The sequence below is a fragment of the Saccostrea echinata genome, unplaced genomic scaffold (genome assembly GCF_033153115.1).
Source record: "Saccostrea echinata isolate AGI-Se365-2 ecotype Australia unplaced genomic scaffold, CSIRO_AGI_Sech_v1 ptg000001l, whole genome shotgun sequence".
NCBI classification, from domain to species: domain Eukaryota; kingdom Metazoa; phylum Mollusca; class Bivalvia; order Ostreida; family Ostreidae; genus Saccostrea; species Saccostrea echinata.
The window spans coordinates 7,943,028-8,087,206 of record NW_026889750.1 but is presented as its reverse complement, the minus strand read 5'-3'; the positions used below and the strand labels follow the sequence as shown (position 1 = coordinate 8,087,206).

Here is a 144,179-nt window from a genome sequence, read left to right as displayed (position 1 = left end):
ATGTTTCCTGTCGAATAAAAACCAGTATTGAGTGCTACAACGCACACAGATACAGAAACATGAACGTTAGAGAGGTTCTGAATCATCACATAACATAGCAGAGGGGAAAAGGTGAGCGAGATCGACATAGCTAATGCCCATGCATGCCAATACAATTACATTATAGAACAGAACAGGACATTTATTTTCTAATTTAGAGCCCGAAACAGACAAGTATGAAATTATTACAATAATAAGGAAAAAATTATGCCAATGGATAGTATAACAATTTGTAAATGACATTGCTCATTTCAACAATAATATTGTACTATTTCAGTTAAAAGGAATACTATGTATAAAAGTGTACGACTACTACAACATTTTATCATTTATGAATTTGCCCACAAAATTAAGAGTGTCTTTGTCTTTAATATTGAGTAACCAAAAAGAGTTTCATCATCTACACTGTATATATAGTTTATGTCGATAAAAAGTATAAAAGTAATCTGCTTACCAATAAATGCTGAAAGAAATCCTAAACTATTCAATGAATTGCACTGTTCATGCATAATGGAAAGTAGAGGTGAGACGACCAAAACTGAGATCGGATTGTTGTCGTCAAAACTAGCGTTATATGCCGTGTGAAAGCCCTGGTAGCAAATACTTTTCCCACCTCCGGTTTTGATAGACAGAAAAACATCTCTTCTCTTCAAGAGCGCTGCCAAAGACTCTCTTTGAAAGTCTTTTAGCTCGTTTATTTGAAAAACTTCTTTCACTTTCGCCTCGAACGTCTCCATATTGTTTGCAAAATCCTTCCCGACATACGGGTTGCAACGATGATTTTTATTGGATAATTAATAGTTACACATCGCAATACCGTATCGTATTGCGACCAATGAAAATGCGGTATTGAGACACACCTCCAAGCGAAATTTTCGGCCTTGTGTCCCACGGGAGGTAAGAGAAGCGAGACCGACCGTGGGTTTCCGACGATGTCTCCTTATAGGAGTCTATAAGACGTAGCTTTGCATATAAATCGCAATTTATTGGAGGGGGGATGGTCGGACGAGTTTTCCGACAAAATTTAGACTATAAATGTAGCTAAGCATTTGCTGGAAAATGTATATTTCTAAATAATTTTGAACACTTGAAAATGTCGCTGAAATTCCTCTCATTTATGTGCAACACTGACAGCTAAAATGTTCTGGTGATAATTTTTAATAATAAATTCATTCCGTGTTTACAAGTGATTCAAATTGAAGATTGGCTGTTAGTGATTGTGCTTTAATCTTAGAAACTTCACTCGGAAAATAAAGATGTTATTAGTTTATTGCGTTGATAAATATTTCCTTATTGATAACATAATTATTTATTAAAGTTATGAATAAAACATCTCAAAAATATCGAATACTAGTATTCTCACTAAATTGTTTTTAGTATATCTTTTTTTTCATATTCATAAGCGATTTATAAATTTATGTTTTATAGAATATGTAGAAAGGATTTTACAAGAAATACATTAATGGAGTGTGTAAGATATTTACACAATTGCTACGAGCGTCCAGTATTTATTAATGATAAATAAAATTTAGACTATATATTACATGCTACAGATGTGTATTATACATTTTTAACACTTCACATTCATCGTGCTGTGCAGCATATCGGCATCATGTTTGTAACAACGTCATGTGACAAAACTCTATGTCAATGAAATAAGTACCCGTAGAGTTAACGTCCTTTTGTCAGAGATAATTGGTAAACATACATTTTGAGTATTAAGATATTATATTTTAGGGATGTGCGATTTTTTGGTATACCGGTATATCGTGATTTTTAATTGTGTGATACGTATCGTGATACGGAGATTAAAATACCGGTATTTAGGAACACAATTATTAAGTCCAGAAATTATTTATTTATTTGTTTTAACTTTCAAATTACAATTACAAAATGTTGAAAACGGTAAAAGAAAAGCATCCTAGCATCCAAACATGCTTTATATTGTAAATAAAAATTTTTTTAAAAAAAAGGAAGTTACCTTTTTCCAGCATATTTATAGGAAAAATTAAGGATATTCATTTAAAATCATTGTAAAAATTGCATGTAAAAATATCATGATATTATCGTGATATTCTAGAAAAAATCATGATATATCACGATACGAAATTTTTGGTGATACCCATCCCTATTATATTTGTCTTCTTCATTTGATGATAAAACATTCAGTGCTATCCTTTTATCTCTGATTTTCATATAGTAATACATGATTTATAATGTATATGCAACAAAAATTTGTCTTTACTGATGATCTCATAATAATTATACCTGATTTCTAAATATTACTTTGTTTAAAATAAAAATTGCATAGTTTTCTTCTTTGGATTAAAAATATGTCATTAAACCCCCAAAAGTATTTTAGACTATTCTTGACATACTTTTAAATACTTCAGTATTTTTTTACGGACGTTTGGTGCTTTACACCATTCTTTACTTGTTTATGTATGATTTTAACTACCACGCAGAACGTGTTTTTTAGAGGAAAAAAATATCCACAAGACTGTTGTGTTAGTTGAAAATAAATACTGAAAATAATTGCCCGTAATTTTTCTGTTATTTCCATGATAAATAATTCAACAGCCCATGAAAGAACAGTATATTAATCTCAAGTATTAATAAATCTTCATGAAGGCATACAACATTGTTTTATTCTACTTTTATGTAGTCCTCATTAAGTTGATTAGCAGTCAAATCGGCAACACGCACACATCTTTACATAAACTAGTTTCCTAATACAATTTTACACTGTTTGCTTAACATTTCATGGGCGTTATTCCTGTCCATTGCTAAGAAAGTTTAATTAAGGTTTTTTGCATTTTTCGCCATATCTTGCACACTGCACACACAATTTTAAAGCACAATATTCCGAGAAATTAGTTTTCCTATTTGAGTGATTCGTTGAAAACAAAGCCACCACGTGTTCACATGTACGTACAGCCGCAAACTGCCTTTCCTTACAAATTATTTACATCATATTTTTACCCATATTAAAAGTACAGAGTACAACACAAGTATAGACAGTCCATGAATGCATTCCAGTCTGTTACTAATTGATACTGAGGTGGCAGAGGATAGTTTTTTTTAATGCCAAACATGTGCCGAGGGGGTACACATATACATGCCATCCATAAAAACATGTACATGGGGACAGTTTTCCAGGGGCTAATCAATTACACTTCATATGCCCATGGCTCACAAATTATGTCAACAAATTACATGTAATCTGCCTATTAGAGTGCACATGTACCAAAAATGCACCTGGGGACTCCCCAAATTTTGGCTTGTTTTTCCAAGATCTGGGCCTCATTCACACCCACACAACCCACCCCCAGGCCCGAGCGAGCAGGATAAAACACCCAGTAGTCTGTAAATCAATGCAAGCCCTAATAAAAATTCACCAATTGATATGGGGCCATTCACCTTCCCTCTGAGATACACACCTTCTTCTAAGGCCTACTGCTTTTTAGCTGAATTTCCTCTGCAACTGACCACGTGTCTTAGTTTCGCATTTACAACTCTGTATATGATAAGCGTCATAGTGACACCTACATGTTGCACATCATTTTTTTCAGCAAGCACTCTGCTGCACTGCAAATGTGTCCCATAATTATTCTAATCATTTTTCTACATAAAATATCACATCAAACAGGGGATATCCCGTACGAACAAGTGAGGCGTAAACCAGCTGGATGAGACATGGAAACCAGCTGGTTTCTAGACGGAATTCAGAATTACGTGTCTTTACCAGGCGTACATGAGCAGGACACGTATTCCTGCTCTTTGCACACACGGAATACGTGTCATTTTCCGCCTCTTGGGCCAGGCGTAATTCTTGTATCAGGCGTAATGCTGAACTTAGTAAAACTGGTAAGGCGTAATGTTGGACTTAGAAAAATTGGTGAGGCGTAATGTTGGACTTAGAAAAATTGGTGAGGCGTAATGTTGGTCTTAGAAAAAAAATAGAAAAGGTACAATGTAGGCAAAACATTATATTTCACTTTTCTTTTGTTAACAATAAATCCATTGGCAATATTTACAGTGAAATACTTTATAGATTAGAAAACTTTAAGATAAATATTTCAGCATTTGTGTTTGTCCTTCCCAACATCATTGTTGAGCTAAGATAATTTCTAGCTGAAATTACAGTCCCATCACAGATGTCCTTATAAGTTCCACCAGCTATATTTCTGTTAAACCACTCTTGCATTTTGCTTTAAAAAATCCATCTTGAAAAATAATGGATTGTGGAGTAGATTTATAACAGGTATTTCCAGAAAGAAGTTTTTGGTTTCTTGAATGGTGTTTGACAAAATTTCTTTAGACAGATGACACAATCAACATTTTATTGGCCCCTAAACAACGATGACAATGAAAGTGGTAAGCACCGTCACAAAGGTTCCTTAGTTTTTTGTTTTTTTTTGGACAACTGTTAAATGCATATATGTCAAATGGTATATAAAATGTGTTCTGCTAGCATCACATCTGAAATTATGTTCAAAAGTTGTTGGATTCATCATCTATTATTGGTGCAAATCACAGCAAGCACTAACATGAATACTCTTATTGAAATACGGATGTTACAGAGCAAAGAAAGAAGTTGGAAGTCTTGATCATCATGCTCCGTAACATTGCAATTTCTTCAGTGATATCATCCAAAATGTATTCCTCTTCATCAGATAAATCAGAAAAGAGAATACTTCCTCTTCATTATCAGAAAAATCCTCATCACTAAATTTTATGTATCTTTTTGGCAGTTGGGGTTCTTTGTTTCTTAAATGTTGTCATGTTACTCATCAAATGGTCCAGCACAGACTCTTCATGGTCAGACATCTAATTCAAGAATAAAACACTACTATTACCCAGTTAATCAAATGCATGCAAGTGAACATTAATTTAATCGACTAAAATATATATATTTTTAAAAACCAGAAATTGGTGTGTAGGTTGTATTGTTACAAGCTAATCAATATGTACAAAAAAATAATTAATTTTCTTTAAACGTATTGAGAAAAAAAAAATCGATGAGAACTCATTCGTATTTTTTTTCTCTTGCTTTACATGTACTGTATGATTATCAACAGCTGATCAAGTAGCAGGGATCTAATCTGGGTCCCTGCAATTTGCAAGAAGTATATAATTTGTAATCTAATAGTAAAGTGATACAAACAAAACAAAACAATGTTATTTAAGGTGACCTACCTCGCTCATGATGATTATTTCTGCGCCTTCGTCTTCTAACTTCAGAGTCGATTTAGTTCCGAGATAATTCGGGTTGCAATCTGTAAAACGGAAGTAACATTCTATTAAATTGATTGTCGATCCCGATATATGTAGGTCGATCTTTAAAAAAAAAAAAAAAAAAAAAAAAAAAAAAAAAAAAAACCAACTGTAAAATACTTACCGATATCAGTTTCCTAGAATCTTCTACGGTTTTCTCGCAATCAATGATTCCTGTTCTTGTTATTTATGTCTCGGCAAATTTACACATTTCGATCACAAATTCTGTACCTTGTAATGCATCTCATATTTTAAATCTCCATCGTTCTATAAATTAACTTCAGCTGAAATTTGCTAAATTTTACAAACGCTTTCCGTAAGTAACCTTCTTTATTTTGTTTGGTTATTCCATGATTTTCCAATGTGCCGAGAACAACTGTAAACTAAGGTGTTTTCTCAGAGGCCAAGGGGAATCGCCTTACAAAATGATCTCAGTGAAATTTATTGATCTACATATTGATTTTGCATTTAAAAAAAAAAATTCGACAAATTAATACTAAAAGAACGCATTTTATTATTTTGAGAGACGTTTTTGGGGAAAAGTTTGTAATAGCTTTTGTATCGATCCCGTCGTGAACCTCAACAGTAGAGCATCTTCGAACCGGGGCTGCAGAAACTTGATATCCCACGCTATCAAAATCCCGCCCGCATGGTCATTTCAAATTCTGTTGCTTTGAAAGAAACATTGCCCTGCCGATTTCTACTTGTTTCTGACAACTTGGTTTTACTTGAAAGTGAAAATACTTCGATGAGGATTGCAGTTTGACCCAGATACCATATAGTATTATCTATAAAAATTTAAGAAATGTGCTTTTAAAATCATTCTGTTAACATGGTTAATGATTAGATTACATGTAGCATGCGTGTTTGTTTACGCTTGGAGACCTGTCGTATTTGTAAACTACTGCTGTTGTATACTCCATGATTTTTTTTTAAATTATCTTTCTATCGCATAATTATCATTTTTAGTATTTATCATTTCGAAAAAATATATACAAAACAAAAAATATACGAGACATTTTCCACCTTTTTTTTTTAAAGTCGGGTTCAAGATGAGGGAAATATAAAGTCGCATGGATCACAACATGGTATGATGGTATGAATTATAAATTTGCCACACGGCGCGGTGGCTGTCTTAAAAATTTTACTAGACAAAATAATTACAGTAATTTTAATCAAAAGCTGTCCTGATAACAAATAGAGTGCACTTTCTGATAAGCTGACCATGTTAACATGGTTAAGGTGATGTTTAAGGACAGACGCAACGTAGTTTTTACTTTATTTTTTCTATCTCCTAGAAATAAAGAGTTCCAATAATGATTCCGTAATATTTCCCGAATTGGGTTCGATTTTTACTTTCGATTACGTCCCTTGAGAGCTCTTTCGTACGTAGAGATAGTTTTAGGATATCTTTGTTTATGATGGAGAAAATTCGCGACAAAGGAGGGCGATTTATCTCCAAAGGAAAACAAAGTAAAATAACATCGATTAAATGTAATAGGCAGAAGAATGTAGCAGTTGAGGTCCCTTCTACAAATTCTCAAGCTGATCCTGACGATCCACTGCCTATTCCAAGTAAGTTATCTTGATTTGTGTACTTGCAAATATCGTATAATAGACGTATAAGTAAACAACAAAGAAGGGCTAAATACTTCATTGATTGAAGTTTAAGAAAACACTCTTAAGCATTTAGATATCTTTGTGTCGCTCATTCTTTTATGTCCTTGGTTATTTGTGGTAAATTTATGACAGATGATGATTTCCCAAATCCAATCCACATTTTGGAGCATAACTATGCCTACGATCTATCAATACACGGAGACTGTGAAGAGGAAGTAGTTCCAGTGCTTATTGATGACGAAGATACATCACATGTCATACAGTGGAACACAGGAAGAAGAATTGTTGAATTGGAATTTATTGTGAATAAACTTATAGAGGGTTGTTGTAAATGTAAACAATCTTTGAATTTGAGAGACATTTGTGGTGAACAGAGATATGGACTAGGTTCCTTATTACATATCAAGTGTAATTTCTGTACCACAGTAAACTATGTTCCCACAGGAAAACGCCATTCTCGCTCGGACAATAATGGGATACGAGCATTTGATGTGAACACAAAAGTTGCACTAGGTTTGTAATTATTGAATACTGACTTTATCATTCATCTTCATATGATCAAAGTATCATCTTAGAATACAGTTATATTTATTATGGTATCTTGAGAATTTTTATTACATTGCAGGGATGCTCCATGCAGGCATTGGCGAGAAAAAATTATCTATGCTCCTAAGTGTACTGAACATCCCACCACTATCAAAGACCTCTTTGAAAACCTCTGAAAGACAAGTTGGTCGAGCAGTTGAAGATGTTGCCAAAAAAAGTTGTAAAGAGTTTGCTAATGCAGAGCAGGAATCATTTGGGTAATACTAATAAATCTTTGTACAGGACCAGTGTTTGATAGATTCTGTCCTCATATTTCTTTGTTATGACCCACACATTTGAAAGGAAATGGTGTATATAATTTTGTTAATAAACTATTGCTAGGCAAATAATAAAATATCTCTGGCTATATAAATATGAGAACTGTAATTATCAGTAATGCATGCAGTATTCATCAAAATATTGTGCATTTATTTCTTGAATAATTTATTTTTATTTTATTTATTTTTTCAATTTACAATCTGAAACATTATTTCTTTCATTTCATTTTTGATTTTGCAGCAATGATGACTTTTCAGTGTCTTTCGATGGAGGATGGCAGAAAAGAGGTTCAGGGCGATCTTATTCAAGTTTGTCAGGTTTGAAGAATTAGTAATTTGCAGATATATATATAAAGATTTTTTCATAACATATATGTATATTGGAATGACTTTGAAGAATGGATGTGTAAAAACCCAAGTATTATATATCTATTGTTATGCCATAAGACCATGATCAAAATCAAATAAAATCATCTCAATTGTAGGACATGCTGCAATGATAGGTAAAGAGACGGGAAAATGCATCGCCTATGCAACAAGAAACAAGTTCTGCAGAGTGTGTGAAAGGGCAGAGAGGACAAAAAAAGATATCCCTGAACATGACTGCAGGAAGAATTGGTCAGGTAGTTCTAAGGCAATGGAACCAGACATGTGTATAGGTAAAATAATTGTATAGTGTTTTTTGTATAAAGTCTGATATGCTTGGTATTATACAAAATATCAACATGATCAATGTAAATGTAAAAACACAGCAAAATTTTCTCACATGATTGTATGAGTCAGCGAACATCATTTTGATTTTTTCTATTGTTCATGTTAGAATATTATCATAACAGGTATGATGAAGGAACTTCAGGATAGCAACATTCATGTTGGAAACATAATTATGGATAACGATTCCACAACAGTTGCGAGAGCTAGAGCTGAAGTAAATCCGGCCCTAAAGAAGCAATGTGATAGAAATCATACTCTAAAACAATTTACAAATAAGCTATACGAGTTGAAAAAATCTAAAAACTACAAAGAATTGAATAGTAAGACAATTCAACATCTGTCAAAATGTTTCAAATATTGCATTTCCCAAAATGAGAATGATCCCTCGGGTATGAAGAAAAACTTAGAGGCAATTGGAAGACATGTTTTTGGTGATCACAGTTTCTGTGAATCCTGGTGTAAATATTTAGCTTCACCACTAACATACAAACCTTGGCAATTACCTTATCACAGATATCTGAACAATCAAGATCTAAAGAGTGACTTGACATCTCTACTCAGCTTATACATATCACAGGCAGATAAACTAGTAGACCTGGGCAGTACACAACCTAATGAAAGCCTTAACAATACCATTGCTAGCAAGACTCCAAAACAAAACTTTTATTCAGGATCAGAAAGCAATGATTTCCGTGTTGCAGCTGCAATTGCCCAAAAAAATTTGGGTCATCATTATGTTACAGAGGTATAAAACTTGTATATTCATTTATTATTTCATAAAAGCAATTGTAAAGTTTCAAATCAATTATATTTCATTTCATTGAATTTCATTGTAGGTCAATGAGGTCTTGCTATTATCCCCAGGTGAAATTACTTCTTCAAAAGCCAGAAAAATAGACTTGAAAAGGAAGAGAACTAAAGAAACTGAAGATACAAGTACTTACAAGAAAAAAAGGGCACAGAAAAAGATGGACCAGCATAAATCACAAGAGTCAGCAGAAGTAAGGGAAGGAAGAACATACGAACCAGACACAGATATGAACAACAATACTGATCCAAACAGCATCAAGGAAATACCTCCACCTCTCAGCAAACCTGTACCTACTCCTATTACTGAGGGTCAATACACATTTGTATATTTTGACTTAGAAACTACTGGTTTAGGTAATTATCAGTTTTACAAAAATAACTCAAATTGAAATTTCTGTCATTTATTTTACTATTCTCATGGATTGAATTTTGTTTTGCAGGTGACGATTGTGAAATAACACAGATCGGGGCCTCTGTCAATGATGATGTGTTTTGTCAGTATGTTTTGCCATTGACTCAACCAATTTCTGCTTCTGCCACAGCTGTGTCTGGTATTGCTACACAGAATGGTTGCATGTACAAAAATGGACATGAAGTTCAGTGTATGAGGACACCAGATGCAGTGAACAATTTTATACACTGGCTTGGAAAATTTGGGAAAGTATTGCTTGTGGCTCATAATGCCAAGTTTGACTCTAGAGTTCTAGTGCATGTGTCGAGTTCCATCGGTATTAGTGCGTCAGAACACATAAGTGGGTTTGTGGACACATTATCTCTATTTAGAGAACTTTACCCAGGCCGCAAGAGTTATAAACAAGTGGACTTGCTGAAGGACCTGTGTGTGACTCATTATGATGCTCATGATGCCAAATCTGATGCCTTGGCCTTACAAACTCTTTTATTGTCTTTGTCAGTTTCATGTCAGATTATGATGAAGCATAGTTTTTCTACAGAATTTGTTGTAAATAATTTGAATTTTTTGATGATGAAAATGAGAAACATGCAATCATTGCAAAATCTTATTGATAATAAGATTTTATCCAAGTTTACTGTAAACAAAATTGCTGAAACAGGTCTTCATTTCCAGCACATTTTATTAGCTTACCAGAGAGACAAAGAAAACGGGGTAAGATCTCTGCTATCAGAAAAAACAGGAGGAAAACCAAGAGTGACAGGAAATTCAAAAATTATTCAGTCTCTTCAGAATCATTTTATGAATATGAAAACATAAATGCATGTACAACAACTTTCAGTGCTTTCTGTTGTATGTATGGGTGTATTGCATTTCTTTCTTCAAAGAGAGGTAACTCAGGTACAAACAACTATGCAAATTAGATTTTTAACAAAAATCCAAGAAAAAAGGCTGGTTTCATATGCTGAAAACTCTAGAGTTTCATCATCTATTGCTGTAGTACTCTTGTAAAAAAAAATTTGGAAGAAATACCAGCTAAAATTACGTTTGAGGATTTTGGTATATTTTGCATAGAAAAACGCCAAATTTTCATCATATGTTATCTTTTCAAAACCCCTGGTAATATATTCCGATTTTTTGCCTAAGAACATCTTAGGGGGCCTTCATTTTAAGTTAAGAATTTCTTGAAAAACTACCAACAGGTAATGTACGTTGCGTATGACCTTAATGGGTTGCTACAATGCATAGGTGGATCGGAAACTTTTCATACCCAATCAATATATATATATATATATATATATATATATATATATATATATATATATATATATATATTAATAACTTTCTTGTATTCGTTCCTTCCTACTGACTTACAAGGGGTCTGTTTTGTGTTTCTTAAAAGGGGGGGGGGGGGGGGTCAAGCTCAGATATGCTACACAAAGCTCACATTTCTTGGTGATAATTTTGTTATATGTGTGTGTATTTGTAGATGATGAAGAGGAACTAACAAAGTTTGCTATTCGGCATGCAGCAAATTATTGGGAAACTTGCAGGAGAAAGCAAAAGATATTCCAGAGAGACTGTTTAATTTCTCAATCTAAACACAGAGAAAGCAAATGGGAAGAGAACAAGGGCTCCAACAGACAAAATAAAAGAAATTAAGGAACATGATGAAGAGTTTATCCCAAATAAGAAGAAAAAAACACTGAGGATACAAGAGAGAAGAAACAGGAGCTAAGTCCCAAGGAAAAGAAGATACCAAGTCACAAAACTTCTCCCTTGAGAAAACACTTTACTACCAACATTCTTTCATTGGTAGTAGTAGTAGATATTAGCATTTCATCCCATGGAGGATTGTGTTGAGGTTAGATAATAATAAAAAAAATAAAAACCTAAATAAAGTATTTGTAAAATACACATTCAATATTTGATATATTTAACTATATGCACGGCTGTAATATATTTCTATTCCTATCATCCAGATAATCAAGAAGCAGGCTTCCTGTGTCCAAATCCTCCTTCTTCAGAAAAACCAAGGGAGAATGACCAGGATATTTCACCCCCTGGAATATCTGAAGGGGTAAGATTTTCATGCCCCCAATTGAAGGACTGGGGATATATAGTGTTTGGTCTGTCTGTTTGTTTTCCTGTCAACCCATTATGTAATACAACAATTTTTTTTTCTCTAATTGTAAATACTGATCTTGTTGGACATAATGCATGTGATTTCAGACCTACATTAAAGCATGGCTACAATTTTCCTTCAGGTTATGCCCTTTAGTGGTGTGGAGAAAATGAAGGAAAAAAAGTGAACCAAGAACTGAACAATGCCATCACAGAGCAAGTCTCATTGCAGGACAAAAATTTAAAAAGGAACATGGGAAAGAAAAATATGAGAATGCTAAGAAGAGCTCAGTGCACGATACAAGATAAGCTAATGTAAAACACACTTATTGCGAAGTACAATGAATGAACAATTTTGATTAGGCGTAGTTCATTATATCCATTAAGTTCACAGCAATATTCTAAAATTTAAGGAAATGAAAATCACTATAACCATGAATTCATTATAAGCATCTCTGCTGTAATACAAAGTCATCAGAGATTGGTACACTGTATTTTCAAGATAATTTATAATTTTTGTATAATACAAATTTTGAATTTTCCTTAAATGGGAAGATTTATTAATGTAAAGTTTATTTGAATGACATTTTGTTGTCCATCAAAATGTTAAGAAAAACTGCCTTTGAATGTTATATAAATTGATACTAAGATATGGATGTTTTGATAAAATAAATACTTAGTTTTCAAAACATGTAATGTATTTTGTATATATCATTGTGTATTGTACGCCTGGACATTTTTACGCCTGGACGGTACGATCCTTTACGCCTGGTCTATTGAAGAGGCGTAAAATTTGCATATTACGCCTCTTTTTACGCCTGGTTTCCGTCTCATTTGACGCCTGGTTTACTTATATGGTATTGAGTCAAAATCCGCCTGGTTTTTGCAGAGCATGACGCCTGGTTTACGTGTTATTACCAGGCGTACAATTTCGTACAGGTTCTCAATTTTTTAAGAAATTTGACCGGGTCTTTAGTACGAAACTATCCCCTGCCACCTTTAACTTTCAAAGTTTGCTTTTCAATTAAAATAACTTTCCATATTTAGAAAGTGCAATCAATTCTGAGTAAAAATATACTAAATATGTCTTATTTCAATGAAAAATAAAAAAGTTAGAGGCAAATAAGTGACCCCACCAATTGTCGGTCAACCACCTTAACCCCATATTCTTTGTGTTACTTCTAAAATGACCAACTCCTACAATCCAAAAGAAACTATTTCTTATCAAAACAGTGTTTAATGGTAACTTTGATCAATTTCAAATGCAGCTACATATAAAAAAAATTCAATAAGAATTGCATGCCTTGATGAAATGTACTCACATGTAACACATACTCTCCTATTTTTGTTGTTTTGAGAAATCCCATTTTACCTCTTAATTGCTTGAATTTATACATCTATAGCTTGTTTGCAAAAAGAAAACCTAATCTATTTTTCAGGATATTTATTGTAATATACAAAAACCCCTCTTGCATCAAAGGTTCAAGAAGAAGTATCCTGGAAATTGCAGTTATCTACCCTACCCCTCCAACCATTACCTGATTCTATTGAAAATATACTGTGGAAATCTGATTTTCCTGACTGTCCTTTTTCTGAGTATATTTCATTCAATTTCAACATATCTGAATGATCAAATACATGCATTTGATTCCCCTGAATATTTAAAGTGATCATCCTGTCCTTACTTGGCATTTGTGAGTAAATTTCAGGTGCTTAGTAGAATCCAATAATTACATGAAAATGTACATATTTTTGATATTTTGTTCAGTAAATATGCAAAAAGACCATCTGTTTTGTTATAATTTAAAGAAAAATATATAATCTATATGAAAATAATGAAAAGTTTAAGTTCTATCACATTATAGAAGACAAATGAGGGGGAAAATGAAGGGGAGGGGGGTATTTTTTTATGTAATCATCAATAGTAAAATGGGTTTAATTTGAAAAAAAAAATTAAAACACAGCAATTCTTTGAATAAATGTGGTTCTGTGAACTGATATTTTTGCATACTGACTCATTCTTTTTTCAAAATAATGATATTTAAAGAAATACATGTAAAAAAGTGTAAATTTATGTAATTTCAGTGATATCGCAATAATTAAGCCCCTTTAATTTTAATTAATACTAAGTAATTGCATCAAAATTTGATAAAATATATGCGACAGTGCCCAAACTATTATTTTCAAACAAATTTTTCTCAGAAAAAAATTGCCTTACTCTGTTAAGATTTGTTATGCTGATGCTTCAAACTCTTTGAAAATGTGTACTGGGAAAGGTTTACCCCCCTTGTGTTTAGGTCTCTCTACCTAAATGAATAAGTGTCAAATAAAAGAAATATGGTGAGTTTTGAAAATGGCATACATCAATAAACTTATTTAGAGAAGAATTGGACTAAATTACATATTTCTGAAAATTGGTGTTTTCTTGAAGGTGGCAGAGGATAGTTTTTTTTAATGCCAAACATGTGCCGAGGGGGTACACATATACATGCCATCCATAAAAACATGTACATGGGGACAGTTTTCCAGGGGCTAATCAATTACACTTCATATGCCCATGGCTCACAAATTATGTCAACAAATTACATGTAATCTGCCTATTAGAGTGCACATGTACCAAAAATGCACCTGGGGACTCCCCAAATTTTGGCTTGTTTTTCCAAGATCTGGGCCTCATTCACACCCACACAACCCACCCCCAGGCCCGAGCGAGCAGGATAAAACACCCAGTAGTCTGTAAATCAATGCAAGCCCTAATAAAAATTCACCAATTGATATGGGGCCATTCACCTTCCCTCTGAGATACACACCTTCTTCTAAGGCCTACTGCTTTTTAGCTGAATTTCCTCTGCAACTGACCACGTGTCTTAGTTTCGCATTTACAACTCTGTATATGATAAGCGTCATAGTGACACCTACATGTTGCACATCATTTTTTTCAGCAAGCACTCTGCTGCACTGCAAATGTGTCCCATAATTATTCTAATCATTTTTCTACATAAAATATCACATCAAACAGGGGATATCTCAATTTTTTAAGAAATTTGACCAAGTCTTTAGTACGAAACTATCCCCTGCCACCTGAGGTGCGAAAATCAACTTCATTGATAGCTCTCTGCATGGTTCAAGGGTGATAATAGGAAGACTTATTTTTAGTTACATTGCCTGAAATAAGGGTTTAGAAGAAGAAATAATAGTTTATATGGATGTAAGTTATATAGAACGTACATATGTAAGTACATTGTAAATCAATTTTATGCGAAATTTTCTACTAAATAACTTGATTCCAGCCTGAGTTTTAATTACTTATTAAAATCTCATCTGAGTTTTAAATATATGTACTTATTCAATCACTACATTACATGTACATGGCTTATAATAAACCGTTTTTAATTAAGTATTTGCGCCATAGATGCAGCAATTGTTAGCTACATGGTACACAAGTGATGAATGCCGACATGATTTTAAATGAACTACAATGTATTATAGAGATAAGCATGACAAGAACCGCCCTTATCTACAAACAGTGGATTTTCGTACAATGTACATCCATATCTTTATCTTACTAATTGACTCCTATTATTAGAACTGCACATAACTCAGTATTACACTAAAATAGCCAAAAGAGAGTCAGGGATTTCCAGTTGCATATTTTTAGAAAATCCAGTGGAGTTATCTAACTTGCTTAGTGGCGCTGGATCGCGAACGGAAGTAGATTTACGATGACAGTAGGCGCTTTGCGCTACACTTAGCGCTTAAAAAATACACTAGACTTCTCGGGAAGCTGTACTTTAAATCAATTTTAAAGATTTTAAAACCATTTAGAAAGAATATTATAGGGTTATTGAATTTATATTGGTGAATATTGGCACAATTTGGCTGTACAAATGCACGAGTGCACAAGTGCATTTGTACAGCCAACGAGTGCCAATATTCACCAATATAAGTTCAATAACTCCTTTATTATATAGCTAAAACATCTCCCATTGATTTATATTAATTATTTCAATTAAATAACTAAAATTAATAAGAATATTCAGTATCGGCATTTAAATTATTGTCGATCCTGTAAGTGCTCAATATCGCATCATTCCAATGACCCTATATAACCAAGCATTATGATAGGCTTATTTTGGTTTTATTGAGGCTAATATGTACTAAATGATTAATATTTTAATTTTTAAAACATCTTACCTAGCTGCCACTACCTATCATAAATTTGCCTTTGAGAGATTGACCAGACGACATTTTTTGCTTACAACAGGGCATTAGATATTGAACGCTCATATTCAGAATGTTTCGGGCATACTCATATACGTAATACAAACTCAGCGTCCAATAAAACACCAAGATATTGAATGCTAAAATTCTGTAGACTTTTAGTAGTTTTCTTATCATTGAATATTTATTAGCTATATAATAAATCAACAATATTGAATTGAACCATACTTATATATACCTAAAAATAATAAATTGCCATACCCAACTTTATGGTCACAAAGTATAACATGTATAAAAGGATTGAAGAAAAATGTCTTATATAAAAGGACTGAAGAAAGATATCAGACTTACTGGAATTATACATGTATAGTCAGGATGAAATATGTAAAGACTTATTCACAACAACTCTTACTGTCCTATACAGGCTAGTAAACATAAGAACATAAATGAACTGATTATTAGATCAGAACTCAAATCAAATGAACTGCAATATATTATTTATTGATATGTACCCTGATGAGGTGGGACTTACTAGGTATCTTAATTTGAAAAAAAAGTTCTATTATTACTCACGGAAAAACTCTTAAGTAGTCATGGTATATTTAATTACAAATGTTTAAAGAGTGTAGGATTCTAAAAAAGTTAAAGATAGATATATATAATAAGGTTGATAGGATGCTGTTGTTTAATGATACAAACTAACCCACTATGAGAACATGTGTCAAAATTGAGACATCCCATATGCATTTACTTGAAATCTTGGAGTCTATATTTAGAATGCGTTAGTCATCTACAGGTGATTTAACCATCTGTTATTAAATAAATTTAATGTAGCTTTGATTACTTTGTAGTAGAGAACTGATATTTAGAACTAAGTATGAGGAGTCTCCATGCTTTGAGTAAAGGTCAATGTCATATTAGAGATCAAAGGTCAAATATAATGCCATCATCTACTAAATTTTTTTTTTTTGGTGGGGGGGAGGGGGGTTAAATATTGTTAATTTCAAAAATATCTGAAACCCCTGGTTCAATTTGGTTGCTATGTGTCTTGGTTGCCATGGCTACAGTGGGAAAAGTTTGAAAAATTGAGATTTTCAGCTACTTTGAAACTTTTTTGAGCCTTATGAAAATCAGCAGTTTAGTAACTGAAAACACATGTACAAGTTCAACTACACAAGGGACCACATAATAAGTTGAAAATCAAGAGTCCAGCTCTCAAACAGATACATGTATACAACCAAAATAGTTTCATCTTTGGACACTGTATGTAAGTTATAATTATTAATCTAAACCCCCCAGAGAGAGTATTAATTAATTTTATGTTCATGTAGTGAAGATTCAAATAAAAGCAACTTAGGTAAAATCAAAGTAAAAATATTGTCACTTGGAAGAAAAATAATATTGTCCTATAGCCATATGAGTGATATCATGATGCTGCAAATCAGGAATACATGTATATCTGGATCATGTTTAAGAATGATTATTATCACATACAGTTTGTTCGGTAGGTTAATTTAAGATCACATAACATATTCTGCATTATTTACCTGTGTTGTCATCAACCGAGATAGAGGACTGGCTTGTTTTGTCAATTTGTCAACAATGCGACGATATTTCGGAGTTTTCCCTCCTTTTTATGAGAAGTTTGCCTCCAATTCTAAAGAGTTACAATTTTTTCATTGGCTATCCCATACTTAGTTGTTTCGCATCTACATGTTCCTATACAGTACATGCAATTTCAATTTTTGTAGGGAAAAAAGTAAATAAAATCAATTTTACGATTTAGAAAATCGTTGTACAACTCAGAATATCGTTTGTACGATTTTTAAAAGCCTTTGTACAATTTAGAAAATTATTTGTATGATTAAAAAAAAAGAAAAAGAAAGATATACTTGCATTGAAACTAAACATGGCCCTGCTGTTCTTGAAAAGATTTTAAGACTCCCCCCCCCCCCCCCCCCATATATTGCCATATAAAACTTTCATCTCATAGTACTCCTTATGATTTGAATAATCTGAATTTGCACTAACCTGATGATTCTAACATATAATATCACTTATAAATCATGGCATTGCTGTTTTTTTATCCATTTTTTTTAAACATATAATCCCATGTAATTAAAATATTTGATGCCTTTTGTGCCCCCACCTTACCCCCAGGAACCATGGCTTAACAAACTTGAATTTATACTGAGGATACATGTACATTGACATGGCTATAATCATGACCCTGCTGTTATTGAGGAAAAGGTTCTTTTAAATTTCTTCCTGCATATTCCCACATTTTACTGTCCTATTGTGGCCCCAACCTACCCCTGGGGGCCATGAGTTGAACAAACTTGAATTTACACTAACTGGGAACACATGCATATTGCCATGACTAATCATGATCCTGCTTTTCTTGAAAAACAAGACTTTTAAAACTTTTTTCCTAAATACATATACTCCCATGTAAATCTTCGATCCCCTTCTAGGACCTGCCCTACCCCAAGGAACAATGATTTGAACAAACTTGAATCTACAATTTGTCAGGAAGCTTTCATACAAGTTTCATCCCTTCTGACCCAGTGGTCATTCTTTGGAAGTTTTTTAAAATATTGGAGTGTCCCCACCAAAATTTTCACCACTTCTTAATTAAATTATATATAACAAAATTGAATCCCCTTCACCCAAGGATACTTTGTGGCAAGTTTGCTTAAATTTGGCTCTGTGGTTCTGGAAAAGATGTCAAAAATGTGAAAAGTTTTCAGATGACAGACGGATGCTGTACACCCTTCAATCAGAAGAGCTCACTTAAGTCTTCAACTCAGTAAGGTTAAAATGTTTCATTTCAAATGGAAGAGTTTCCGGCAACATTAATTTTGTTGACAACAAAGTACCAGAGAAGAAACTGGGGGAAAAAAATAAATGTTCCCAAACTTTGTGTGCCGTAATAATCAAGGTAACTACCTACAGTGTAATTTATTAGTGTAGCAAGTTTTCTAACAACTAAACCAAACCTTCAGAAGATGTATAAAACTGTTTTTAAATTCTTTTTTGTCTTTGTTTAAAATGGACATTTTTGTCATCAAGTAAGCTTTTCTGGTATTGGAACTGTAGAACAAAAGCTCAAGACAGATCAGTAAAATACTACCATCAGTATCAGCTATAAGACATAAAACACAAGATAAACCTTGAATTCTGTTTTTATTGTTGTCATGCCAACATATCAATAAATTATAATACACTATATCAAACTAATTGAAGTTCTCTTCAGTAGTTTATTTGATATAACAACAATTTCTGCCATTAAACTGTGATTTACTATGATACATTTTTCTGTGTTTGCCCAGATTTCAGAGTCTGGGGTAGGATTTGTATATCAGAAATGCGATAGATGTGGATAAGTAAAAAAATTTTCAGCAATTCCAAAAATATTTATCTCAAAAACTTAAAATTCAATTGATACCCAATTCATTATCTATGGCTATTAAAATTACTTTTTTACTTGAGTTACATGGTCAAAATTCAATCAATTACATGAAGGAAATCATCTATTTATAAAACATTAATAGAAAACCACATATATGAAAGACTCAAGTCTGACAACAGAAAATATCGGGTTTTGCCATTTCATTTGTTCAGTAAGGATATGAATCTGAAAAGCCTTCAGAAATTTTGTGACTGACACACTGAATGATACAAAATTTACTTCATCTTAATTTAGAAAATGAATGATTGAACAGTATATGATATCGGAAAAGAAACGCAAAGATGAAAAACATAACAGTAATACAACAGGAAATCTCAACAAATACTGTTAACAATTATCACACTTCCATCTTCGTCACACTTCTAATTAACATTAAACTGATAAATCACTGTAAAACACAAAACCTGCCTCTTAGCAAACTGATGAAACGCTGAATACGAATGCATATTTATCAAGAAACTTCTCTCACAACTTCTACCTACTGCTTTGTCACTTTTTAAAGACCTTTTTATTTCTTATCCTAGATGTCAACATCAAAATTAAAATATTTTTTGTCTACAGAATCACCTTTTAAAAAAAATTCATTAAAACCATTGAATTTTATTACAAAAAATTGTTTGCAAACATTAATTAACTCAGTTGTTAGAGGTAATTATTAAAACTATAAATTCATCCAATACTTATTTTCCAAAAAAAAATTTTACAATCAAAACATGCTTGTGGTGAACACATTTAAATTGTATAATATATGCTTACATCAAAGCTGTTTATCACTTAGTAGCAAGTAAGATGTTGCTGACAAACGAAGCAAATATGACTGCCCTACATATTCATTATAACCGGATTACACTGCATTTTTTACTTTTTGACTAAGCAAAAATATTTTCATTTCAAATACACGACTCATCATTAAAATATCACAAAAATGCTAGAAAATGATCAAATTTAAGATGCCTGTTAAAAATCTGCTAAAGATGCAAGACCTGAGTTATATTAAACAAAAAAAAAAAAACTGAATGATTTTCGAAACATTTTATCAGATGGGGTTTCTGAATTAATACATAGTGATAGAATCTGTTTTTCAGAACTGTCAAACACTCCATAATTTTACTTATGATCTCATCTCATATTCTAAATTAAGTCCTGTTGAAAAAAGAAACACACAAATCCCATTCTTCAGAAATTGATCACAATTCCTTTCCAAAATTAGAGTATGCTAAGGATATAAATATGTGTACATGAATAGAAATAAGTTAAAAATGAACATAACCCTGCATAGAATTGATTGTTTTGTTTGGAAATACAGCACATATTCCACATAATATAAAACAAATGGAAATACTGCATACTGAAAGAAATTGACCTCTCATTAACTATTACCCTTTTACGGGGCAATTTTAAAATGAGATCATTTAACAAGGACAGCTTCAATTTAAATTAGCAAAATGGATCAACTTTTAATCTAAAATGAAACAAGATTGAAATTTAATGTGCTTGTAATTTGAATACAGAACCTAAATTTTACACAAGACAAAGAGTTCATTGAGGTAGATTTATTTCTGTCATATCATTTCCTAATTTGAGTTTTAATTTCTTTGGAAAAGGAGGTTTCACTGGGTTCAAATGTTCACTAGCATTTCTTCTGGTTTTGTCCTCCAACTCTAGGAGCAAACACTCTTCATCCTGACCTTTGTTTTTCCTGAAGATTAATTTTGGAACCTTTTTGACCGGTGAGGTCTCGTCACAGCCTTCAAAGGACGGTGTGACAGAGTATGAAAGTTTGCGTTTACGATTTTTATGATGCTCTTTTGGTCTTTTCTTGTCTAGACAATGGTCCGAGTGTGAGCGATAAATTTGACTGTTATTATTTTGTTCCTCAGACTGGTTGGTCTTTCCTTGACAGGAAGATGTTGTCGACCCAGATTTTAGAATGGATCCCCACATGAGTTTGTTAAAGCCATTGAATGGCTCTGGTGAGTCAAGCCCTGCCTCCTGGTCGATCCCCACCACATCAATTTCACAGTCTTCTTTCTGGTAGTCTTTAAGAAACTGCTTGTCCAAACACTTAACAGCTGCTGATTTGACACTTTCCACCAAAGAATTTGAGCGTTCTTGTAGTCTAGGACTCTGTCTCACGCCATTGACGCCACTTAAATTTCGAACTCTGGGACTCAATTGAACTTGGGTGGATGAGGATTTTAAACCTGCAAAGAAAAATCCAGATTATATTTTCCCATCAATTTTCAGCCTTCGGACCAAAAAAGTGTTGCTTCTTTTAAATCATACTACCTGATATGTCACAGAAATGATGTGGTGAGTGACAGGTGTCAGATCCAGTTACACTGGTGCGACGAAGTCGTGGTGACATGTCATGGTGAGAGGAGTGTTGGAGTGGCACTGTGGTGACATGGAGTTCTGATAAATGGGGAGGCTGACTGAAAGAGTTCTCTAAAGTATCACAGTGTGGTTCCTGAGGGGACAAACTTGGACAGGAATCCTCCCGCTCCGTATGAACAGATCGGATCCTTGGACTCATACGCACTGTACTGACTGGTTCCGTCTTCACACAAGGTGGTGGTTCAGTGTTTGTTATATCTGAACAAGCCACTTCACAATTTGTCACACTTTGGCACATTCTACGCAACCTTGGACTAGAACGGGGAACAATACCTGAGGACACACTATTCACTTTCTCGTTTTTGATTGGTGTTGATGTCCTTTCAACACTACAGTCTCGTGAATCATCAAATGTGAAACTCATTCTTTTGTTTGGCGACTTGATTTTAGCAGCTACAGCCCGAGTGTCTTGTTCAGAAATTTTTGGATGAGATTCTTTCTTTAACTGAAATCTGCCATTCTTTCCACGTTTATTATAATACTTTTTCCTATTAACGCTAGACCCTAAAAACACAAAATCAATTTCAATTTTAAAAAAAATCCAAAGGACACTACCGTAACATAAATGATTAAATAATATATAACATTTAAATCTTTTTATTCATTGTAAAAAACCACTTTTATAAACAATCATTCTCTTACTGCATCAATGAAAAAATTTTCACATATGAGAGATGTACCTATACTTTACAATAAACACATTTAAAACACATTTTTGAAGTGTTTAAGACTCCTACAAAAACAATAAATCCTCCTCACCTGTGGCTGATTGACAGCCTCTCGTACGATGAGGTTTGTCATCCAATTCTTTAGGATCAGGTAGTTTTAGACCCTGAGACAGAAGAATTTCAGCATCATATCGAGTGATTCCCCTTTTCTTGAGCTCAGATTTTTTCAGAAGATGTGATTGTTTTTTCAGGTTGTCGTCTCTTATATTCCAGTTCTCTACAATAAAAATTCTTGAAATACCAAAAAAAAACTTAGCGTGGTCTGGCAGTTTAAGATATAAATCAATATTAAGCAATTACCAGTGAATAAATGACCCTTACCATGAAATTGACCAAATTCATTTTAAATCAATCAATTTTTGGACATGCAAATGAGTACCACAAAATAATGGATAAAAAGTTTATAATAATGATGTCCTTTATACATTTAAAAAGTTTAAATATCATATACAAAATACATATACCGGTACATATAATAAACAAGTGATGATTTAATGGTACAAATTTTGGCTTTGCCATTTGATCAATGGTAAATTCATACTACAGAAGAAAATAGAACTATATATGGTATAAACTGTAGAATCAGTTAACTTTTCACATAAATAGAATTTCGTTGATTTTGTGATCTAAAAAGAATTCAGTGGGATAAAATTTTGATGTTTCAAAAATAACCATAGCATAACAATTTCTGAGTAAAATTTCATTAAAGATATAATTTTGCTGGTAATTGCTATCGATGAAAGAAACAAAATTCAACCCCTCAAGAATATTTCTGCTCTTATGGTAAGTTGTATTCTCACCATTGCCATACTGAGCTGCCCCTAGCATCTCTGCTATAGGTTGAGACTTTTCTGAATCGACTTTTAGCCTGGTCAGCCTGTCATCTGTGTCTCGTAACCTGTAACCTTTCTCCTCCGCATTCATTGAGGATGATTCTTCAAGTTTAAAAGCCCCCATCTTCCTCCTGAACTCAATGATAAATTTAAATAGAAAAAATTAGAAATAAGGTGACCAAACCATTTTCAGTCAGACCGAGAAAAAAAAGTTTAACACCATAAAACATGATTGTACATTGTCTGGCTTGGGAAAGCTATTTTTAGCACGCAGAGAGATGTGAAGGCCAAGACTAAACATAACAATTAAAACCTTTGTTGAGATGAGGTCTGGCCTACTCGCAAAGTAATTTGACCGAGATTAAATTTGCCGACCAGGTCTCCACGATCTGATGTCATTCGCATTCACTGAATGCACATTCTAAATATATGCTATATTCAAACTGTTCAAGTCACAAAACTATTAATTAATGATAATTAATCACAAAATTTGGAACTCCCAACACTAGTAAGTCTGTTTTTAAGTTGTCTGAGCCCAATGATACTTTCCCATCTTTATACTAGCTGGCAAATGTTGAAGATGATATCCTGTCTTCACTCAACGTTTAAAATTTTATTTTTATGAAATTATAATTCATTGTTACATTGATTTTTCTTTCTTTTCAAACCACTTAATCCCTCTTACCTTTCACAAGTTTCACATTCACACAGACAGTTGTTTTCCCCAAAGAAGTCCTCCCCATAGAAGCAGGTGATCTCCTCCCCGGGATCTATGTCACGGAGGACTTTAACACAGGCAGTGTCTCTTCCAGTGGACACAAACTAAAGATTGGAAGATTGAAAAAATAAACAAAATACTGTAATGAAAAGATTAACATTTTAAAAGTTTCTTAGTGCACATAAAAGTTGCAATTGAAAAAAAAATTCTCTCCCATAACTGCAAATATTTGCAATACAAATAACCCACTAGCCACAAAGCTCACCTGAGTGGGATTTTTTTTTAATGACATATGATTATGTAGGTAAATAAAACCCATTACTGTAAGGGCTATTCCAGTAAAAATTATCTAAGGGTTGTGGATCACCACTGATTTTTAGATCCCAAAGCTATAAAAAAAAAAAAAAAAAAAAAAAGAATAGAAAAACCACCATCACCAAGAGAATTCAGTTTTTTTGTCACCCCCACCAAGACAAAACAAACAAACAAACAAAATTTTAAAAAGTGCAGGAATATAGGTCTGCTAGGAGTAAGTGATTATTGATGCAATCTTTTTCTCTTTATTAAATAACCCTTTTTCATTTTCCATTGCACGTGTCTGATCATTTTTTTCTATTTCTAGTAGAAAAGAGGTGTTTGAATGAAGGAAGGAACTTAATTTCGCTGGTTAAAGATATACAATAAACAAAATGACTAATTACTTGCCACTTGTATAATTAAACAAGAAAAATTATAGCATTGTTCTTCAAAAGTATACATATTTCTGTGTAAAACTTCATCCTCTGTTTTTGCCCAATTCTTGCAAAATTTAATCTTTACTACATAGGTATGCTTGCATATCAATTTCTCTAATTATCACCCTACTGTTAGAGATAAAGATTTTTAAAGTTCCAATATTTCCTTTAGTAAAAGTTTCAACCCCAAAACAGCCCCATCCTAGCCTTAAGGGCCATGATTTGAACAAATCTGCATCTATACTGCATTGATAATATTATTAATTCATATTATATTACAATATATAAAAGTTTGACCTGTGGGGCGTGTTGGCCCTACCCTAGCTTTGGGGGTCATGATTTGAATTAAAGTGAATGTATGCTAATGAGGATGCTTGTGTATTAAGGTTGTTATTACTGTCCTTGAAAAAAAAGTTTTTCAAAATTTAAAAATGATTTCCTGTATCTTCCCCCATACAAATTTAACCTCCTATCATGGCCCGACCCAAGCCCAAGTGAACTTATTTCATCAAACCTCAATCTACACTTTTAAAAGAAAGCTTTCATATAAGTTTGGTCATGTTTGGCCAAGTGTAGGGGATTTTTAAAGGACCCCAAACTATTTTTTATTACCTAATGCCATTTCACCTAAAAAAGAGGTTGCCCTTCATTGGATTGATTGATTGATTGTTTCTTGCTTAACACTAAGTCTGCAGTTATTTCAGCAAAATTTTTGTGGTTATGTTGGTAGCTCCCTTTATTTGAATAATCTTGTATTCCCTTCAACCAAAGATGCTATATGCAAAGTTTGGTTGAAACTGGCCCAATGATCCTGAAAACATAAAATGACAGACGACAAAAAATTTAATCAGAAAAGCTAATTTAGCTTTCAGCTCACTTGGAAAGCTCAATGGAGCTACAAAAGCAATGAATATAAATTTCACTATCTAATCACCACAAAATTTCAATGCAAACTCAATTTAGGAATGACTCTAATTCTTGGCCAAATTATTTGAGTATAACCTGGTTTGGGTCAGTTTACGCTGTTTTATAATCCACTTCGCGAATTATAAAGCGTAAACTGAATTAGAGTCATTCCTTATAATTTAATTTTAAAATCATTAAATAACTATGGGTGAAAAATTTCGTTGCTTTTTATTAGTTCAAATTTGCCGCTCAATAATACATCCGTAGTAACGGAAGTGATGGGAAGCGAGGGGAGGTAAAAACTGATACATAGGCCTATCAGCCTTGTTGTTTGTTAAATGTGGTAAGTTCGAATTATTGTTTGAAGTTAAAGGTACATTTATTAAATCTGGAATTTTCCTTGAATCCCGAGGACTGGAAATGAGAGGATTGTATGGATACAGATGATTCAGCTGGTTGTCGGGGGGGGGGGGGGGGGGGGGGCATACCAAACCAGGTTATACAGAAATAATTTGTGTTCCTTTTTGGATATTTTGGATATTAACCAATCAGAGGTTAGAATACAAACAAAATCAAATTATTATACAATTGAACAAAGAAATTTTTGGAATGTTAAATCTTTTGCAGCACTGAATGCAACACTGGACATACCCGACAATTAGCCCTACAGTCATGGTTTATAAAGCTGGCTGGTCCTAACCATAACTGAGCACAGTTTTTGCGACAGGAATACATTACACTGAAATCGTTGACCCCTGGCTTGAGTACTTTATCTTCCTCCTCTTTAGAGAGTTCCGCTATACAGCCCACCAACATTGGAATTTTGTCATTCTTATACCTAAAATCAATATACTTATGTATTTATTTCTGTGTATTATGTAAAGTAATCCATTAAATTATGTCTTCTACATGTGTAATTATCACAATTTTTTCAGTAGTCTTTTTCTTTAATGTTTTTACACATAATTTATTAACTTCTGGATAAAAATCTAAAGAATTGCTGTATACAGGGTTATTTTCACCCCGTGTTATTTTAACCCCTTCACACTTGCAAACAATTTTGCCCCGTTTTAAATCAGCCCAGTCATAATTCTGTTTAAGAAATTACACTGTGTTTTTTGAATTCAACCCGTTTTAAATTCGCACACCTGTGAGTAGGGCAAAAGGGGCAAAAAAGGGGGCGAAAATTTCCCTGTATACAGTAATGAAAAGTGGAATATTTCATGTTTTAATCCTACCAATGCTTTGTGGCACAAATTTTGGCCCCTACTCTTCCCTCCATCGAGTATCTATAACAAGGATACAGGTTAAATCCTGCTCTGCGATCAAACATCCGAAGGTACCTGCACATCTACAAGAAAAAAGATAAGACCATGAAATTTCTCAAATCATGTGCTTAGGAGGAGGGAGAATTTTTTTTAAATCTACTTACAGTGCATGAATATGAGTAAATGACTAAATGAAATCAGGTAAATATTTTTTTTTTAATTCACTGCACTATATAGGACCAAAATTCTAACCATGCCAAAATAATCTCATGCTTTCATTTCTTTTTATCAGTATAACATACATGTTCCCTCAGTACATTCTGTTGTGATTTGCTTTTGTTTTGTATAAAAGCTTGAACTGGTTCTGTACTGAAGATTTCACTAAGTGCTGTTTCGTATACGTTGTCTTTCACAAAGCCAGTCATGTACTGCTTGACCTCTTCCTGCACTTTCTGCTTCACTGGACGGTGTCTACAAATATAAATATCTAAACTTCTAAATATCTGTCAATTACTGTCAATTTAACAAATTAATTACCAATTCATAATATATTGTTTGAAAATTAAAGAAAAATACATATACCTACAATTTCTTTTCAAAAAAAAAATCTTTGGTGTGATTCTTGTACAGGAAATGTATTAAATCTGCCTTGACATAAAAGTAGTCATTTATGAAAGTTCATCTCTTCAACTTCCTGCCCATCTCTAAATTGAATATTTGTTCACATGAAATAATTCATACATTTGCAACATACATTACCTGATATTCATTTTGTGGGTCATTAACCCTAAATAGGGGTCAATTGTGACAGAGGTGGCAAGGTCATCATTTTCACACAATTCCTTTGAGGTCATCCCTGTGGAGGGTCTGCCACCTCCCTCTATCACCATGGTGACTAAAAAACAAACAAAAAATGTAATAATACTCACACTTGTGAAATCATGATAAGACTTGCTCATTTTAAAAGCCCCTTGTTTATAAAATTGTCTCCCTTTTCATAAATAAACAAAATATGAGGAACTTTATTTAACCAAGCTAGCATTTCAATGCCGAAGCCGACACTGTATGCTTAAGAAACTTTCTGAAAGTTTTTCAAAAATGTAAACCAATCTTTCTTTCCTTTTATTTTTGCTCTTGAAATACCTACTATATTAGTTATACAGACAAAATAAAAGTTTAAAAACACACACACACAAAACATTGAATTCAAAATAGGTTCATTTGATACATAAACAATGTGTTACATTAATACTGACCAAAGAATAAACTGACATTTGTTTTCAATCTTTAACCCTGTGCTTGGGGGGATCAGCTCCAGGATGGTGCATGTTTTAAAAATGTATTTCAATGTATATAAAAAAAATATTTCTAAAAAATGCTAAATTCAGCAATCTTTTTAATTTTTATTTAAATCAGTGTATTTAGACAGACAAGTAAAAAACACACAATGCACAAAATATACACTATGCTGAAACATGAGATTCCATGTATGTTGACAATGACAATGTACACACATCTATGAAAAAATGTCTGTGTATTTAAAGTAAAACATAATCTAAACACTAAAACATAATTGATAATTCCTCAAATTTTAATTATATTAATTATAGGGTCATATCTTTCATCGTGACTGCTTTTGGGTTCAAACAAGTACAATGGGGGTATATAGTAAGAACTCTGTAAGAACCAATCACAGTGGAGAATCTATACTTTTGAAATACAGGGTGTCCCTATTTTACTTTTGGTTTAAAACAAAGAAATAAATATAAGATGTCGTAATGCAACCAAAGAATGTCACTGCAAGGGAAACTTTGACATTTTTTTCCTCTAAAAAACCGTGTTTGTTCTGTCATGACAATAAACAAAGTATTGACAGTTCACACTTTTCATGTAATTAGGTCAAGCCATCATAACATACAACTACCCTAAACGAGCAAGAAAAAACATATTATACATAAAGTAAACCGTAAAATGCACATAACAAAGAAAAATCAATATTCAGTGAGTATAATAACATACACAAAAACATAACAAATCGATGAAAATAAAAGAATTTCCGTATTTTTTGAATACCTTTGCCGACTTTTCAGTGTATTGATGGTCGTCCTCGTTGATATTTTTCGACTTCCGCAAAGTAGTGCGATGTTTTTATGTTCTTGTGCAATAAGCCTTTAGTATTTTGCTTCAGATTATTTGAATTTTGAAGAAATATATTGGTAGAATTTTCAAATTTGGGTTTTTAAAAGAATAAAAGATAAATTTCCATGTGTTTAATTGAATCAGCGGATGAATATAATTGAAACTCTTCTATGTTAAAGACAATTTTCTCAGAAAGCCAAACGAGGGAAATTTAGACTGAAATTTGCTGCTTGAAACAACTTTACAACATGCGCTCAAATCAGTTATACCTGGAAATAACAGTCTTGCAGTCAATGTTTTACTTTAACTGTACCAATCAATGATTATACCGATTATAACATATGGATCTGAAGTATATTGATTACGGACTATGAATTAGATTTATTAGGCTATATGGATAGATAGGTAGATTCTTTATTTCCAAATCAGGGTCCTTTCAGGCATCACAAATAACAAGAAAGATTTATACAATTACGAACAAGCACAGACAAATTAAGCCTTTGCCAATTATTGTAATTGTGTTTGTGCCAATAAATATTTGTATTTGTGTATATAAAATAATCTACTATGGAATTCCATGTACGACAGCCAACTGCTTACTGCCAAATGCCACACATATTTGAATAATTTTTCATATTTTTATTGATATTTATGTGAATTTTCAAAAAAAAAAAAAAAAAAAAAACAGGGCGCGGATCCAGGAATTTTTTCCAGGAGGGGTCCACCCCAGTAAAAAAAATCCAACCCAGAAATTTCTTGACAAGAAAAAAAAAACAAAAACGCAAACGTTAACGCCTTTCCTAAACGTGAAAACTTATTTCAGGGGGGGGGGGGGTTAGACTTCTTATGCTTAATATCTTCATATCTATGACTTTTCATACCAACTTAACACGGATCCGCGTTTTCTAGGGGGGGGGGGGGGTCCAAGGTCACTTTAAGTTGGTTTAGTTTATACATTAAATAACTGTACAAATTCCAAACGAGTGGTTCGGAACCCCCCTCCCCCCCCCTCCCCCATCTAGATCTGTTCATAACTTATTTGTAAAAACAAAGAGATATAAATCTTTAATTTGAGAAAAATGTTCACTATAGAAATTAACGGAAAATGGAAATTTATTTTCAAAACATCTTCCCCCGCGAAACAACAAATCCTTTTTTTTTTTTTTTAGTTTTTATTCTTTCCAAAGGTTTTGGGCACGTTTTTAAAGTTTAAAAACAGGAAAATAGTCATTTTATTACCAATTTCAAAAGAGATAACAAATAAAAAATGAACTTTATCACTTTATCAATTTCATATGTTGAATTTTACATAAGTTAAAACATACGGTGGGATTTAAGAGTCATTTATCCATTTTCTTGAGTATTTGAAAATCTGGTAATGTTTTCAGACTGATTTCAGTCGGTAAAATTTTCTACCCCCTTATGAAAGGAGTTGTAAATAAGAGCAATTAACTTTTTGTCACTGATTTTAAAAATAAGTACTTAATATTAATGGACTTTTCTTTTGCATTCAAACAAGTTTTAATGTCCAAATTGCCACATAGGCGTCGGAACCGGTGGGGGGCGTGCTAGGGGGGCTTAGCCCCCCTCCCCCACTTTTTTTTCAAAGATAGGCATAATATAGGCATTGGGAATTGGGGCTTACCTTTTTCCGTTGGTTTAGCCCCCCCCCCTTTCAATTAGTCACCCCACTTTCAATTTGCTTCCGACGCCTATGTGCCATTTATATTGAATTAAATGGATGGAAAATGTAGGCGGGAATCGAGAGTTAGAGTGCGTAGTTCTTACAATAATAACAAATTTGGAGGACTGAGCAATTTTTAAACTGTAAAGGCGAGGAAGGAGTAAATCAGAAGAGGGAGTATTTCCGCTTTAAAAAAAACATTTAATTTCTGCATTTCGTCGCAGGCAAATAATTTGGTAGCTTTTTTGGACGCGGGAGGGGGGGGGGGGGTTCCACACGACAAAAGAAAGTCTTGAGTAAAATTTGTTGGTTTATGTATTTTACTAGAAATATTACTGAAAGTTATAATAACATATTACTTTTGCCCAGTGTAAAATATCTAGTAATATCTTTCGGTGTTTCTTTTTACCCTAGGAAAAGTACTTATGTCTTATGTAAATCGTTTTAATGGCTAATGTTAGATCTGTAAAAACATTCGTGGTGGTGGTGGTGGGCGTACCCACTAAATTTCCAACATATACTATATACAGTAAAGACGCCTGTGACTTTTTTTTATTCCTTGTCAAGGGAATTATGTTGGGTTGTGCCCCCCCCCCCCCCCCGCACTGAAATTGCTTTTCTTTGTCTGAGATCAACTGTTTTTTACGAAAGCCTATTAGGATCAAACTACGGTAAAAAAAAAAATTAAAAGGCGTTATAACGCCTTTTCAAAAGGCGTTATAACGCAAAAAAAGGCGTAATAACGCCTTTTGAAAAGGCGTAATAACGCCTTTTGAAAAGGCGTTATAACGCGGAAAAAGGCGTAATAACGCAAATAAAGGCGTAATTACGCCTTTCCAAAAGGCGTTATTACGCCTTTCTAAAAGGCGTTATAACGCCTTTCCAAAAGGCGTTATAACGCTAAAAAAGGCGTAACAACGCCTTTTGAAAAGGCGTTATAACGCGGAAAAGGCGTAATAACGCAAATAAAGGAAAGGCGTAATTACGCCTTTATTTGCGTTATAACGCCTTTTAAATTTTTTTTTTTACCGTAGTTTGATCCTAATAGGCTTTCGTAGTTTTTACATAGAGTAAAAGGCCTTTATGATTTTTATTGGTATCTGATATAAATGCATATACCAACAAATACCGGTATAACCCAAGATTACCTGCTTGCAAGAAAATGTGGGAATTAGACATATTGTATTTAAGAGGGAATACTCTTTCCTCCTATTTATTCCTTCCTTGCCCCCACTGTTTCAAAATATTCCTGAATCCTCCAATTCGTGTTATTATTGTAATCTATCATAGGGTTTAATCAATTAAGCATGCGTATTAAAGATATTAAAGATAGCAAAACAGGCAATATCATCTATGAACAGTGGCAGTTGGCAGTAAGCAGTGAGCAGTTGGCAGTAAGCAGTTGGCTGTCGGATATGGAATTCCATAATCTACAGATCATGGTTTTTTGTTTTTGTTTTTGTTTTATATATGTAAATAGAGTACATTGAAGTTGAGTAGCCTAAGCATAACACTGTATATATGTAAGTAATACTGATTATTGAAAAAGTACAGTACTACCTGCTATATAAATCCTCAGAATATGTTTTCCGTTTGAAAAACACAGTACACTATATCAAAGATATTCTATGTGTACATAGAAAAGCATAGAGGTTAAAATTGCTGCAAACTGAACTGGATTATTATTCACTCTACTATTTATGTTTTGAAAATATGTTTAAATACTCAGATTCAGATCTTTGGAATCAAGTGCCACATGCAATAAATTTGCACTTTTAATATCATCTTTCAAAGAGGACAGAGAGATAGCTCTGAAAAAGAACTATACTTCACCTAGCTGTTCACGGCAAATCAAGTTTTTTGATCTTCAACAAAAATTAAACTCGACTTATTTAATTTAAATATTTTCAATAAAGAATTTCTAAAGGCTTCAATAGCAAGCGTGGATCTAGGAATTTTTTTCCGGGGAGAGGGGTCCACTCCTGTAAAAAAAAATTTCCAACTCAGAAATTTCTTGACAAGCCAAAGTAAAGGGGGGGGGGGGTAAAGTCCATCCCCAAACATGAAAACAAACGTGCATGTATTTCGTAGTGGTGGTGGTGGGACCCGAGTGGACGGGGTGTCGAGAGTCATTTTTTATTTGCTTCAGTATATACATTTAATATCTGTAAATTCCAAGGGGGGGGGGGGGCGGCTGACCCCTCCCCCCCCCCCCCCTAGATCCACACACAAACGTATGTAGACATGATCTATGATTCAATTTGAGCAAAATCTCATTACTTACCTCGGGAAAACTTTATTTCTATCATGGTGAAATAATTTATCAAACATAACTTGCAGGATTACATAAAGTTTCCTTTAAAAAGAAGTGAAGGATTAGATCAGAGCTAACAAAATTAGGAATTAGTGCGCAACCATTATTTATTGAAACAGGCAGATATTGTAAACCAATACTAGTAATGCCCAAGGAAAAATATGTGTAACAAGATGTGTTTGTGAAACACTGATGCCCCCGTATGGCAGCTTATGGCGAAGGTTAAAGTTTCTCAAATGCAAGTCAGAATCCAGACCAAAAGATAAAAAATGTTAAATTTGAAAGCCCTAGCTGCAACTGTTCAAAAGTTATGGCGAAGGTTAAAGTTTTTTAAAAGTAAGTAAAACATCAAGGTCAAGGTCAAAGTTATCCAAAGGAAGGTCTTGTCACAAGGATTACATATGTAAAGTATGAAAGCCCTAGCTCTAACCGTTCAAAAGTTATGGCCAAGGTTAGTTTTTCAAAAGTAGGTCAAACTCCTAGGTCAAGGTCAAAAGGTCAAAGTTGTTGGTATCCTAAGGAATGCCTTGTCACAAAAAATACACATGTGAAGTTTGAAACCCCAAGCACCAACTGTTCAGAAGTTATGGCCAAGGTTAAAGTCTCATAAAATTTTGCAAAAGTGGGTCAAACTCCAAGGTCAAGGTCAAAAGGTCAAATATGATGGTACCCAAAGAAAGGTCTTGTCACAAGGAATACACAGGTGAAAATATGAAAGTCATAGCTCCAACCAATCAAAAGTTATGGGCAAGGTTAAAGTTGACAACAGACAGACAGACAAACAGATAAACAGACAAACAGACAAAGAGGACAAAAACAATATACCCCCGGGATCTTTCGATCCGGGGGCATAACTATACACATGCTAAGCTATGCTTGATTTGATGAAAAAGAAAATTTTGTACTTTACTGTCCTCTGTGTGACAAACTTTGATTTCAATATTATGGATGATATTTTTTGTTATTACATAAACTATACTATGGTACTGATCCCATTAAAGAAATTGTTAACCCATTTCATGGGTTAACAATTTCTTTAATGGGATCAATACCACAGATGTGATTATAATATAACAAAACGTTTATGTAGTTTTTAACATGTATGTTTATGCAGAGAAAACAAAACCCATAGACTATATAGAATTGTGTGAATTTGTCTTGCATGCTTGTAGCCATTCTGTTGTCTGTAATTACATGTATAACCCCCCCCCCCCCATCTTGAAATGCGGGACCCGTATATAGTGATAGAGGTGTCCGTCTTTCTCTGAGCACCGAACCCACAAAGATACCCGGCCGCTCCCATATGAGTATAATGGCAAAGTCCATATTTTGCCATGGGAAACCCCAAATATCTGTCCGATCAAAATGTAAAAAAACAAAAAACACTATGTATACAAGCATTATAAAGATTCTGTCAAAGTCTCAAGTTCTATTCAGTAGGAGTTACGGATAAGAGATCTAGGTGCCAGTGCCCCCGGATATCATAGAAAGAATGGCAGTGCTCATGTTTTGCTATTGGAAACCTAAAAACATGAAAATTAAGACGCCCTTGGGGGGGGGGGGGGTAAATGTATCATACCTACATTTTTTAACGTTTCGTCTTGTTTTGACCATAGACATAAAGCTACATATTTTTTATTGATTAAATCATAAGGATTGGAAACAAGTTCTAAAATAACTTACAAGTTCCTCTCCTTATATACATGTAATACAATATGTCATTCAAATTAAAGAAAAATAATACAAAAGACACGAATAAAATTTAACATATCAACTAAGAAAATCTACATGTTTCGTCAATAAATTTATGAACAGCAGCAAAAATACTGTCATTTATTTGTCTATATCTGTTTACGACACCATCAATATATTCAGACCAGCTAAGGTTTTGTGACAATAATAGAGTCAGATGACGATGAACTGGAACACACTCCAGTCTGTCACCTTTAAAAAATAACTTTGGCATAATAGAAATGTCTTTCTTATTGAAAAATATAACCTTTGTTTTGAATGGATTAAATCAAAATAGCCACTTATTTGACCATGTTCTAAAATCATGATTTAATTTGAATTCAATATCGAATACATTGTATGATGACTGTTGAAGTGAATTGTCATCAGCAAACAATCTACACACTGAAAGCATATTTTCAGCAACATTATTTACATCAATGAGAAATAATAGTGGCCCTAATACAGACCCCTGGGGTACACCTGCAAAAATATCTAATATTGATGATAAAAGATCCTTATACATTACTTTTTGTGACCTTTGACATAGAGAAAACCACTGGAGAAGATCACCAGATATACCATAAGTTTGTAATTCAAATAGTAGACCTTTGTACCATACTCTATCAAAAGCCTTTCAAAGATCACAAAAAACCATACAACATGATTTACGTACCTTCATCAATGTTTTGAAAGATACTATGATACGTTTCAAGTAATTGGTATACAGTTGAATGTTGCAACCACTATTGAAATAAAGACCACTATTGAAATAATTATCTCAAAAGTGGTTGAAAATGTATTTCAAAACCAGCACAGATTGTAACCGCTATTGAAATAACGTTCACTATTGATATAATTATTTCAATAGTGGTTGAGAATGCAGTGACCTCATAAATAGCAATAATTGTAAAAAATAATCGGAAAATATTGGAAAACACAATGAACACTTTAATCCATATATTTCTTTTAATAGTGGGTGTTACATGTATTTCAAAAAGGGTTGTAATGTGGTTTTGGTATTGAAAGGCATTGTCAGCTAGTATTAAAAAAAAAATCAATACTGAACGTTATATTTCAATAATGGTTGCAATCCTGGCTTTGATTTTGAAAATCGTTCTTAACCACTATTGAAATTATAATTTCAGTAGTGAACAATCTTTCATTAGTGGTTGCAACCTGGTTTTGGTTTTGAATTCAATGCATTGTCAACCACTATTAAAATAATTATTTCAGTAGTGAACTTATTTCAAGAGTTGCAACTGGTTTTGGTTTTGAAATGCATTCTCAACCACTATTGAAATAATTATATCAATAGTGAGCGTTATTTCATTAGTGGTTACAATCTGTGTTGGTTTTGAAATGCATTTTCAACCACTATTGAAATAATTATTTCAATAGTGTTAGTTATTTCAATAGTGGTTGCAACAGATCAGATCCAGCATCCGAAGCTTACTTAAGTCTGAAACTGTGCACATCCCTAGATGCATCATCCATGCAAGTTTGGTCCAGGTAGGACTTACAGTTATTTGGGAAAGGACTTGCTCCTAAAACTGGAACGGGGACGCAACGCTGACACCGAAGTCCCACGGGAGAGGCAAAAATGTTAATGATGCATGATGAACGACGGAAACAGGCAAGAAACAAATCATGTAACTTTTTTTTCTTACTACGACTTTTAAAAAGTCGCAATACAATTTCTTGTCTTAATTATGATTTTTATCTCAATATTACGACTTTTTACCTCGTAATTACGACTTTATTAATGAAGTAATAAAGACTTTTTATCTCGTTATTATGTCTTTTTATTTTTTCATTTTCCTAATTTGACCACTCTAGACTTTCATAATGTTGCACGCCTGCTAATGTGAAGAAAATTTATGTCCGTTTTCAGAGGAAAAGAAAAGGTTTTACTCAAAACAAAAATTTGGAGTCCAAGAAGCCGTTTTCAGAGGAAAAAAAATAGGTTTACTCAAAACAAATATTTTGAGTCCAAGAAGTAACACTCTCATGAATAGACTTTAACTAAGTCTTTTTTGTCCATGGAAGCAGAGACATAAATAACATTATTATATCTGTGATGAAAGCTCAAATAATAGATCTATTATAAAAACGATTTTTCCTGTCGGCTAATATGTTTACAAATCCGGAAATATACTCCTGTTCCAGTCAGGTCTGTATTTATACAGCACAATTCACTTCCTGTAATTTTTTTTTCTACCTTGGACACCGTCAACAATTTAAAAAAGTTCTTAGGTCCAGGTAGGATTATTAGCCAATAATATTTAGTTGGTGCTACATCTGCCGGCTTTCGAGAAGATTTTTAAAGATTTTCTGTATATATTCCTATGAAACACTTTGATCACCCAGTGTGGCCCCACCCTACCCCTGGGGTCATGATTTGAAAAAAAAAAATTTGTTTGTTTGTTTGTTGTAATAATGTCCATCTCGAGAGAATTTTTCATTCGTATGTAGACGTCACCACTAGGCGGTGGAGGACTGCAAATTAAAACCTATACTGGGAACTCAGGGACATTGAGCAGTGAGGGATCTTTTTCGTGCCAGCTAGGACATCAAAACTGAACATACGCTATGTAATGAAGCTTTCACATAAGAATCAGAATTTTCACTTCTTATCTACTTCCCTTGAAAGAGGACAAATCCCTTCATTTGAACAAACTTGAATATCCTTTATCCACGGATGTTTTGTGGCAAGTTTAGTTGAAATTGACCGAGTACATGTAGTTCTTGAGAAGAAGCTGAAATTTTGAAAAGTTTACAGGCAGAGGGATGGTCAGACAAAATGTGATCAGAAAAGCTCTCTTGAATTTCCAGTTCAGGTGATCTAAAAATGTCAACCCCAACACCAATTATATCGGCACATGATTGTATATTCGAATGGCGCAAAAAATAATTACCAAATAATCATTACTACTGAACAAAAAAACTAATACATGTTGTATTCAATCTCCAAGTATATATTACAAGAAAAAGAATAGGCTGATTTCTCAGATATCTCAAGAATTACAGTATCTTTAGCATATCATAGTGATGTACATCAATCCTGGACACAATTTTCTGACCAAAAAGTTTTCTCCCTACAGTATTGTGAGTAACGCCGTCTGTCTCCCTCTGTGCTTATGTGTGTGTTTGTCAATCTCTCTTTCCTTTCTCAAGTAAATATTCGTCAAAACAATATATCGACGACAATATATGCCGACCTTGACTGTACATATTGTCGCCGACAACAATATGTGCTGGTGCTTGACTGTACATTTTGTTGTCCATTATGCAGGAGGAAAATAAGGCTCATCTGGGTACATATTGTCGTCGGTGACAATATGTACCGATGGATGACAATATGTGCCGTGAGGGTAGGTACATATTGTCGCTGACGACAATATGTACAAAACGACAATATGTACCGTCACATACCCCCTCCCCAGAATCGCAGTCATTTACACTTTCAGAGAAAATGGAGTGGCAAACTGTTTATTACCACTCTCTTCTACAATATTTCATCTACTAAACCATATATGGCATGTTTGTCTTTATTTTCTTTTATCTCCATAAACAGCATCAGAACTCTGCTCACCATCTGAAAAAATTGTTTCACACAGCAAAGTGCTATGTACTAACAGTAGAAGTTGCCATTGCACTTTTATTTTGAAATTCCACCTGTTGCATTTAGCTCCAAATGAAAATCTCAAAGAAAAGTGCACCTCTGTCTTCAAATATATACCAGTAATTCCAATATTTTTCTGAGTAGCCTAAGTCTTAATATGAGGTACATGTGTCATTAGCTTTATTTCATTATTGAAATACACAACTTTTGTCTTTCAATGACCAGTTGCTCTTTGGGTGTCCAAATTGTCTGTGACCATGCATGCTCTGGGTAGCATGCAGAAGTTTTTCCATATCAATGATTGCTCTTTTTAATACTGTAAATCATCTTTTATTTGCTATTTTTTATCAGTTTGAAATTCATCCTTGGCAACTAATTTTCACGACTGAAGTTCACAGCAATAAATACAAGATCTCAAAACTCATTGGTATTTCTCACACATGAATTAAAGTTGGTTTACAGTATTCCTGTAGCATGAATTCATCTTAAAATTGATAGAAATCTCGTTCCATGTCATGCTGGCTGGGGTTTGTTGGTGTTTGGCAGGTAGAGCACCTGTCCAGAGTCCAAGGGTTTCAAATCCTGGTCTGATCTATGTCATTTCCTCACTTACTCTTACATATGTAATGGTTAAAATGCAAAGCCAAACTTTACCTTGGTAGAACAATAGCTGGACAAAACTTCAATGTTAGCCCTTTTTTTAGCATACCATGTCTACAAGACCATCACATGATAATGTAATCAACAGTCTAGGCGTCAACATGGCTTCAGCATTGGACCAAATAATGACAATCCAAGAGCAGTCTTATGATGAGTTTCTGGATGGGTTTACCTACTTAAACAAAGGTACATTGTTTATAAAAAGTAACATGTATATACATGTAGTTAAAGTCACTGGTTTATTTCATAATTTTGTGTTACATTTGCATGGACCCTAAGTGTCCTTGTTGAAGGTCCTCTGAAAGTTTACTATGTATGTAGGTAAAAAAAATAGTATGGGTTCTGAAAATTTATTTTACAGATGAATTGAAGAAAGAGGTGGTCAATCTAGGAAAAAAGAAGCTAGAGAAACCACTGACAAACAAGTCAAAGAATAATAAAGAGAAAGGAAAAAATATAACAAAACCATTGTCAGAGGATAAAAGTAAAGCACCTTTAAAAGCAAATACAGATGATGAATTGGAGGAAGAGGTTTAATATCTTGATCTTTTATATTTATTTCATTTTTATTTATTTGTTATTAATTTCTTGATCTTTATTCATTTCATTTTTATTTATTTATTATTAATTTTTTAAAGAATAATTCATACTGTAAAACTTGTATAATATGAACACGGATATAGCAAATTTACGGATGTAGCGACCTTTTTTGGAATTCCTAGCAAAATTCTTAACATTTTCTTGTAAATAATTATGAATATAATGAATTAATGGATATAGCGAACTGTTTTTGTGTCCCCAGGCCCTGGAGGTTAAAAATAATGAAATTTACATCTTTTTAGTGAATTTTTAAAGATCTAAATTTTTAGAATATTGAACTGACATTATTTTTGTTAGTATATGCATGTGTATTTTTAAATTTGAAATCAATTCATCCGTAATTTTTTCAATTCCAACGTAACTTTTGTATTTTTAGATACTTCTCAAAATACATTTGGTAGTTATACTTGAAGAGAAAATAGTCTATATTGTGATTTTGCTATAAATACTTTAACAAATTTGTTATATTGATATAAAGAATTACGGATATAGCGAAGTAATTTCGCAGGTACCCAAGACTTCGCTATAACCGAGTTTTACTGTATATTGATTCATATGAGTATCCAATACATATACCAAATTTTATATTTTCAAATTCATGTTCAAATTAATGTTTAGATGCAACCAGTTTGAGCACAATCATCAATTTTAAGATTATGCTAAATTGCTTCCATATCAAGACAATTGCACTTAAATGCAGAGTGATACAAATTTGATGTAAGAACAATTAACTATTTTTTATTTCTGTCATCCCCTTCTTTTATTGGAAAAGGATGCTACATGTAGAACATGAATGAGATTTTAAATTCTTAAATTAAAATTTGATTAGCAAACTTTATAACCCAAATTGGGACAATCCTTCTCTAAAATGAGGGTACACTTTCTCAATTCATAAATATAAGTTATGTCCCTTACAACCTGTAGAAAGAAAAGATCAAATACAAGTAATAATTTTTGTCTAAAGCCACTATTTTTAATCTACATTCCCACCTTTCTACCTTTAAAAAATGGAATGTAGGAGTAAGAGCAAATAAAAAACCTGTAGTTACAAGGATGAGCATTGAGCAATAATATCTTCTCAGAATTTCACTGTAAACATGGTAAATAAATCTTATAGATCTTAACAAAGTTTGACAGGTAGCCTTACCAAATCATCTTTAATGTATTGATAAGAGCCTCTCTGTTATACTTCTGTTACTTAAAGAATTTCAGAGTTTTGTCTTTGTATTTCCAATTATTGGTTTGTTTTCAGTTATTAGAAGAAGGTGAAAGGACAAGCATCATGTCACAGAAGTCACCAACTGGATCTGACGTTACGAGCAAGCTTAAGGTATCTGATACATTTATATTGAGTGGGAGTGAGGAAAGGGGGATTTCTTGCACGTAGGAACATTCAATTTGTATATTATTTAAGGTTTCATGGTAAATGCAGGTAAATGTCAAAGCAGAGGGCTGAGAGAACCAGTCAAGGTTTTCAAAAAGTTTCAAATTTCCCCAAACATTATTGCACCAAAGAAAAGAAGTGGTCCAAGATCAAATTTGATTTTCGAAGTGCTTATGAATGAGAAGGATCAGACTTGCCTTAGAGAACAAATTTTAAAATAAATGATGTTTTAATGACTCCCAAGATTTGTCTCCCTTTGCAGTTTGATAATTTTGTGATGGATTGCATGGAGGATGAAGAGGAGGAGGAGGACTCTGATGGAGGGCAGGAGGGTTTCATGTCAGGAGGATACCTGGCCAGTTTCAGTGCAGAGGGTAATGCAGAGTCCTCTAGCAAGGCCATCTCAGAAGGTACAAGTGATCATAACACTGCTATTTTTTAACCAGGTTTTCCGAAGGAAAAATGGTGAAAATACCAGCTTTTGAACTTAGTCATATTTTGGCAAAATATTGTATATAGGGTACCCCATTTGTCCAGATAACTCCTCCTACAGTTTTTAAGATAAGAACTTTTTTTTGCCGATCAATTGTACATATATCAGAGATATGCATATTACTTTAATTTTTGATAATTTTTTAGAAAATTACCAGCTTTTGAACTTAGTCATTTTAAACAAAATATTGCATGTATGATACCCCATTTGTCTGGTAATCTACTAAAGTTTTTAAGATAGGAACTTTTTATAATCCGCACAAATGAAGTTTAGGGGGGTATATAGGAAGCACCTTGTTTGCCCGTCTGTCCGTCCATCCCTCTGTCCCTGCAAACTTCTCAGGGCTATAACTTTGTTAAGGAGAAACATTGAAAGGTCATACTTGGTACAGAGATTGCTTTTCACCCAATGGTGTGTCTTGACCTTTACCCAAGGTCATTCCAGCAAGTTCAAGGTCACTGGCTGAAAAAGTATAAAATTCTTCTCATTGCTAAAACTTTTACTTTGTAATGGAGAATCACTAGAACCTCATACTGAGTACAAAAATTGTTTATGACACAAGGGTGTGTCTTGACCTTGACCAAAGATCATTCTGACAAGTTCAAGGTCACTGCCAGAAAAAGTATAAAATTCTTCTCCATGCTGGTTTATAATTTTCTAGATTAATACCAGTTCTATTTACACAAAAGAAAACCCGGTTTGTTGTCACATTGACAGCTTTCCACTTGTCCTATTGCTAACAACAACAGGTTCAATATCTTTTAAGATTTGGTTCAAATAAATTATGCTATGCTCATAATTTCTGAGTGCCCATCACAGTTTAAAAATTAAATGTGATGTTCATTAATCATTATATTTCAATAAATTATATATGCATGTACCGGTATACAAGTGCATGATGTGAATGAATATGGTGGTCAGTAGTAACATGAGGGAAACAGAGATGCCTGAAGTTTTTGTTTTTTTAGGTTCTCTGATCTGGAGAACTGATGAACCATATTCTCTCTTTCATGAACAGGAAATTCTAAGGAAAAAATGCTGCCAGTGTCTGACGAGGAAGCAGAAGACATTGACAATCTCCTTCAGGACAACAGTGATAAGTCAAGAGTCCTTAACATTCCATCTAAATCCGAGAACACTGATTTCCCAATCAAGGGTGCTGATCAAGGATGTTTTTCCGTTGAGAGAACCAATTCAATCCTTGACTCCAGTAACCCAGTGAGTGAACTTGATCTTCAGAGGGAGTGTGCACAGTGTTCAGAACAGCTAAGTTGTGAAGACAGAGTAGGAGCACCTCCCTCTGATTCTTTGTTAAATCCTGGAGAAGTGGAGGATCTTGGATCTCCCAGTGCGATTAAGATGAAAAACAAGGAGCGGATTCTAGATTTCTCTGCCACCTACAGAACAGAAGTGCTACTAACTGAGGAATCAGTAGAGGTAGTATTTCGTCATTATTGTAAATAATTATTCATTTTATATTTTAGTTTTGGATACTCCTTTTTAAAGAAAGCTTTTATTCAATAATGCTCTATATAACATGTAAATTTTGCAGTGGTTCAATTTTTAGCTCACCTGAGCCAAAGGCTCAAGTGAGCTTTTCTGATCAAAATTTGTCCATTGTCTGTCGTCGTTGTTGTTGTAAACTGTTCACATTTTCATCTTCTTCTCAAGAACCACTGGGCCAGTTTCAACCAAACTTGCCAAAAAGTATCCTTGGGTAAAGGGGGTTCAAGTTTGTTCAAATGAAGGGCCACGCCTTCTTCCAAGGGGAGATAATTAAGAATTCGTGAAAAATTAATAGTATCATTAAAAAATCTTCTTCTCAAGAACCACTGTGCTTGAAAATATGAAACTTATGTGGAAGCATCCTCAGATAATGTAGATTCAAATTTGTTCAATTCATGTCCCCCCCCCCCCCCCCCCCCCCCCCCCCCCCGAACCACTTTTTTATTTAAACTTTTCAACATTTCAAGACTGAACTGATTTCTGCTTTTTCCTAGCCATAGTGCTCAGGTGAGTGATGTGGCCCCTGGGCCTCTTGTTTGGAACATTGCAGCTAGTCAAAATTTCACCCCCCCCCCTCCCCAAAAATACAATTACAAAATATTCAAATCCAAAATCTGAAATATTAAAGATTTATGAAACTGCAAAAATTTCAAGCAGGAATTTGGATGTTACCTCTATGAATGTTACCTCTAAAAGGTCAATTAAGTCTCAAGACTCTGAAGCAACAGATACCTGTTACACATAAGTCTTACTGCCACAAAGAAATGAATATTGTCTCTTTATCCATCAATTAGAAATCACTAGTCCACCGTGAAAGAACCTAGTCTAATTAACTAATTACAGTATAGGATGCTGATCTACAATTAATTCTAAGTTGACCAGTTTGAATACCTTTCTTTCAGGAGTGTTCCAGTGAAGTGACAGCTTTTTGTTTGGATGAGGACTTTGATTATGACAATGTTGTGTTGACTCCAAAATTCACGGCAGAGGAGATGGAATTTCTCAGGAGTTGTAAAACTTGAAATTAAGTGGGTTTTTTTTTAAGTGTATGTGATTATTGTAGGGGATCTCAAAAATAAACATGTCCAAATATCTTCATTTTTTCATCTGTTTGATCTTAAAAATATCAATAAAAATTATAAATAATAATATAAATCCCTCATACATGTATTTATAAGCAAAATTTGCTCAATACGTTGCATTGCAAAATTTTGCAACAGCATACAGTCAAACAAACTTGTAGCAAAAACGCTTATAACGACACTCACAGTGAAGTGATTTTCATTCCCTGTGGCTTTAAAAAATATTGTGAACTTAACAGATATAAAGAATCATGTTTATAATGAAGCAAAATTGTCTGTCCCTGATGCTTCGTTATAAGCGTGTTTTACTGTATTAACATGTCTAGGATTTAAGAGTGCTCATAAAGGCAAGGATACTGATTTTTGCAGATCAAAAATTGATGAAATCATCAAAAAGTTATAAAAAATTAATGATTCTTTAAATATATGTATATATATATATACATGTATGTAAGAATTCTAACTTCTAATACATGTATATCGAAATACTTATTTCGTAGCAGCCATGAAAATCTCCATTGTTAGAGGAAGATATGTAGTTTCGGGGTCATAGATCAAAGATTACCAGGTACTGCTATGGCCAGAACACAGTTGAATCATAATTTTACTACATAGCAGGCCTGTCTAACCTAAATTTTGTTACAGATCAACTATGAAGGTCAAAGTTTAACACTATTGATCATCACATATTTATGAGAGGTCATTTCATTAGAATGTCAATTAGTGAAAGGTCAAAGTCTTAATATTTTTTTTTTATGGGACCTAAAATATTTAGCAGATATTGTACTGTTAAATGTCTGCATTCAGGTCCAGAAATATTATCCACTCCAAGCAATCAATTTGGATACTTTTTCAAGATAGAGACTACTAGCTAGTACATCTCATTATACAGGTAAGTAAAGGAGGCAACATGTCAACTCATTGGTTAAAGGTCAAGGTTATTGTAATAAATATTGTGTGATTCTCAGTTACTTTGTCTGTATTCTAGTTGTGAACTCATCCATGTCATAATCAAATATAAATTTGGATAAAAAAAAGAAAAAAAAGAAAAAGGAATCTGAAAATATTTTGAAATTTTATTCATTTTTATTTAATCTTTCTAAATAAACTCTGTAAAAGCAAAAAATAAAATGCCATGATTTTATATTATATTTAAAAGTTAAAAAGAACATCAACAAATCAACGGACAGTGAAACCATATTACAGTAAACATGCACCAATCAATCAAATGTCTGTGTAATCTACTAAAATGTATTATCATATAAATGTTCTATCTATTTGAAATTCGAAAAAAATGTGACATTTAACATTTTTTTTAAAGTGGAAAAAAAAATACTGACTTCAAATGCGCTTCAAACCCTGGAGTTTTGTAGAAATCCTTAAAATTCAGTAAAAAAATCCTTTGAAAAAAAAATTACCATAAATTTTTTGGAACCTAAAGAAAAGTTAAGTCAAATGATGAAAGAAATATAATGACAACAGAATTAATGAAGTTTCCAACAAAGTTGGCAAAAATTATTTAGATATGTCTAGTGATTTTCTTAAATAATGTTTTAAAGTGCATCCTGTACATAATTTTGCACTTGCTCCTGTACAATTTTTTTTTATAACTACATGTTGACATGTGGTCAGGACTAGACTCTAAATTTACCACAATCTTTAACAACACAGCTGGACAAGAAATGGCATAATTCTCCATGCAATACAAAGCAAATTTTTGACTAGCAAATTTCCTATACTCTAAATGCTGTGAAATCATCATTGATTGTGGGGAACCAATACTTATGGATTTCGAGGGTTACCCTTACCCACAAATTTACATCCCCAAGAACTTTACCTTGACATCATGTCAGTTCATAATGACTCTTCAGTATAAACAAGATAACCATGAAATTATGACCCCCCCCCCCCCCCCCCCCGGTCATATTTAAGTTGCCCACAAACATTGACCCCCACAGCTTAAAATTGTTCCATAGTATTGCAGCATAAGGCTGTTTAGTAAGCCAGAATGTGGTAAATTCATCTCCTCATTAGCCCTTGGCATATGGTGTTAAAAAAAGTTGGGATTTTTTTCTCAATTAAGTTGTGATTGGAGTTGATCGACATCATTCGACCAATCAGCAATTGTTTTTTGTAAATGACGATATTTGCGTTCGGGATATATCTTGACTCTTTCATATCGGGAATGAAAAACGCAAGTAAACAACGATCCGTAAGATAACGTGCCATTCTATGAATAGCTATATGGTGTCATCCAATATCTTAAGCTACGTGCAAAATATGTCATTAAGAATCTATACTGAAGATGTAGATTTGCATTTTAACATGTTTAAATAACAAATTAAAAAAAGTCAATACCTTCTTGTTAATTATTCTTTAAAAACATTATTTTTTCAAATGTGCTTTTTATTTCTGTCGATGACGCAATCTGTGTGTACCTGGTAAGAAGCGTGATCATGTGACGAAAACAATCCCGTCTTTTGTCAGCACCGTATGCCAAGGGTTTATGAGGAGAGTAGCGTTTCAGAAACCCTTGGCTAGCGAAGATGGTGGTAAATTTAGTACCAATACATCTGAAAGTCATTACAGAATTCAAAAAGACCATGGGCCACAGTGCTCACCTGACTCATTTTCTTCCTGATGTAAATGAATTGAACCTCCAATCTGATCTCCTAATCAAAGTCTCTGATTTCAAAAATTTTGACTTGCAGTATAAGGAGGCTTGATGTGAACATACAAACTGTAGTTTTCTCATTCTTTTGATGTCTTAATTTAACCTTCGTTCCCCTATTGTAGCCCCAACCTAGTCCCTGAGGCCATGCTTTGAATGGACTTACATGGGGATGCTTCTTACAGATATGGCTAAGTCCCTGCTCTCCTCAGAAGTTAATATTTTTTTTTGTATAATTTCTCTGCAAAAAGTGCCTCCATCACTGCAGTTTGATCTGTATCTAGACCTTATGAACAGATGTTTTGCTGTTTATTTAATTATGGCCCAGCTTTTCTAAAAATAGTTTTCCCCCTATAGATGCCAATGTAAAATGGACCCCCATCCTTGCCCCAAGGCCTATTATTTGAACAAAACCAATTCTACACCACAAGGACATGGTTGTCTAAAAATGTTACTAACTGCAACCTTCAAGTTTTTGAGAATACTTTTACTATTCAAAATTTTGACCCTCTTAGCCTCCACCTACACCAGACATGCATTTCTTTATGATCTTCCTTTGAAGGAAGGAGTGATCCTCTATTTTTAAAAAAAAAAAATCGAACCCCTTTTACCATGGATATTTTGTGCCAAGTTTGGTTGGAACTGACTCTATGAAAATAAGAAAAATTTAAAGATGACAGAGGGACGATGGGCACTTTTTGATCAGAAAAGCCTTTGGCTCAGATGAGCTAGTAACAACCCCCCCCCCCCCCCCAAAAAAAAAAAAAATTGTTGTCCCAGACTTTGGTCAAATAATTGATTTCAAAATAGTGAATTATTCCATTAGGACAAGCAAACAAAATAAAAAGAATTTGAGTAGTTGATTCATATGCTGAATTCTATTAACTGTAGTAAACTTTTATAAGAATTGGATTCACATGCATGACGTGTCAATCAATTTGATATTAAAAAAAATTAATAAATACAATAAGATTTAATAAATTAGTAACAGTGTGTGTTGTCATAAAATGTACACAGTGTTTCAAAACCGGATGAAATAAGGATGGAATGTTTCTGTGTAAATTAAATCCCTTAATTCACATAAAATTCTTCATATTGTAGAAAAAGACCTACACATGTCTATGAACTAGCACAGAATCTTACATGTGTACTGTAAACATATGTGTATTTACATCAGAAAATGATAATTATTGCAGAAATTAGATGTTTATATACACATATGGGCTTTGAATTCTGATCAGGGGTACTGGAACTGTCTTACTGATTTTAATCTTAGGCAAGCTTGAGATGAAAATGTGAAAGACATTAAATTGTTTGTATTGCATTGACAGACATCATTGTTGCACTTTGACCTAAATTAGCACTCGTTTACAACAGAATAAATAGTATACATATAAACTAGCTTTTGTAAGTATATTTACAAAAATGGACAAAAACTTGCAATACAATGTAAATAATTTACATAATCATTAGAATTACCAATGATTATGAAAAATTACAAAACCTAACAAAAATAATCCACAAAAGTAAAAAAAAAAAAAAGTTTACACACTGGATAAATATGTACAATTGCTTTTAACTTGAAAAATGTAAAATGTCTAATTTAAAATTTGAAGGTAATATGTGCTCTGAGAAAACATAACCAGTACTGACTAAAAACAACAAACAATTGAACACTTGAACATTCTTAATCATATAATGAAACATTTTACAAAGGATTTTACAGCTGAAAATATACAGCTTTTTAAAAAAAATCTTACATTACATACACTAAGAAGGATTGCTATGAAGAAAAAGTTTCTTAAAACTAAGAAAAAAACTTTAGTAATTTTATCTAGATTAAGAGTATGCACAACTGAAACACATTTATAAAAGCCATATTGGTCAGAATAGACTTTGTAATTCTATTAAAGTGGACAATATTTTGGCTACCTTGGGGTTCACTACCTTTATAGCATTATGGGAAATTGAAAATGTGGCAAATAAAAAGAACAACATTTTATGAGTAGTATAACATTAACATTATTATATTTTTTCGACAATTACATATTCTTCACAGACTGGTATGGTGACTAGGGTATCTGTAGGTTGACTAGGATCCAACTCCTGAGTTATGCCTCATGACGAACAGAGTTGTCCTTCTTGGTCTCTGTTAGAGATGTGTAACACAATCGAAAATGTACTTTTGTAGCTTTTTTTTTTTAGATGTGATGTAACACACACATGACTAAAAGAAAATGACACAGTGCCGATGAATGTGAAACACATCGATGACACATACAAAATGTATATGTAATAAGGTGTCAAATTCTGTACACAGGGGTGAGTGTGTCCCCTGCCCCTATAATGAAGAATTAGGGCTGGGACTTCCGTACCCGCTAGACAGATCGTCACTGAGACTCTGTGTCTGTTTCTTGATCTGGGACAAGGCATTGTAGCTGCACGTCATGTTGGCGAACACCATTCTTTCTTCATAGTCATACTCACATAATATTTTATTGTCACAAAGATAGAATTTGTCTCCAACACAGAACCTGCATTCAGAAAACATAACATTCACAATTTAATCCAAATTTTTATCATAAATTGAAAAACTGATTTATATACCATTTCTATTGTAATCAGAAATAGATTTGATACAGAAAAGGAGCCTCTAAAACATTATAAGGAAACTCTCAACACTAATGAAAAATGTTTTTTTGACTTGGAAAAAATATCATATAAAAACATACATAATGAGTTTATCATTTCTAACATACCTACCATATTTCCTCAGGAAATACTTACAGACAATAAAGTATTAGTGATCAGAAGTCATCGTTGCTTACTAACATTGGGAAAATACTTGCAAATGATGTATTCAATTACTTTATCTTTGTCTAACATAAAGTTATGAATTTGTTAATATATTACAAATTGTGTCATTCACTGTAGATTTCCATTTATTCTATCTTACATCTATGGGCAAATCACTCTACCTGCATCAAAGAACCATGGAAATACAACTCTTCATTGTGTAGTGTTTAGAGCTCCTTAATTAAATCATAACAATTGGTAAAACATATATGGATTTTTATTTTGGTGGAATTTAAATTTTGGCTTCTTATAGGCATAATCTTTAATGTGATAATTCATGATTCCTAAATATTCATTACAAATTGAATTCATTATCATGCAATTTTGTGAAAAGCACCACTAACCAAATAAAAATACCCTCCTATTATTTCATTTTTATAAATTGTCATGTTCAAATTCTGACAGCTAGCCAAATACAAATAGTCCTGACCTATGTTTGTGTGTGAAGTTGAATATACTTAAGTGAGCATTATATACACAGAATCTATGGCATAAAACCTCTTGTAATCTTTTTTTCTAAGCATTTGGGCAAGATGTGTATATTCTTTGTTATGTAAATAATACATGAGAATAATTCTCAAGTGCCACCCAAAAGCCTAAGTTTGCATATTGTATGCAGTAATGTTACACCATAGAACATAACGTTATGTCTTCACCTGTTCCATCTAGGTGAATAATCAGCCTTCCCTAATCTATATTATTGACTCTCAGATCAGAATTTTTTTTTTTCTTTTACAAATTAATTAACAGAATTCCAATTTGGTGTAATGACCTCTGCACATAGAGGAACTGGCAGTATAAATCATAATAATGGACCTGGTAATTAATATACTTCAAGGGTCTACCAATCTCTATTTTCACCCATAAACTTATTATTAAAAAAATTTGCAGGAAAAGAATGAATGGGTTTTAAGTTTTATATTGAAATTTAAAACCTATACACTGAAACACTTAATTTTAGTGACTAATTTTTATGTCCACTTTTGCATATTTTTGGAGGACAGTTTAAAAAAAACCAAAGTCCCCCTTTTCCCATAATGGTACAAATTTACCAAAAATTATCAATGAAATCCATCAGTATACTTTGCTATATTTCAAAGAGGGATATAAAATAACTGCATACTTGACATTCAATTTTTCAGAAGTATGAAACTCATTTCGAGATATTGAAGACTTTACTTGGGTTTATTCAAGATCATAGCTAGGGATTAAAGAGTAACTCAGTAGTGCTACCATTTTGAGTGATATGTTAGATTAGACCATACATATGAAAAGCTAGCAGGAAAATTTGATGCTCAGAGCTAAATGCAAGGTGAAAACCTTAGTTACCGTTTTGCAACACACTGATTTTTATAAAGTTGTGTAATTGTTTACATGGAAAATTCTGCCTGACTTTGCAAAATTTATCCCCCCAAAAATTCACTTTAACCAAGATATCTGTAAATCAAATCTGTCACCAATTGACTGGTCAAGTGATCCATTCCAGTTACAGTTGGATATATCTAGCACTTAGAGGTTAGCTTAGCCTCTACACTTTTGATGCCACCCTGCCTAATAAATTATACAGTGGCGGATTCAGGGGGGTTTGGGGGGGTTCGGGAAAACCCCCCAGCCCGATCAAAAAAAATTTTTTTACAAGTGTCATTTTAACAATATATTGCATAAATGCGACTCTATCCAACCCACTGTTGTACACAAAGAGGTGAAATATACAGCAACCATGCGAAATCCCTTTCCGCTTGAGCGCACACAGTACACAGGGGTAATCAACAGTACAGAGATCATGATAGTCCGTGCAGCTAGTAAAGACACAACGTCATACACAACAACCAAAACTGCACTTAGTTATTACGGTTTTGTTTTGGTATTGCTGAAGTAATATTGTTTCGAGAATTTTCTTCTTTCTTTGATAACTGAATGTTACGTTATTGAACTACGTGAATAAACTGTGATTATTATTTAGAAAAAAAAATTAATTAATACATCAGGGACATATACTGTCTAGTTGTTTACGTTGTGACCTGTACCAAAAAGCACATTGAAAGTATTCCTTTTGTTGATGGAAGTTACAATGCAATTTTAAAAAGCATTTTTTTAATTACAGTTGAATGATGTTGAATAAATCCCAAATAATGGTTACAACTTTGTATAATGAATTGTGGTAAAACTGATACGTATAAATTAGAGGTCCTGTCAAAAACAAAAATTGGTCACTTTTTTATTGATGTTTTTCAAGACTTTTTTTTCAAAACAGGTAAGTGGGTAAAAAAAAAAAAGAATTAAAGAGTGCATTTATGTTAGAAATTATAATTACCCCCCCCCCAATGAATAAGCAATAATTCCAACAATTTCCCAAAATAATTTATATTCATTCTTCAATATGAAATATCATTATTTGTTTATATACTGCAAATTATATGAACAGTATAGTCAAGTAGTTGAAAAAAGTAATTAGGGTTTCTACACAGAATTCGAATTTTGTAAGTGTTGGAAAATTGCACATCATGCAGTTGTATTTTGGTAGATAAAGCGTGTTGGACGTGCATTTTAAAATGAAGAATTGGACATTATATATCAAATGGCGATATTTCTAATTTTATCAGATTTAAATTTAATTTTTTCTTTAGAAAAGTCTCATTTTTCAAGTTAACATGGAAGTTAAAAATAATCCCAAAATTTTATTTTATTTTTTTATTTTATTTATTTATTTTTTTTTTTATTTTTTTTTTTTTTTTGTTCAATTTCTTGAAAATTTGGGTAGGTTGGTCTTGAAAAACAACTAGAAAAAAAAGTGGCCAAAACTAATTAATTCAATCTAAAATGCTGGAAAATGCATCATTTGGAGCCATATTTAAAGAAAATTTCTCGGGGGAGGCCCCCCGAACCCCCACCTATGGGAGGGGGACACCCCCTCCCATGCCCTCCCCCTTCGGCCCTACGGGCCTCAAAACCCCCCCACATGGACTTCTGGATCCGCCACTGAAATATATTGTGGAAAACCCATGTATAAGCAAATTTATCTTTTTGTTTATTTATAGTCAATATGTACATCTTTGCAAATATAAATGCCTTATGGTTTTGAAGTGATATTAACTGCTAGGATCAAGGGACAATATGTGTGAAACAGTTGTTATATTGAAGATAGAAATGACGTACACCTCTACTGTCATTGTAAACAATGGCTGCAAGAGTTGAAGCCAGCTGTGCAATTGAGAAAGAAAAACTTTTCGGAAACCTCTTAAATGATGCTTTCCTTAAACTGATTTAAAATGATGTCTTACACAAAAGGGGAGAAAGTTCCTGCAGCTGGTGATTTAATATGTAAAATGGACAATGAACCTATCTGCTACAGAACTTGTTCTTTGAAAAAATCTTCGTCACCATGCAGTCTTCAATGTCTTGATTCATTTAATCCCAAATTATTTATATAATAAAACAATTATGGACTTTTTAGGTGGTTAATATGATTTGCTATTGACCAGAATGTAACTGACCAATGTGACAAACAATACTGACCATCCAGAAAGCACATGCAGTCAAGATCTCAAACCCAATGGTGCAGGGAAAACACTTCCGAGTTCTGAGAGGGTTTGAGATATTGAAGTTCAAAAATACATAAATGGTGAAAATAAATATCTCCATGGTTGGGACGACACATCCATGGAACATGTATTCATTCTACATTCCAAAGCGTTCAACTGTAATTGAATAATATTACAGCATTCCATATTACTGACCTATGATTGCACTGCTGACAGGCAAAACATTCCAAGTGGTAGACATTGCTTTTGGCTCTCATGACCATTTCAAATGCAGGGATCATTTTGGAGCAGGCTGAACAGTAGCCTGTTGTTCCAAACAGCCTGAAACAGTAGATCATTGTAGTAAAGTGTCAAATTTTGAAATCTACCATATCTTACTGTGAAATCACTAATTTTTGTGGAGGTTTAATTTTCATTGTTTTCTTGGTATGAAAAGACCCACAATTTCATGTCTTCCACAAAATTTGAATTTTTAAAATCTACAACAATGCAGTATTTCTTCATCTTCAAAATCAAATCCCCTTGAACCAATAATTTTTCCTCAAACCATGAAAATTTGACCCCCAAAAAATAAGTAATTTTGCTGTATTTAATACTGAAAACAGGCCCCTTGGTCTTCACCTGTTGTGACTTCATAACATATAGGGGGTGAAAATTGCCTAAATATCTTTTATTGAGTGGGTCTCGTAAGGACATTAAATGACAGGACTCATTTCTTCCTTATTTTTTTATGCCCTAGTTTTTGTGCCCCACTGTTATTGACCTCCTCAATGGTAATCTGATAACAATGTCTATATGAGCTGCGAAAAACACAAATATTCATTCTTAGATGACTGAGGATATTCCAATGAGAAAAAAATTAAGATACATGTATTGTGGTATATTGGAAAAGGTCAGTGAACTGTTTCCACAACCTTTAAATCTGATATATATTGAGCTGCAGTCTAGCTATGTCTGTGAGTGAAATTAAAATTCTGATTATGACAATACAATTATAATGTAGTCAAATATTTTTATACAATGGCTTAACTTTGAAATTTTTTTTTCAATTAAATAATATATTGATTTATTTTGAAAAACTATAAACCATAAAATAAAACTTTGTAGAAATGAATAGATAGAAAGCTAGGACACAAATCTGTATATTCAATCTGGGATGAAAAACTGACATTTAGGAAACATACAAGTCACCATTATCAGAAACAAGCTATTCACATAAAATAAGTTGCTCTTGTGGTGCAGTGGTTAGAGCATTTGCTCTAGAGTTGTGGAGTAAGGGGTTGATTCTTAAGTGTTGGGTTTGAATCCCACTGTGGGACGTGGAGACTGATCCTTAGGATGAGACCATATAAACCGAGTTCCTGTGTCACAAATGTCCCTCACTGCTCAAAGGCCGTTGGTGCCAAGTACAAGTCTAAATTTGCAGCCCTCCACCAGCAAGTGGTGCCATCTCAATGTGAGTGAAAAATTCTCAAAAGAACATTTAAAAAACAAATAAAATATTTAAAATTTACCTCAAGTAGTCCCTCCTACAGAGGAGGAGGTTGGCCTTGGTGAAGAGAGTGGATCCCACCTCCCCCAGTCGACAGTCACAGCAGGAGCACTTCAGGCAGTCCTCATGCCAATACTGCTCCAGGGCCTTCAGGAGGAACCTATCAGAGATGGCCTTCTTACACCCAGCACAGTCCTGCTTGGTGGCCATGCTAACCGCTTCTTGGGAAATCTGAACAGGGCCTGCCAATACAACACGTAGAAAAAAAATAATAATTACAACATAAGATGGAAAATTAATTTTGATGACAAGAGTGTAAACAATTGATGTTTGAAGTTATTAGATCAATATATACACACACAACAAATGATATTGAGAATAAACCCCAGAGGCTTATACTAATCTCTCCTTCATGAAATAATTTACTTTGGAACATGAAAAACACATCAATTTGTTTGGACTTTATATTCATACCCCTAGATTAGTTTTTAATCATTAATGCCCATGCACTAATGCCCTTCTCTATGACTTGCATATATTGGTAAATAAGTAAGGAAATCATTCCATACATCCTTTGAAAAATGTTACACAATTTTTCAAAGGTAATTAAAGTAAATCGATCGCATATACAAATATTTGAATCTTTGAGGGACCTTTAATTAATTATCAATGACCTCATGCAGTTCTTGATACCTTAAATTTTTTGACAAGATAATCTCATTTAACAAAAATAATACAAGTGCCTAATCCAAATGAATTTTTATTTTAAAAAATTCATAGTTACATTATTTGCTTCTTGCACTTACATTTCTGATGGCTGAGGTTAAATAATGAATGTACGATTGATAATAAAATCATACTGTATTATCTATTACCAAGACAATAAATAAAGAATAATTAAGCTATTGTAAATATAATCATATGGTATTAACTATTACAAACCATATATATAAAAAAATTATTAATCAAATTATTTTTCTTTAAATTTGTTATTCTTGTCTAAAAAAAAAATAGGATGCAAATAATCTGGTTGACCCCCCCCCCCCCCCCCAAAAAAAAATATTGATGAAATATTCCACAACTGTTCATTTTCTTTAGACTAACATTTAGAGTATAGTTCCGTGTCTATATATTATAATGATGGAACAAATTTCTAACTTTTCATTTGTAACTAATAAATTTCAAAAAACGCACACTAAGAAGTATTTTCCAATTACTTTTTTTAATTTTCTGAATGTTATTTCAAAAATTTTAAAGATCACTCTCAACTTAGCAAAAAAAGGACAAGTAATTAGGTTTGAGACAGAAGACAAGATTATATTGTCTTTTTTCACTGGAGAAGCAATTCAGAGTACACAGGGGTGAACGGCATACACAGGAAATATCAGGCAATTTCCTAGATTGCCCCCATACATAGTTAACAATTCTACGATTTAGTTCATAATCTGGACAGGATTATTCCATTTCAAATAAAGTATTCTACCATTACACTGTCACAGATCAGAACTGATAATACCTGACAGGTGCCCTTTATAATGGCTTTGTTGTGATTATTACTAAATATATCAAAAGATTATTTTCAAACAGAATTTTCCCACCTACTACTAATATAAGATATATATATATACTTACATATTTATGACAGTTTGTTAAGACAAGGGGGGAAAAATCCCAATTAAGATTGAAATCTGGTATTTTAATCCAAGACTAACCATTCCAATCCCAAATGTTCATATAAATAACCTTCCTACATCATTCCCACCAAACTGACACATACACTCACATTTTCTTTGCTCCAAAAAATTATGCGTTTTACATTTCAAAGCTTGGTATTTTACACAGAAATGCTTTTTAAATTCACTGATTTTATAAAAAGCTTCGGCAGCTTTGGAGTTATAGACACACAGTCAACTTCAGTTGCTGATCATGCAGATAAAGTCAACAGAACAGCTTACATAGATTTTTTTTTATTTAACTTCATGTGGAATTGACAGAGTGCTTTTAAAATTACAGGGTTATTAAGTAAATATTATATGCAGAACAGTGCTGATTTATTTATCAGGAAATATGGGGAAAAGAATCCGGAAGGGAGAAAATTTAAAAATAAGCTAAACTTACCATCTGTTTGCATTGCCATGGTAATTGAAGACATATACACAGAAACAATTAATTTCCATGCCAAGAGAATGAAGGTTGCTTTTTCAATGAGTACTAACACCTGACTAAAAAAGTTGATGCAAAACACACAGGTTCGTGAAGTTAATGCACTCTCCGTCTTTAGATCTCCAGAAATAATTTTCAACAACCCTGAAAAAGTGTATCATTATTTCATCTGATTGGCCACTGTATTCAGCTATAGCCACCATGGATTGCTGAACTTCCCAGTCGTCACATTTAGATGAGATGTCACACGACCAAGACGGCCATAATCAGCTCTATCAAATCCTGCCCAATGCCTGAATACAACCTTAATGATTTCTTTCTTTTGATACGAAAAGTCATATGCATAATCTTTCCAGTCAGCTTATGAGCGGTAACAAAAGAAAACTTTTTAAGACCGGGGCCATGAATGTTCTATAAAGGAAATAGAGAGTCAGTTAGAGCTTGCGAATGTCGTTTGTCACCTCAGTCCAAGTCGCGTTCACGGATGACTCCATAATGGCTTATTAGTTCGATACTTAAATCTCTCTTTAAGAGGCACACATAAATACAGTATAATATGAAGGAAATAGGATTGAGGATATAGAGCCGTTCATAAGACATTACTCCTGTCACTTTTTCTTTGAAGACAATCTGGCTATTCAAACAATTTTTTGATGTGGGCTGAGCTTCTGAAAAGATAGTCAATAGCTGACAGATGTAGCTCACGAGGGATGCCACTAACATATTGCATACAATCTGCATAGCAACGCTATCCTAACCTTTAATAATTACTCAAACTGGCATAAATTATTAATCAAATAATTAAAAGTGCAGATGTAAATTGCATGCAATTTCACCTTTACAATTTTTTTTTTAATTTACAAGATAAATGTGCTGCAAATTTTTTTTTTATTAATAAAGGAATTTTTTCATATGCATGAAAAAGGTTTTTATCTATAAAATATTCAGATTCGAGGCTTAAAAGTTTCAAAGAGCATGAAAAATCCAGCCTTTTATGAAAAGGATTATCTTTGCATTATATCACCATTTTCTTAATAGACCCTTCCCCTATGTTTTATCCTTTGACTCAGTATGGTATCATTTCCATAATGGGTTACACACTTTTAGTAAAAAGATTTAATAATAAGTCTTAAGAATATGAAATCCCTTTTAAAAGAGTCTTTTTTTATAGTCAACATCCATTATTTCATACAAAAGAGAGTGCCAAAAAGGGTTCTCTTATATTATAATTGGCAAGTCTAAGTTAAAAAACATGGCTGCTTAATGAACAGAAGGTCCTTCTGCATTGACATTTTCCATTAATGGCCTAAATCTTGGAAGTTTTTGACAACCATTTTCCAATCATGTGCCAGCAGCTTACATTTATTTTCCATCAAACAGTTAAGCAGTTACAGGATATGAAAATTATCCCTAACATTAACACCGCATTAGCCTGTGAATAAAAAGCACCGGGTCCAAAAATAGTCCCCCAATACATACACTCAGGATATCTGGTTATGCAGACCAATGCACACGTTAATGACGAGAAATGGAAAAGACTTAAGCCGTCCAATTACAAGTAACTGACCACTCAACATTTCAAGTCAGGGAACCAATTTAAAAAACAAAGCCAGGAGCACTTAAACCTATATAATCTGATTGGGAAGTGGCAACTAAATGAGCCATATTCATTTTTCCTTCTCCCTAAGAATAATGTAGTCTGTCTGGCAATGGCAAAAAATGATTTATTAATCAATGTTACCCTCACAGTTGTGGGCCTTAGTTTTTTGTTTTTGTTTTTTTTAGTACATCGTATTAAGATATCGTTCTTTTTTTTTTAATTGCTTGTGAACATTTTCATCGCTCACTGTTGAAAGAAGACATAATACTGTATTTTCCTAAAAGCCTTGTCATACCCAGTTTTTACACTGTTTGCATGTTTTAAGGGTTCATTTGTTTTAAGCCCCTTGTTGATGATGATAAATTAAAACCTCAAAGGAGATATACCTACATAAGCAGCTGGCAAAATTTCTCACATGGTGACAAGTAGATATAGCAGCATAGATAAGTTTTTTTGTAAGAGAAGGAATTACACACATAATTATAATTGAAATCAAAATAAATTGGTAGTGGTGGCAAAATATACAACATATGGGTAATTAAATGGAAATAGAAACTTTTAAAATGTTTGATTTTTTTTAAAGATATCATTGATGTTCCATCATTTAAACCTAAAAACAAATTAGAATGCTTGTGAAAGTCAGAATTTTAATTGATATATCAATTACATACTGAACATTTTAAAACCACTGAACTGCATTCACTTAATGAGAAGGGGGGGGGGGGGGGGGGGAGGGGTGGAGGAGGAGGAAGGGGGTTTGTTAAGCTTCCAGAACTTTTACAGAGGCTTTTATTCTTACATCTTAGTAGGAAAAGGGAACTTATGATCCAAACATTCAAATATTTTTTCAGGTATAATAAGCCTTGGTATGATATGTTCTTTAATAAAATAAGCATAGAATCAATGCATCTGATAGTGTATAGGAGAATGGTATGAAGAATGGTAAAATATAGTATGATTGTGATGTAGTATTATTATATAGATATTGCATGTAGTTGAGTGTAACACTGAAAATTTTCACCCCAAGAAAACCATTGTCAACCTCGGCTGTGCCTCAGTTAGCAATGGTTTTCTTGGGGTGAAAATTTTCAATGTTACACTCAACTACATGCAATATTTATTATATTATACTGAATGTTTTATACTAATACATATAACAGTGAACCTTTCGCGCATAAATTCTGCGCAGTCACTATTTTTTGGAATATCACCTGTCGTCAAGCAATGTTGACTGTTGCTACGCTGGAGGGCGTGGCTTCATCATTCAGCGGGCAATAGTGTTTTTAACAAATGTTTTCGACGAATCAGATTCAACTAATTTACATGAAAGTATAATATCATATTATACTAATTCGTTTTTCGAGGGGTGAAAATTTTCACGCAACTACATGCAACACGCAACTACATGCAATATTTATATAATGGTCCCTTATCCAAGAATACATTTAGGGATGTGAATTAAGGATGAGAGACATTCTAATGTAATAATGAGCCTGAGGCTCAATAAGGTATCTTACTCCCAACCATATTTTATTTTTTCACTCTGAGAAATTTTTCCCAACCCTTCCACTTTTGGGTTGTCATAAATCTTTTTAAAAATGATTACACATGTGGACAGCAGTTTATATAGGGTGTGTATGTTTTCTTTTTAATTTGCTACATAATTTTATTTTTCCTTTCTGGCACTTCAAATTGCAGCTGTTTGAATTCACACAAATATGAATTATGTCTTCAATATGTAATTTTTAGCATAAAAGTTCTTCACCATTTCTTCAATTCTCAAGTTTCAAATTTGAAAATTGGATAGAAGGCTATGAATGGTGGAAAAACTTTTGCATGGGGATTGAAAATTCTGTTGTACACAGAATTAAAATCAAACTCAATTAAAGGGGAGATTATAACTGACCAGTTTAAATCCTTGTTCTATCAGATTTTGAGCTTTCTTGCCATTACGGTTTGACAGACAATTATTGTATGGCAATGATTAGGAAAACTAGTTTAATATCAAAATCAATGGCTTCATAAAATGCCATAAATGTCTTGTTATCAAATCTGATGTTTGCTTTTTCCCCTCGATTTCATCAAATGACACCTTTAGTAATTATCTTTTCATGCTGCCCTACAAAACTTAATTAATTTATACCAAACCCAAGATTTATGCTCTGAAAATGATACTGCTTGACTTTTACAGAAAAGTATCATATGTTTATGGAATGTCATATTAAGGACAAAAGGTTGTTTTCGTTTACTTCAAATTATTGTTTATTATATGTGTAATTTTGTTTACTGGATTCGTATTTAAAACTCTAATCATTTGAATTTTAAAATGAGATCATACTTCACATCTTACTCTCAACCCTTGCAGTGACCTTCATCCACATCTAAATTGTCAAGGTCACAGTCCCACTAGTTCGTAGTTGAGGAGGATTTACTGTAATTGCAATTCCTTTTGCTTTACAGACATTCTTCAATTTTTGCTTTTTTCTGGTTTTGTTCAGCATCAGTGTACATATTTTCCTTCAATTATTTCATGACAAGTCCCATTTTGTTCATACAAGGTATGTATTTTCTTTTAGTTAATCTCAGAAGAATTTGAGCAATTCTTAATGGTTAAAATTTAATTAAGCCAAAAAAAAGTTATTCTCTTTTGTTCCTTTTCCTCAAAGATTTTTTTTCTAAAAGTTTTATCATATTGTTCATAAAATGGATATGTCTTTCCTATACGGCCTTAATCATTGGCAACAGTTAAATTAAATTATTTCCAAGGTGGAAATGAAATTAACAACTTAATTTGAAAAAAGATATCAATTAATGACCAATTGTCCAAACATAAAATCTTGCAGCATTCATGATAAGTGAATACTATTGCTACTTCCTATAACTTCACATAACTTACCCATTTTCAGAGGAATCCATGACAAGACAAATTCATCGTCATTGTCTGAGCAAAGAAAGATTACCAAGGAAAATAAAAACCCAATCCCTCCTTATTTATCTCCCCTTTGATTCAGCTCCTGACATGGCATCACTCTATATCAACACAGGTTTCTTGCTGTTACGTCGTGTCAGCAATGTGTCGATTAATTCTACTTATTGCTCTGTCTCTATCGCACCTCAATACCATTAAAAACAACAATACATCCTGATTCCACGTGACAATATCCAATTCACTTTTGTCACAAAAAACCAAATAAGGAGCCCACTCCAGACCAAAGATGACGAAACCCAACGACCACGAGAACGGTAGTAACTTTTTCTATTCTGATTATCTCCTTTCCCGAGATGCAGAGCGGACTGCAGAGTCCTATTAAGTTTGGATCATTCTGAGGTTAGCTGTAAGAATGCTACTGATTTCCTGCATGTCATGTATAATGAAAAAAAAGAGAGAAAATTTAATTAAGTCATCCTTCATGCCATAACGACCATGTCTAGATTGGCAAGTGCCTGTCTTCATTAGTGCGTGTTAACAGCCAGTCTCTCCTCCCAACATCGAATAAAACCCCCCAATTCACTTGCGATACATATGTAACTGATGCACTTAAAAACAATTTTAAGCCCCTAAACATAAAATTCAATTTAGCCCTCTATATCCACTTAATACTCATTATCTGAAAGAAAAACAGTTCTGTAGGTTTCAATAATCCTGGTGCGATACAACTGCATGTGACTCAATTTTTCCATTAACTTCTCCAAATGTTTGAAGGCAACTGAATTTGGGGTGGTACTCAGGGGAGAAATTAGCTAATAACTTTTGTGTTCATAACTCTGACTACTAGTCACAGGCCCTAATTACCCTCCAATAGAAGATTCAATTATTCGACTCTACATCAATATTGCCCAACAAGAAAATACACCGCAGCAGTACAGGATCTGTAGCCATTGAAAATTGCCAATTGAAATACAGGAAATTATGCTCAAGGAACCCTGTTAAAGAAATTTTGCAGCTGTTTATATATTTAATCAAGTAGCTGTTCGACAGGAAATTCAAAATGCAAACGAAGGATATCAGGATTAGGGCATATGATAAAAACTCCCAGAATTTACAGACAAGTGTCTCGTAAAATTATCAGATAAACCTATTATGACATACAGACCTGCAAACTACGGCTTTCCTTAATTGAACATTTTAGGGAAAAGTACCATAATTAAATAAGAATGCACTGGATTTAAAGTTATAATCAGTTCCTTTTGTTCTCAAATCTCCCTGTGGGTTTTCCTAAATAAATGTGTAGCAAAACTGTTAAAAAAGATGTAATTATCGTACTCTAAAACACTTTGACTCACTTATCTTCATTCCATTACAAAATCACAAAAAAGGGCAACCTTTCCAAATAGTAGACTTGTAAGAGCACAGCATATACTGTAACTTTCTATACCCTTAAATTTCTTCATTGCATTTCATAAATTCCACAACGAAAACAAATTTTAAAAAGGGACAAAAAAAAAGATCAGCATTCACCAATCTTTATAATGATCAAAATACAAAAAGTACATTGCATTGAAACAAATGGAGAGAGAGAGAGAGTGTGTGTGTGTCATTTCCTACAATTGTATCTCTCTGTGTTAAACCCTCTAGAAGAAAACAAAATTAATTTACTTTAAATCTTTCCAGCTTTTATAATTTTCAAGACAATCAGACTTTTCAGTTGCCAGTAAACACCATAATATTTTTACATGGCAGTACCTGTAAGACACATTTTTTTATGTGATCCATTTGACAAATAATACCTATGCTTTAAAAATAAAATGCTGTATTTAACATCAAAATGTGATAAACAAAATTAATGCCATTGATCATTAACAGTGATTCAAATACAATGGCAGGGTAGTGCAAAAACTGATATGAAGTATTTCATCAAATTTTACAGGGAAATATTGAAGAACATGTACCCCTATTCCATGGTCCCCCCCCCCCCCTCTTATTAAGTGATCAGAATTCAAACCTTTTTACCAAAGGAATTTTAACAATACATGTATCATTGCCTAATTTTGCTTAAAAAGGTTTGATGGTTTGTATTTTCAAACAACTGCATGTTCAATGTGAAAGTTTAATTGGTGTTTGCTGAGAAATGAGGAAGAGAATGTTTGTACAAAAAACCCTCTTTTTCTCACCCACTTTGTTTATCTCAAAATGATATACTTCAATTTTCTTCATGCAAAGAACTTAATTAAAAAACCCTCAGTGGGGTTTATTTCCACTTAATTTGAGAATCACACAAGCTATAAATCATGCCCTAGTAATTGGTTAAAACTTCTCCTTCAAAAAAAATTTCTATAATAGCTATCTGCACTGCTCTTTGTCAAACGATGAAAATGATAGTGAGAGTTAAACACAAGTAAAAAACCACCCCACCTTATCTTTACCGAAACCACCTAACCATGGCTCAAACCACAAGAAATATCACTGCCCATTATGACTTTAATTTAAAATTTCTATCAAATAAAAATTTTCTACCTCAAAGCATTTTTGTTTTCTTGTTATGAATGAGCCTGATATTAGATAACTCTTCATCACCAATTAAGGCTTCCGAGATACAGTTATTCCTTGGTTTTACAACAGGAAAGATAGTGTAATGGCAGTTTCTAATTTGGTGAAGGTGGACAATGTGCTCGTTAATTAATTTCATCTAGGAACCATACCCATAACCATGTGGCAATATGAAAATTTTATCAGCTTTTTGTTGCGGGGAAAAGTAACCTCTTCTTCCACACCTCAACACCCCTGATAAAATCACGCATCCAGGTAATAGCCTTCCCCCGTATCAATAAACGTGAAAAATGCAGATAAAAGCAGAAAAAAAGCCCATAAATGAAGCTTTCCTAATGAGAAAGATTTAGCCCCAACTTAGTTATCACGCTGTGACAAATTAATTTTTTGACAAGAAGGAAAGGTACTCTCTGTTTGAGTTGATTAATTTTCTCGTCAGAAAACTCAGCAGGAATTTTTTTTTTACCCCCATTCATCAGGTCTCACTGTCAATACAGCATCAAAATTTTATGGCCTTTGATTAACTATATTTCGCTGTTGAAGAGTTCTGTATTCTGACAAAGTCCCATAAAAACTTTACAGAATTAATCAGGCATGAAATTTTCATAAGCAATTATGTAATTAAAGCACTCGGCCCACATTGATACGTGAAATTAATTATATCCATGGTTAAGGTGTCGAGATTTTTTTAACCTCAGGTGCTACGAAAAAAAATATTTAATCTGTCTTTTAACATAAAGTACAGCATGAAACCTTATGGAAATGAAACAATGGAATACCATTATATCAAATATTGAATTTCTTTTTCATTTTTAATAGAAAAATGTTGCGAAAACATAAAAAACATGACCATTTTCCCTCTGGTTGTGGTTTTGTTATTATAAACATTATAAAAAAGAAGAAAAAGTAAATAGCTATGTAAATATTCATAAAGCAAATGTTTTTATTTCATGATGAAGAATTGATACATATTAACGATATAATTAATTTTTTTTTCTACGTGAATGTTTACAAGTCCTGCAGATCTAATTCCCCCAAAAAGGTTTCAAATTAATCACGACACAGCCCCAAGTAAAATTAGCCCGGAAGTCTTATTTGCATAGAAGAGCTCATTTAGACATGTAATTTGCTAGGATGCTGTACGTTTCAACACCGCCTGATGTCCAATTGTAGCGAAAAATCTGCAGCATCAGTGACAAGCTACATCAGATTAATAGCTGAAATGTTTAATCCATTGTTGATGTTTGCATTAATCCTATCATAATAGAAAAAGTCCACAAGTCATAATTTTTGAATCATTGGGCCTGTCATTACCAGCAATCAAATGACAATCGAGTTCGAACAGTCTCTGTGGAATCCCATCACGGCCGCGCCTCTAATGACATTGTTAATATCACCTCAAAATTCAGAAAACTAAATTAATTTCCGTGTAAATCTTGTCGAGGTTTGTCCAGATTAGTTGTTGACACTTTTTAATTCATTTCATTTCCATAGTTATTGCCGTGCGCTATTGATTGCTTTATATGCTTCTGCTGCTCTGTACTTCAGCCCCTATAGGGGGTCCGTGAAATTGCTAGAACTGTCACACACCATATCTATTACACAAAAGTAGATTTCAAGATGAATGTCGCAGACAAGAAATTCTGAACATTTCTCATCTATTTGCAAGGTTGCCCAAATTACCATAAAGTAATTTTCTCTGTGTAGACTATAATAGACATACACTTATAATCTATGAAAAAAGTTAATTACATTGGCAAGTTTTGGGAAATTAGATTTCAAAGTGAGCTACAATGAGATGGTCTGTGTCTATCTACTCTCAATAGTCTTTTGGGATAAACAATTAAATTTAAACACTCTCATCCAACAGAATCAGATATTATGAACGAAAATTTGGGAACTATATTTAACACAAATACATTGAAATCAAAAGCAAAATATGGCTATTTTACTTGGGAAGAGTAGATAATATTGTCTACACTGTTAAACTGTTAGTTAAAACATATTTTGAAAGTTGAAACATCCAAATACTGTATACAGGGAAATTTTTGCCCCCGTTTTATTTTCGCCCCTTTCACCTTACTCAAAGGTGGGCGAATTTAAAACGGGGCGAATTTAAAAAACACAGTTTAATTTCGAAACAGAAGTGTGATTGGGCGAATTTAAAATGGGCAAAATTATTTGCAAGTATGAAGTGGCAAAAATAACATGGGGTGAAAATAACCCTGTATACTGAGTATGCTCATGGCTTTTTTAAAAAAAAAAAAAAATAAGGAACATATTCAAAAGTTTCAAATTAATAAGACTTGCTCTTGGGAATAGCCACAGTTAAAGTTTCATTTCATTGAAAAATTAATATTGTGTATACATAATAAAATATCTTCAAAATGAGATGTATACTCCAGAAAATATAAATAAATCTTAAGATTGAAGAGGCTTGAAAAGCTAAAATGTACATCAATTTTACTAAATTTTCCTGTCTCTGTCACAGTGTGGGAGAGGATATTAGGAGAAGCTCAAAGCAAAGGGAGACAACTGAGACACTGCCCATCAATCTACACATTTTCTTCTAAAATAAATCTAATAACAACCAGTTTCTTTTTTTAACTTGATGTAGTGTCAATTTGCGCAGCCAATATAAGCATTTCAGGGTCTCACAAAGACAGCTAATGTGGAGAGATCAACAATAGGGGGCTCCTAATTCAAAAGTCGGAATTTATGGCCGAAAGTGAATCAATCAATTTGGTAGAAAATAGTTTTCTTGACAAAAATATCAATAAAGCATGTTCATTTTCTCGACCACACAATGCATCCTGGGAGGAAGCGAGGACGAATCAAATGATCTTTATCAAATAAATTTTCTGATTGAGAAGTATAAGCATGGAAGTGATCTGATTGCGGGCTTACAGTAAATGAGTGATAAATGGTGCGTTATTTATGATTACCGACATTTGTTCATAAATCTGTAAATGCATTTCTTTTTCATCCCGTTTATCTGATAAGACATTTGGACCATGGAGTCAGATTAAGACCGATTTCTTTCACGGAGTACAGAGAAACAGCATCAAATTTGGAAAAAGACAAAGAGCGGGAGATGCATCTAAGCCTGTTCGACCGAAAGAACACAACACTCATTACCACGGAAGCACAAACACTCATAAGAGGTTTAGCCAAAAATTGCCTTCCCTTGTACATACACAATTAATGCCATAAACACATCCCAAAGTTTGAGAAAACTTTACATTTGAATGTTGACTGCAGAATTGCTGCTAATGTAGTCTTGAAGTAACAGGAACTCTGTATTGAGTGATTTGGATGAGGTTGTGTTCAATTCGCACAAATCTCCCTTTCTTTACAGTGACACCTGCGTTCCTTCATGCCTTTAGGCCAGCATTCTTCCTTTCCTTTTCCCTCCATCTAGTCTTACAATATGTCTCTTGTTATTTCTTCCTGAACTGATATCAATCAAACCTTCTCATCACTCAAAAAGTATTATTACGAATGATGTAGGAACTAACTCATAATTGTTGAATTTTCCAAAAAAAAAACCCCAAAAAACCAACATCAGATTGCAGACTTTTTTTTTTTATCCATTTCCCTTATTGGTAAAGATTCCATAAATTTGGAACTGATTATTCATCTAAGATACTTAAAAAAAAAGTTTAACAAATCAGTTCTATTTGCTACATTCTGTTCATGTCTCATTCCCAACTCTGAATGGGCACTGCGTAGAATAAAGGAAGTTATTATTGGTCCAAACATAGCACATTTATCTGATATTATCAAAATGTGCAGTGCAGAACTTGAAGACCTATATGATGTGACTAAGCAGTTTATCTTATGGAATACATAAAATATATGCATATACAAAACAAAATATAAATTTTAAAGTAAACATATCATAATCATTTAAAACAATATCTAAGAAATCTCTACAGTTTCAATCCAACCAGTGCTGTTACAAAAACAGATGAACCTGGTTTAAAAATCAAAATTCAAATACATAGACACTGGGTATAGCTATCAACTAGTTAACTCTGCGGAGAATGAGCTTTAAAAGCTAATTTTAAGAGTCATTACTAATGAGACATACAAAGGGAATGAACTCTGTTAAAAAAAAATCAATCTAAAGCGACCATGTACAATGCTCGTATTTTATGGACCAAATCGCATGTTGGGTAAGCCGCTTAAAAATAAAGTACGAAAATAGCCCCATAAGAAATCTAACAAGAAACCAAGTGATTAATTCTTTCTCCTGCAATGAACCAGAAATTGTCAATAGCAAATTTAGGGGAAGTGAAACCAGCAAGCTACTGATGAATTTATCATGGAAGCCGGGCGGGATAATTTGCCGACTCTGTGGCAGTGATAGAATGGAGGTGACGGAATTGTTTGATCTCTCTAATTAGAAGATGCCTTTTGTGGAGGGATTTCAGTTAGAAACTTTCATAATTGCCCATCCTTAATGGGCTGCTACTATTGACATTACAAATCTGATTGATTGCTTTCTAATAGAAAAAGTATTGTACAGAAATGAGTCTGATTAATATTGGAGTTGTCTGCTCTTATCTAAGCAATGTACACATGAATAGTACAAAAATTCAAATACAATGTAAGCTTACAAAACAAGTTTTCTTTCAGTAAGTTTGTACCCAGTATAGGCACAGAGTAATATTAATATAATGCAAATTGGTTTGCTTAAAAAGTTCTTTAACAAGAAATATGACTTAATATATCAGACTACTGAAAATAAAATTATGTTTAGCATGTATGATATTTGGCAGAAATTCATTTTTCAACAAGTTGGCTAGGATTTTATTTAATGCATTTCTGAATGTTTACATTATTATCAATATAAATAAGATATTTAGCAATGTACTTGATTAATCAGAAGCTGTTTTCCACCAAAAGCATTAGATAGAGTACACAGCCAAATGTAACACATTTACAGTATTCCTTTGCAAAATGTAAAAGATATAGTCATTCAAACAAATGCTTTGCATACGGATGAAGAAACTGCTGCTTAAAAATTTTACTTTCTGAATGATATTAATGCATCTGTAGCTGAATGATATAATGCATCTGTAGAAGGAACCGAAAAAAAAAACGTATCTTTCCTAATCAAGAAAGAATGAGGGTGTACAGGGTGAGGACAATTCCTCACTCTGAGTGAATATATTTCTCAATTTTCAATGTTCATAGTGAAACCAGTCTATGCGAAAGTTTTTTGGACCACACAGGACATTCGGTCCTGTGTAATCAATGAACACACAGGACCGAACCGAATTTTGTCAGACCGAAAAACCTAATGTAAAAAAGTGAAATACGTGAAAATGCAGAACCAAGGAAATCTTATTACTGTAGATGGTCCATGCGGTTTTAATCAATTCATTTACGTATTTGGATTTGTGCGATATTTTTTTATTTATAACAAACATTTGAATGACTCAGCATCAAAATAGTAAAGCTCAAAACCAGACGCTGAGACATCGAACATTCTGGTCCGGTGTAAAAATGACGCATCGGACCAGAGGCACTGCACATCGGTCAGGTCCAACGGTCCTATGTCTTTCACATAGACTGAGTGAAACTTATATTTTCCCAAAATTATTTTTTTGATAATGTCTTCTTTAACAAATTAGCATTAGATTTTTCTTTTTTCAAAAAACCTCAATTTTCAAATGGAATATGATCAAATTCCAACTTTGTTTCTGAAACATAAAAAAGGAGTCTATATTCACTTTCACATCATTTAAATGTTTTAATTGTAGAATCGAGACTTGACCCACTCATATTCAAAAATCAATTTTATATGGTTTCAATAGGCCCAACTTTCTACTAGATATATTCTTAACTGTCAACTTAAAAACAAATTATCAATCAATAAGCAATTCAATAAAATATAAAAGAATCAAATATGTTAAAGATGACATTATAAAACTGTTTTCATTAACTATGAAAATTGAGAAATATATTGTCTCAGAGTGGGGGATCGTCCTCCCCTTGTACGCCCTCATTCTTTCTTTTTTTTCAGAAATAAGAAGATAGTACTCTTAAGTTGTGATTTTAATTTTTTTTTGCAACAAACAAAATCAAATACATTTGATAATGCAGTAACAGATGCAAAGCATGAGATGCAATGATTACATCATAAATGCATTCTGACAATCTTGTTTTACAACATTCTCAAGTTCTCAGTCATTTCTAAGTCAAACAGCCAATACACAATTCCTGTTTATTCCATTAATACCTTGATGTCAATACAACCATTAGATTTTGACACCTTTATTTTTGTGCAATGCTCACTGCACTGGAAAATGCCACAATTTAAATGTATGAGCCACTTCCCATCTGCTGTGAATGATCAGTACTAATGAAGCGTCAACAGTGGCCCATAAACACCCATGATTGTACAGAACTTCCTAATGACTGTAAATGACCCTATAAAACCCAGCGCATGAAATAGATTCCCCGGACATTATGTCTTAATTCCAAACAGCATTGACAGTAACCTGAGCAGTCCTGTCAGACTCATTTTTTTCTGTGGTAAATCACCTGCTTGGATCCACCCCCTGATTGTCAGGGTGATATATGATTCTCTCCCCTTGCTTCCAGAAAAAAACTTTAATCTTGATAAAAGTGTTCCCATATATTCCTCACATTTCAGGCTTAAGCCTAAAGATCGGCTGTGATTAATGTCATTAGGAGACGAAATAATTACTCTGTGGATGGAATTAACGAAAAATTTATGCATTTTCTTGTACTGCATCCAGAAACACCCTTTCTATTTCAAGATACCTTTAGAAATCCATGAATTTGCAAAATGCATGTATATTTCATCAGGTAACAAAATTAAGTCTACAATGCTCCATTATCGTGCACAGATATCTTTTTTTTCTGGAAGAGTTATGAGAATTCATTTACACACCTATTTTTTTTTTCATTTATTAGAGGAATTTTATTATCAAAGTTAATTATTGATATTTTTTAGGTATTACTTAAAAAGAGTAAAAATGTAAACAACCTGTTTTCTTATTGGAATTAAATTATAAAAAGGTTAATAACCTAAAAATATCCTTATTGGATATAAATTATAATGTATCAGATACATGTATAAATGTATTACTAAAAGTTATAAGATCTTGTGTATTCAAATACTATCCAAATACTTCATAGAATAAAACCAGCTATTTAATTAAGAACAAATGATTTCTTTTCTATCACCATTAAAAAAAAAACATACCTGCATAAGACATCACAATGGTCTTGTTAAAAAGAAAACGTTCAATCTTAATGAAAGTACTTAACGATTTTGCCAAATGCAAGATGTTACTTGAAATTCAAAATGAAGAGGAAAAGGGGAGTTTAGGAAGCAGGAAAGAGACTCAAAGTACACAAGACTATCAGAGATTACATGAAGTTTAATCCTAAAATTACCATTTCCCTTTGATTTTACTAAACAGATTATAGTTTATAATTAGAACTATTAACCCATTTTGTGCAAAATTTCCTGGTGACAATGACTTCTTGATATTCCTGGGCATTCCATCCATAGAAGACTACAAGAACTGTGTTAATATCTTGAAGAAAAAAAGATCACGGGGGGGGGGGGGGGGGGGGGGGGGGACTAAAATTTATCACTTTTGAATTTTATTTGATGTAGTGAAGTTGAGGTGTATTTTCTATTTCACTGATTGACAATTTTTAAAAAAAAAATTAAAAAATGAGGAAGTTCTTTACCAGATTGATGATATTTCAGTATAATAATTTCAGCTCAGATTAGCTTTCAAAGAACACAGAAATGCATTTTGAAACAATACAATTTAGGATAAAAGTACTTTGATATATAACATATTTACTTCTACATGACTTGCTCCACCTGAAAAAGATTTCACTGAAAGATACCTTTTGAAAATGGAGTTCTATTACATTTCAATATCACATAATCCTATTTCTGTTTAATAAAGCAATATCTTGACAGATAAAGGCTGTCTGGTGAAAACTCAACTCAAGTTGTCCTAACAGGTTTGATACACATATCAAGGCTCAATAAAACCATCTATTGATGAAGTATCCACAGATGCTTACATCTGCCAAGTTTGGCTTAGATACCTCATGAAAGAAGACAGGAAGTGATCTAAAGGCTAATTTAAAAGCTATACTACAGGCAGACAGTCAGACAGACAGTGATTCCAGTGTAACCCCCCTTCCCCCTTTCCAACTTCATTGTGTGTAGTATACTAAGGGATACATTTTCAAACATGCTGTTTTATTTAAATTCTATTTTAATTTGTTAAATATTTTTGTGTTTCACATTTTTAAAATGTTGCTGTTGTTGCTGTCATCACCCGGGAAGCAACAAAGCTGAAATGAATTCAATTCATCAGGCAACAGTGACCCTTTACAGTACCTCCTTAAGTTTCTACAGCTTCTGAAATTCAGTGTATGTTCAGGCAACTGAAAATCACCTACCTATTAAATTCACTCCCTTAACTTTGGAGATAACACTCATCATGACTTTGTTAAAATTGAAAGGCAGACTTACTTTCACCATCTTCTGGGCATTCCTCCAGATGAATAAGTCCCCCATCTTCTACCTTGATGTTGCTGGTGTCAATGATGACCGTCGTGGTCTCACACATTTCACTCTCTCCATTGTTCTTCCCATCCTCTGAAAACATTAAAAGAAATTCAAAGTTACTTTACAAACATTACTGAGCAATGGCTTCAGCACTAACTGTCAGTAGTATAACTAGAACAAGAGATGTTTGTGAAACACTTATCCCCCCCCCCCTCCAAATAATTGAAATTTTCCTAAGTCCAAGGGGCATAACTCTGTCAAAAAATGCTCGATTGTACCCAAAACAGAACTTGACCTAGATATTCTTATGAAAAATCTGTATACTAAATTTCATTTCAGTATGTGCAACATATTTGCAAAGAAAATGAACGGAAAATGCAAATAATTGGAATTTTTCGAAGTCCAAGGGGCATAACTCTGTCAAAAATTGCTCAATCCTACCCAAAATAGAACTTGATCTAGATATTTTTATGATAAATCTGTATACCAAATTTCATTTCAGTATGTGCAACCTCTGCAAAGACAATGAATGGAAACTGCAAAAATTGTAATTTTTCTAAGTCCAAGGGGCATAACTCTGTCAAAAAATGCTTGATCGTACCCAAAACAGATCTTGATCTAGATATTCTTATGATAAATCTGTAACCAAATTTCATTTCAGTATGTGCAACCTCTTTGAAGAAAATGAACGGAAAATGCAAATAACTGGAATTTTTCAAAGTCCAAGGGGCATTACTCTGTCAAAAATTGCTCGATCGTATCCAAAACAGAACTTGACCTAGATATTATTATAAGGGATGGGTATCACCAAAAATCTCCTATCGCGATATATCACGATTTTTTCCCCATATATCACGTTAATATCATGATAATTTTACAAGCAATTTTTACAATGATTTTAAATGAATATTCATTATTTTTTCTTTAAATATGCTGGAAAAATATAACTTCACTTTTTTCATTTTCTTTATTTAGTATGTAATAAACTCAAGCAATTTTGGTTGCTAGGATGACGTTCTTTTATCATTTTCAACAATTTTTACACTTTCTGTAATTTAATTTGAAAGATTGAACAAATAAATGAATAATTTCTTGAATTTATAAATATGTACCTAAATGCCTGTATTTTAGTCTCCATGTCATGATACATATCAAGCAATTAAAAATCATGATATACCGGTATACCGATAAAATCACACATCCCTAATTCTTATGATAAACCTGTATACCAAAGAGCTAGGTTCACTTTACGCATAAAATGGCCCTGTCCTTATATCAATTAATTTACTATCACCCCCTCTCCCATTTCATATATCAAAATAAAGTAGAGACTTAGTGCTTTCATTTCCTATAACAAATTTTTTTTGGAGAATCCAGGTATTGGAAAACAGGCTTTGAGAAAATGCAATGTTCTTGAATTTTGCAGAAAACATGCGTATTTGACTACCTTCAGCAAAGAATATGAGCACAGCCCACGATCCAAAAATTAAAACATGTTATGTGATCTTCAGAAACAGATCTTTCTGATCATTATTTAATTGCATATTTTGGATCAGAGGTTGTGCTCTATAAGAAATATTGAAAAAAATACCTCAACTTTTGGCCATTTTTAAGGAATTTAGAGGAAATGGGGAAAATGACGCATTCTATGACGTCATAATGCATTGACTAGAGAGAAAATTACATCATGTTCAATAGATACATGGTCACCAAGGATCCAAGTTATAAATACTGCATTTTCAACCAAAACTGAGCAGTTTCGATTTTTCAGAAATTCTCTGGGCCAAAAAAGGCCTTAAGTGGCTCTTGCTCTTTCATTTCAGTATGTGCAATCTCTGCGAAGAAAATGAACGGAAACTGTTGGAGGACCGACAGACAGGCCAACCGACAGACAGCAGCAAAGCAATATGCTCTCCCTTCTTCGAAAGGGGGGGGGGGCATAAATATGACATGGATGCCCCACCCAGAGGTAGATTTGTACTGGATAGTACTAGTATACGAAATGTACCTTGTTTCTCAAAATGTGACATCACTGTCCTGAAAATTTAGCATGATTCTACTCCTTTCACAATGAATTATCTATATGTGGAGTTGTATGATATGGTGCTTTACTGTATCCAACACAATGGATTCAGATGATATGGAAATTGAGGTCAAGGTAGTAAGGGAGGTCAATGTAAAAAAAAACAATATGCAGAATAGTATTGCTCTCACACTAACTTTTAAGTAAATTTGAAGAGATGTACATGCACTAACAAAATATAGTAAAATTTTTATTTTACCTGTTTCAACTTGACAAAATAGGCAATTATCCTGTTGTCCTTAATCCTTTTATTGATATCGTATTAAAAGTTAGGTCAAGGCCAATGTCATAAAACTTTCAAAACATTTGAATTCTCACTAATGTGTTTCAGAATATGAAGTTTGATAATAATATTTAGAAGTGTCTTTATAAAACTGTTTTAAAAACTGAGGTATCAAATTAATGAAGATATCTCTTTCATTTTCTTTGAATTTAAAGCTACTAGTAAATGGAAAATTAGGAAAAGAGTGTTTAAGTAAAATAGAAGCTTATCTTTGAATGAAGTTAATTTAAAAATACTTCAGTTTGTTTGATAATGCCAAATGTCATGTAGAATACAAAGGACCAAAAAATTTGAATGACTTACACTATATATAGCCTGGTCAATGGCACAGCACAAAAAAAACATTTATTTTACTATCACATATCATTGCCTTAATTGGTAACAAAAAACGTGCAAGTAAATTGGCAATGGAAATTGGTTTTTTAGTTTAATGTTGATCTTTATCTTTACAAGGAAAATTTTTGGTAGTACCTCATTCCTATGTTATGATGAAATTTCCGATTTTCTTTCCCATTCACATTTAGCTTCCTTAATTTTTTATTTATGGTTATCTCTAAGAGCAAAATAAAAAAAAAATGCTTAAATTCTAGCCCCATTATTGTAACAATTACCAAGAAAAAGATTGGAAAGCACTGATTTTCCACTCTATGAAAGTAGTTCATACATGTTATAGGATGATTTCTACAAACAAAGGATCTGCAGTTATCAAAACAAATACAAGTATTGTAGTAGACCAATGATGACAGCTTTTCTTTTTCAGCCTTTTTCTTTGTTGTCTTGACTTCATTAATTTCTAAATTACTTGGCATTATATATGATGAACTATATTTTGCTTCAAGAAAGGACAACAAAATCATGTTGGTTTTTTTTTTTTTTTTTGGACTGGACATGAACAATTCAATCTTACAATACCATTAAGGAATGCTTGATCTTTAAGGTGTTTGCTATAGTGAACTTTTGATGCATTAAAAGAACATTTCTAACTACAAGGAGGAAATCAAAGCATTGGTTTGAACTCCCAAAGTACAATGTGGCTTAAGTGTGTATAATTTTTAGGCAAAACCTTTCCAAAAAGCCAATGAAACAAAGTGAAACACTTACTGAATTCATAATATTGTTACCATGCAATCTGAATCAAACAGAGATATCATAATACTTAAGGCAAAGAAATGTTGAAAACACAATTAAATGCAAGAAGCTTGTCAAGGAAAAAAAAGGAGATTAATTTCTATTTTTCATCAAGCTGTTTTCACAGAAAAAATTCAGGACAAACATAATTTAATGGTAAAGAATACAGTCTTATGACAAGCAACATAACTGGCCTTATTACTGTTTTGAGCATGACAGGGTCTTACAACAGGAAATGGATTTAATACGATTGATAAAACTGGATGAGTTGATTTTGACTGGTAATATGTAAGAGGACAATGTGAAAGATTAAAGAAGAAATTGAATGGACAAACTGGTGAATGATATTCATTGAAAACCCAATTTCTCTGCAAAGAAATGATGAAAATTTGACTTTATTACCCGGCATTGTCAACATTAAAATCACAGAATGTACAAAAATTCTTCTCTATTGCACAAATGGGATATCAATGGGAATTGGTATTTGGTTATTGGAATTTATAGAATTCCTTCAAATTAAGAAATGTCACTCAAAAACAAGTATTTGGTAAAAGTCATTACTCAAATGAAAATTCTGAGCTGAGATTTTGTTAGATATATAAAAAAAAAATGCAAAGTTCTCATTTCCACTCTGTTATAATACATACAGTAAAACAAAACAGTGAACACACTTATAATGAATTTACGCTTACAGCAAACTTTCATTCCCTGCATTTTTAAAACATATTACAAAGTTTAATTAAATGGCATATAAGAAATTACACTCATAACTGATCAAAACTTTTCATCCCTGGCACTTCACAGTAAGTGTGTTTTACTGTACAATTTAAATGTATTTTAGAATGCACGGCATCAAAAGTATCATTTACTCCCAGATGACACATCTTACAAGGTCAAGAAACATTATTCTTTGAGCTTTGCATGTTTTTGGTCTCAAGATCCTCATGCCATTTGTCAAAACACCATTTAAACAAAGTATCATATTTAAAATAATGGCTGATTCTACAAACATGTTTTTCAAATAAGATGGACAATTTCATGCATATTTTGTCTTAAATAAAGACTTAAGTTTCCCATCAAGATATCAGAATTATATCATAAGAGCTTAAAAAATTTACAGAATTTAAGGGACGTAGGGGTATACCGCGCTGCAACGTTACATTTGCTCTAGCTCTTCAATGCAACATGACACAACACAGCTGTCACACTATGTGGTGGCTGTGTGGTTGTTAAAGCTTGCCTGTAGTGACAAAGACAGCAGCTAATCAAGACACCTACACATAGAAATAACCCAAAGCAATTCTATTGCAATTTAGAAACAGGTGTTCATGAAAAATCTGTGTGTTATACATGTATTTTTAATTTTAAAAAATAAAAACAAAAAACTGTGACATTACAGGCTGTTATTTTGTATCCAACAAGCCAAACGTTGAAAAAAGAGGCCCATGGGCCACAATGCTCACCTGAGTCATGCTGGCCCTATTGTTCTTGATTTTTTTTTCTTTCAATATTCCTATAAAAAATTCTGATCTCCTTACTGTTGTCTCACTCTACTCCCTGGTGCCATGATTTAAACAAACTTGAACCTGCATGCATTTACCTGAGTATCCTTGCATGTTTATGAATAACCATGTCCTAGCTAGTACTTTAGAAATTTTTTTAAAAAATTTTCTATAATGTTCCTAGACAAATTTTTCATAACCCCCTTGGGATTGGCCAGATTCAAATCTCCTGATCCGCAATTTATGTGAATGCTTGCAAATAATATGACCAAACATAACCCTGCTGACAGATTTTTTCCTACAAATTCTTTTGTAAAACTTTGATCCATCTACTTCTGTTGGCCATGAAATGAACAAATTTGAATCTGCAATGTAAAAAGAAACATTAACATATTAATATAAGTTTTGTCTACTCTGGCCCTGTGGTTTAAATGGTGGCACCAAATTTTTACCAATTTCTTAATTATCTCCCTTTGAAAGACTGTATTGCCTTTCATATTAAATCATAATTTACCAGAAGAATTATTTAAATTTCAAAGCTGAATCAGGAATGCAGAAAGCAGGAATTTTCTTTCATTTGTCAACTGCCTCTGACACATGTCAGGAAATTATGGTTCATTACCACAAACATTTAAAGAAAATATGTACTGCCACGAGCAAAGCTAGAAGGAATAAAATGTTGAGAGATGTTGGAAAAAGATGAGGAAAAAAGTTTTTTTTTAATGCAGCTTTGCTTTTTAACGTTGCATTGCACAAAGGACGGTTATAGCCAGCTTATATATAATAATTCACACCTTGCATCCATTAATAATATATTTGTATCGCTTTCATTATGACCGGCCAAATTTGCACAACTTCAAAACAAAATTCCATATTATTGGATGATATCACAATCTACTAATGACAAAATCTGTATCACTATAATGAAGCCTTCAAGATTGTATCATACGTTTTACAAAATGCTTATCATGAAATACATGCATATGTTTATCATTAGTGGACATGAATGTGTCCAAATTAAACCACTTGATGCTGGATTTTATATTGGACTGTGGCTACATAAGCTTCAATGCTCAACTGGCAGAGGTATGCAGTATGCACTCATATAATAGTGAAAGCAAGTGAATGTACCATGATGTAGTTTACTCTGTAGTTCATATAAAAACATCTTAAATGCCTGATTGGGAGAAATATTAGAACTTTGTTACTGATAATTCAAAACCAACCAGTGTGTCATATTCAAATCTTAAAAAGAAGCATACCTTCTCTGAAATAATACTAAAACTAAAACGAATTTCTTGAACAATAAAACAGCAATTTCTATGATCCAGATTGAGGCTCAACGTCCATCAAACATCCTAAAATTAATTTTTTACCAAAACGTTATTTAATTACAAGGCCTTAAATGGGTCTGAATTCCACTCTGGTGTGATAAATGTGAATTAACACGATCTTCGGAGAAATCTAACAGTAAAACTAATAAGGGCAGATTGTTTTCTTCAGACCAGGCCTTTGCTTCTGCGTCACTTTGCATGGAAACTTCCATCCTTCCAGGGGCACCATGGGAAAGTCAGCACACCGACATGTTCTAATAACACTTTAATTGCCAACAACGATTGATTCTTCATTCCAAATATATCATCACAAATTTGTTAATTGAAGATTTATTGCAGCAATCAAGCCAAAATTTTCAATCTAATGCCATTGGTTCTCAATTAATGAAGTTCCTAAATTCTGAAGATTTGAAATGAATCAATATGTGAAGGATTTTCTTCGCTGCCTTTATCAAAGTTGCAAATTTTCATCAGCCTGGTTTTCATCGTCCTAAGAAACATCTGATTCAGTCATGTACTGAGATTTATTAGAGGGTTAATATATGAATTCTTAAGAACTAATACAATCAGGGATAATTAATATCAGAGCCAGACTCTGGATTTTGTTTTAATAAATAAAGTAATGCGATATAATATTGCTATCAAATCCTTCATGGTCATTTCATGTTGTGCGAATTTCAGTTCTAATTAAACCATAATCAAATGTAATATTGTGTATGAACTTTCAATATACTTGATCTGGATATCAAGTGATATTTTTCATGTAATAAATAATTTTGAATACTTTTATACACAAAAGAAGTCTTTCTTTGTCTTAATTCCTTTCATAAAACTTTCTGAATATGTTGTAAGAATACAACTTATTGCAGAATACTGTTGCCTGTAAACCACTTAGAAATGATTTAAGCAAAATGATTACATCTGCATGAGGACATTACATGATTTATTAAACAATGTCCGGTCTCTCCATCTGTTTTTTTCCCCTTTATCTGCTCATCACCCCACATCATTACTGGTGCTTGAACATTGTGTCATCAACACCACAGGTTATGTCATCAACATCATACCAATCAAACATACGATTGGTGGTCTGACAGAATTCAGCATTTTTCATTGGGAATTTGAAAGAAGTTTATCATATGGCATCAAAGTTATTCATTGTATATATACCATAAAAATATACACTTTGTCACCCTACAAGGTTGCCCATTGAATAAAAAAATATGATATGCCCACTGCTGAGGTATATTCATTGATAGCCATTTACTATTCTACAAAGTAATTAAGCTTTCAAATTAAGAGATTCTTCAATTTTTCTTTAAACATTTCATTTATCCCACAATGGATAATTGGAAATTTTTACAATTACGCTTTGTCTTTTGAATTTCCTAAATTCCATCATTGTCAATTATGACATTTTGAAATATCATTTTTTTTAAATATTAAAAACAAGTAATATAGGAGATTGGTCATATCGAGATGCATTTAACAAATCAACAACCATCAAAACTATCCCATATGATTTAAATTCTAATTGTACAAAAACCAAAATGGTCAGGGTATGGATTTTCAAAGTTCAAAGCATTTCAGACAAAGAAGTGTCAATCACTTCATTAATGCATTGTTTTTCACTTAGCAGCTAAGCCCATTGTCAAATTATATACCGATATCATCTATATATCTGTAGTTTCATCAAATCATCATTTTTATATGCAGGCCAAAGGGATATTTAGAACATCATAAAACACTCAATTGTAAAAGCCAACCCATCCCTGTAGCCATTTATTCCACCTTGTTTTTAATTGTGTGATTTGGTAACTATTTATTGTGTTAAAATGACCACATCAAACATTTGTAATACATGTATAATAAGCCTTGATGGGTGGCCATCTCTCTCTTTTCAACAGCAAGAGTTTCTTAGAAAATCATAAACATATGCTTAAAATTCAGTAATTTTTATATGAAACTTTTTTTATGTAAAATGTTGAATTTGAACATCTAAGATGATATTGCCCATAGTTGGAAAAAAACAACTAAGGGACCTAAGATATGATTATTAATGATGGACAGGTTTAAAAGAAAACCAGCCAGCAATTCATCTACCATTACATGTAAATATAATATTTCCTTAGGTGACTCACAATTTTGACTTATTGGTAAGTAGTAAGAAATTAGTTTACTTTTCTGCACAAAGATTAAATTTAAAAAAAAAATGTTTCATTATTTTTCTTTTTTCTTTTTTTAAACACACACACTCACCACAGAAAAAAAAATTGTAAAATCTTTTCCTTTTTTTTTTTTTAATGATAAACAAAATTTAAATTTATATACATTCAAACCCCATATTGTTTCACATTTAAATGAAATGGGGCTGCATAACCAACAGTAAATTTTATTAATTAACAAATGTATTGCATGAAAAATGTGACTGACAAATAAAACCAGTGTTTGTTTGTCAACCATATGTCACTGTGTCATGCATATTTCAAGCATTACAAGAAAACAAGTGTGAAAAAATATGCTGTATATAGCATTATGTACAAGCTAGCTGTCATGTCACTTTGTTAAAAAAATCAAAACATGCAAAATATGTTGGATTATTCTGTGACAACTACGGCATTCCTTTCCTATAAAATCAACTTAAAAGTCACAAAAAATCAGAAAAAAAAATGACAAAGCTGAAGTGGCACTTACAAATTTATGACTTTCAAAAAGCAATAATACTCAAAGTTTTATCAGTACTGATATAAAATTCATTTAAATGGGAAAAAAATTCTTAAATAAAACTGATTTATAAATGCAGCATTTTTTATGCTTTTAAAAATGAGTCCTTGAATAACGGTTCCTCAAATAACAGTTTCTTTGTATACTTTATCTCTCAAAAACGTTTTAGGCACTTTAAAAATAGTTATTTTAAGGAAACAATGGGATCATTTCACGATGATAATCTAGATATAGATTACTAAAAACGGCCATTTCTAGGCAGGTAGAACTGAGCGGTTTAGAATTCAGTCCTAATTTCTGATTTTTCTATTGGCACTTTTGCCTCCTACATCTATAATTATTCACCCATTAACAGCCAACTTCTGGTATTTAAACCAAATCAAACTGTCAACTTCTGCTGCAGTAAGGGGTCGTTGTAACGTTTTATGCACATTGCCTTAAAAATTTACTAGTTATATTTAAATAAACTAAATCTACTTACGGATATTCACATGCAGTACATCCATGGTTTTGCAATTTTTAGCCTCTGGGAATTTTTCTATGTATTTCGAAGTCCTGAAATTTGTGGCTCATTTACACCCATTTATCACCAAATAGTAATCCATTTCAATTGGTCGACTAAAGGTCTTCTCTGTTGTGCAGATTATCTCAGTTCAAAATTAACAGCCAAATAATTTTTTTTTTTTAACTAAATAATTTCAGAGTCAGAACAGCATCATTGCCTTCAAAATCTGACATAGGTGTTAGTGTGGATAATCAGTTTGTTAACCAATCATTAACACCTATTTAAGCGTCATATTGTTCCTACAGATTGCCATCAAATTTCACCGTTGGCCTGAAGCAGTCGAAAGGTGTCCAATCATACCTGCTGCCTAGCCGGTCACATTGCCTCTTTACTCTTATTGATTATGCAGATGAGGTATTTTTTCCCCTCAGATTTTGTGAAGGGTAATCATTTAGTAATGATGTGTCAAAATAAGCCACCATCATTCAAAGGCCTGCATAGCTAACATTCTTGTTGATGGATTACATTACTATGTTAAACCAATAGTTTTCACTTTCTTGTATTTTGTAATTTTCCTCTGCTATTTAAGATGTAATACACATCTGTTAATGAGCAAAAAAGTCTACAACACAGTTATGAGATTATACACTAAAAAATTCCTGAGGTTGGAGAACAAACTAGGCTGCATGTCTAAATGGGACAAATGTATCATTTGCAGGTGGTATGTAAATTAGATTGTTTTGATTTTATTAAAAATGAAATGCAAAGTATTTCTTGGGAAAGGAATCATACCTGAAGTATAAAAGAATAAATGAAAATTTGAGATGAAAATACCATCCCTGAAAAATTCCACAATGTTTTTTTTATTAATTCTTAACACAGAACACAGAGTCTGAGCCAGAAACAATCTAGGGTTGCTGGCACAGTTTAAAATGAAATTAAATATAAATACATGATGAGCCTGCAGGGAAATTAATAAAAACTATAAGCCTGTGAACAAAGCACATCATGCATAAAACTTTTGTTAGAAAAGTTAATTAATATACCTGAAGGTTAATTTTTTATGGACCACACTGACAGAACCTGTTTTAGCTATCAGTGAGAGCAGGTGCTACCTCTGCAGATCTAATACACAGATATAACTGGTGAGCTAAGCAGTCACCTGATGTCAAAGGACCACACAATGACCTCTATATCGTACAAAACTAAGACCCCCAGACATACACACAATCTAAGTAAACGTTAGATACTTCACAAACTATGGTGTCAGTCTTTGATTCATTTAACAGGTTTAACAGTCAAAACATGCTAAAAGGTGTTAAAAGGGAGCTGTTAAAAGCCTAAAACAATCAAGCATGGCAATTTCTTCACGTGTAACATCCACCTTAGCCAATCGCATCAGTCAGAAATCCTGCGACACTGATGTTACGAACCTCATTAATAGCCTGTCACGGACCTTTCTGAAGATTTTCTTTGATGTTTAATTACTGCAGCATCTAATTTTCAAGCTAATTATCCACTAAATGCTAATTAAGCCTTCCTCTGGCCATACTTAAGTTTAACACACCCTAACAAATCTTCCTCCTATGTATATTTCATGCAATCTTTATTACTAATTATCAGGAAAACTAATTAAGCATTAATAGCCTAAAGAAAAAGTAACTGAACCCGCTACTTCCGACAGAGATTATTTGCTGAACATTATGATGTATGATTTCATGTTCATGCTTATAATTCATAAGGGATAATTACTAGTTCGCATCACCATCTTACAATACTAATAAGGATACGAAACAGTATGGCATGAGTATTACGCCATCCCCTTTGCAATGTGGCATATAACATTCAAATACTGTCACTTCTCCCAACATTTATGTATAAATGGTGTCCACAACATTTATAACTTCATAAATCATTAATAATAACCTTGAACTTTTACAATAAAATCAATTATCTTAATCCTCTGCCTACTAATACTATATGGCTATTAAGCCGGCTGCAGCAAGTACATGTACAGAATTAATGTGCTGACTTTGATGTTTGTACAAACCATTATGATGCAAACATACACCTAAGTTCAAATTTTGCCACCCAGAGTAAAAAAGAAACAGGTCCGTAGGAAGCAATTTCACTTTGAAAGGGGGAAAAACCATACATTTTCAGTTGGGGGGGGGGGGGCACTATCATGTGACAAGCAAAAAAAAAAAAAAAGAGGTCATCACGTTATTATTGAGGGGGCACAAGCACATACAGTAGCTATGTTTTCTATAGTATTATATATACAGGTAACTCTCGATACCTCGAAGTCCGCGGGACCGAGGAAAAACTTCGAGAGATCAAGAGTTCGAGTTTTCAAGAGTCCGGAATTTTCCGTGTTTGTTGATAGGTTTCAAAATTAGTCTTACCGGATGTAATGATTTTCATGCAGTGCTAACTTTTACACGTGGTTTTTATAAAACAACGATATTTTTTGTAATTTAGATGAATATTTCATTAAACCGAGTAAAGCAAAAATGTATATCATCATTTCATGTATATTTATTTATTCTTTTTAATACGGACATCATACTACGCATTCGTTACATGAAAACGACATTTTACAGCGTCGTACATGGACTATTGACTATTCAAAACATGATCATTGAACGCAGTTCTGTAAGTATTTGTCCAATAATTGTCGTCATATTGACATTAAGGCTGTTTTTCCTTTTTCATATTTCGTTTGACACTGACTCGAAATAAAAATTAAAAAATTAGTGTTTCGTCTTTTAATCAATTAATATACTTTTCATTGACACTGCTTCTCTAAATTATCGTAAGACAGTCGATGATAATTATTTTAATAGCATATAGGCAAAATATGATTAATTATAAATCAATTATCACCTTGCAGCAAAAGTGTCACCTGAATAAACATCCCGTTCCTCGAGACCCGCGTCTTCTGCTTGGGCCATTTAAATGTCCAGGTAAAGGTGCTAATTATATAACCTTGTATATACATAGCCACTTCGAGGTATCGAGGGTAAATTCTAATAGAATATGCATAGCGGGACTGCATTTTGACTTCGAGGGATCAAGGGTTTCGAGAGATCAAGAGTTCGAGAAATCAAGAGTAAATTTGCTTAGTTATATAGGGGGGAAATTCGGGACCGGAGACTCACTTCGAGCGATCAAGAACTTCGAGAGATCGAAGTTCGAGCCATCAAGAGTTACCTGTATCAGCAAAATTACATGCCACAAAACTTTTGTTCTCTGTTTTTGTTTTAATGACTCTGTTTAATTTATGTGACTAAAAAATTAATCAAAAGATATTAAAATATTGTGTGTACAAAAACTTCCATGCCTTCTTTCTCTGCCCTCTACATACTGTCTGTAATTCTATGTAGCAAATTTGAGATTGAAAGGTAAAGGAGTTCCTGAAATTGCTGCACTATGCACAAGAACCTATATCAATAAATACTGATCAAACAAAAGGCCCATGGGCCACAATGTTCACCAGAATCAGCACTCCCTTCCTGAAAAATCAATATGTACATGTACGGAAATAAAATTCCTTAATGTCAACTTCACAAATTGTAACATTCTTGTTTGTGTGAATGTCAATCAATATGATTTTTTATCCAACTCGATGTGTATTTTTATCCTGTCGCCAAGACCTGGGGATAAAACAACTCACTGGATAAAAAATCATATCCAACCACAGACCATGGGAAATCCTATATATGCATTATATAGTAGCTATTATACAGTAAAACTTGTCTAATTTGGACACCACTTGTTCTAAAAAGTTTGGTTTGAGGGTCAGCAAAATGCATTCTGCACAAGAACTCACTTATTAAATGTTTTGTTATACCTTTTATATAACCATTGAACACCACAAATCTTGGCTTGTGTGTGTGTGTGTGTGTGTGTGTGTGTGTGTGTGTGGAGGGGGGGGGGGGGTTCTGTTATAAATTAAACAAATATACATCTACACTATGATAGGAGTATGGGTACTTTACCTATGGGCTAATTATGGCTCTGCTGTTGTGGCCCCATCCCTTCCTAAGGCTTTAATATCTGGTCCAGTGTTGCTTGAGATTTTTAAATGAACCCATTATATTTTCACTGTTTCTTATCTCCCCTTGGGAAAAGGTGTGACTATTTAGATAAAATTGGATTCCCTTCAATTGAGGATGCTTTGTGGCAGGTTTGTTTGAAATTGGCCAAGTGGTTCTGAAGAAGTAGTTGAAAATGTGAAAAAGTGGGACACTGACAATACTTCAGCACGGCTCTTTACTGTTTTTTGTTTATACATGTGCGTCTCAGCTGACAAAGGTTTCCTCTTTGTGACAATTACTGTCCTGTGCTACACTTAATTAAACGCCAAATAATGACTTAATCTTTATATCACCACTGTCTGCCCAAGACAAGTGTTTCTCTAACTACACTTACATTTGAAGTTCAAATACGGGGCATAGTGTCATTTTGACTAAGAATATAACACATAAAAAAAGGAACCTAACAAATAAAAAAAAAATTTACAGTTTTTCTGCAAAGTGAAGACATTTTTTTTTCTTTGGAAACCAGAGCATTCTGTAGAAGCTCAACTTTATAAGTCCCATTCATGTGACTCAAAGCTCTTTTAAAAGAAAAATAAATGCTAAAGAGAAGCCATCCTTTGAGATAAACAATTCATCTATTTCTTAGTGCTTCTAAAGTAGTTTAACATGGGATGGGATGTAATTAGTCTAATTACTATAAAAACAAATTAACGAGTATCTAAACATCTATTGTTATTTGCAAGTGGGAATAGGTAGAACTGAGATTTTTAAAAAGTGGGAATAGGTAGAAGACACCTTTAACACTAGATGACAAATCTTACAGCTTGTGTGTGATAATGGTAAAACAAACATTCTTAAAACCATTGGGGGAGGGGGGAGAACATACTGGAAAATTCATCTTATTCTACAAGTATCCATTTATTTCAGAGTAGTTTAAGAGTCGACAAGCTCAGCGATTTACCAAGCCATGAAAAGTAAATCATCGCGTGCTCCTTATTAATGTTTCATCTACATACTCAAGATTTTGAATAAAGTTAAGTGGTACATAAAATATTTTTGGTAGACAAATTGAAAGTCCTTCTGGCCACTTTGGCACGTTCTTAAATAAACTTTACAAAATGACTTCATCTTTTCCGTCCCATAAATTTTTCAGAAACAAGGGAAGAAAATTATCACGATTTGACACACGCTGTGGTGCCAAATTGATGTCTGCCTAATTAAACTCTTTTTAAAATATGAAAATGCTTCATTATCAAAATTTATCTTGATCTGCACAAATTGTTAAATGGATATCGTTATATCAAGCTCTATAGAACCTGCAGAAAATTAATTTTTAAAAGCCTAATCATCAGTACAAATTCAAAATTGTAGTCATTGTCCTGAAAGTAATTTCATAATTATAAATCTGGTATATACACAGACATGCAGTCATCAATTTTCTACACTGAAGTGATTATTAACAAATCAAGACTAAATAACATATTTCATTGACCAAAAACATGACCTTTAGTTGAACACGAAATGAAAAATTGAGAGAAAAAAATTGATCTCTAGCACTAAAGTAAGTTGCAAGGGAAAAGGGAGAAAACTTTATTAATCATTGAGCTTTTCATTTTCAAACTGAATCTTGAGCAGAGTTTCATCTCTTGATAAGACAATTTAAGAAGTAAAAAATTGTAAAGAAAAATATTTTTGAAAATATGAATATTTTCAAAAAGAAACATTTCACACACAAGGATTTACTTTATCCTAAAATGCTACTAGTTGTACTATTCAGGTAAATGGCAACATACACAATTCAGTAAAACAATATGTTTATAGTGAAGTGCCACGGGTCACTGGGACCAACAATTTTAATTCGTTATAAATGTAATTCGTTACATCTGTTCAGTTCACAATAAATTTAAAAGTAAAGGGAATGAAAATCACTTTGCTGTAAGCATAATTTCATCATGTTTCACTCTATATCAAGGTAGTCTGTATACAAAAAGATTAAATGTGATATTCTAGTTTGTATAACTATTACATTACATTAACACATCATGTCAGAAAAGATAGCGACTACACAGAAGTAGTTTCTTTAGGTCATGACCCCTTGGGGCCTCTATGGGATGAATGACAGAGGTGGCACAATTGAGACTTGTAATGCTAAGTGTTTGTCTGTCCTATTACAAGTGTACAAATCATAACATTATGACCAGTCTGGTCACACTATGTTTGTGAACTGCCCCAAACCATCTTCCTATTACTTCCTGATTACAGAGAGATACAAGCATAAATTAATTTCTAAATTTCAACCAAAAAATTAAAAAAAAAAAAATAATAATAATTCTAATAATGTCCCAAAGTTTATAATGATACTCCTGTATACCATACTTTTCTGGTAATTTATGACTTTTTTAATAAAATTCTGGCCACATGGGGCCCATTTTGATATGTTTTATTGTTTTCCATCAAAATGACTGCACAAATGTTCATTTATTATAATAATCCTTCACATTTTATGGAGCAGAAATTTGAGAGATGTGTACACAATTTCATGTCCCTGCATCCATAAATGTCTCATAATCCAAAGCATGCATAATATATGGGTTATACTTTGTACCAGTCACTCAGAAGGGGTCTATCAAAATTCTATTAAATTTAACATTTGACCATAGCCCCTCAAAAAATTCTAACCCAGCTCCTATAAATTATACACCATTTCCTAATAAAAGCCTTAACAAGCATGAAAGTACTTTGTATGACCACAGAGAAGTTTCCCAAGGGCTAAGGTGACATAAAGTTGTCAAAGTAGGAAATAAAATATCAATCACTATCATACATCAGCCTCTGCCAGCTGACGGTAGGAATTAGAGCACGGGACGCCTGTCCCCTCTTACTCCCAGGGTCAGGTGAAGAACTAGTAAGTAATATGAATACCTAATCATAGAAGTCAGGCATAGATCAAATAGGTAAAGGACATGTATACCTGATCTATATGCATAGTCAACACAATGTTCTGATAGTTATAAGGCAAGGGAATTTGTAAGTCATATCTCAGAAATATAATTAAAATATTTCTTCAAAGCTTTCCTCCTCTCAACTGATATATATACATGTATATATGAAATGCACAAAATTGTTACTGAAGAATAGGTAAAATTTGAAATTTGCTTTGTTGCCACATGACTTTTAACTTATAAGAAAATGCAAATATGGGTATGATTAATATATTCATAAACACCTGTCAAAGAAATTATTTCTATTACATGTATATGTTCTGTTTAAAATAAAAAATATGAAACTACATAGTGTTTTCTAATACCTATAAGCTTATTAAGTGTATATCATACAAAAATAAATTCATAATGCACTTTAAGGACTACGGAACAGCATCCCTACATTTCTGGTAACTCCCTTCCTTCTACCCACATGATGTTAACATGCTACTGTATTTGATTTCCATAGTATACACATGAGAACACAATTTATATGTAACGTAATCTATATTGACACAACCCTTTAATGGCCAGCCAACACTTTTTTTGTAACCTGAAGGGAGCGGTAACATATTGCAGGACAATAATTTCGAGAGCATAGTATTACTTTATCACCAAATTCTTAACCTTGTTTGTATGGTTATACAATCGGCAATATCCCATATGTGGAATATTGTGAAAACTATACGTGATGAATTTTATAGGTGTATTTTCGAGGCTGTCCCATACTCTCTATATACTTAAAAGCCAATTAACACTTTGCAAGTTCACACAAAGTTCAAGAGGACATCAATTAGTCATTGGCAATTAATAGTTCAAAGAAAAATAAAAAGTTTCTCCCAAATCCAACATAGATGTACATATGACAGCTATTTATTTTTTGTGTATTCTTGATTGCTTTTTGTTAGAAGTTCGAAGACAAATAATATTTAACACAAATTCAGACAATCCAGATGTCCTTTGTCCTGACATATTAATTCAGAAAAAAAGTGCATATGCATAAATATACTTGCATTTATCTTTATGTATTATCAAAGCAATATGTACTATGCTATAAAAAATATTGTTAAAAATTCAACTTAGTTGGATTTAATTATCACAGGCCAAAATCTTGATTACACAGATTTTTCAACAAACACAGAAAGCAGCTATAGCCCACATCACAAGAACAATCAAGAAATGATAAGCATGACCAACACAAGTTTTACAAACATTAACATTATCAGTTGTAAATTGAAGTAATGGACCTGTTTTGTTGTAGGAACATCGAGTTGTTCACTGTCATTAGAAAAAAAAGAAATCTGCACATCATTTTGCTAATGAGGGCAAAACATTCCTAACATTTCTTATGTAACAGCCATTCACAGTGTTGTTTTATCTAAAGATTGGACAATTTTCCTCAAATCACCTGTTCCTCTATGACATGACAAGGGTAATTTTGTCTCTTGCACACATACATCAATCAACTGAATGTTGAAAGTGTACACACATCTCTGTATACGACACACATCAATATACATCACATCAATAAAGTCCATGTGCATGTACGTAATTCCTGAGCAATTAATCCTTTACTAATCCTTTCCGTCAACGAAAACACCACCTAAGTGATCATACATTCCCCCATCTGTTGCCCTATATACCCCATGGGGAAGATCAGATCATCCCCCTCAACCCCCCACACCTACCATAAACGATGATGATCAATTCCTCTGGGGTGGACTTCTTTTTCATGGACCCTGAGTCCTCCATCAGCCCTTGGCAAAGTGTGACTGGAGTGTACAACAGGTGCTCTCTAATGCCTGCGGTCCCACACACTCTACACAGAAGCCTGATTACTGGTCAGATAGCGACAGAGGGGTCGTTTATCAATGAAGCTCTCAATGTATTCAGTGACACTCTTGGTCATAACTGAGGGTTATGTAACGGCATAAATATTTGGACATTTGCGTACATTTCTCTCAGGTAAAATTCGTTTATTGCCCAGCACATCAAGGTGTTAATTTTACCAAGTGGCAATACTGATAAGGTAAATTTACATACAATCTAGATCTAGATCAATTATTCTCTTCTTTAGTAAAGGATCAATTAGATTTTTTTTATTGCAAACATTTTTTTTTTTTTTTTTTGGTGACATACAAAACAATAAAACAACTTCATATTGAAAATTTACAACCTTTTTTTTTTTTTTAACAAACTTTATCATATGTAGAAAAATATTTTTTTCTTCTTTAAAGAAACAATAATTATGAATTATCCACACTTCAAAAGAATTTTAATTAAAAGATGAAAAATATTTTAGATTTCCACTTTATGTTTTATTTTTTTCACTTGTAATCCCTCAATTACATCATGATTGCAACTTTTAGTCAAATTATGATGTTAAACTTTTAAAATAAAAATTATTTATAGACATGATGTTAGGACCACTGCATATCAAGAGACTACCAGAGTACTCTGAACAGAGAAACTTAAACCCTACAGCTGAGTTAGAAATCTTTATAGATTTCCACAGTAAGAGTCAGTGGTTGGTGTTAAGTTTTGTCAAAGGGATTTCTCTCAAAATAGTAAAAGCTGCATTAAGTTCATCTGGCTTCAGGTTCTGCTCTGTTTTAATTTCACTGAGATGTCAAAGTAACAGATGCTTCCGAATTTTACTTCCCAACGAAAGGTTTTTTTTTTTTCATTCAATACCATGCTTTTTAATCAATGAATACATGATGACTACAAAGCAAAGGCTCTATAGGGAAGTTATATGGATTGAAACAAGTTTTCGAATGTACTGCATGGCATTGCAGTATTTTTTTTTTTAATTACTGGTAATGTAATGTACTCCAGAAAATGGCCCAATTGAACAAAAAAAGTATTTCCCCTATTTCCAGAAAAAACACTTGTTGGAATAAAGGCATTAAATTCAAATCAGCAGGAATCTTAAGCACCCGGAAACAAAAGAGTTATTAGATAAGGAAACCTCTGCTTACTCTAAAACATTCCTCTTAAATCAGAACTTTATCACCATTTAACAATCTTGTTTATTAAATAAAGTTTTATTGACTTAATTAAGAAAACATTAAAACCCTTGATATTTCAACTGCTCTTTTCAATCCTTAGTGCTTGATTTTGAGGCAAAATGAGATGATCTCAATTTAGATAATTAACATTTGTACCTTCAAAAAAAAAGTTAAAAATTTAGCCACTTCACTGTATATATTCATTGACCAATTTTAATCTATACAAAGTTTGTTAACTTTTACAAGTTTACCAGTATTTGAAAATAATTTTAAATTATGATTAGATGAAGTAAAGATAATTTTTTTTAAAAAATCACATATTAAAAATAAAGAAAAGCTCTACCTGTATTTCTCATCTTTCTTAGGCTGAGTCAAAATCCATTTTCCTTGATAACTGGAGTACAATCCATTTATAGAAATAAAATTAAAAAAAATCTCTCCCAGAATAGGAAAATTGACCGAGGCAAAGAGAGTAGAACAAACACAGAGTATGCAGTAATGAGGGAACTCTGGCAGTGAAGAGAGTACAGCTATGATATAAGGGGGGCCTCTATCAAACAAAAGTATGATATAAAACTCCCAGGACACATGCAATCGAGGGCCACAAGAAAAACAAACAATTACAAGTACCAGTTTATAAAGCTCAAGTGTGCATCTCGAGTGGGACACGGAAAGAAATAGAGGATACTTAGCCGGTGTGGCTTCCTGATAACCAGGGAAATTCGACATGTTCCCCTTCTCAAAAAGTGGATACATACAACCTGCACAAATGTTGTATTCTCTCATATTCATCGAAAGTGACGTTCAACGTTTTTTAAAGACATACATGAAACAGATGGTGATTCATCCATTCATCATTTACCCTTCACTCTTTTCTTATAAATTCAGCAAAATATGAAAAGTAAATACATGTAAAAGAAGAATGTCACTAATATGTAGATGTTCAAATTATTGGATCAGGTTAATGGGCCTTTTAAATTAAATTTCACAGAATTTCTATATTTATACATGTACAAACTGCAAACTGAAGGGTAGAATTTTCATCTCACATAGTTAAATCAGAAATGCATCTTAACTACAATAAATCAAACCAATTTATGAGGCAAATGTACTATATCATGATTTTTTTTTAAATCAAGAGGCCCATGGGCCAGCATGCTCACCTGAGTCACTATGGCCCTGCAGTTCTTCAGAGAATTTAAAGATTTTTTTCTCTCTTTATTCTCAAGAAAAATTATGACCTAATATTATGGTCCACTCATGACTGGAACAAATTTAAATCTGCTCTGTGTGATACTCCATGCATATTAATAAATGTATGCCTAATCATGGCCTTGGTGTTCTAGGGAAGAAAATTTTAGATTTTTTCCAATATTTTCTCATATAAAATTTGATGCCTTATTGAAGCTCCACCCTGCCTCCAAGGGTCATGTTTGAGAAAATTTTAATTTTTACTACCTGAGGATGCTTGCACATTAAAAAGACTACCCATGGTTCTTATGTTCTTGAAAGAAAGATTTTTAAAGACCCCCACCCCCATTTTCTCCAAAGTTAAACTCTGATCTCCTACAGTAGCCTCACCTTACAAACTTTAATCTTTAAAACCTGAGGTTGCTTGCATAATAATACACATATAATTAATGATGGCCCTTCTTTTCTTCAGAAGATTTTTAAAGATGCTTTTCCATATACCGGTACCTACCTACCTACCTAGTCCTTGTTGCACCCAGAGGCACATAGGGCAAGGACTAAGGATTTCCATTCTTCTCTGTTCTTTCCCATATACTCCCATGTAAAACTATGATCGTCCATTGTGGCCCTATCCTTCCCCCAAGGACCATGATTTGAACAAATTTTAATCTTTACAACCTGAAGATGCTTACATATTACTTTAACTAATCATGGCCCTTCTTCTCTTGAGAAGAAGATTTTTAAGGCTTATTTTCCAATACACCCCGATGTAATACTTCAAACCTCTAATGTGGCCCCACCCTACCCCCAGAGGCCATGATCTGAACAAAATTCAATCTGCAGGCCACCATGGTAAAACCCCTTGTGGAGAACCCTGTGTTCCTATGTAAAACTTTGATGCCTAGTGTAGCCCCACCCTACCCCCCTGGAGTCATGATTTGATCAAACTTGACTATACTAAATGAGAATGTTTCCATATCAATAAAACTAATCATGCCTTTGATGATATTTATTAAAGACTTTTCATATATTCCCATGTAAACTCTGATCACCCATTTTGGCTCCACCCTAACCCTTGGGGTCATGACTTGATCAAATTTGAATCTACACTATGTAATGAAGTTTTCAAATAAGTTTAAACTCTTCTGGACCGTTGGTTCTTGTTAATGAGAATAAGAATTTAAAGATTTTTTCCTATAACAGGTAACCCTCGATACCTCGAAGTGTGTGGGACCAAGGAAAAACTTCGAGAGATCAGGAGTTCAAGTTTTCAAGAGTCCAGAATTTTCCGGGTTGGTTAACAAGTTTTAAATTTGGGTTACTGGATTAATGATTTTCATTTATCTTACACATGTGATTTTAATAAAACAACAATACTTCTTTGTATTTTTACTGTGAATATTTTTTAAACTGAATAAAGCAAAACTAATATGCATTTATTCTAGGTAAGACAAAGAGCAAACTACACATTTGTTACATGAAAACGACATTTTATAGTGTTGTGGCATAGATTTTTATATATGTTTAATAATACCAAACATCAAACACAGTTCTGCAATAGCTGTCATATTGACATTGATGCTGCTATGCATAATTTCTGCATTTTTTATTCTTCATATAATTTGACACCGACTCAAAATTAATGTACGGCCTCATAATCAATTTCTACTTTTCACAGCGTCTTCAAATTATCATAAGACAGTCTATGTTAATCATCTTATGAGCAGATAGGCAAAATATGATCAATTATCAATCAATTATCACCTTGCAGTACAAGTGTCACCTGAATAAACATCCCATTCCCCGGGTCCCATGTCTAATGCCTGGAGCCATTTAAATGTCCAGGTATAAAGGTGTTAATTATGTAACGCTTGCATACGCATAGACACTTCAAGGTATCGAGGGTAAGTTCCAATAGATTATGCTTATCCGGACTGCATTTTGACAACGAGGGATCAAGGGTTTCGAGAATTTGAAAGATCAAGAGTAAATTTGCCTAGTTACATAGTGGAAAAAATCGGGACCAGAGACTCACTTTGAGCATCCAAGAACTTTGAGAGATCAAAGTTTAAGCCATCAAGAGTTCCATGTATGTAGTGGGTCCCGCTTTATCCAATTGTCAGCCTAATTTTATCAGAATAGCCGGTTATTAGAATAGCCAATTGCCCATTCCGAGTCCATTCCTATATAAATGTATTCCTATGTAAAACTTTGATCGTCTATTGTCGTCCCACCCTACCCCCAGGGGTCATGATTTGAACAAACTTGAATCTACACTACATGAGGATGCTTCCACATAAGTTTCATCTTTTCTGGCCCAGTGGTTTTTGAGAAGATTTTTAAAAGATGCTATTAAATTTTTACTAAATTCAAATTTACTGTAAACCAACTATTATTTGCGTCATCTTTTATCATGTTTATTCACAATTCTTCAGTTTAAAATCATTCCGTGACGATTAATTTCCGTGACTCGGGAAAAATTATCTATAAACACAAAGCAAAATAAATGGTTCGTGGTGATTAATATTCGCGAGTAAATGTAGGTCGAAAACTCGCGAATATTTCTCGCAAGCGAATAAATGTTGGTTTACAGTATCTTCCCTTGGAAGAGGATGTGGCTCTTCATTTGAAAAACTTTAATCCCCTTCACCCAAGGATACTTTTTGGCAAGTTTGGTTGAAATTGGCCTAGTGGTTCTTGAAAAGAAGTAGAAAATGTGAAAAGTTTATAGATATATGGACACTGCATGGACAAAATGTGATCAGAAAAGCTCAGAAAGCTAAACAAGAGGCCCAAGGGCCTTACCGATCACCTGAGTATATAACACAACACTATAAAGGATTCACTGAAGTATGAAATAAAACAATATAAACTGAGAGATGAAGATATGTTGCTCCAAAGCAAGAGAAATAGGATAATCAGGGATCAATAAAGAAAATTAGTCTAGTACTCAGTAATAAATCATAAAGTAAATCTTGCCGGTACTTATAAAACTCCCTTGTTACAATGTCATCATACATGGTAGGAGCAATTTGGGTTTAAACTATGACGTCAAATGAGTATGACTTGACCTTAACAATTCAATAGTGCTTGAGAACATGTTGTAAATCCTACACTTATCATCACACATTGGCCTCTTTTGGTCTTTGAAGAGTATATAATGTGTGAAGATAATGTATTCTTGTCTCATTTTTATATATCTATTTTTTACAAGTCTATCTGACCATTAAAAACTATGAGAGTTCTTTTTGTATTTTACATTCAAAATTCTTGTTTAATTCTTTATTCAATTTGACCTTTCAATTCCATTATTTACAGTAATTAATTATCATACAGGGAGTATAAAGCAAAGGGGAATAACTTCTCTCAGAAGTATATAAATTTCTCTACAATATCAATATAGCCCTGTCCAGACCAGAACTCTTGACCAAGTGGTCAAGAATTTCACAAATCCCACTTGCTCATTAAAACTTTGTACTGTTTGCATCCTCCAAGGCACCCAGGAGCAGAGAAGAAGATTTTTACAGAATTTCTGCATTAACAGAGCCCCATCCTAAGGCCAGAACCCATGACCCTAGACCATGAATTTTGAGAAAGGCATCCCTGCTTATCATAACCATGCACTTAGTTTATTTGCTAAATATCGTAAATCTGGAAATTTTTATGTCGATTTATTTTTGCAAATCTGGGTCAAAAAGGTGTTGATTAGTTTTTACGTTTCAAAATTTTGCGAATTATCATTGGCGCTAAAAATATAAAGCACTTAAAAGTTTCATAACAGTTTATAAGTTACGAATGTGCCTACAATGAATTACACATATACATGCAATCTCCTTTTTTCGTCGGAGTTTCATTATACACAAAAGTAAGTTCTTTATTAACAATCTGTCGTGCTAAAGATTCATTGTTAGATAAAACAACTGGCCTTTCTTTCTTGGAAAAATAATTTAAAAGAGACCGACTGCCTGTCAAACTATTGGACGATATTGAATGTAGTTAAGGCACAGATTATCACTGGTAATTACTTGTAGTATAAACAATCATATTTATTAAAATGACCACTGCTTACGAACACCTGTTCACCGGGTTAAAAAAAGACACCAAATGTCAGCAAAATTTTTGTTAACATTTTTTGTTGCTGACTTATTTTTTAAAAAATATTTTTCCAAATGCAGTGCTCATGCAAATTTGCTAAAAATTAATCTACAGTAAAAATTTCCAGATTTACGGTATGCAGGAGCATGCAGAGAAGAAGATTTTAAAAGAAATAATGCATTTTCACTATATCATCAATACAACACCCCCCCCCCCCCCCCAGAACCCTGACCCTAGGGCCATGAATTGCACAATTTCCGAAGAGGCATCCTTGGTCAACATAACCATGCACTTACTTTGTTTCCTAAATATCCTGGAGCAGAGTAAAAGATTTTTAAAGAAATCATCCACTTTCACTATATCATTAACAGAGCACCGCCCCTAACACTAGAACCCCAGACCCTGGGGCCATTAATTTCACTATTTTGGAAGAGGCATCCATGCTTATCATAACCATGCACTTAATTTAATTGCTTAATATCCAGGAACAGAGAAGAAGATTTTCAAAGAATTTATGCATTTTCAGTATATAATCAATAGAGCCCCACCTTAACACCAGAACCCCTGACCCTGGGGCCATGAATTAAACAATTTTGGAAAAGGCATCCTTGCTCAACATAACCATGCTCTTTGTCTGGTTGCTAAATGTGCAGGGGAGAGAAGAAGATTTTTAAATTATTTATGCATTTTCATTATAGGATCATTGAGACCCATCCTAACTTCAGAACCCCTGACCCAGGGGCTAAAAATTTCACAAGTTTGGTAAAAGACTCAGTGCTCATTACTACCATGCCAACAGTTTACTGGTAACTTTTGATGTCCAGGAGTAAAGAAGATTTTGAAAGATTGCATCAGTTTTAATCGTTTTACCCCCACCCTTCAGGCCCCAGGGCGCGGGGGTCATGAAATTGATATATTTTGTTCCCCCTCACACAAAGATACCATTTCCCAGAATTGGCTGAAATTGGTTCAGGGGTTTTAAAGAAGAAGCTGGAAATGTTCAACTGTTAACACATGATGAGAGACGAAAAAGATAGCAATATGTAACCTGGGTAACTCAGGTGACCTAAAAATTGAATCAAAATTTCCTGCAAATATGCTCATCTGTGCAGTATGCCCTTATTAATTACAAAGTTTCATGAAATTCTGTTTGAGGGGTTTCAGAGAAGATGTGCTGACAAGAACAGGACTGATGGACTAAATGACTGACAGATGGTTCAAAATCATTTTCTCCTCCACAACTTGTCATGTGGGGTATGTGGCCCCACCCTACCCTCTGGGGACCATCATTTGAACAAACTTCAATCTGCAGATCAAGGATGCTCCATATTAATTATAGCCCCTCTGTTCTTGAACGAAGAGTTTTAAAGATTTTTTCCCATATACTCTCATGTGCAACTTTGATCCCCTATTGTGGCCACACCCTACCCCCAAGGATCATGATTAGAACAGACCTGACTCTACTCTATATCAGAAAGCTTTCATGTAAGTTTTATCTTTTCTGGAACAATGGTTCTTGAGAAGAAATTTTTTATAAGACCCACTCTATTTTAGCCTTTTCTTGATTATCTCCCCTTTCAAGAGGGCATGGGACGTCAATTGAACAAATTTGATTTCCCTTTACCCAAAGATACTTTGTGGCAAGATCGGTTGAAATTGGCCAAATGGTCCTTGAGAAGAAGTTGAAATTGTTAAAAATTTACAGACAGATAGATGATTGGATGGATGGATGGACATCTTAGTTCTTACCATTGCATAAGCTCTTCTGGTCTCTGACCAGTAGAGCTAAAAACAAAGGAAAGTAATCAAAGATTTTTAAGTATGTAATCAATAAAGGCTCATCTTGATGAGTGTATAAATATTTATAAGTACGAGGGTTGTCCGGTAAAATCGTGGACAAGTTGTCTAGATTGAAAAATAATCATCACTGCATTCTAAAACTTTCACTACTTTTTAGTACATGTTTCATCAATATACATAGCAAATTTCAAATAGATATCTGATCAAATAAACAAAATATGAGACTTTATGTTATGTATGGTATCGTCTTACGGCGCACAGATGATAACGTCAAAATCTCTTAAGCAGCGTCACGTTTCCTATTTGCTACATAAAAGTTGGATAGGCCCCACTTAAATTCGGGGATTTCATTGATGCACATACTTGAGTTTCCCTTTCTTTCTCCATAAACAGTCGAGGAACCAATATCGCACACACATGGTGGGACCCTCTGAAGATTTATTAGTAAGTTATGAACAGTACTCACACTATCATTCAAATAAATAGACTATCTTATATCGATGGTCTACAGTGACAGTGTCCTTTGCTACTGCAGTAGCTATTTGTCCGTATAGTTTGTTCTACCCGGGGACCCGATCAAAAAGCCTCCGCTTAGAAAACTCCCATTTCACTTGTATACTAAAGACCTAGTGATATTTTTTATATTTTTTTTCTTCTGTAGACATTTAAAGTTTCTTAGGGAGTCATTACTACATCTAAATCAAATTGAACTGCTCTCCGGTGCGCCGTAACGTCACCAAACGTCGTCATTTTTCGTGTGTTGTGTTTATCACTTTCCCATTTCAAATGCCTGGGAAACTGCCAAAAATTGAGCAAATGCCTTGATATTTTACAACAGAGGAAATAATACATAGTGGATTAACTTTTACCCCGACCATATCTATTTATTACTTTTATTTTGAAATAATACTCCTGTATTTGCTAACAAAACCCTGGTTTTTTGATTGTGCGCCGTAGGACCGTACCCTGTGCACTTTCTAGCATACTAAAATCTTTATTTTTGTTTATATTTTATCAAAAAAATTAAGATGCACTTAAATATGATGAATAAACATTTGCTGAAAATTTCAGCTTAGTGCGCCCATTACTTTTTGAGAAAAACGCTTTGTCCACGATTTTACCGGACAACCCTCGTACTTGAAAAGGTTTCATATCAAATGAATATTCACTCAGGAAGATCCATTAGTTGCATATAAGTTTCTTATCACAGGCCTTTCATTAAACAACTAAAAATATATGTCACATGCAGAATCTCAAGCAAGACATGTGTAATGTCTCTGATGCATCCTTCATTCAAGTTTGGTCCAGACTGGGTGCATGATTGATTAGAAATGAACCTGCTCCAAAAACTTTACCCCTGTCCACCCATCTAGCATATCTAGGTAAGATGCTGTGTATGAATCAAGTCTGGTAGCAAGCATCCCTAAATTTCATCATCCATCCAATTTTGGTCCAGTTAGGGATTATCACTCCCTGGGAATAAATGATAACCTGTCAGTTATCTGGAGAATATGAGTCAGATGCAGCATTTGAACCAATTCTGGTACTGTGCATCTCCAGATACATCAATCCTGCAAGTTTGGACAGAATAGGGTTTACACTGGTCTGGAATGGATCAGCTCCAAAAACTTTAACCTGACAGGCTGATACCAAGAGTAGCTTATAACACTATATTTGATTGGTTGTAAGCAGGGTGTAAATTTCTGTACACCCGACTTGAGCCGGGGAGTAAATAACATGATGTCACAATGCATAGTTTCTCTCTCACAAAAACAAACAACATGACATCATGATGCATTGTAGCACTTAGTAAATCTTATTGATAGTTTGAAACACCAATTGTTTGTACTTGGTTTTACAAAGAATTTCTTTGGTTACATAGGAAATAAGTTCGCTATCCAGATCCAATCAAGGATGTACGGGGATTTACCCCAGGTTGTATTCAATACACCCTTCAGCCTTAGGGTGTATGGAATAAAACTCAGAGTAAATCCCCATACACCCTTGATTGAACCTGGATAACTGACATAATCACTTAAGAGAGCTCAAAAGGAAATATTCTGAATACTATACTTAGAAGGGGGGGGGAGATTTATCTCCCTTTATGCAATGTTATCCTTACCTTAATCCTTTTACAGGTACATTTCAATCATTAAACTTCCTTCTTCCATCATTAGTAATTCTGTATCATTCGTGCCACTGCATTATCACATCTACAATATATTAAAGAGAAGATGCAAAATTACTAAAAATCATTAAAGTACAACTAAGAATTTTGTGCAATTCAGCATGGCACTCTAGCAATGTTTGTGGGCAAGCAAAATTTTACTTGTTTGTGGGGACATAATTTCGTGGGTTATTTGCTTATACTGTAGATTCAATGGATCAATATATTTACTAATTAAACGTTTGTGGGGATGCAAATTCGTGGGTAAGGCTGACCTAGGAAATCCACAAACATTGGTTCCCCAATGATGATTCCACAGTATTTGATATTAAGCTACACTATTCTTTTTAAAATTTATGCCCAAACAATGAAAAAAACTTAACACCATGAATATATTTTTATATTTTTTTAGTAGAAATAACACCAAACAGTATTACAATTATTGAAATACTGGCACTGTCATTGACAAATTTAAGAAACATAGGTAATCAGAGATCACAGAGCTCACCTCAGCGAATGTTGTCTTTAAGTAAGGCAAAGTCCCACACTAAACTAATAATCTAGGAGTGTGCATCCCTAGATGCAACATTTATGCAATTTTGGTCTGATAGGGCTTGCAATTACTTAGAAATAGACTTATCTGAAAACTTTAAACTAGTCACTCATCCAGAAAATGTGTCAAATCCAGCATCTGAAGGAAGTTTGAGAGTGATCATCCCTTGATGCATCATCCATGCAATTTTGGTTCAGATAGGCCTTATAGTTTCTAAGCAATGGACCTGCTCAAAAAACTTTAACCTGGTCACTCATCTGGAAAATGTAGGTCATATCCAGCATCCGAAGCAAGTCCAGTAGTGTGGATGCTTAGATGTATCATCCATGCAACTTTGGTCAATATAGGGCTTATAGTTACTTGGAAGTGAGGTCTGCTCCAAATACTTTAACCTGGTCACTCATCTGCTCCAAAAACTTTAACCTGGTCATTCTTTAGCTGAAATTGCAACATCTGAAATCTTGACTGGTACAATGAAACACACTAGAAGCATCCTTCATGCATCTCTGATTAATATAGAAGTACTTGAAAAGAAATATGCTCCGAAAACTTTAACCTGGGATGCCGACGGTATTACATAAGTTCCCCCAACTTTGTTGAGGAGAGCTAAAAATGTATAACCTCAATTTCTGTCAATTGTAATCATGATGATCAAACAAAGGTTTTTTATGGCTATCTTTAATAGTTCCTGTTTTAAACTTCAGCAAAAATATCAAAGCTGCATGCATACATTTACACAGATTCAACAAAGGTGCTAGAAGAATACACAGAGAAGAAAACCATTACCAATCAGCAAAGATGCGAACAGGAAAGTTTACCATATGATGAATTTCATGAGATACTCTTTATTCAAGTACAAATCATTCACCATTTACAGTGAAAATGAAGTTTTTAATTTGTTTTGTTCATCAAAATTAACTCAAGCTTTTGATTTCTCATAGGAATTAAATTAGGAAAGAAATATTCAATGACCACAAACCTTGACTTGTAAAATAATGTAAAACGGTAGGTAACTCCTCAACCAAGTCCACTGACAAATCAAATTCCGTTTCACATCCACCCTACAAAATTAATGTACACATGCTTGACCTTCATATCCTTTTTCCCTTAAAGGTTTCAATTCCCATTTTTTTTCATGAAGCAATTACTGTCATATTTATTGGCAAAAGGACTCAGTTCAGGTCCGTGTATTTAAGAAATAATTCTTGCATTGGAAGAATCGTTAGAGAATATACCCCAACAGTTGAGAGATTTTGTTGGCAAATAAAAACCGGGGTATATTCTCCAACAATTCTGATGACGAGGGAATTATTTTTATTCTGCTATGGTGAACATTTAAATTTCTCTATAGAAAAATGCAGAAGCTAGATTTGGACTTCATCAGAAGTGTCTCATGATGTCACAATAGAATGCTACTCCTCGTTCATTTATATCTCAAGCTTTAGAAAAACTACCCGGTACAATGTATTGCAAACCCAAAGTAAATTTTTTCCCAACCAATTTGCATCAATCAAAAGATACCTCTGTCCTTTTCCTAGTGAACACCGTCAAAATTAGAGAGAAAACCGATTTAAATTTATTGACAATTTGTTGATGACTTTTGTCATTTATTGGAGAATAATTGTCCATGGCATCTCTCTGATCTCTGCGATAACTGTAGTAGAATTGGTGTTCTTTTATATCTGTGTGAATATGATGATTTTAATTTCTATTGTCATATTTAAATTGACACAAAAGAACATACAAAATGCCATCCTGAACCCAAACCCCTGCGATTTATTGTGTGCCATTCAGGCAGGTTTGATTGCTGGTTGCCAGATAGCTTAAGATGGTAGAGCACCTGGCTAGTCAGTAGCAGTGTTTGAAACTCACCGTAAAATAAACTAAGACATGCAGGGCTTACTGCTAGTGAAAGTTGTCAGTCCTGCCAAAAATCTACTAGCAAAGATAATAATTGTCTTTTAAAACTTTATTTTAAGCAATAACATGAACGGGGCCAGATCACCATAACTTCGATGCCGATTCTATAGGATGGCGAATTCTACCCCATTTGCTTCTTACACTTTACTACCAATACTAATGGTTGATTGAGATTTATCGAATATATGAATTTTAATATCTCCGGCGGTCGGGCGCACGGTAATTTCAAAACCGTCAGTAGTAATATAATGGGCCTGTAAGTTGCAATAATGTAGTCGACGTCCTCTCTATGATTTTTAAATATTTTGGCATGAAAACATCAGATAAAAAAAATCAGAGTGAGGACTTCACTATATTGCAGCTAGAGGCCCAGGTCTTAATCCTTCGTGGTCTATCCATCGCATCTTTCTGCTCGACAGTTAGAATTTGCCCTTTCACTATAAGTGCAGATTGCTCTTTTGCAGGGCAAATTAATAATGTTTGACAAATTTTTGTTGGCGGAAAAATGTTTATCAAACGCTGTTACTGTCATATTTCTACGAACTGTATCGATTTCCCTGCAAAGGAGCAGTACTACAGTTATCATGAAAGAGTTTATTGACAAACAAAAAAGGCAATACTGCTCAAATGCTATAAATATATAATTCTGCACCATATATTCAGAATATTCTCTGAGAAGCTATCAATATGAATCCATGAATGATCATTATTCTCTACTGAGAAGTTGATGGCTCGTTTTAACACTCCCCCTACGTACTATAAAATAACGCTATGTTTAATCAATGTCATGAATATTTTTAAAAACATATTTTCTTGAGGAGTATATTCACAACGAGCCATCAACTTCTCAATAGAGAATAGATGATCATTCATTCATTGGCATGGCTTAGACTAAAGTTACTATTAAAGTTCATTTTATAATGCTTAATAGTGTGTATGAAACAACATCGCAATGATATATCATTAATCAAAAAAAAAAACACCTGTCCAGTTATTTGCATTTTGAGACATAGGTATTTGTCACCCGTGTCTGTGGGCTGTACAGTTACCCAGCCTGCGCCTTTTTTCTGCAACCTTCAGAAATTAACTCGTTCTTGAAAATTTACAAATGCGTGAGTATTGGATAAACTAAATATGATGCATATTTATATTGAAATATGACGATTTTCAAAGAAAATACATTGTTTTGATATGTGGAATCGTATAATAGTTTCATTAAATCTGAAAATGGCTATTTCCAATTTGTCGAATATTTTACGTATAACTTATCTTTATGGAATTTGCAGCGGGAGATTTGATTTATGTTTGCGGTTTGCCTAAAACCGTCGTGCAGGTTGTCGAGTCAGGTGGGAATCAATGATAACTCAAAAGATCTTTTTTATTGAAAAAATTATATAACAATAACCACTGTATAACAATTTCTCTTTGAATATGCAGATTATCCTTTTATGTTGAACAGCAGACTTTTTCGAATTTCCTCGAGTTAGTAACAAAACATCTGCCAATCTCTTGTTTCAACTTCACTGTTACGATAGTGCAATTAATGAACATTCTTGAGTATAGATGTATTATAGAAATGACACTGTAAGTATTCTTTATTTTAAAACAGGACTGATTTGTTTGCTTGCCTGACCATTTGCTGATAATATACCTGACATGTCATTCAACGTGAAAATTGAAATTTAGTTTGGTGGAAAAAAGCTGTTAACTACTATTTATTCAACATGTTGTCAACAAGGAGTCGATTCAGGGGTAAGATATAGTTTTACTGCTTTAAATGCGAAAAATGGGTGTGGATATATGTTACGCAGGCCTAGTCCAAAGACTATTTCTACCTATGTAGCTATTAATAGCTACCTAGTTATTTATAGCAGAGACATATGTCTCTGTTTATAGCTACTTGAACTAGCTACTTCTGTCTCCTTTTACCTGTCTTTGAAAATACAAATAAATAATAATTAAGGTGAATCTTTAAAACAGGTCAGACTTGTTGTTTATCATGTTGTGTCGATGGAACGTTCTATCGTTAAAATGATATTGTTGTGCAATTGCACAGCAAAATTCGGGGTTTTAATTTGAAAACTTTACGAGGATGGAGAATGGAAAGGAAATGCATGAAAAATCGTCCCAAAAACCTTTTATTTAAAAATTCATGAAGTTTTAAAATTTTTACAGATTGCAGATTTGTAAGACATTTTAGGCTTCTTACCATGTAGCTTTGATCTTTATCTCCTAGAAAATGGAACTGGGTGTAGTTATTGATGCAAAATTGATATGTTAGAAAGTAATCATTTTTTGCCAAAATTGTTGTTGTATTCATCATGTTCATTGTCAATGTCAGTGTGACTACATGTATTATTAGTTACATAGTTTTTTAGTGACAGGGTACGGGATGATACCTGGTTAGTAAATTTCATACCTGGCGAGGCGAAGCCGAGCCAGGTATGAAATTTACTAACCAGGTATCATCCCGCACCCTGTCACTAAAAAACTATGTAACGAATTTACCCCACCGATGAAATGTTAGTGGTCTGTGGTTTGTAAAAATTTTTTTTCACTATAAATATGCTTCATCACTCATACAATGCCTATTATGACGTCACGTTGTGTGACGTAATGTTGTTTTGCGAGTGTTTCGTGCTGTAATAACGTACTGAGTTTTGAAGACTTTCAGTAAAGGGAGAAAAAGGTTCCATCTTCGTTACTTACATTAGTTAACTGTAACATTGTCAACAGACACTCGGCAAATCGCGTGAACTCTAGTTGTTCGAACGTTACAATAGAACGATAACTCCACATCGACCATGTATTGATTTTCAAGCGACTAGGTATAAGTAATACACCCCCTTCACGTGACAGACTTCAACCAATCGTAAGCCAGGATTTCATCAAAAAATCAACAGAGGTGGGGTAAATCAAGAAATGTGGTACATGTATCACCATATTGCGCATTCCCATGTTTGGCCAAGAAATGCAAGTAAAGCAAAAATTATGTGAAAATAGCTACCTGGAGGTAGCTATAACTAGCTATGTAGGTAGAAATAATCTTTGGACTGGACATGTTATGCTTATAAATCTTTTACTTTGGGTATATCACTTGGGAACTGGCTGGACGTACATGCATATGGCACAGTTGTGGTAGTTCAGGCAAGGTACCCATTCAAGCAGGTTTGCAGTGAGTTTGTAGTCAGATATAACTTGGTGGAACACTAGCACCTATCTTGAGTTCAGGTGGTAAATCCAAATCAGGTTCACTTCAGTGTCATTTATTTTCTCCTTTCCTGTTACATTTGGGAAATGCCCTGGGAGTGACAGATGAAAGACCCTCTAGGAATGAACTTGGGTTGAAGACTTCACACACAACGGCAACAAAGGAAAGAGGAATGGGGCAATTTGAAAGGCTATTTGTTTGTCAGTGTAATTCAGATGCTAGAGCACCTGTCAAGAATTCAGGGTACCTGTGGTACAAGAGGGAAATTGCTGGTCTGATCTGTGGCATTTTTCCCTTCCTCTCACATGATCTATTTTTGTATTTATATGACGCAGAATTTATTCAAAATCTTATACATGAGAAAAAGAAATCTCTTGCTGTATGAACAATTTCTAAAACGAGATGAGTTATTGACAAAAAAGTTGATGAAACAAGAATATCAACAGTCTTGTTCAAAGTCATCATTTTGTAAGTTCTATGGTCTATACAATGACCTTGTCAGCAAATACAATCTATCATTAAGTCATATGCTGAGTGACGTTTTTCATACTAATTGTTAGGACATTATTTACACACTGAATTGTCTTTGGATTTTTCTGTTTATTTCCCGATCATGACAAGGAGCACACGGCGGGTGTGACCGGTCAGCAGGGGATGCTCTCTCCTCCATGGCACCTGATCCCACCTCTGATGTTTTTGGAGGTCCTTGTTTGTTCTGCTCCCGATTTGTATTGTTTTAACGGACTTTGAGCTTGAATACTGTTCGTTATCTCCATATTTCATGATGAATAATGTAAATATTAGGTACATGTATACTGATTGATATGAAAGATGTACCAAGGTAGTTGGACCCCTATCCTACATCTACAATATTGTTTATTAAAGAATGATGTAAAATTCTGGTTTAAGAAAGACAAATATATTTGAAAATCTTCAATAAGACTAAAATTCAGAGACAGTTACAGAACAGTGTTTCTATTTAAAACTTGTCAGCCGAACAAATGATAAAACTTTGAGAGGCTAGAGACATTATGTAACATGTTTCCATTTTATTTCACTTACATTCATGACTAAAAAAAAGTGTAATGACAATAGTCTGGAAAAAGTAATTTTTGGATTATCATGATCCTAATTTGAAGAAGAAAAAAAAAAGAAAAGAAAAAACAAACATGCAGTGGGACTGGGGTAGATGGAAAAGGGACTGGGTAAACACTAACATGATTTTTACCCAATTTGACTACCCTATAATTATAAGACAGGTAAATTACACACTGTCAGACCTGTATATTTTACCCAAAATTAATGGAGGTTTTACAAGAATCTTCAATTTCAGAGTTTGCTCTAGTGATTTAAAGCAGTGATTATAAATTCTCAGATTATTTTTTTTTTTAATTCCAATTTTTAATTCAATTTTATTCCATTAAAATTGTATTTATTTCTTTAACAGTACTGAGTGAAATAGCAGAGGAAGAGTTGGCAGAGTTGTCTCAGAATAGTCACGGAGATCAGGAAGCTGGACGTGCTCAAATCGAGGCTCGCCGTGACCAAAGACGAGCTAAAATAACTCAGGAATTATTCGAAACAGAGAAAACCTACCTCAATCATCTAGAACTCATAAATAAAGTTAGTACCGTTTTTTATTTATTAATAAGATAACTGTTCAAATTCTAGTGAAAATCATCTTCGCTAGACAAGGGTTTGGGTTTCACTCCACTCTCCATGGGAGTGGAGTGGACAAAAAACCCTTGGCTAGCGAAGATGAGTGAAAATTTAAAGTCCAAGATTCCTGCTTGAGAAATGTTTATCTTGTATTTTATATAGTGCATGAAACATGGTTAACCAATTTTTTAGGTAAGAAATGTACATGTACACTGTTCATTTCACTCTAGTTATTCATGTATAAATTTTGTATTTTCAGCATTTTGACTTTTCGTTGCGGTTTAATTGTCTTATCCCTGAGGATGTTCATGGTCAGATCTTTAGCAATGTGGAACAGATCATGGAAGTGAACAAAACATTGCTAGAACACATGGAACAGACCACTGTTGGTGAAGCCTTTAAGCACCTGGGACCATTCCTGAAGCTCTACTCATCGTATGCCAACAACCATGAAAATGCCATTACTTTACTACAGGTAAATTGATAACCCCTGACTGCTGTCACTATATTACAGGTAATTTTGTCACTTGAAAAACACCATCCTCTAGTGCCAGTAATTTTGAAACCACAAAACGCAATTAGTATACTGAAAGAGTAATTTTGTCACCTTACTGGAAAGTCATTGTCACAAACCCTAGGTCAGTCAAGCTTCTCTTACCTAGGTAAAAGAAGGGAGACTAGCTTTGGGTTTCCAACAATGAAGAAATAAATGTGCTTAGTACAAGCATAGGAAAGATTCTTTTTGCAACCAGTTTAAAGTCCATTACAATACAACTTCAGATACATAGCCTCTGACTTATATTTGCTGGTTATTTGACCAGGTAAAAGGTCTTGAAGCAAGACCTTTTCTAGTTAATATGAGCCTTACTAGGACCAAAATTGAAAGAAAAATGTATGAAAGGACATAACTCTTGCTTCAGATACATTGCAACTAATCAACATGTTTTTTATTTTATCATTAAGATTAAAATGTTAGGAGCATGCCCATTCTAAAGTGACATTTTAGCTCACCTCAACGAAGTTTGGGGAAGTTTAATATGTAATACAGTTGGTGTTGGCATTCCAGGTTAAAGTTTTTGGAGCAGATTTCTTTTCAAGTATTTCTATGCCCTTCATTAATCAGAGTTGCATGGAAGATGCTTTTAGTATGTTTAATTGTACCAGTCAAGGTTTCAGATGCAGAGAGAATTTTTTGCTAGCTTTAAGAATATAGAAGTCACTCCATTGATAGACTTTATTTTTAATTAATACAGCCTTTTATACCCCTGATGAGACTTTCAAATAACATCAGAATTCCAAAACTTTATTGCACATCTCAAGGACAGATAAATCATATTGCAAAAAGAGCATTTGGCCTCCTCTGAAACATAGTCATTTTGAAAATATAGGAGGCATTCTGATGGAAAGAATGTGCAACAGACAGACAAGGATGGCAAGAAGGAACTTGAACTTTCAAGTGCACATATTTGTTGTTTTATTTCAAGAAATTATTACGATAGCAGAGATAGACATTAACTTTCAAATCCAAGGGAAGTGAACAACTTTGACTTCTTAGTTGCAGGAAATTTAGAAGGAGAAATAATTCGGTTTAATATTTATATTTTTACATGTAATTCAAAAATTGGAATACTAAAAGTTGATTTTTATTTGCTATCCTTAAGAGGAAATAGTTCTAAGCAATGTCATTTATCCCTGATTAGAAAGTAGATGAGGAACACCTATTGATTAAAGTGTGACTTCTTCCATTGAATTACCTAAGGAAGCTAAAGAATAAAACTTACAATACTTCCAGATTTTACTCCTTGTGCATACACAAATTGAGAGTAATGAAGTTTTATCTTTTAGATTAAAGAGTGTGGATTTGAAATTTCCACAGAGTATGTTACTGTATGATAAAATTTCTAACCATTTGTTTGTATGAATTTATCAATTCAAAAACAAATATTTGTTCTATATATTGACTAGAAATTTTTGGAATTCTAAAGAAACTGTTATCTTTTACAGGAATGGAGGCAGAAAAGTCCTGGCTTTAATGAATTTATACAGAAACAGGAAGAGAGACCAGACATGATGGGGTTAAAGGTCAATGCACTACTTATAACTCCAGTACAGAGAGTTCCTAGGTAATACTGTGCAATTTGTAAAAGTGTCTGTGTCATATATGCATTTTTATGCCCCCGTATCGAAGATTCTGAGGTATATAGTTTTTGCCCTGTCCGTCCGTCTGTCTGTTTGTCCGCAAAAACATTAACCTTGCCCATAACTTTTGATTGGTTGGAGCTATGGCTTTCATATCTCACATGTGTATTCCTTATGACAAGACCTTTCTTTGGGTACCACCATATTTGACCTTTTGGCCTTGACCTTGGAGTTTGACCCAGTTTTGCAAAATTTTATGAGACTTTAACCTTGGCCATAACTTTTGAACAATAAGAGCTAGGGCTTTCATACTTCACATGTGTAATCCTTGTGACAAGACCTTCTTTTGAATACCAACAACTTTGACCTTTTGACCTTGACCTAGGAGTTTGACTTACTTTTGAAAAACTTTAACCTTGGCCATAACTTTTGAATGGTTGGTGCTAGGGCTTTCATATGTCACATGTGTAATTCTTGTGACAAGACCTTTCTTTGGATACCAACAACTTTTACCCTTTAACCTTGACCTTGGAGTTTGACCTACTTTTGGAAAAGTTTAACCTTGGTCATAACTTTTAAACGATTGGTGTTTCGGCTTTCATATTTCACCTGTGTATTTCTTGGGAGAAGACCTTTCCTTGGGCACCATTAATTTTGAACATTTGACCTTGACCTTGATGTTTGACATACTTTTGGAAAAAAATTAACCTTTTCCATATATATTCAATGGTTGCTGCTAGGGCTTTCATATTTCACAGGTTTATTCTTCGAGACAAGACCTAACTTTGGGTACCAACATATTTGATTTGCATTTGAGAAAGTTTAACCTTTGCTATAAGTTTTCATACGGGGGCATCAGTGTTTCACAAACACATCTTGTTTAAAGATGTCTCTGTAATATTAAAAATGTCTCTGATACATGTATTTAAAAAAAAAAAGGAAGAATAAAAAAAACGGAGAATTTAACTGCAAGTTTTTTTTTTTTTTGCATGTATTACAGCATTTTTTCGATTTTATTATAATGCGTAAATTTGTGTAGGTACAAGTTACTGTTGGAAGATCTATTAGAAAACACTTCAACAGATCACCATGACTATGAGGCATTAAGAGGTAACATTAATTTAACATTATACATGTATCTGAATTCTATATTTATTTATGTTACATTATATGTTTCCATGGGATAAATATTAAAGGAAGGAGAGGTGACATGTTATTTTGTTTGTGCTAATAAATACCATAGAACACATATGTGGACATAATTTGGGGGGAAAAAATTTGTATTAAATATTTACTGTAGCTAAATTCAATTTTTTTCTTAGTGACTGCTTTCTGTTAAATATATTTATCCTAATGGCAATCTTCAGTTAGAATTGTATGTTATTAAAGAAAAACAGTTTGCTGGTCTAAATCACCTTTGCCACATTTATAGTATTCCATTTATGTTTGAAAAGGTCTTGTTTGCAGTAGAAAATCTTAGACTCATACTCTGAATTGGTGTTCAAATTTCAATATTCCACCCACTATTTCATAACTTATCAACATGAAATATTTATGCCACTTTTTCTACCTGCCATGGATGTCCCTTGGGCAAATAGTGTTTGTCATGTCTATCCTTCCCTCTGTCCTTCCATTTGTCTGTGTTCCATTTTCTATTTAGCTCAGATTCAAATAAACTGTTCAAGAAATTTTCATCAAACTTTATTCACTGGTACATGTTGGTTACAGCAATTCAAATGTGCCTGAATTTTCTTACCATGACCTTCCCGCTTAAAAAAATGATTTTATATTTACTCTAATAAATTGACTTGATCAAGGACCTTTTTTCCCATTTATCTAGAGGCTGTTCAGAAAGTCAGTGACATAGCCATTCATATAAATAATCATATTAAGCAACATGAAAACTTCCAAAAAATGCTCAGCATACAGAAATGCTTTGACAAGTCTGCACCAAAAATCCTCACTCCAGGCCGAGAATTCATCAGGGAAGGGATTCTGAAAAAGGTAAGTATCAAACCAACAATTCTGGCTGATGTTGATGCTGATGTGAAATTAACCTATTTTTATAACATTTAGTTAAATCAGCTGCTTGATACACACATCCCTGAACTTTTCTTCTGGTAGTGGTTTGATTTTGGATTGAATACAAAAGAATCCAGCAATTAAAGAACACTAGTAAATTATTGTGGATTCCGTTATTTACAACATAGTCCATTCTTCTACTTTATTTTAATACATGTAGTTAATACTACCTGTAATGTTATCCAACTCTGAAATGGAGTGAAAGATTGAAATTGATTCCTTCCTTTGTCATGAACATGTATTTGAATTTTTGTCACCTGAAGAACCACCACAAAATCTCTTCATTATTGTTACAGGTTTCCAAAAGAGGTGGAAAACCCCACGACAGGATGTTCTTCCTGTTCTCAGACATCTTGATTTACGGGAAACCTCGGCTACTGGACAGTATTACTAACTCGTACACCTGCTGTTGTGTGCTGCCACTGAAACACTGTCAACTAGAAACTGTGTTTGGGGGCACTAAACGGGGTACACAGGAAAAGGCAGAGGCAGGGGGCATGTTCAAGGTTAGTTTCTGAACAGTTCATGGGATATATTGAATGTTTAATCATGTTTCTAAAGCAGTGGAAAATAATGTCTTTAGGATTGTCCTATGCACTCATTTTCAATTTTGAATCAGCTTAAATGTATTTTCATAATGGTCATGCATTATTTATTACCATCAATCATAATTATGCTGTACATTAATTTTTATAAATTCTTTAAGAATTAAGGAAGCTCTAAACACTGAAAACTAAGGAGTTTTATTTGTAGGGTAGTTTCATTCAGTTACTAGAGTGATCTGCCCTTAGAAGAAATACAGAATAAACGGGAATCTACAGTTAATGATACAATTTGTAATGAATTAAAGTAAACATATTCTTAATTTTATATTAGGCCAAGATTAAGTAATTGAATACATTATTTTCATTAATTTTCCCAATATAAGTAAACAACAGTGATTTCTGTTCACAAATAGTTCATTGTTTTTGAATATTTTTTTTCCAGGAGAAATAAGTTAGGTACCCTATGTTGAAAATGGACTAGATACACTGAATAAGTGCACTTATATATTTTTTCTCAGATTCTAAAAAGCATTTTTTGTTAGTTTTAGAGCTTTCTTAAAACTGTGTTGCATTTTAAAGTGTCATGTTTGCCATAAAGATGCAATCAGATTAAAATCAGGTCATTGATTTTTTTTATTGACACTTCAGTATGTAGTGACAATTAAAAAAAAGCAGTGGATTGAGGATCTAATCATTTAAATCAGTTTGAATAAAAATATAAATTTGCAAAACATGAAATTGCTTATTTTACAGATAACCTGTAAAGATGAGAGTTTACTGCTGTTTTCAAATGATCCAGATGACATGAAAAGCTGGATTAAAGAACTGGATTCAGCCATCAGGTTCAGTTTTGATTCAGATCATCAGCTCTGTATCATTTATAGCACTGTTGATCTGAATGCTTAATTTTACAAATTCTTTGTTTACATACCATCATAAGATATGAAAGATACTTTTCAATCTAAATGTTTTAATTTTTCATCAAATAATAGTCATGTAATCATATTCAACTTCATACTGAAAATTAATCGACAACGGTATTGTAGGAGACTGAGTAACAATCGATCTACGTTAAGGAAACCAAGCAGCAACAAGGCTCCGATGAGGGGAAGGTCACTATGGAAACAACGTAAACTAGAGAAACAGAGAGATCAACAGGTATTAAAAGTTAACTGAATGAAAAAGGTGAAGATAACGAACAGTGATCAATCTCAAATAAAAAGTCTACAAACAATACAAATCTGTGTACAGGCACTACAGGGCATAAAACATGGACCCCCGGAAATATCAGAGGTGGGGTCAGGTGCCTAGGAGGAGTAAGCATCCTCTGAAACACTGGCATCTGACCTGATATTCTATACAGTTACTTGGCATAGATATGATTTTGGCAAGCTTGCAAATGTAAATCAGGTACATGTGCATGAGTTCATGAAATTTTTTATTTGTATTTATACACATGTATTAGAATCAATAAACAGTTGTTACGTTACTTAGAAGATTTTGAGGGTAGGAGTGCAAGTTGAGAGAAAATACATGTAGATTGAATGAAAATAAGTACACCAGATAGATTTAATGGTATGTGTATGAAAATGCAAATTAAAAGATTTTTTACAAATGAAGTTTGATATATACGCTATGTATGTTTTTCATTTTAAGCACAAGAGGAAGGTGTGAGAATATGATTTACAAAGTAAGACTGTTTAATTGTAATTAAATGTGAATAATAAATATGACAGCATATTTTCTTTCAGATTCGTCGCATTATCCAGAAAGATGAATCTGAGTGTACTAAATTATCTCCATTGAAGCTCATATCAGAAATAGACACCAATAAATGCCTGTCTCCTTGGAAACGAGCTAAATTGTGCTCTTCTGAACTTTCCTCCACACCTTTGGGAATTTCTCAGACCCGAAGTGGACGACCAATTAGACCACCTCCACCACAGCCAGAGTTCTCAGAAAATATTCCACCAAGAGTATTACAGATTTCTTTATATAATGTTCAGTAAAAAACATACAATCTTGAATTTTTACCTAAGGCTTGGCTTCAATGATAATTTTTTTCCCATCTATTACTGACAAAAGTTCTAAGTAGCATATTTATCATTTTACATTATTCAGACATTTGTCATGGCATTTCGTGATCCATGTATATGTATATCCCTGTTTATTAATATTTCAGGTGGATCTAGAAAATGGCCCTGTGTTTTCCCCTATAGTTCCACATTCTGATAAGCCTGACAGTGAAGATGAAGATTCCTTCTTGCAGATGACAATGGGGGACATAGGGAATGCTACTGTAGAATTTGACTCATTCTGTAGATCAGGGAAAGATGAAAAAGTAACCATAGAAAAAGGTACAAAGAGGAGTGTGATGGTCCATGGTAGGGAGGGCCGGACAGGATCCAGATTGTATGGTCAAGAACACCTGACAAGACGACCACTAGAAAGGTACTTAAGAAAGAAATCATTACCTAAACTTCATTACTTTTGATTTTAAATGAACAGTTTAACATCCCTACAGCAAACACTCTTATAATGAATTCATGCTTACAGCAAAGTGATTTTCATTTCCCATGGCTTTAAAATATACCCGGTATTGTGAATTTAACGGATATAACAAATTACGTTTATAATGAAGTAAAATCATCCATTCCTGGCACTTTTGTATAAGCATGTTTTACTGTAATTCTAATTAAGATTTCAAGAATTTAATAATATTTTGATCTTTTAATTTGTATCTTATTTCAATGTAGTGAGAAATATTTTAATCTGGAATTTTGTTGTATCCTCAAACAAATTTCAGCAAGTTCATGTACATTGTACATGTATTAGCACTCTGTGTCATATTACATTGTAATTCATGCATGTATTGTATTTTTCTAGTTTCTTTTTTTCTGCCTGTAGGTTGTCAGAGAGAGGTAAAACCCTCAGAAAAAGATGTACAAGTGCTTTAGAGAGTGCCCAGACTCGGATTAATGAGACAAAGTCCTACTGTAACGTTCAGTGAAAACTAACATCTCAGGAGGGCCACAGTGTGTATCCTGTGACCAAGTGATCCACAGTGTATCATGTGACCAAGTGATCCACAGTGTGTATCATGTGATTAAGTGATCCACAGAGTGTATCGTGACCAAGTGATCCAAGGTGTGTATCATGTGACCAAGTGATCCACAGATATTACATTATTTAAGAAAAGTTTATAACTGAATACTTAATAAAAGTATCATCTAACTAAGGAACCTTTATTAATCTAGTGCATCTATGTGTATTATGTTGTTTGAAAAATTTATGTTTCTTGGTGTGCATGCTGAAAATTTTGTTTGAAATCTGAAAAGGGTTCTAAAAAAGGTGGTATCATGATCTAGATATTTTTTATTCTTAGCAGATAATGCATTTTAATTGCTATGAATGAAATGCTTTAAAATATGAAAAAGAGTTGCATGTACAGTGCATGATCATGCATCTCTGGTTTTGGTGCAATATACTTTTTCTTTTCAAACTAAAAAGTTAATTTTTTACATATTTTTAAGTCTATGTTCACTTGAACCTTTACAAATGTATGTACATGAAAATGAGATAATTTTTAAATTGTACCTGTTGCAAACATATTAATACAAGAATAATTTCTGTATTGGAAAGCTTCCTTGTTCTTTCCACATCTGCAGAGATTGATTCCCTTTGGTAAACTTTAAATGTCATACGTGTCCATGTATGCATCATGACAGTAAACAGAGATATTTATTCCTAAGAGCTCTACTTTTTGTTTCTTGTGGAATTCCATGTTGATGTTTAATACATTAAAATCATTTTTTGTTTGAAGAAAACAAAACATGATTAATAATCTGATCGAAATGTACAAGATCATCTTATTTTATTGTTCTTTTGATTTTTAATAACCACATCCATTACAGATTTTAACACAGTTATTCAAGTATCTCAAAACATATTTTTTTTTAATGTAGCAATAACAAAAAGCATGATACATGTACATATAACTTTTCAGTATTATTGAGATAAAGGTTAGTGGGCTCAATTTGTAAATGTGTATTCCATGTGTGTAATATTCTGAATTGTTTAATTTTTTTTTTTACTTCATATCATACTTAATAATATCATCCGTAATAATACATATACTGGGTATTTGGTTTTTTTCTTAAAAAATTGTTTGACACATATTGGCTTTTGTGCTGATTTTGATTTTTAGAGGGTAATGACTTTTAGATTAATTTTCTAAACTTGATAAAATTTTAACTCCATGTATTTTTAGAACAGTTGTTTAACACAATTTCAACTGAGAAGTGGTTTTTCAAAATAATTTATAGGGAATAAAATTGAATGTGCTTGATGAAAGTATCATCCATTTTGGTGATTAGTATTTATTTTATATTGAAAATGTTTTGTCAATAAATATCAAATTTTGCCATTTATTATATATTTTATATGAATACAGTTCGTTTCGATTTTAATGATTTTTTTTTCTCCCACACTGTACCACCCCCACCCCAAAAAAGGGGTATTGTTATTGTTTTGCCTCATTTATTGTATTCCATAACAATAAAAACAAAACTACACAATTATGGTGTCACAATATAATGTAGCTTATAACAAACGTTTATATTTACAATTGTACATCAGATGGATACAATTTTGCAGGCCCGTAGGAAGCAATTTCAGGGGTTTTTTTGGGGGGGGGGGGGCACAACCATTCATTTTCAGTTGGGGGACACTATCAACTACCAAAAATTCCTTGACAAGCAAACATGCCTAACAACGCAATTCAGGGAATAAACATTTTCATTTTCCCCTTTAAGATACAGAAGAAATGGGTGGAGGAACTGGAAATTCAGACGGTGAGATACAAAGAATTAACTTTTCGCCTCAAAATCAATAGAAGTCATTGTAAGGTTATGTAAGATTCACCGCTTTAATCAGTAGCGTTCTTGTTGAAATCAGGAAGTTATAAAAATTGCAAAATCTCAAAGGAAGTTATTTAGGGAAATCATTTTATGAAATAAATGCATTTCTGAACCTTGGTCTTTGACGTCATAATCAATAGGGGGTTCCTTTAAAAATCTAGCACGCAAAGAAAAAAAATAATAGTAACACTAAGCAAAAGTGGAAGGAGGGGTTATCAAAATTATCTGACAAGCAAAAAAAAAAAAGGCTAATTTAATGTCCAAAACCTGGAAATAGTCTGTGCTCCAGCTTATACGATCAAAAAAAAGGGGGGGGGGACCAGCATCTAGAGGAAAATTTAATATAGCAAAAACTATACTTATAAAAAAGTGCCCCCCTCCCCCACCGCGTTCTATGGGCCTGTAAAATAACATTTCATGTGCAAAAATTCTAAAGAGAACTAAGATTATTTTCCGGAAAGCATTTTATGCAATTAATATGTGATATTTTTTTCTCCTCAAACTTAATAGGGGATCTTCTTTTACGAAAGCCTATTAGGATCAAACTACGGTAAAAAAAAAAATTAAAAGGCGTAATAACGCCTTTTGAAAAGGAGTTATAACGCGGAAAAAGGCGTAATAACGCAAATAAAGGCGTTATTACGCCTTTCCAAATGGCGTTATTACGCCTCTTATTTTTCAATACTTGACTTACTTAGCCCACCCTGGGGGCTGATTGTAATTAGATTTCCAGGAAAAAAGATTTTTTAATGTGTAAAATATTTTCAGTGTTAAACCAACTTAGTTCTTCTCTGATGCCAGACACCTCCACTAAGGTACATGGATTTCAGAAATTTGGTTGAAGGCTAATTGCTCATTATACCTATGCAAATAGTTTGCCTGTTTTTTTTTTCAAGAGGAGAGAAAAGTATTTCAAATTTGACATAATTTTTTAATACATGGCTAGCAAAGCCCAAAGCTGGCTCTGCCTAATCCTGGATTTTCAAAAGTAGAGTGTTGACTTCTCTTGATACGCATGCAAACAGCTGTCTGCGAGATGTGCAGGAATATAGAAAATACTATAATTTATAATATGATTTATAATATTTAAAACTATAATCTAAATATTGCATAAATAAAGATGGCTTTGGTTCAATCTTTCATATATTTATTATTTTAAAATAACGCCTTTCCATTTTTGGATATACATGTAACTTCTTTTCAAACAGGCCGGTAGTAGGAATGCGAGTTGGGGGGGGGGGGGGGCTCCCCCACCCCACTCTTTGGGAGAATAGTCTTGATATAGTTTAAGCATAAAAAAAATCATTTATTGATTGCTTGGTCCCTTAACATTTTGTTGCAGTATGGTTAAACTCGGGCAAGTCATTGCATTTAAAAAAAATTTACCGAAAAGTTAGAAAAAGATTCCCATCAAGTTTAGGCAGTTTATTTTTTTTCGGGGGGGGGGGGGAGGGGGGGGGTTCTTGTTTTTTGTTTTTTTTTTTGTTTGCTTGTCAATTTTATGGGAGGCTGCCCCCCCCCCCCCCCACTTCAAAAGCACGGGCCTGTCAAAGACATAATGATGGCTTTTCAAAAGGCATAATAACGCCTTTTGGAAAGACGTATTAATGCCTTTTAGAAAGGCGTGATGACGCCTTTTAAAAAGGCGTAATAACGCCTTTTGGAAAGGCGTAATAACACCTTTTGGAAAGGCGTAATAACGCCTTTTTCAAAGGCGTATTACCGCCTTTCGAAAAGGCGTAATTACGCCTTTTTCGCGTTATAACGCCTTTTGGAGAGGCGTAATTAGCCTTAATTTGCGTTATTGCGCCTTTTTCCGCGTTATAACGCCTTTTTATTTATTTTTTTTTTACTGTAGTTTGATCCTAATAGGCTTTCGTATTCTTTACATCATAAGGAGAAAGTTAAAAAAAATCATTGAAAAAGTGAAAGGACTTGAAGTGATGTCACCCGAAAACTAAAAGCGTTGCAGAATGACGGACAGGTACGCCTTGGAAATGGCCATGCATCCCCCGCGTTAAGCGAAAGCGATGAACATAAGCAAACCTCTGCGTAGATCACTGTCATGTTGTTAATTGAATTTATCGGGTGGCAATGATCAGTGGCGGATCCAGGAATCTTGAAAAGAGGGGGCCCGACCAGTTTGGGGTCGGGGTAGGGGCCCATGGCCACACCCAAAAAATTGATTTATTAAATCTTATGTACATTTTGAATACAAAAGGGGGCCTGGGCCCCCTGCTCCCCTCCCCCTCTAAATCCGCCAGTGCTAATTGAATTGCCTTCAGTCTATGTCTTAATAAAGATTAGGGATGCCGGTCTTGTAATTTATTTTCAAAGAAAGAGGGCGTACAAGGCGAAGACAATCCCCCACTCCGAGAATATATTTCTTAATTTTCAAAGTTCACGGAAAAGTTACATTTTTCTAAAATTGTGTTGTCAGTAATGTCATCTTCAACACATTTTATTCATTCATTTTACTGAATGACTTATAGTGATTGATAATTTTTTTTTTTTTTTAAGTTGACAATTAAGCATATTTAGTGGAAAATGGGTATATTGAAGCCACAAAAAATTATTTTTTTGATTTATGAATGGGCAAGTCTCCATTCTACGTTAACATTTGAATTAATTATAATGACGGAAATGTAAATGTAAAATTAATTTTATGTTTCAAAAAATGGAGTCTGGACCCATTCTATATAAAAATCGAACTTTTCTGAAAAAAAAAATATGTTTATTTAAATCACGCTGAGACACATCAATGACCAAGAAGACATCGCGCATCGTAGTGACCAGTTTAACGCCTATAACCGTGAACTTTGGACCGCAGTGAGTTCGAATCATGTGGGAAACTCTTTTTTCACATACCTTAAAAACGTAAGTGAAAATAAATTATTCATCAATAAATTATTGAATAAAATAAAGGAAGCAACTGTGTGAAAAATGAGATTAAGTTTAGAAAAATGTAACTTTCCTTGAACTTTAGAATTTAAAAAAATGTCTTTTCTCAGAGCGGGGGATTGTCCTCGCCTTGTATGCCTCCATTCCTTTGACAAGAGTTGAATTTACATTTTTAAGGGATTTAAATAAGATAAAAAAGGAGTCCATAATTCGAAATTCTTGATATATCGAAAACATTTTTGATAATACTCAATAATTCTTTTTATGATATCAGAAAATAACTAAAAAAATTAAATAATTTTTTCTCTCAAAGTTTTCATGAATTAAGAAGCAAATTCAGATATTTAAAAGTCTTATTAATTTAATTTTACAATATTTTATTATACATAATCATAATAGAATTGAACAGCAGGCAAGTTGCCTATACAAGTCCTCTCCATAATACAAGGTTAAAGTCTTATTGATTGTGGTTTAAAGATTTATGGCATATTGCAACTTTTGTCTGTTTTACTATGATATTTTTGAAAGTAATATGCACTGGTACAAAAGTTACAGCCAAGACTTAAGTTTTTGAGAGTCAACCTTCATAATCTAGACTATGAAGAAAATAGTTGAAGTCCAATTTGAGGTCGTATCACAATACTCAGGAATTCTTTGCCCCTCCGGTTCAGAAAACTGAAAATGCACAAAGGTGTCACTGAATTAACAATGTAATGTGTATCTAGCCACGTAATTTTCTTTGCAGTTCACCAATATGTGTATCATAATATATAGAGAAAGCAAAATATCTCATTTTTTTAAGGTAGCGTGGATAACAAACAATAATTATATCCCTCCCCTTTTCCCCAAACATAATCTTACACTTTCGAATATGTTTATTGAAAGCTTGGTCCCCTTTTTTTGTTGCAGTGTACTCAATTAAGGGTAATATGGTAATGTATGAATAAAATTTGGTTATGAAAGAAGTTTGGAACCCCCCCCCCCCCCACTTTTTCTTCACCAGAAAAAAATTCTTGTTTGGACAATTTTCTTTTCTTTATTGAATTTATTTATTAATTTTTTTTCTTTTGTTTGTTTGGTTTTTTTTTTGGGGGGGGGGGGTTAAAGTTGCAATTTTTCCCCCTAGCTGGCCCTCTTCAAACACTATATAAGTACTGCCACGTTTCATTTAAAAATAAAGAATTTTGAATGAATAAATGACTCAACAGTTTTTTTATGTGAAATACCTATTTTATCAGGGTTCAATTATTTTTATAAAATTAAATTTAAAGCGAAAGAAAAAAAAAAAAGAAGTCGTGCTCACGGCTCATGAAAAACTTCTTTTGCGACATACCTTATGCAACTCTTTTGTCAAGGAAAGGAAGAAAAGGTATGATAAAGTTGATGGCAAGGAAAGAAGTAGACGTCTTTGGTTTGCAAAACATTTTATCTAAAAAGTATAATTTTACGATTGATGCGAGTCAAGCACCTGATATGTTTATTAATATTCTATTTTTACAGCAAAAACTTCCATTAGGCACTTAAAGGTTGCAGTTGCCTTAGCTTGCATCAGGTCCAAACCAAATGGACTGTCTGCTAGGCAGTATGCCGAGCAACTTTGTGCTCGGTACCGTGCTGAAGAGAGTAGATGGAAACAAAAATATGAACAGGCAGAGATGACAATCCTTAAGCTGAAACAAACGCAAGAATTACAATCATATATAAATTTTTCAGGTGATTACTTCTAATATGTTGTGGGTAATTCATACTTGTATGTTTTAACTTTTATTGTTGATGTTTTAACATTCAGGTTGGAGGATATCAATCATGTATGCATTAATCTTTCTTAACTGAGACAGTTTTAGTTCATATTAGTTTTTCACCATCTCACAAAATCATTTATAAACAATAAAACATTTTATCAAAGATACCTATATGCTTCTTTCCCCCCTAAAAATTAAGCTCATAAAGAATAAGCATCATAACAATATATTGTGAATCTATTTTGTGTTGAACATGTACTGTTCTTTACAGGTTTAGTTGATTTAATTCCATTTATCACATTTGATGTCAACTCTTCACAAAATCAAAATGACGAGGAACCAATGGAAGTGGATAGAGATGCTGAGCACATAAAGCACAACACAGATTTCATTAAAAGCTACCTCATGTTGAAGCAAGCTAACAGGGAAACATCTCAAAAATCCACACTGGGTAGTGCAGTTCACTCTACACTTTCAAGTTCCTTATACTTGATCAGTAAAAGCGTGGAAAATGAAGTGTTATCAATCCCAATAATCACAGACTATTTCCAAGTCATCAGTCAGCTAAGTTCTGCAATGGAAAAGAATTTTCCATGCCTTGAAGTGCAAGAACTTGTGCAAATCATTATTGACAGAGCTCTGAGAGGTGATAAACTTGAGGTAGCAATTGCTTTTAATTATTGTTTACTGTATATATACAGGCTTGGCCCATAAATATTTGAAAATGATTTTCATCCCATTTTTGCCAAGACACACTCGGTTCTTTTATAGACAAATAACCCTGTCTGTTTGAATTCACCCTCTGAGGACAAGAATAGAACGGGGCCAAAAAAAATTTGAGTAGCTTCTATGCAAATTTCTATGCAACAATATGACTCAATCTCATAATCACAAAGATTGTCAAATTCAAAATTAGGCTTCATGGTAATTCACAATGAACTAATGAAATGCAAAAAAAGAACTAGTTTTTAAGGTTTAAGTGATAATTAGACAGAACACTATTTCCCCCTTGTACATTTGGTATATTTCTAGAACATGTATTACCAAAATGAAGAATTTTAAGTTTCCATTAGAACATGTATTACCAAAATGAAGAATTTTAAGTTTCCATTATATTGCACATATTGAATTGTTGGAATTTGTTCTTTTGCATAGAGAAAACAGCGGAGAGAGTTAATCCTTACACTAAAACACCTTCTGATCCCTCAGATGAGAGACCATATTTTGGACAGTTTACTGGCAGCAATTGAGAGTTTTTCCACTCATTTAAGGACAGTGAGCCAAAATAAAACACCCCTAAATACAATGCTGTATGAAAATATCTATTACATCTTTGATATGCTTCAAATTGTCCTTAAAGATCTCAAGGATGAATGTAGTGGTATCACTTCGGGAGAAGTTAATCCAAGTCAGAGATCTCTAAGTAGTGACCAAAGGCTTCAGACAGCAAGTATTTTGTCTGAAGTTACTGAAAGACTTGACAAATGTGTATTGTATATTTCAGATAGCTTTCCTTTGTTCGTCTGTAAAATATGGCTAATCAAGTGTAATTTCTTGTAACGTTGCCAAGTAAATAAAGGTGTTTTATATTTTTTCTTGTGTAAATCTTAATTCACATACAAGAATTTTTTTTTTGTACCTGCATGTAGTACATGTTTACTAAGAATAGATTCTTACAGAAAGTAAAAAAAAAAAAAAATTCAATGGATTGTGGACATTTTGTTTCCTTCTGATATTTTCATTATTAATTTTTTCCAGCAAGAAATGGGCATAAAATTAAGAGAATAATTCTGGAGAAAAAGAAAAGAGGACTTAGGTAATGAATTTATTTCAGGTCATAAACAAGGTTCAGGAACATAACAATAATCTGATTACTAACTAAACAACACAAGCTTATTATGTACATGAATTGAGGTAGCCTTTCAGTCTGATCTGACATTAACTGTTATATCACTACAATGTAAGAATGTCTGTGGTGAGTATGATGGTTCAAGTTTGGTATTTTCATTCTTAATCCACTTTTGTCTTTTTCTTGCTGGGTGAAGAATTCGCATCAGATTTTCTTTTCTTGCTGGGTGAAGAAGCTGATCCAGATTTTCCTTTTTCACCTAAAAAAAAAAAAATTCAAAAAAAAAAAATTAAAAATGTAATCAAAATATGTACTTTTGTTTGGCAAACCAGTTTTGTTCAATGTTTACAGTGAATCATACAGGGAATTTTCAATCAAAACTTTAGTACAAATCAATGTTTAAATAGTGATGTACAGTTGAACTTCTGTATCTCAAACACTGATATCTCGAATACCATGGGTATGTTGTAGTGATTTGTAAGTCCCCACCACTTACTTATTATTCTTTAGGTATTTTACCCTGGACATCTCGAATCCTCGGATATCTCAAAGTATTTTCTCAGTCCTATGGAGTTCGAGATAACGAGGTTTGACTGTATTTATTTTCTCTCTGATTGACACATGTACTAAAATCACTCCAGAATTTGACATCAAAACAGGACCTATACTTGTTTTCTATTAATATCTACTTTCAATGATTTTCTTTACCTGAGTTTTCAGATTTGCCAGCATTGTACACTTTAGCCATTCTTTCTATATTCCTTTTCCTCATATCATCATGGTCTACTATAGGTTTAGGGTAGTCTTTTCCAATGATGCATCCTGCCTTTTCCTGTACCTTGAGGGGTGCCTTCCAAGGCTCATATATATATGCTGTTGGAAATTTACTAAGCTTGGGAATATATTTCCTGGAAAAAATATAAAAGACTTTTTCTATTATAAACAGCACTATCCACATAAAGTCATTAACTAATTGTAAAACTTGAACATTTATAATTATAGCTGAAAGTAGTTAAAAGCTGAAATTGCAGTAAGAATCTTGACATTTACCCCTCTTTATACATTTAAGATTAAAAAAAAAAGACTTGCACAGATAAATAAGTGCATGTTTTTATGAATTGTAATATTACAATATGGATATAACATGAAGACCCAGTGGTCAATAGAGAGTCATTATACCTGATGTAGTTCCCATCTTTATCAGTCTTTTTACCAAATGCAATGGGGCTGTACACCCTGAAGTACTGGTGAAAGAAAGCAGAGGCAGAGAGCCACATCCAGTTCCCAGCATTCAAGCTCCAGTCTGCATCTAGCAGGTACTCCTCAAACACCTAAATAAAGATCAAAATAATCATACTGGTACAATGTATATAGTGTATGTAATGCACAAATGCCCTCAACTTCTAACTATCAATCCTTTTCAGTCTACTCATGTTTCCAAATATGCCTAAGTATAATTAAATAATAATTCATTACTGCAAAGATTTGTACTTAAAAGATATGCATATTGGCAAAGATTAGTGCAATCTTTCCTGCTAAAATCCCTTTGTGGAGAAATTAGATAATTCAACTGATTCTGCTGGAGTATAAGCTATTGGACAACTTGTATTTCTAGATTTTGGCACATCATCTACAAGGCATTCATCAACGTCAGTAAAACTGGACATTGCCACTAGGCTCTGTACAATCCTTTAGTGTGTCTTTAGTATAGGCAGGTTACCTTCATCCCTTCCTCCCAGCTGATCCACAGATCCCCCCTAGTTAAGAAGCAGGCCACAGCATGTCTGGCTAGATGATGCACCCATCCTTCTTGTTTTAACTGAATCATTATGGCATCAATGAATGGATAACCTGTTTTCCCCTGAAATAACAACAGATTTCCTTCCCAATTTATCAATGTTAACGTATCTACATCAATTACTTTGGCATATACAACACTCCTACATTAAAACTGTATTTCAATATTTGTCAAATCCTACTTACTGGAAAAATATTTTTATCCATATGATTCTAAACCACTTGTATAAATTAAAAGAGACATTTTGTTTTAGTTTATGCTTGTAGACTTTAAGAATGTTTTTTTGTTTGGTATATTTTTCCTCTTAATTACCTCTTTCCAAGCCCTCAGATACACCTCATTGGTGTCCCAGGGAATCTGTTTGGACACTGGGTTTCCCTCCATTTGATTGAAGTTAGGTGTGTCTGCTGCAGCAGTGTAGAAGAATTCCCGCCATAGCAGCTGACCATGCAATGAAACTGGAGGAGAGGTGTGCTTCTACACAAGAACAAGATTAAAATTCAGCTCAGAGGTATGGATCTTAGGATAAATTATAATAACAAAGAAGAAATTTGATTCATCCTTTCGCAAGAAGAGCTGTCAGAAATTTTTTTAACAAAAATATGTAAAATTGAATAGCATTTCATTTGAAGATCAAACATTCTTTTACAATTTTGCATTTTTTTCGATAGAATATAAGGTTTAGTTGTTTTAGACCTTTTGACTACTTTTACGCATCTCTTCAGGGCAATAATTGATTAATTGTGATACTCACTGAAGTGCTATTTATACATATTTAGTGAAAGATCAAAATTATGGAAACCTTGCTCTAAAATCCAGTACCTGGTAAATGAAAATAGCTGTAAAGATGTATAAAAAGAACATTTCTATACCTTGGCCTTACTGTAAACCTCCTGAAGCTTGTAGTAGAACAGCCTAGGAGATAAACAACCAAACTTCAGATAGGGACTAAGGACAGTTGTACTTGGTTCTAACGTGTTTGGTTCCGTCTTTGGTTTCTCAAATGTGCAAATCCAGTTCTGCAAAATTCAAAACTTTTTTTTAAAAAGAAAACCTGATCAGTTGTCTACTATGCATTACACAATAAAGCATAGTATGCCAGCTAATGAAAGTAAAGTGCAATAAATTATAGCAATATTAACAGTCACAGGATAACATTTCAGTAAACTATGCACTTCAAATACAAGAACTTTATCAATCCAGGTGATGGAAGCCTAAGTTACACTTGAGACAGATGTTCAGATAAAGTGTTTACATTTTTCTGAATCATGGACTCCATCCTCCTCAGTGCCTCTGTTTCTCCCCCAGGGAAGAGGAGAAGACCACAGTCTGCTTTGGACTTCCCTAGATCCTCAAGGGAGGGAACTCCATACTTCTTGTCATGATCTGACTCTGTCTTAGTTTTACATTCTACAAAAACATAAAACAACACAAAGAATTAAATAAGGAATCCTACAAAATTAACTTACTTAGAATCTCTAGACAAGGGTTATTTTACGGATAAATAACACAATTTTTTTTTTCAGAAATCAGCAATACATCAAATAGATTTATGTTCATATAGATAACTTGAATAATGTTTGCCAGAGTAAGTGTGGAAATTTTGAAAGACTTTGTAATGATGTCATAAAATGTATACAAAAATTCTATTGATTTTTATAGCAAATGACTCATAGTTCCATATTTAAACATCAAAGAAAATCTACAATTTAATTCTTATTATTTCTGTCATTTCTATTCAACTCAGTCAAAAAAATATATTTTTGGTATTAATTCATGCAGCAATTTTTTTGTTTGTATTATTTATCTATAAAGCATCCTCAATTACATACATAATTTTTTACTGCTTCACTCTTTTTCCCTCATAAGATTATTATAAGTAAGACCAGATGAACAATATAACTTTATTGATTGGGTTCAAGGGCAACATGCATTTTGTCTGACCCAAGAACCAAACTGTTTGCCTGAGGCTATTAGGCCAAAGGCAATCAGTTTGGTTTGAGGGGTCGACAAAACGCATTTTGCCTGAGAACACAGTCAATAAATGCTTTGTTATACCTTTTACTTTTTATTTTGACAATTAACATGATGTAAACTTCATTTACCCGCACTGCAGTTTAAACTTGGTCAATTCCGTTAAGTTCTGTTGAACTACAACGAATGCAAATGAGATATAGCACTGTGACGTAAGCAGTCCAATATCTCATCGACAGGCCCAATATCTCACTCTGCGGTCAAACTTCAATTTTGTTTATGACCGCTCAGTAAAAAAGTGAAAATGTTAGACTTTTTAGCTCACCTGAGCTGAAGGGTCAAGTGAGCTTTTCGTATCACTTTTTGTCTGTAGTCCGTCTGTCTGTCTGTCCGTCTGTAAACTTTTCACATTTTCGACTTCTTCTCAAGAACCACTGAGCCAATTTCAACCAAACTTGCCACAAAGTATCCTTGGGTGAAGGGGATTCAAGTTTATTCAAATGAAGGGCCATCCCCTCTTTCAAGGGGAGATAATAAAGAATTAGTGAAAAATTAATAGCATCATTTAAAAATCTTCTTCTCAAGAACCACAGGGCCAGGAAAGATGAAACTCATGTGGAACCATCCTCAGGTAGTGTAGATTCAAGTTTATTCAAATCATGACCCCCAGGGGTAGGGCTGGGCCACAATGGAGGATCAAAGTTTTACATTGAAATATATAGGAAAAATCTTCTCAAGAACAGCAAAGCCATGATGAGTCATATTTATATGGAAGCATCCTCAGGTAGTGTAGATTCAAGCTTATTCAAATCATGACCCCCAGGGGTAGGGCGGGGCCACAATGGACGATCAAAGTTTTACATAGAAATATATAGGAAAAATCTTTAAAACTCTTCTTCTCAAGAACAGCAAAGCCATGATGAGTCATATTTATATGGAAGCATCATAGGTAGTGTAGATTCAAGTTTGTTCAAATTATGACCCCCAGGGGTAGGGCGGGGCCACAGTGGAGGATCAAAGTTTTACATAGAAATATATAGGAACAAGAGGCCCAGGGGCCACATTGCTCACCTGAGCACTGTGGCTAGGATAAAAGAAAAAATCAGTTTAGTATTGAAAAGCTTAAATGCATAAGTGGTCCCAACCTACCCTAAAAGGGAGTGGGGGGTATGATTTGAACAAAATTAAATCTACACTTATTAAGGATGCTTACATAATTTTTTGACTGTGACATTTTTCTCTACAAGTTTGAACTTTCATTGTGGCCCCACCCTACCCCTGGAGGTCATGATTTGAACAAAGAACAAGGTACGGTTTCAACACAAATCTTGCCCTGTGTTTTTCTTAAAAATGAAAGTGATGTAAAAAATTAAAAGTCATGCTTTCTGAATCATTGAAATTCCATGTAGAAAGACCATACAAATCATTTTTCTCACATGACCTTCTAAATGCTAATTGTGACGTCATAAACTTGTGTATTTTCCCGTATTTTCTTAAAAAGTTGCAGAAGACACCGATTTTCAATGGAATTTTCTTTCAGATAATATTGTCCACAGGCATCGCCCACAAAGATTTTGAGATATGTGATTTTTCAAAGAATTTTACACAACATATCTGAAAATTAAAGTGGGCGATGGCTGTGGACACTATTTTCTTAAGGGAAATAACCCTTCAAATGGGTCATTTTGAGGCTTTTTCTGTTTAAAATATAGAGGAATGCATTAAATTAATGACGTCACATTTCCAGAATGGTACTCCTTCAGGCCATATTCTTTCTTGATTTATCACAGTCATATACTCAACTAATATTTGTGCCAGTTTCAAAACTTTTTGAAAACATTAAATTTTTAGGGCACAATAAAGCTAAAACTGTACCTTCTTCTTTGAATCTACACTATCTGAGGATGCTTCCATATAAATATTACAAACAGTGGCTTTGCTGTTCTTGAGAAGATTTTTAAAGATTTTTCCTATATATTCCTATTTTAAACTTTGATCGTTCATTGTGGCCCCACCCTACCCCAGGGGGTCATGATTTGAACAAACTTGAATCTACACCACCTGAGGATGCTTCCACATAAATATGACCAATCATAGCTTTGCTGTTCTTGAGAAGAAGATTTTTGAAGATTTTTCCTATATATTCCTATGTAAAACTTTGATCGTCCATTGTGGCCCCACCCTACCCCCGGGGGTCATGATTTGAACAAACTTGAATCTACACTACCTGACAATAATTCCACATGAGTTTCATCTTTCCTGGCCCATTGGTTCTTGAGGAGAAGATTTTTCAATAATGCCATTAATTTTTTGTTACTTTGTAATTATCTCCCCTTGGAGGAGGGCGTGGCCCTTCATTTGAACAAACTTTAATCCCCTTCACTCAAGGATACTTTGTGCCAAGTTTGATTGAAATTGGCCCAGTAGTTCTGGAGAAGAAGATGAAAATGTAAAAAGTTAACGACAACGCCAACAATGCCAACGACGACGACAGACAACGGACAAATTTCGATCAGAAAAGCTCACTTGAGCCTTCGGCTCAGGTGAGCTAAAAACCTTTAAAAATCTTCTTTTCAAGAACAGCAAAGCCATGATGAGTCACATTTATATAGAAGCATCCTCAGGAAGTGTAGATTCAACTTTGTTCAAATCATGACCCCCTGGGGGTAGGGCGGGGCCACAATGGAGGATCAAAGATTTACAAAGGAATGTATGGGAATTTTTTTTTTTTTTAAATCTTCTCAAGTACAGCAAAGCCATTTGTTCTATTGATATGGAAGCATCATCAGGTAGTTTAAAATTCAAGCCCCCCCCCCCCCCAATCTTTTCAATACTGAACTAATTTGTGCTTTTGCCTAGCCAATGTGCTCAGGTGAGCGATGTGGCCCATGGGCCTCTTTTTTAGTATAGAATTATATAGGAAACAATTTTTAAAGGTATAACAATACAGTATGCAACTCTAAGCATTACTTTTACTACTACATCTGTCTTACCCTTAATGTAAAGGGAAAAGAGGCAGAGCAATTTTTGTTCATCAATTAATTTTTCAAATGAAGTTTGTTTATTGTTTAACACAGAACAGGACAAATTCCCTTCAGGTACAGTAAGATCTACCTGTAGGGCTGTCTGTTGGTTTGGGAGGGGGACCAAGACTTGACAATACAGTTTGAAGGCGCTGATAAGTTAAAGGAGCCTTTCCACCATTCTTTGATATTGTTCTGCAAATGGAAAAAAAAGGAAAATAGTAATCCCACCATTTACTTGTCTAATGATTATAGAAGTACATGTATTAAGTAACAACAGAAGAATAATGGTTCAGAACATCTTTTTTTCACTTAACTTTAATTACAAATTATAGCAAAAGAATGCTTCATAAAACTTCCAGTTCTTAAAAAACCAAAACAATTGATAAATACTCCAGAATTTTATATTTATAGAGTAAACTTTTAAGAAAGTGTATAATGTTGGATTCCAAGACCACTGGTGTCAAAAATGCACATTCTAACTCTAGATGTCTCCAACCTTCATTGCCGGCCCCTGGACTTCCAAGTTTTTCATAATCATCAGTTTATTTCTTATTTCAACATTAAAAATATAATTAATAAAGTCAACTACATTCTACTTAATAACAAACCTTTGAATGTCATATAGTGTGTGAGAAACACAGGTTGTGACCTTGACCTTGTGATGTTCTGCTAACTTCATTATCTCAGCATCTCTTTGTACAGCATATGGTTCTGTGTCCTCCTCAAAAGTCAGGTGACTGACTCCCCAGTCTTTAAATAACTTTGGAAACACTTCTGTGGGTTTTCCACTCACTACATATAATCTTTATGCCAAAAAAAAAAAAAACAAAACAAAACGAAAAATGCTTAGAAATAAGACTGATTATGTGAAGTATGTCAAAGCAAAATTTTCTTTTTATATTTATAAATATTTATATATATTTTATATTATATAATTTGTCATTTCTGGTAGCCATGTTGAAATGGTTAATGAATGCGAAGAAAAAGTTGAGAGGGAGACTGTCTCTGATATCATGCTTCGCACCTGAGAATTTCAAATAAATGGAAAGATTGGTGGGCATTAGGCCATGACTTGGTTATTTATGAACATATTGTGATGAAATGTTTATAGTGCTTTGGACTTCATCTGTTAATCAATGTGTAAAACAAAACACTTTAATTTCTGGATCAAATAACTGACCATAAAATGACAGAGCAGAAGGTTCAGAGAAATTTAATTTTTGAAATTAAATAATGAGCCTTGTTGAATGAAACAAATCTGTGTAATTTTATTTTTTTCAATTTTTTACATTTTTTTTTTGGGGGGGGGGGGGGGGGCTAGTAAAAAGTGATTTGGGCTAATAAAATTTTGCAATTGCTTAATTGCTCAACTTGGCCAGTACTTTAAAAAGTTTTTGTTACACTGGTTACAACTATATTCCTTTGGTTACAATCAGTTACAATGGTAACAGATAATTGTAAACCAAAGGAAGTCTTTACCAATCAAAAAAGGAAAATGTTGCCTTGCCCAGACACAAGCTTATGTGAGCTATGTTACTGCGGTTACAAATGAACATGTGAATTCAAATTATATCACTTTGTAACCACTCTTACCAAAGTAACCTTTGTTACCAATGTATCCAGTCAATATAAAAACAGTGCTGACCAGTCACAAGCTTATGTGTTCTGTGTTACTGGTTACAAATGATCATATGAAATTGTCACTTTGTAATGCTGTAACCAATGTAACCAGTCAATATATGAAATAGTGCTACCCAGTTTATGTAACCTGTGTTACTGGTTATATTAATGAACAATGAGAATTGACCAGTCAATAAATGATGTAAAACTGCCTAGTCAAAACCTTATGTAATTTTGTCACTGGTTACAATTGAATGTAGGTAAAAGCCAGCACTAATTTCTTGCCATAGATGAAGTTCATTTTATTAGTTTATTTGACGGAGTATATTTGACATAACAGTCAACACTATAAAAAACCTGTCAGATTTACCGTGAATTTATCTTTTCCAAATTTTCGTCCAAGTTTTGTAGTGTCTGCAACAAGAATCTCCATCTGTTTATCCCTACGTTGGCATTTTTCGGAAACCATGGGTCTAGGATAAAGACAGGTTTGACATCTTCTGCAATCTTTATTGCTGCCAGTAATGCTGGGTTGTCATGAAGTCGCAATCCTTTACGGAACCAGTGGATAGCACAAGTCTTCATTTTTACTTTTTCCGTTGAAAAACAAATCTTAATTAGGGTGCAGACTGTGGAATTTTACAGTTACATGCTAAACTTACATAACTCGAGAAAAAATGAGGTATTATAGTAGTATAACTGTGCATTTTAGCACCAGCCTAAGCACCATCTCCATAGCGCATGCGCCAAAGTTCTGTTTACCTTCTACTTTCATTTTCACTGTGCCAATTTTCTTCTTAGTAACTTTTAAATCTAACAAGAAAGAGAAAGGGGTGGATGCATCCGTATATCTTTATATCGCAAATTCACCACTGATATATATTTATTAAGCTATATATTTTATGGAAAAGGAAGGGATTGATTACCCGTGTATCTCAGTTTGCACATTAATGCTCTGTTCATGATGTTGGTTTCACCGGGAAGTTGCATACCACAAGCAGAAAAAAACTGATTTATAACTAAGGTAAGATATTAAGCATGTAGTATATTATATATATTAATTATAAATGAAATGTAATAAATTTTCGACCAAGTTGCCCCAGCGTGGGGACTGAATGCCCTGAAAGAACAAGTCTCAAAAAGGCTTATCTGTGGTCCCCGGTTACTCGTCAAATTTCGAACATTTATTAGAATTTTTAAAAATTAAATTTTATTATTAACTAATGTCTTTATTATGTGAATCATCATCTAAGAATGTCAAACAATAGATATAGGCAGCATACGAAGCTGCGCGTTGAAGGTAGGGTCCTTTGATTTTCATGAATATCAAAAGAAATCAGTGACAGGTACACACTTCAAAGCTTTCGTAAACACCGAGCACAGGTTTGTTCAGAGTCGAGTTTGAAATATAATGTGTATATTATATCTGTAAAGGTTGAGTGAAAATATCTTTGTTGAACAACCTTGTGCTCTATGTTTTCTAATTAAAAGTATTATGATTTTGAATCTCTTCGTTGACTTCATTTACATGCGATTAACCTCTTTATGACCTGTTTAGAATCAAAGCAAGCCACGTGGATTTGTATCGTTACGGGTAAATGCCCCCAGTAAACGTGCTAGTTCTCACTTGAAACGTACTCAGTTTTATATCGATCAGCATGGAGTTGTTTGGTTCATCTTGTTACAGCTTTTATTGCCAAAGTTTTGTAAATAGAAAATTGTATTTGTAGTTGATTGTGAATCTTGAACATATAATTCGTCTTTGAACGAAAAATATAATTCCAAGTTCTCCTTTTTATAGTATCTAATCTAAATGTCTCCGCCCATTTCCATGTAATAGAGAAACCGTAGTCTGATCGGGGGAAAATGTTCCGGGATTTTTTAGTGCGATAGGTGTTAAAAATAGGCTTGTATTTTTTGATATGTATAATTATTCATTATAAATACACAATGTTTTAATTAGAAATACTTCGTTATACACAATGAAAACAAACAAAAAACCGTACGCTAATATTTAACCGGTAAAAAGGGACCACACTACTATACTTAAGTAGAATACTCCTTTCCTCGTAAATATTCTCTAGCATGAAGCATAATTCTTCAAGCACCTTTTTTCTAGCGTCTCATTTCACAAACAGACCTAAAATGATAAATTGTTTGCTTACAGTTTTCTACCAACCCATATTTATGTTGACAATTCACTACTGACATATATAATTAAGATTTACATTTTTATGAAAAAGATTTTAGGGATTGATGATCTACCCGTGTATCTCAGTTTGCACGTTAATGCCCTATTCATGATGTTGGTTTCACCGGGAAGTTGCATACCACAATCAGAAAAAAACTGATTTGTAACTAAGGTAAGATATTTAGCATTTAGTATATTATAAATGAAATGTAATAAATTTTCGACCAAGTTGCTCCAGCATAGGGACTGTATGAGGCGCCATTTTGGTATTTATTGCCATTAAGTGATATCACCTATACGAATAGGTGATATGACCTATTTGAATAAGTGATATCACTTATTCAAATTGAATAGGTGATATCACTTTTTTGAATAGGTGATATCACTTATTCGAATAGGTGATATCACCTATTGGAAATGAATAGGTGATATCACCAATTCGAATAGGTGATATCACCTATTCGTGCTGAATAGGTGATATCACCTAATCGAATAAGTGATATCATCTATTCAAATAGGTGATATCACCTATTCAATTTGAATAGGTGATGTCACCAATTCGAATAGGTGATATCACGTATATGCATATCTTACAGTAAATAATGAATGCTCCCTTCCCCAAGACTATCTAGATTTCCGTTGGAACCTAGCTAATTTGGGCTGCTCAGTTTTCCCCTGTATTTGAGTCTGAGACATTTTAAATACCTTATTTTATCGACCCCTGTAAAGTTATATAAATTTTATAAATAATACCAAGCTGGGGTACAACAGAGTGACATACCTTTCTCTCTTTATAATGTAAAGTGAGGTATTTTTTGTATGGAACAGTTGTTATGTGTTTTTCATGATTTTTCCTATAGTATACATGATAGATAAGTGTAATAAATGTAATATGTGAGCAAAACAAACTACAAATTCTACTGGGGTGCTAAAAACTAAATGCGAAGCTGTAATCCATTGTCTCCAAGAACGCTAAGTTATAAAACAAAAGTGAAAGTCATAAAATGAGAATTAAAGACTATAGTCTTGGGAGCTTTTGTTATTTCATAAATAATTTGAATAGGTGATATCACCTATTCGATTAAGTGAAATCACCTATTCAAAATGATTAAGTGATGTCACCTATTTGAATAGGTGATATCACCTATTTGAATGGGTGATATCACCTATTTGAATGGGCAATATCACCTATTTGAATAGGTGAAATCACCAATTCAAATCAAATAGGTGATATCACCTATTTGAATAGGTGATATCACTTATTCGAAAAGGTGATATCACCTATTTGAATAGGTGATATCACCTATTCAGAAGCTGAATAGGTGATATCACTTATTCGAATAGGTGATATCACCAATTGAATAGGTGATATCACCTATTCAAATAGAAGATATCACTTTTTGGCAGTAAATACCAGAATGGCGCCTCATAGGACTGAATGCCCTGAAATTTCCTCGTAAATATTCTCCAGCATGAAGCATAATTCTTCAAGCACCTTTTTTCTAGTGTCTCATTTCACAATCAGACCTAAAATGATATATTGTTTGCGTACAGTTTTCTACCAACCCATATTTATGTTGACAATTCACTACTGACATATATAATTAAGATTTACATTTTTATGAAAAAGGAAGGGATTGATGACCCATGTATCTCAGTTTGCACATTAATGCCTTATTCATGATGTTGGTTTCACCGGGAAGTTGCATACCACAAGCAGATAAAAACTGATTTGTAACTAAGGTAAGATATTTAGCATTTAGTATATTATATATATTAATTATAAATGAAATGTAATAAATTTTCGACCAAGTTTCTCCAGCGTGGGGACTGAATGCCCTGAAATTTCCCCGTAAATATTCTCTAGCATGAAGCATAATTCTTCAAGCACCTTTTTTCTAGCGTCTCATTTCACAATCAGACCTAAAATGATAGATTGTCTACCAACCCAACTTGCATATTTATGGTGCAAATTTACTTCTGATATATGTATAATTAAGTTTTATATTTTATAAGAAAGGAAGGAATTGATGACCCGTGTATCTGCAGTTTGCACATTTATGCCATGTTGGTTTCACTCGGAATTAGTTGCATTCCACAAGCAGAAAAATCTGATTTGTGACTAATTAAGGTAAAACATTTAGCATTTAGTATATTATAACTGAAATATTATAAATAACCAGGTTTGCTTCAGCGTGGGGATTGAATGCCCTGGAAGTAAAAAGTTGACTAACGTCGGTATTGAGCACACATAATGAAACCTTTTTCTCCCTTGATTAAATTTTTTTCCAAACTGTCTTTATATTGTTACTACATGAACCAATTACAAAAGAATGTATAATCAAAATACAGGATTATGAAAGATATAGTGGGGAGAAACATTTTACTAACCATAGACACCTGAATATATTGTTAATATCAATGGGTTAAATTCATTATATAGTTTTGTAGTGACTAAAGCCTCGTCAGGTATAAAATTTACTAACAAGGTATTATCCAGTACCCTGGCAATGGAAAACTATGGAACTAAAAGTACCTCCTTACCCATGTTTGCATATTTGAACCTATACATTACTGGACTACCTGTTCACTATAAAACATACATATTTCTTTATTGTAAACCAATGACCTTAAGCACCTAATTTCTTGTAAACTTATTAAAAAGGACCTATTTATCTGTACACTTAACCATTTTTTTAAAAATACGAAGTATTATACTTACTGGTACAATTTTTAATGCCCCCTAATCGAAGATTCAGGGGTATATGGTTTTTGCCCTGTCCATCTGTCTGTCTATTTATCTGTTTGTTTATCTGTTTTTTTTGGTTTACCTGTTTTCTGCAAAAACTTTAACATTGCCCATAATTTTTGATTGGTTGGAGCTATGACTTTCATATTTCACATGTGTATTCCTTGTGACAAGTCCTTTGTTTCGGTACCAACATATTTGAACTCTTGACCTTGACATTGGAATTTGACCAAATTTTGCGAGAATTTACCCAACTTTTACCTTGACCTTAACTTTTGAACAGTGGGTGCTACAGCTTTCATACTTCACATATGTATTTATTGTGATAAGACCTTTCCATGAATATAAATATTTTTGACATTTTGACCTTGATCTTTGAGTTTGACCCACTTTTTAAAAACCTTTACCTTGGACATAACTTTTAAACAGTTAGTACGTACTAGGGCCTTCATATTTCACGGGTGTATTCCATGTGACAAGGCCTTCCTTGGGATACCAACATTTTTGACCTTTTGACATTGACCTTGGAGTTTGACCTACTTTTGCAAAACTTTAACATTGGCCATAACTTTTGAACAGTTGGTGCTTGGACTTTAATATATCACATAATTATGTATTTCTTATGATAAGACCGTTCTCTGGGTACCTTTAATTTGTCCCTTTGACCTTGGAGTTTAATTTTGTCCCACGTTTAAAAAACTTTAACCTTGGCCATAACTTTTTAATACATGTACTTAGTGCTTGCAGTTTCATATTTCACAGGTATATTCATTGAGAACAAGTCCTTTTTTGGGGGGTTACAACATTTTTTATCCCTTGACCTTTGAGTTAGACTTGCATTTGAGAAACTTTAACCTTCGCCAAAGCTGTCATACAGGGGCATCAGTGTTTCACAAAGACATCTTTTTTGTTTACAATTGCACCTCATTTTCATGTTCACCTCTGAAAAAGGCTCTATGCTTACTATAATTGCATGTATTACAATGATCTTAAAACTTCAGTACTCTTTATATCATAAAACAAGCACCCCTACATGTTTGTAGAATTCAATTTATAGAAAATTAAAACTCTATCTTGATTTATTTATGAATTCTTCAAGTATCTATATGCATTTAAACCTATAAACTTATATAGATTTTACATTTTTGTACATGATTTATATTATTTAGATCAACAGATCACAAGTTTACATACTGTTCACACAGAAGATTACAGACTCAATCTAAAATGGACTCTAAAGATGTTAAAAAGAAGGTATGGATTTTATTTTTGAAATCCTGGAGGTATAGTGTAGTAATAAATTTATCTGTATTTATATGTACTTTTTTATCATATTCTTTCTTTTCAACAGAGGGTTCAACCTACAATGGAAAACTGGAGAAAAAGATTTATAGTGCAGGGAGAATGTGGATTGGACTTTTCAAAACTTCCAGTCAAGAGACGCCACTCTAAATCTTCAAAACTTGGCTCAACCAAAATAAAATCAAGAAAAGCTGTAAGGTTTTCCTTTCATGAGATAATTCTTTTTACAGTACATGTGTTTGAAATGTTAACTTGTTAATTAAAATATTGGATAAAAAGAGATAAGAGTTTTTTTATTCAAAAGTGATTTTTATTCACATTCTTAGGGCACTACCGGTATGTCTTCTACTGACATACCTGCTGCAAATGATCAGCAACATTTTGAAGTTGGAAGTCTGAGTGACTGTATTGTGTCTTCTGCAAATACTGAAAATCGTGAAGAGCCTCTGAGTGGTGATGTGCTTTTGAACATTGGTGGTGAAAATACAGACGACTGCAAGCTGTATTTATTTTCAATATTTCAAAGCAGGGGATGTGTTTTTTTGGACAGGGATTTAGAAGTGTGTGCCCTAATGGACTGGGATTCCACCGATAAAACACTAAGTGTAAAGATTCCAATTTTGATTTTTTTACATTCACTTCTTTTAAACAGATCTACTTGTTAATCTAGTTTTGTATTTCCTAACTTTTCTATGAAATTTGAATCATTTAATCTTTGCATAAAATAAAGACAATCATTTTGTTCTCTATATTGATTGCTGCAGATTGAATTTTTTTTTTTTATCGAGTTAAAGATTGTTTAAATTCAAATTTTAGAAAGTCAGACCTATAATTGTGCAAAAAATGCCACAGTTGGGATATGCCTGCTCTTGTGATTTAGACAGACATACTTTCATGAACAAAGTTTCATCCTGCACCTCTGAAGGTATGAGCCCAACTCAGTTATTTCTAATGTCAAATTATATATTTTTATTTAAAAGAAAAGTATTTAAAAATGCAGAAAAAAATGTTTTTCACAAATTATAAATTATAATCAGAGTGATTGTTTAAATAAATGCTATGTTTTTATATACAAATAATCTATCTATCAATGATTACCGGTAATAAATATTCGAAATTATGATATCATTTCAGTTTCACACAGTATACTGTAAATTGTTATACCTTTCAAAATTAGTTCCTGTGTAAATGCATACTTAAAAAAGTCTAACATTTCCAAAGTTTTACTGAGCAGTCAAAAAAAAATTTATGTTTGACTGCCAAATGAGATATTGGACTGCTTACATCACCCAATTGGTATAACAAAACATTTATTGACTGTCTTCTTGGGCAAAATGCATTTTGTTGACTCCTCGAACCAAACTGTTTACTTGCAGCCTAATGGCCTCAGGCAAACAAACTGTTTGATTCTTAGGTCCAACAAAATGCATATTGCCCTTTAACCCAGTCAATAAATGTATATTATCATATTTATATATATATATTTAGATGTAGAGGAACTGTATGCAGGATGTATACATGTTGAGGCTGCTAAAGAGCTTTGTAGAAAATTTAAGGATCTTTATGGTGTGGAAGAAGATTCTGAGGAGATTACTGGTTCAGGTTGGTTCATTCATAATCACATCTTTGATAGGCATATAAGGAAGCTTTGAACAATAAAGAAGTTTGCTTTTGGAATTTGAGAGAAATATTTATATGAAGGTATAAGTATTGAGTTTACCTACAGTACACAGTTCATTTTTAACATTGGGCACCTGTTGTTTGTTCAAAGACAATGAAGCCAAAATATGGCTGAAATATTGCAGACTGGGTGTAAAACAATAATAGTCAATCAAAAACAGTGGAGACTATATCAATGTTATTTATTACTCAGAATAATTCATGCAATTGATGTTTGAAATTAGTTTAAAATATGTATATACATGTATATCAATATGTGTTATTTTAATGTATCTGATTGTAGAGGATCATCGTTACAGTGAAGAAAATTCCTGTCCCCAAGAAAAAGTATGTTTTAAGCCTATAGTAATAAATATTTTTAATCCATTGTATTTATTTATGTGTCTCTACATCAAACATTTAGGATTGCATAGGTAATTCGTAGTTAATTTTTACGTATATATTGTATGCACACATAATTTAGCAGTATAATTATCTCTAAGCACCTTTCATGCTACTTTTTTTCACTGTTGCAATTGCACACTTATTTATAAATATACAGAAAACTTGCTTCAAAGATCTATCCTTTGAAGATAAACTAAAATTGTTATCTTTTGTCAGACACTTTGTCAGAAGTTGGACTGGGGAATGGAGAAAACCTATGCCATCAGAAATGACAATCTTCATCCTCCATTTGCCATCATCGGGTTTTCCTATGGAAAACTTAGATGCTTATCTTGTCAGAACAGATGCAAGCACTTACAGGAATTAGAAAAAATATTCAAAAATGCCGACTTCTTCGATAATTCTGATATGTTCGAACTATTCGCAGCAATGGCAAAAACACCTGAGGCGTCTAACACCTATTCATTAAAAACACTTTCTACTTCTGCAATTCCTTTTAGTTTGACAACAATACAAAAGGAAAATATATGTAAAAACATCTCAGATATTTTTATTGAAGAAGATGGGGTACTACAAGTCATTCCAACTGATAACTCTTGTTGTCAATCTAATTGTATCTAATCAATTGAAAGATATAAACACCGTAAGCAAGTGATAAAGGTATATTGCTGCATAGGTAAGGGGAGTTGACGAGTTAAAGTCATCACATTTATCATAAAGCTATGTTGTTAGATTACCGTGAACTTCTTTTTCTAGTTAAATATCCAAATATGAAACAGATGTGTCAGACTCTGTGGTATATTCTTCATTTCAAGCTCACCGGGATATATCGTATCGACATAAGAAAGGAAATGACCATTAATTGTTAATTGACAATACGTCTTCGATATGTCTCAATGTCGAGTTGAAGTCCACAGCAAATGTTTTTTTTCTTTTCATGTATAAGATTTTTAACAAATTCTGCTTCATATGAATTCAAAAATAGGTCTGCCAATAACAGGGCGCAATTGGTACCCATGGGAATTCCAATAGATTGTTGAAAGACCTGGTCTCCAAGAACGACATAGATATTGTCAATCAGAAACTTAAGCTTCTTTTTAATATCAACTTCAGGGTACTTGTGTACAACCAGAATGTTTTTAACAAAATAATTTTGCAAATGACCAATGACAAGGTATGTACATATACGAGTTCCATTTTTATTGAAAAAGCAGCTGTCAATGATGTCAAAAAGCCATTTATCGTGGGGAATGGGTGTATATAAAGCTTGTATGTTGTTGACTTTGGTAAAATTTTGTGATTTCAAATTTTCCTACAGTTGTTTCGGTTGCATTCGAATAATTATGCAATTTAGCATTCGTATCTGTTCGTAAACTCTATCATTTATGACTGGTACCGAGTGCGAAATGTCCTTCCGCAGTAAAATAGAAATAGCAAATTTTGATATCTTGCAAATAGTCATCAAAAAAAAGTATATTGGGGAGATCTGTAGATTAATTCGGCCAAGTAAATCATATTCTTCAAATGTGAACCTCTCAGGACAAATGATTTTTCTTGGCTGAATAAATTTTCAGACCTTCCATAACAGTCCGGTCCTCTACTATTTACGTATTTCGTCGGACGAGGTTAATAGTACATGGGACTGGCTTGAGTCTGACAGTCTTTTAATAAAATGTGGAAATGACGAACCGTAATCAAGCTCAAAAGTCCATTAAAACAATATAAATTGAGAGCAGAGCAAATATGGTCTTTGGAAATATCAGAGGTGAGGTCAGATGTCATGGAGGAGTAAGCATCCCCTGTCGACCGTGGTCACCCGTCATGATCGGACAAATGAAAAAAATTGTCCAGACAACTGAGTGTGTTAATAATGTCCTAACAATAAGTATGAAAAACGTCAGTCAACATTCGACTTGATTTGTTGACAAGGTCATTGTATCGACCATAGAACTTGCGAATGTTGACATTAAACGAGATTGTTGATATCCTTGTTGCACCAACTTCTTTGTCAATAGCTTCCCTCGTTTTAGATATTGTTCGTAGAACATGCTCTAGCATATCAAATCAACTAGGAATCATAAACTCCATATGCAAGTGATAAGGGAATAATACTCCAAAATAAATAAGGGAATTGAAGATAGAGTGTAGAAGTTACCACGTTTATCATAAAGTTTTGTTGTTATGTTATTAGAATTAAAGCGGCACAGACACAGATTTGTAGTATATATTTTCTAAAAATTTCAGTATAATATCATGACTTATACGTTGTTATTATACATCTACTAATTTTTCCCTATATAACATTGGATCGTTAGATGTGACTACCGTAATTCCCTAGAAA

The 144,179-nt window shown here is 33.4% G+C and overlaps 11 protein-coding genes and 2 long non-coding RNA genes across 19 annotated transcripts in view; 7 read left to right on the top strand and 6 right to left on the bottom strand.

The window, feature by feature from the left end:
* Window positions 1-960, bottom strand: part of LOC133184333 (ATP-dependent DNA helicase RecQ-like) — a 2,429-nt gene extending 1,469 nt beyond the window's left edge. The window contains exon 1 of the mRNA XM_061319404.1: window positions 494-960. Coding sequence (XP_061175388.1) covers window positions 494-776 — 283 coding nt within the window. The 5' untranslated portion in view covers window positions 777-960. The remainder of the gene's footprint in view (window positions 1-493) is intronic.
* Window positions 1-17,706, bottom strand: part of LOC133184452 (adenylate cyclase CyaB-like) — a 48,713-nt gene extending 31,007 nt beyond the window's left edge. The window contains exon 1 of one of the 2 annotated variants that reach the window (XM_061319539.1): window positions 17,628-17,706. The gene's annotated coding sequence lies outside the window, so the exon portion shown is untranslated. The remainder of the gene's footprint in view (window positions 1-17,627) is intronic. The other variant, XM_061319556.1, reaches the window with a different exon arrangement.
* Window positions 4,014-5,578, bottom strand: LOC133184262 (uncharacterized). Of its 2 annotated transcripts, XR_009720805.1 has the most exons (3): window positions 5,441-5,578; window positions 5,239-5,318; window positions 4,014-4,869 (listed from the first exon to the last, which is right to left on the bottom strand). It is a non-coding gene; the product is annotated as an uncharacterized LOC133184262 (long non-coding RNA). The 2 variants fall into 2 exon arrangements; XR_009720808.1 differs by lacking the exon at window positions 5,441-5,578 and having other exon boundaries at window positions 5,239-5,331.
* Window positions 6,738-7,921, top strand: LOC133182150 (uncharacterized). Its single transcript, XM_061316883.1, has 3 exons — window positions 6,738-6,891; window positions 7,069-7,449; window positions 7,562-7,921. The coding sequence occupies exons 1-3, from the start codon at window positions 6,738-6,740 to the stop codon at window positions 7,741-7,743; spliced, it is 717 nt and encodes a 238-aa protein (XP_061172867.1). The 3' UTR covers window positions 7,744-7,921.
* On the top strand, window positions 9,526-10,592 carry LOC133184189 (DNA polymerase III PolC-type-like). The gene is made up of 2 exons (XM_061319156.1): window positions 9,526-9,677; window positions 9,764-10,592. The coding sequence occupies exons 1-2, from the start codon at window positions 9,551-9,553 to the stop codon at window positions 10,552-10,554; spliced, it is 918 nt and encodes a 305-aa protein (XP_061175140.1). The 5' UTR covers window positions 9,526-9,550; the 3' UTR covers window positions 10,555-10,592.
* Window positions 11,531-12,508, top strand: LOC133184143 (uncharacterized). The gene is made up of 3 exons (XR_009720797.1): window positions 11,531-11,599; window positions 11,718-11,815; window positions 12,003-12,508. It is a non-coding gene; the product is annotated as an uncharacterized LOC133184143 (long non-coding RNA).
* A 1,552-nt stretch (window positions 17,707-19,258) lies between the features above and the next one.
* LOC133184418 (uncharacterized) lies at window positions 19,259-29,264 on the bottom strand. Its single transcript, XM_061319490.1, has 10 exons — window positions 29,210-29,264; window positions 27,896-28,031; window positions 27,439-27,607; window positions 27,107-27,219; window positions 26,520-26,706; window positions 24,196-24,332; window positions 23,478-23,641; window positions 22,709-22,894; window positions 21,842-22,453; window positions 19,259-21,756 (listed from the first exon to the last, which is right to left on the bottom strand). The coding sequence occupies exons 2-10, from the start codon at window positions 28,024-28,026 to the stop codon at window positions 21,092-21,094; spliced, it is 2,364 nt and encodes a 787-aa protein (XP_061175474.1). The 5' UTR covers window positions 28,027-28,031; window positions 29,210-29,264; the 3' UTR covers window positions 19,259-21,091.
* Window positions 29,265-39,330: 10,066 nt separating this feature from the next.
* On the top strand, window positions 39,331-44,366 carry LOC133184055 (uncharacterized). The gene is made up of 6 exons (XM_061318934.1): window positions 39,331-39,475; window positions 39,651-39,820; window positions 41,142-41,219; window positions 41,536-41,683; window positions 42,785-43,203; window positions 44,175-44,366. Exons 1-6 carry the CDS (start codon window positions 39,340-39,342, stop codon window positions 44,292-44,294), a joined length of 1,071 nt encoding a protein of 356 aa, XP_061174918.1. The 5' UTR covers window positions 39,331-39,339; the 3' UTR covers window positions 44,295-44,366.
* Window positions 44,367-48,779: 4,413 nt separating this feature from the next.
* On the bottom strand, window positions 48,780-101,615 carry LOC133184426 (LIM domain only protein 3-like). 4 transcript variants are annotated; one of them, XM_061319502.1, is made up of 5 exons: window positions 91,019-91,158; window positions 72,712-72,837; window positions 54,938-55,157; window positions 53,619-53,744; window positions 48,780-49,559 (listed from the first exon to the last, which is right to left on the bottom strand). In XM_061319502.1, the coding sequence occupies exons 1-5, from the start codon at window positions 91,080-91,082 to the stop codon at window positions 49,367-49,369; spliced, it is 729 nt and encodes a 242-aa protein (XP_061175486.1). In that variant the 5' UTR covers window positions 91,083-91,158; the 3' UTR covers window positions 48,780-49,366. The 4 variants fall into 4 exon arrangements, with proteins under 4 accessions (XP_061175486.1, XP_061175495.1, XP_061175511.1 ...); XM_061319511.1 differs by lacking the exon at window positions 91,019-91,158 and adding an exon at window positions 82,283-82,461 and having other exon boundaries at window positions 48,782-49,559; XM_061319527.1 differs by lacking the exon at window positions 91,019-91,158 and adding an exon at window positions 101,550-101,615 and having other exon boundaries at window positions 48,783-49,559.
* A 3,754-nt stretch (window positions 101,616-105,369) lies between these two features.
* LOC133183948 (rho guanine nucleotide exchange factor 39-like) lies at window positions 105,370-117,855 on the top strand. Its single transcript, XM_061318856.1, has 13 exons — window positions 105,370-105,413; window positions 105,677-105,819; window positions 108,726-108,901; window positions 109,197-109,412; window positions 110,942-111,060; window positions 112,116-112,186; window positions 112,917-113,080; window positions 113,455-113,664; window positions 114,457-114,545; window positions 114,750-114,861; window positions 115,455-115,679; window positions 115,886-116,154; window positions 116,611-117,855. Exons 2-13 carry the CDS (start codon window positions 105,792-105,794, stop codon window positions 116,711-116,713), a joined length of 1,782 nt encoding a protein of 593 aa, XP_061174840.1. The 5' UTR covers window positions 105,370-105,413; window positions 105,677-105,791; the 3' UTR covers window positions 116,714-117,855.
* Window positions 117,856-118,528: 673 nt separating this feature from the next.
* LOC133182141 (meiosis-specific protein MEI4-like) lies at window positions 118,529-124,867 on the top strand. The gene is made up of 4 exons (XM_061316872.1): window positions 118,529-118,556; window positions 123,024-123,236; window positions 123,537-123,925; window positions 124,421-124,867. The coding sequence occupies exons 1-4, from the start codon at window positions 118,529-118,531 to the stop codon at window positions 124,823-124,825; spliced, it is 1,035 nt and encodes a 344-aa protein (XP_061172856.1). The 3' UTR covers window positions 124,826-124,867.
* A 227-nt stretch (window positions 124,868-125,094) lies between these two features.
* On the bottom strand, window positions 125,095-134,155 carry LOC133184403 (cryptochrome-1-like). 2 transcript variants are annotated; one of them, XM_061319470.1, is made up of 10 exons: window positions 133,903-134,155; window positions 132,521-132,715; window positions 132,001-132,104; window positions 128,168-128,322; window positions 127,785-127,931; window positions 127,225-127,389; window positions 126,835-126,975; window positions 126,294-126,445; window positions 125,823-126,022; window positions 125,095-125,373 (listed from the first exon to the last, which is right to left on the bottom strand). In XM_061319470.1, the coding sequence occupies exons 1-10, from the start codon at window positions 134,115-134,117 to the stop codon at window positions 125,276-125,278; spliced, it is 1,572 nt and encodes a 523-aa protein (XP_061175454.1). In that variant the 5' UTR covers window positions 134,118-134,155; the 3' UTR covers window positions 125,095-125,275. The 2 variants fall into 2 exon arrangements, with proteins under 2 accessions (XP_061175454.1, XP_061175462.1); XM_061319478.1 differs by having other exon boundaries at window positions 125,095-125,364.
* Window positions 134,156-139,699: 5,544 nt separating this feature from the next.
* LOC133182130 (uncharacterized) lies at window positions 139,700-142,459 on the top strand. Its single transcript, XM_061316860.1, has 7 exons — window positions 139,700-139,726; window positions 139,824-139,967; window positions 140,101-140,379; window positions 140,591-140,699; window positions 141,263-141,376; window positions 141,738-141,781; window positions 142,055-142,459. The coding sequence occupies exons 1-7, from the start codon at window positions 139,700-139,702 to the stop codon at window positions 142,457-142,459; spliced, it is 1,122 nt and encodes a 373-aa protein (XP_061172844.1).
* Window positions 142,460-144,179: the final 1,720 nt, after the last annotated feature.

Bases quoted from the DNA above. Each gene is read 5' to 3' on its own strand.
- LOC133183948 (XM_061318856.1), top strand. From the start codon at position 105,792: ATGTTGTCAACAAGGAGTCGATTCAGGG. The intron at 113,081-113,454 runs GTAAGTATCAAA...TTATTGTTACAG, and splicing joins GGGAAGGGATTCTGAAAAAG to GTTTCCAAAAGAGGTGGAAA. The intron at 114,862-115,454 runs GTATTAAAAGTT...ATTTTCTTTCAG, and splicing joins AGAAACAGAGAGATCAACAG to ATTCGTCGCATTATCCAGAA.
- LOC133182130 (XM_061316860.1), top strand. From the start codon at position 139,700: ATGGACTCTAAAGATGTTAAAAAGAAG. The intron at 139,727-139,823 runs GTATGGATTTTA...TCTTTTCAACAG, and splicing joins CTAAAGATGTTAAAAAGAAG to AGGGTTCAACCTACAATGGA. The intron at 141,377-141,737 runs GTTGGTTCATTC...ATCTGATTGTAG, and splicing joins TGAGGAGATTACTGGTTCAG to AGGATCATCGTTACAGTGAA.
- LOC133184403 (XM_061319470.1), bottom strand. From the start codon at position 134,117: ATGAAGACTTGTGCTATCCACTGGTTCCGTAAAGGATTGCGACTTCAT. The intron at 132,105-132,520 runs GTTTGTTATTAA...TTCCATTTGCAG, and splicing joins ACACTATATGACATTCAAAG to AACAATATCAAAGAATGGTG. The intron at 128,323-132,000 runs GTAGATCTTACT...ATGTTTTTGTAG, and splicing joins ACCAACAGACAGCCCTACAG to AATGTAAAACTAAGACAGAG.
- LOC133184418 (XM_061319490.1), bottom strand. From the start codon at position 28,026: ATGGTGATAGAGGGAGGTGGCAGACCCTCCACAGGGATGACCTCAAAG. The intron at 22,454-22,708 runs GTGAGGAGGATT...TTGTGTTTTTAG, and splicing joins AGGCTGTCAATCAGCCACAG to GGTCTAGCGTTAATAGGAAA. The intron at 21,757-21,841 runs GTAGTATGATTT...TTTTCTTTGCAG, and splicing joins TCATTTCTGTGACATATCAG to GTTTAAAATCCTCATCCACC.
- LOC133184055 (XM_061318934.1), top strand. From the start codon at position 39,340: ATGTCTACAAGACCATCACATGATAATGTAATCAACAGTCTAGGCGTC. The intron at 39,821-41,141 runs GTTTAATATCTT...GTTTGTTTTCAG, and splicing joins ATGATGAATTGGAGGAAGAG to TTATTAGAAGAAGGTGAAAG. The intron at 41,220-41,535 runs GTATCTGATACA...CTCCCTTTGCAG, and splicing joins ACGTTACGAGCAAGCTTAAG to TTTGATAATTTTGTGATGGA.
- LOC133184189 (XM_061319156.1), top strand. From the start codon at position 9,551: ATGAACAACAATACTGATCCAAACAGCATCAAGGAAATACCTCCACCT. The intron at 9,678-9,763 runs GTAATTATCAGT...TTTGTTTTGCAG, and splicing joins CTTAGAAACTACTGGTTTAG to GTGACGATTGTGAAATAACA.
- LOC133182150 (XM_061316883.1), top strand. From the start codon at position 6,738: ATGGAGAAAATTCGCGACAAAGGAGGGCGATTTATCTCCAAAGGAAAA. The intron at 6,892-7,068 runs GTAAGTTATCTT...AATTTATGACAG, and splicing joins CGATCCACTGCCTATTCCAA to ATGATGATTTCCCAAATCCA. The intron at 7,450-7,561 runs GTTTGTAATTAT...ATTACATTGCAG, and splicing joins GAACACAAAAGTTGCACTAG to GGATGCTCCATGCAGGCATT.
- LOC133184426 (XM_061319502.1), bottom strand. From the start codon at position 91,082: ATGGAGGACTCAGGGTCCATGAAAAAGAAGTCCACCCCAGAGGAATTG. The intron at 72,838-91,018 runs GTAGGTGTGGGG...TAATGTTTTCAG, and splicing joins ATTGATCATCATCGTTTATG to AGGATGGGAAGAACAATGGA. The intron at 49,560-53,618 runs GTCAGTAATATG...TTCTGAATGCAG, and splicing joins TGTCAGCAGTGCAATCATAG to GTTCTGTGTTGGAGACAAAT.
- LOC133182141 (XM_061316872.1), top strand. From the start codon at position 118,529: ATGGGTGGAGGAACTGGAAATTCAGACG. The intron at 123,237-123,536 runs GTGATTACTTCT...TGTTCTTTACAG, and splicing joins ATCATATATAAATTTTTCAG to GTTTAGTTGATTTAATTCCA. The intron at 123,926-124,420 runs GTAGCAATTGCT...TCTTTTGCATAG, and splicing joins TGAGAGGTGATAAACTTGAG to AGAAAACAGCGGAGAGAGTT.